This window comes from Amblyomma mixtum, chromosome 7 (genome assembly GCF_055824585.1).
Source record: "Amblyomma mixtum isolate Tamu chromosome 7, ASM5582458v1, whole genome shotgun sequence".
Classification (NCBI taxonomy): Eukaryota; Metazoa; Arthropoda; class Arachnida; order Ixodida; family Ixodidae; genus Amblyomma; species Amblyomma mixtum.
In genome coordinates, this window is record NC_143018.1 from 54,442,375 (window position 1) to 54,557,017 (window position 114,643).

Sequence of the window (114,643 nt, forward strand, 5' to 3'; positions counted from 1 at the left end):
TCAACCGCCGAGGCCGAGATCGAACCCGCGTCTTTCGAGACAGCAGCCGAGCACCATAACCGATGAGCCATCGTGGGGGCCCCCTAGAAGCTGTGCCATGCAACATAAAAGTTTGCCGGGGCGGCATCCTGCATGGTCCGCTAGTGATAGGAATCTGAATCCGTGTGCACTCCGACGCTAGAGTGCGCGAAGAACGCTGCCTTGATCTGGTCTTGGGTATCTGCCGGGGACTGTAGCGCAACCGGGCCTACATTACATCTTCAGGCGCAGTAGGAGGCAGTGTGGCGACGTGTGAATACCGTATGGCTTGACATATGATCGTGACCAGATCGAAGTCTGCTTCGATCTGGTGAAACCAGAGTGCTTGGTTGCTTTCCCGGTATGGCGGCAGGCGGACAGCACTAGACGAAAAGATTTCAGTGACCTGGTGCGAAGGCGTCGGCACCGAGTGGCGTTCTGCAGGATCAGACGTAGTGAGCGGGTCTTGCCGATGTTCCATGGCTCGTACCTCGCAAGGGCCACAGGGATAACGTCTGGGTCACCAGGCGTAGAGCACAGGCGGATACGTACCCGTACCTGGCTGTCTCCTGAGCAGGTCTGCCATAAGGCTATCCGGAGCCCATCCTTTTTTGCCACGCGGCTCGTGTATCATGGTCGCCTTCGCTTGGTGCGCCGTGAGGAGGTGGCCCTGCTACTAGCCAGACCGATGATGCTACGGCTCTCCGGTTGATGGGTGTAGTGTGGTGCCGCGCCACCTGCATCTCGAGCCGGTGTGCAGCCGGCCTCTGGAGCGTCTCGTTGTGCAGTGTAGAGCCAGGTCCTTCATGGGAACTACAGCGGCGGCTGCTTAGCGGAAGCGGCCGTTTCGCCAGAACGCAGGCGTTCGCGAGCGCGAAGCAGTGGCGCCTCTGGGGAGGCGACAGAGATGAACGCCGAGCATATGCGACGTGAGCTCAAGACGTGTGCTCAAGAGTATAGAGGAGGCGCTGGACGGAACTACCGCAGTGTGAAGCGAAGGCGGAGCGTGCCAAGCGTGAGGCCCAAAAAGCCCGGCGCTAGGCAGTTTCAGGCAACGACGAGCAACTTCGAACGGGCAAACCATACAGAGGAGACCTCTATTAAGATTTTTTTACAGCGAAATCCGATAGTTCGGCATTTCATGGCTTTGTTGCCACTTGGCCGGCAGCGAAAGATGCATTTATTTCTAAGAAATTTGGATTCGAAGTTAAAAGTTTTTCCCGCCGCTCTGATTAAAACTTGGGATTCTCTTATGACGACACAGGACTAAGTGACGTGAAACATGACGTGCCCATGACGTAACGCAGACTCCGTGATTTCTGGAGGGCCAACAGTGCGGCCTGGCAGCAGCCGAAAAGAAAGCTACGGCCGGCCGCACGTTGAGGGCATCTATCGGCTATTGCAGCCGTCGCTACCATTGCTTCGCTTACGTTTGCACCGGCGTTTTGCCAGCGTTACGACGGATCCCGTTCTCGAAGTCGTCAACCAAGTTCTAGCAAATAGACACCTTTAGCATACCGTGTGCCTTGTTACCGCTAGCGGAATACCGGGAGCCCGCCTACCGCTGGAGATTAGGCCCTGATTGGTCCCGATGCTGCAGGCGCTCGCGTAGCTGCCGGGTACGTGGCGCCATCTGGCAACGTCAAGGATATTTGCGCATGCATTGGCTGCGCCTCAGTGATTCGTAGCTTCTCGTGTTCTAGTGTTGATTGGTTCTAGCAACACTGTTTTGTCCTATGATGTCATCACGCTTGTACTTGCGAGCCTTTCTCACGGAACGAACAGCTACGATAGGCATCGGAGATACAAGATCGGAGAGCTTCACGGTGCCAAACAAGGGTACCCCGCAAGGCTCAGTAATATCACCGCTTCTATTCAGCATAGCGATGATAGGACTCACGAAAGTACTGTTACGTCCTTTATTGCTGGTGGCAGGGTACAGACTGGCGGGGAAGCCGCCAACACGTGACACATGGTAGCTCAGGGTTGCTTGGCCCTAAAGATTGTCCCGCTATAACACTCCTCCCCCCTACGTCACGAAGTCCTTCAGATACGCAGGGCGGCTGCGTTGGCGCTGTGGTCGCTGGACTTGAAGGGAAGCACTCGCTTCACGGTCCTCACCACAGGAAGCAGATTCGGTACTGGGCGCTGCAGCCTCCTCCAGTCTTTCTCCTTGGTCCCGTCTTCCAGGGTCCTCTAGGCTTGAAGGAATGCCAAGCCCGGAACACCCTGCCGGGGAAGCAACCAGCGGTTCCTCCTCTTCACACATCCCAGAAGCGAAACTGTCCAATGCGTAGCTGGCAGAACGACTTCTGAGTTGGTCAACATGACGTCTCCATCGACGACCGTCCTTGGTGACGACCAAGTACGACACTGGTCCTGTGACAGCATCCACAATGCCCGGCAACCACTTGGGCCCATAGAGATAGTTGCGCACAAACACTCGATCCCCCACATCAAACAGTCGCACTGCCTGGCTACGGCGCTGCATCACCTGCTCTTGTTTCTGCTGCACACTGGACTGCAGGTCAGGATGCAGACGCTCTAACACAGTTGAAAGTTTCCTGCCCATTAGCAATTCGGCCGGGCTCTTGCCTGTTGTAGCATGAGGCAGGATATGCTGGGTCATTAAAAACCTAGCCAGACGTGTGTCGATATCGCCTCCAACCATTCGCTTGAGTACTCCCTTGGTTTCGCGCACCATGCGTTCTGCTTGACCATTCGAAGAAGGGTGATATGGGGCAACGGTCACATGTCGGATTTGATTCCGGCACATGAAGTCTCTGAACTCCTCCGAACAAAAGGCAGTGCCATTATCAGAAACAACAGTTTCTGGAATGCCATGGGTAGCAAAAAGGAAACGAAGCTTCGCACAAACTGTAGCTGTCGACATGGAATTCATCCGGCACACTTCCAACCACTTTGAGTGAGAGTCCACCACAATGAGGAAAACTTTGCCTTGGAAGGGCCCAGCAAAATCGATGTGTAGTCTTGTCCAAGGACGCTTGGTGAATTCCCAAGGGTGAATCTTTGCAGCTGCTGGCGCAGACCTGGATTCCTGACAACGTGCACAGTCTCTCACCTTCTGCTCAACATCTCTGTCGATTCCTGGCCACCACACGGCTCCTCTGGCAAGCCCCTTCATCTTGACAATTCCTGGATGAGCTGTGTGAAGAATGTCCATGACATACGGTCGAGCTGGCTCTGGAATGACCACACGACTGCCCCACAGCAAACAACCTTGGTACACCGACAGTTCATGCTTGCGGCTCACAAACGCTGCAAACTCTTCTGGCAGCTTACCCTCTGGCCACCCATGCTGCACCCAATTGCAGACTCTAGCCAACAGCTTATCCCTTGACGTGAATCTTGCCACCTTCCTAGAGTTCCATGCTACTTCCGGCGCCATTTCCAGCATCCCTACTTCCCCAAGACGCTGCTCCTCTTCCTCTGCCCTACTGGCTCTCAGTGGTAAACGACTGAATGCATCAGCATTGGAAAGCTTCTCCGCTGGTCGATACTCAATTTCATAGTCATAAGCCGATAACATGAGGGTCCAACGCAGCATCCGTGGTGATAGCACCTGGGGAATGGGCTTGGCATGGTGCAACAGTCCTAAGAGAGGTTTGTGGTCTGTCACAATTTTGAAATGTCTCCCATATAGAAACTGATGATACTTCTTAATGCCAAAGCCGATGGCGAGCGCTTCTCGGTCTGTCTGGGCATAATTCCGTTCTGCCGCACTCATAGTTCTCGACGCATATGCAACCGGTCTCTCGCTGCCATCATCGCACACATGACTCAACACAGCACCCAGTCCGTACGGGGATGCGTCACAGGCCAGCACTAGGGGTTTGTTGACATCATAGTGCACCAGAACATGTGATGACTGCAGCAGATCTTTCGCCTGGCGAAATGCTTCTGCCTCAGCTTCCATCCAACGCCACTCGCGACCCTTGTCCAACAGCCGGTACAGTGGCTCCAAGGCATGAGCTGCTCCTTTAAGAAACTTGTTGTAAAAGTTCAGAGCTCCTAAAAAGGCTTGAAGTTCCTTTTTGCATGTCGGCTCTGGGGCCTTGTGAATAGCACGCACCTTGTCTTCTGTCGGCTGCACACCTGCAGAGTTCACACGGAATCCCAAGTAACACACTTCCTCAACACCAAATTGACATTTGTCAAACTTTAGTCGCAGACCGTCTTCATGAATTCTTTTGAGCACTTCTTGTAAACGAGCATTGTGCTGCACCTCATCCTTTCCACCGATCAAGATGTCATCCAAGAACACAAGAACACCATCAATTCCATGCAACAGTTCTTCCATGTACCTCTGAAAGATAGCCACTGCCACTGCCACGCCAAATTGAAGACGGGTTACGCGGAACAGTCCCCGATGTGTTGTAACCGTCAACAAGTCAGCTGTTTCTTCATCAACAGTCTTCTGTTGATACGCCTGTCCGAGGTCTAGCCTTGAAAACTTCGAGCAACCTGCCAGCCTGGCAAACAGCTGCTCCGGTGTCGGCAGGGGATACGTCTCCCACTGCACTACACGATTGACTGTGCTCTTGTAGTCCCCACAGATCCTTATCGATCCATCTTTTTTGACAACTGGAACGACAGGTGTTGCCCACTTCGAGTGCCGCACAGGCTGGAAAATGCCTTGGCTCACCAACTTGTCCAGTGCTTCGTCCACCTTCGGTCTCAATGCAAACGGTACTTGTCGTGGCTTCAGAAATCGCGGCGGAGCTGCCGGGTTCACCTCTATGCGTACAGGAGGCCCTTTACTTGTCCCAAGTCCAGGCTCAAAGACTGAAGAATACTTCTTGAGCAAGGCTGTTGTTCCCCTACTGCCAGTTCGACTCGGCTCGTACACACTGTGAACACCACTCAGACTTATTCCCAAAGACTTGAACCAGTCCCGACCGAGAAGTCCGATACTAGCACCCTTAACCACCACCAATCGCAGGCGATGTTCCTGCCCCTTGAATTCCACCTTCACGGTCAGTTCACCCAACACTCGTAGTTCCTTGTTATTGTAAGCTCGGAGATGAAGAGTACTTGGGCGCAACGCCCTTTTCGATATTCGCAGCTTCTGCATAGTCCGGTCGTTGATGACTGAACACACTGCACCAGAGTCCACCTCCATCTCTAGGGGACTTCCGTTGACGCGCACTTCCACTCTCACGGCTGGCTCTTCACCAGACAGCACGAACACGTCGTAAACGTCCGACGCAGCATTCTTGTGACGGCCTCCACTGGCCCGTTTTTTGTTCTGAGAGTTGGGTTCAGCCGAAGCGCGAGCTGCCGCCTTCCTCCTGCATGCTCTCACTATGTGCCCTCGTTGCTTGCAGAAGTGGCACTGCATATTCATGAATGGGCAACTGCTTGGCGAATGCGCACCCTTGCAGCGGAAACATACGCTTGTGCTTCCAGGCGAACCAGCCTGCTTCTGGGTACCCTCCTTGGCTGTCACTGGCGCAGAGACCTTCGCAACACACGGGTCGAAACGCTTCCCGCTCACGCTGCCAACTTCACACGATGCGGCACTGCCGCGAATTTGCTCGGTCTGTCGCTGCGCAGATTCCATTGCAATGGCTTTCTCCCGAGCTGTAGCAAACGTAAGCTCCGGCTCCGCCAGCAACCGACGCTGAAGGGTCTCGCTTCGCACCCCGCACACTAGCCGGTCGCGCAACATGTCATCGAGCGACGCACCGAAATCGCAGTGTTCCGAGAGACGTCGCAATTCTGCGATGTAGTCGGCAATTGACTCACCGGGCTGCTGTTGACGTGTGCCAAACTTGAAACGCTGTACTGTCACCGACGGTCGCGGCGAGAAGTGGTTTGAGAGACGCCTGACGATCTCATCGTAGGCCACGGCCGACGGCGCATCCGGAGAACAAAGGGAGCGAACGATGGCATACGTTGCTGGGCCGCAAACGCTGCAGAGCGTTGCTCGCTTCTTCTCGTTACCGTCGATGTCGTTTGCTTGAAAGAAAAATTCGAGGCGCTCCAAATACAAGGGCCAAGACGTCGCCTCTGTTGGAACGAATTCCCCAATCGTGCCCAGCGCAGTTGCCATTTTTACCTCGTCGCCAATTATATGTTACGTCCTTTATTGCTGGTGGCAGGGTACAGACTGGCGGGGAAGCCGCCAACACGTGACACATGGTAGCTCAGGGTTGCTTGGCCCTAAAGATTGTCCCGCTATAACAAGTACTGGACGAAATAGAGAACATCAGCTACGCAATGTATGCAGATGACATAACAATATAGACAACCACAGGCTCCCTAGCAGCTAAACAAGAGCGGCTACAAAGAGCGATCGACCATACTGAACAATACGTCAGGGCCAGAGGATTATCGTGCTCAGCAGAAAAATCAGAATACGTAAGAATCAAAAAAGGTGCACGAAAATATGACTCCCAAATCACCCTGAAACTCAGAAACGAGACAATACCTGAGAAAACGGAAGTCAGGGTACTTGGAATGTGGCTGCAAAACACAGGACGATGTAGCAAAACCATTGACTCTATTAAGAATACAACAGAGCAAGTCGCCAGAATCGTGCGAAGAATCAGCAGTAGAAAGAAGGGGATGAGAGAACAGGACACCCTAAGACTCATAGACAGCCTTGTCACGAGCAGGGTTATGTACAGCCTCCCCTACCAGGAACTAAACAAGCAAGAGACTCTACAAATCGACACCATACTACGCAAAGCGTACAAAACGGCGCTCAAACTTCCAATGTCCACACCAACTCTTCCACCGTGACACCAACCGAAAAACTATTGGCCCTGGGAGTATCAAACACCTTCGACGAACTACGAGAAGCGCAACGTAGTGCGCAATTGGACAGACGCACTCAAACCAGTGCGGGAAGACACCTACTGGAGGAATTACGGCTACCTCTAGGTACAGAAAGAGACAAGGAACAGATAAATAATGACAGAAACAACATCCGGGTAAGACCAATACCCCGACACATGGATCCGAATTTACATCATGAAAGACGACAAGCCAGAGTCCGAGCACTCACCAGGGAACTCAGCGACAATCCCAACGTAGTCTACACGGACGCAGCAAAGTACCGATACCAATGCAAAACGATCGCCGTTGTAACAGACGAAGGAGGGCAAGAAATAACCAGCGCAACGATAAACAACCCAAACATAGAAGCAGCTGAAGAAGCCGCCATTGCTCTGGCAATATCGCACGGCAACGCAACAGGACACAACCTCACTCTAGTGACGGACTACAAACAAGCATGTAGAAACTACACAAGAGGCAGGATCGACAGCATCGCCAATCATATTCTACACACGATGAGAAGACACAAAAACACTAAACATAGTATAGTGTGGGTTCCGGGACATGATGGGATGAGGGGCAACGTGGCAGCAGACGAGTTAGCTCGAGGATACGTCAACCGAGCAGACTCAGCACTTGGCACCACAGGCACCTTTGACCCAGTTACCCCCACGTACTCAGATATACTCGATCATTACAGGGGTCAGCGGAAACGCTACCCAGCCCCACACAAAAGGCTCACCAAAGAGGAGGCGGTAGACTGGCGCAGACTACAAACCTTTACCTATACCCACACCTGCACAAACTACACAAGATTTTCCCTACACAATATGCAGACGAATGTCCGTGGTGTCAGGGTAAACCTACACTAGAACATATCACATGGACCTGCCCTAAGGCAGACTTAGAGCCAAGAATAAATCCGAGTGTGATGCAGTGGGAGCACTTGCTGGCCAGCGAGGACAAGGAAGCGCAACGATTCCTTGTGCGCCGAGCCACGATGGCAGCAGTCAAGTGCGGCATCCTGGACCAAGGATCGACCACGGCGCCCAGTGACCCGTAAGGGTCAAGAACACCAATTTATTGACAATAAAGTTTTTCCATCCATCCATCCTTGCGAGTTTGGCCTGTGGCGGCGATACCCGAGTTTTGGTTCTTGCCCTTTTCTACGTTACAAGAGCTTTGTTGTGAGTATGAGTGGCGTTTTTGTAATCAGGAGCTGGTATTCTGTCGATGCAAGTCAACATCAATTCTCCTCAGCTGAGGATATCGTACGGTGCCCGGATGCTCTCGTTTCAGTGCCCGGATGAGTGGAATTCAGTGCCCGGATGTTGGCTCTCGGTCTCGGCGTTACGTCACCACACTGCCGACAACGGGAGCTAAAATTCAGGGGTCACTTTGCCTCTCTAAAGTGCTGCAAGGCGAAAGCGTTTCCTGGCGCACTGTTTTTTTTATTTAGTCTTTTATTTTACATATTTTTTATTTTTGCTCATTTTCTTGTTTTTATTGGTTTTTATTTTCATATCCTATTTTATTTTGTTTTTATTTTTGCTTATTTTCTTATTTTTATTTTTCTTTTCTTGACTTTGTTCCTTTATTTTATTTATGAAACCTATGCATTCACTAGATGCGCCTTTATTCATGCTGGAACCTTGAGATTTCGTGGCGGAGTGGTAGTGTCTCTTCAAATGCCAAAGGCCCTGGTTCGATTCCCACCCTCGGCGCAGTTTCTTTTTAAGCAGTGACGCCGAAAGGCGGACAGATCTGCCAACGCGTCTGTCGACACGGCTGCCGACGCGTCTGTCGACATTCCTGCCGACGCGTCTGTCGACACGGCTGCCGACGCGTCTGTCGACATTCCTGCCGACGTGTCTGTCGACACTCCTGCCGAGGCGTCTGTCGACACGGCTGCCGACGCGTCTGCTTACGACAGTATGAGGAATTAAAGGCTTTCGCCTTAAAAGCATTTCATGCTTAAACCGAGCATTCAGAGGCAATCGGTATATTAAGGCGAAAGCCTTTAATGGCTCATGCTCGCGGTGTCCGTCCGTGCGCTGGAGTCGTGCCAACTGTGGCCTCTCCTTCGCGGAGCGGCGCAATCTCCTCTGTAATGTCCTTTCCTCAAATTAATTTTCTTCACTACAAGCTCTCTTTCTGTTTCTTCTTTCACTCCCACTTCCTTCCTTCCTGTATGGTGCGGTTCGGGTGTCCACCACGACGGTTGCTAGGCAACGGCTCTTGCGGCGCAACAACAACCACACAAAAGCGCGATTCAGGCGTCCGCTAACCCAGGGAGCCAGTTATGCGCGCTTCATTTCCTTAAAATGATTGGAGTGTAAAACACGAACTCCAATGCCAATGAACACAAAGAACGCCGAACGGGCGACGGCGACGCCGCGAAACGGGCGCCAAAGAGCAGCGCTCTAAAACACTAGAATAAAAAAAGCGACCGCAGTCGCAAAGACAATAAATAAAATAAATAATAAATAAAATCAATAAAGCCCGCCACGCGCCAAACCGTTCATGGAAGTGGCAGTGGGCTGACCACAAGGCTTTCGCCAAGCACACACTATAATTTCCAAAATGTCTTCGGTAATTTTTTTATGGAAAAAAAAAACAACGGCGCTAGAGGCGCTCCCCGACTGCTGACGCAACCGGAAGAGTCCGCCAGCGTCTGTTTCGGGGATAGAAGAATGAACAAACTTCTGTCATGCGACAAAGAGGGTAGGGGTAGGGTTTTGGGATGAGGTTTAGAGAAGCTCGTGGGCCCTCTTGACTGCGCTAGGTGGCTTGAAGCTCGTGCTTTTTAAAGAAAAGTATTGTTCGAACTGTGCTCACCAACCATCTGATAAGGCCCGACTCCAATCACACTTCGAGGCGTCGCGCCACGCATTGGCGCGTTGACTACCGCGCCGCGTCGGGCGTCGAGAGAGTTATGTAAAATTGGTCAATTGGTTTTTGAGGAAAGGAAATGGCGCAGTATCTGTCTCACACATCTCGGCCGACACCTGAACCGCGCCGTAAGGGAAGGGAGGAAGGTGGGAGCGAAAGAACAAAGAGAGAAAGAGGTGCCTAGTGGAGGTCTCCGGAATAATTTCGACCACCTGGGGATCTTTAACGTGCGCTGACATCGCACAGCACACGGGCGCCTCTTGCGTTTCGTCTCCATCGAAACGCGGCCGCTGCGGTAGGGTTCGAACCCGGGTACTGCGGCTCGGTAGACGAGCGCCTTGTCACTGAGCCACCGCGGGGAATAGAGTTACGTAAGCATCTCCACGATCCAAGAGCTGGCTCGCGTATGTGCCGTCTGTGCACGCTGCGGTGATGTCGCTAGAAGCTGTTCGATTGCCAAGAGTCGTCAGAGGTAGTAATTGGCGTAATAAAGTTATTTTAGAACGTGTGGGATGTATTTGGTGCACAAATAATTAAGCACGCATTTTCACTGCGATCCGGTATCTCAGCAATTGCAAACCCGCAGCGCCATCGACACTCGTTCACTCTGTGCTCGTGTGCAACGCGCGCGCGCCAAATATCTTCAAGGACAGATCGGAGCGTCGGGGCTCGCGATGTTCGCGACTGGCGTCGCGCGCATGCGCAGACTGGTTCCGACTGACGTGCGGGACGCAAGTGTTTGGAGTTGGGGCTATAGGCTAAAGATTCCCACAGTATCAAGAGCTGAACGCATAGAGCATTCGTTATGCGTATTCAATGTCCCCATGCCTTGCGGTACGTTCGTTGCCTCCGGACCGGAGTCATCTAAGCATTCTGGTCAACCCACTGCTGCATGAATTCGAGCCACGTGGACATCTTCCTGCGGCCGATTCAGCGTCGATAAGCGTGGCGCACACAGAAACTGACTTCTTCATGGCGCTGGTTGGGCAAGCAGACGAGATACAACTGGTGAGATATCAACCATCTTTTTCAAAGTAAACCGCAGTGTTCAGTCCTCTTTTTCAAAGTAAACCACAGTGTTCAGTCCTCATTAAGACGCCTGAATTTCCCGCCCTTGAGTTTAGAATCTGAGCTCCCTCATTGGCTTATTGCTGCGAGGGGATTTCGAAGCACGTGCGCATCGCATCCGCTAGAGTGGTGACAACTGCGACATTTTGTGAAATAAAAACTGAAAATTGGTTTTGAGGAAAGGAAATGACGCGGTAACTGTCTCAGCGGTTATGGCGCTCGGCTGATGACCCGAAAGACGCGGGTTCGATGCCGGCCGCGGCGGTTGAATTGCGATGGAGGTGAAAATCTGGAGGCCCGTGTACTGTGCGATGTCAGTGCACGTTAAAGAACCCCAGGTGGTCGAAATTTCCGGAGCCCTCCACTACGGCGTCTCTCAGAGCCTTAGTCGCTTTGGGACGTTAAACCCCATAAACCAACCAACCAGAAATTTCGTGTCGATATTGCAGCTGTGTCCAGTATATGGCCCTTGCTGCCCACGCTGAGCTCTTCGCCGCGATCTGGTGACCATCCAGTGCCACGCAGCTCTTGACTTGCGCCACATACAACCTCCGGGGTTGGACGGGCGGGCCTGTAGGACGCCGCCAGATGCTTCAAATTCCCCCTGAGACGTTCTGTGAGAGTCTTTGGGAAGGGGTTATAACGAGGTAAAGGGTTTTTGTTTTGGCGGTTTACGTCCAAAATCGACTCGGGCTATGAGGGACTCGTAGTGATGGGCTTCGGAAATTTCGACCATGTGGGATCCTCTAACGTGCATTGACATCGCGCAGTACACGGGCCCCTAGAATTACTCCGTCATCAAAATTCGACCGCCGCGATCGAACCCGGGTCTATTTGAGTTAGCAGCCGAGTGACATAACCACTGAGCCACGACGGCAGCTAAAAAGGAGGAATAAGGTGTAGTAGTGGAGGTCTCCGGAATAATTTTGACCACCTGGGGATCATTAACATCGCACAGCATACGGATGGCATTTGCGTTTAGCTACCATCGAAACGCGGCCACCACGGTCGGGTTCGAACCCAGGTGCGGCGTCTTAGAGGAAGGGTTTGGTTTGGTTTTAAAGGTTTAACGTCTCAAAGCGAGTCAGGCTATGAGGGACGCCGTAGAGAAGGGCACTGAAGATTGCGGCTTAGAGGAAGGGTTTGGTTTGGTTTTAAAGGTTTAATTAACGTCTCAAAGCGAGTCAGGCTATGAGGGACGCCGTAGAGAAGGGCACTGAAGATTGCGGCTTAGAGCAAGGGTTTGGTTCGGCTTTAAAGGTTTAACGTCTCAAAGCGAGTCAGGCTATGAGGGACGCCCTAGAGAAGGGCACTGAAGATTGCGGCTTAGAGCAAGGGTTTGGTTTGGTTTTAAAGGTTTAACGTCTCAAAGCGAGTCAGGCTATGAGGGACGCCGTAGAGAAGGGCACTGAAGATTGGCGCCTGGCATGCGAAGGAAAGATGGCGCGGGGAGAGAGAGAGAAACTTTATTCTAACAGGAATTCGTGGCGCTCGAATGTACTGGATCACAATATTGGCAGCTGGGAACAGAGGTAGTTTGACGCGGCTTGTGTGCGTTTCTTTACAATTCGTGGTGCCGTAACCCGCGTTGTCAGCGTGAACACCGGCATCGAACCAACCGGAGAAGAGGAACAGTTCTCTGACACCCGATGGACCGCGTGAAATGCAAGTGGACCGCCCAGCGTGCTTTGTATGCCCGGCGGCGCTACGAGGGTGCCGACGAGAAACCTTAATTTGGCGCGCCTTCATTTGAAGAGCCATTTTGACAGCACCAGGCATGAAATCAAGGCCATCGAAATGCCGTTTAATGGCGACACAGTGGCTGCGGCCCCTAGTGCGGACGTGTCCATTAAGCAATTGGCTGCCTAGAAGAAGTTTCTTGTTTGTGTTACTCTATCGTCTTTCGTTTTTCCCGTTCTTGTTGCGCTGTGAACAATATCATGAATACTTACCAACTCGCCCAGATTTCTGCTTTGCATTGAAATCGACTTTCTTAGCGGAGCGCGCCAACTTTCGAAGTTCCTTTCTACCCACCAACGGCCACTAAAAAGCTCTCGCAGACATCGTTATGAAGCTAGTTTTGTCTTAGCAAGACCTGTCTCGATGATCCATAACTACAGCGCAAACGACAGGACAGAGATGAAGAAGGGACACCACACAGCGCCGTGTGGTGCCCTTCTTCATCTCTGTCCTGTCGTTTGCGCTGTAGTTATGGATCATCGAAAACACCAACTCGCCCAACAAATGCTTTTGACACCTGTCTCGAATGACGCAAGCAGTTTCAGTTTCAGTTTCAGTTTATTTCCCACAACAAGTACAGGGCATGTACGAGGTGTGGCGGGGGTGACGGGATAAAAGCTGCGTCAAGGGCAGCTTGACTGGCCCCGTCTCCCCGAACAACATGGCAGCAAGCACGACAGTTCAGAAGGACATAAAATATATATGATGGGAAGAATAACAAGGAACAAATGGAAAAAATTATACGAACAAGATAAGTGCAAAAACAGTGAACGAGTGCATTAGTTAAAAAATACAATCAAATCTTACAGTATAGATTAGTTAATAATGTCGAATAATTTTTTCTTGGTTAGAACCCGCAGCTGCTCTTCCGTTAGCTTATATTTGTTAAGTGTACTAGGCAGCCTGTTTTGAAGCATCTGGAGACCGTAGTTAGTACGTGATCGCGGAACGTGCCAGTGTTCATGGTGGCGGGTGGAGCGAGATGATATGTTAATCTGCAAGTTTGCAACGGCTCGTAATGTGGTTATATTTTTATGGATTTCAGATTTCAAAGATGCCAGCAACTGGCGCTCATAAAGCGTGGAAATTTTAGTAATCTTGTATTTAAGGAATAGGTCGGAAGTGTGGGCATTATATGGAGAGTTTGAGATGGCTCTAACTGCATTTTTTTTGTAATGTAACCAATCTATTTAGTGATTTCTTGGTGCCAGTACCCCAAACAAGATGACAATATAATAGGTGAGGTGCAAAAAGCGTGTTATAGAGCATTAGTTTTTGGGGGACAGGTAAAAAATGTACTTTTCTCAATATACCTAATGCTTTGCACAGTTTAGTTTTTATGTTTCGGCGTGAAAATCCCATAGCATGTTTTCATCAAAAACGACACCCAGGGATTTTGCTGATGAAGAAAATTCTATTTCAGTGTTATCGAACTTCAGTGGATTAATGCGAACTTTTGTTTGTTTAGCTTGAAAGAGAACTGCTTTTGTTTTGGAACAGTTTATTTTTAGGCTATTAGCGCTTGACCATTTACATAGTTTGTCCAAGAATAGGTTGGCGGATTTGACAAGGTCATTTGGATTGGTTCCTGTAAAAAATGTACTGGTGTCGTCGGCGTATATAACATAATTTATGGTGCTATCTAGAGATACAAGGTCATTGATGTAAGCATTGAAAAACAGTGGGCCGAGAATACTCCCCTGAGGTACGCCATGCTTATTTTTTTTGTAATGAGGACATTTCATTTCCTATACATATTGCTTGATGTCGATTTGTCAAGTAACTTTGAACCAAATTAAAAGAAATACCACGAACACCATAGCAAGACAGTTTGTCTAGTAGGATATTATGATTGATTCTGTCAAAAGCCTTGGAGAAATCTACAAATAGTCCTAGTGTTAGTAGCTTCCTTTCAATATTATCTAAAATTAATTCTTTTTGGTGAAGTAGAGCTGTCTCAGTAGATCTACCTGTCCGGAAGCCATATTGCGATGATGTAATAACAGAGTTAGCATCAAAGAAACCAGTGAGTCTTATAAAGATGATTTTCTCGAGTGGTTTTGAAAATATTGGTAATATTGATATTGGCCTATAATTTCCTAAGTTATCTTTTTCTCCACTTTTGTACACTACTGTCACTTTAGCAGTCTTTAGTTACTCTGGAAATACACCGGTATACAAAGTCGGACACTGCGTATTTCGAACGGGCTGCGTCGATTCCGATGTCTCGGATACACTGCAGCGTTCCTGGGAGCGAGATAGCATTGGAATTTGTTATTCGCCATCGGCTGCCTAGCACAGCGAAGAGATTTCGAAAAACTTCGGCGTGAACATCAAGTTGAAAAATGGACGGCATTAGGTAGTTCTTCCGTGGAGGACTGTGGAGCTGGAGAAATTCTTGACTCCTCGTCAAAAGTGCGAGATCTGAAACCCTTCATCGACATCGACGGTGCGGTCAGGATACGGACTCGGTTTCACAACGTTGTAGTGACGTCCAGCGAGAAAGCGGCTGTCTTGCTACCTGGTGACCTCTCCTGGAGGAACCTTGTGGATCTGCGCACACACAGCAATGTTTGCCACGGAAGGGTCGGTGACACGCTCGCCAGTCTGCGAGCAGGGTTTAGTTACGGTGACGTGAGCCCGTTAGTGTGTGTTATGTGCGTTCTCACAAAGTGCATGATATGTGTGCGGTTCCGGCTGAAAGCTGATACAGCACTAAGAGCCCCCCTTCGAAGTGACACAATGCAGAACACTAATCCTTTTGAAACCCCACGCGTAGACTTTACTGGGTCCGTTTTTACGAAAGACAGACGCCTGGGAAAAGTGTACATCGCGTTGTTCACGTCTGCCCCAGTGAGCCATTTTCTTGAGCTTGTCCTTTATCTTACCGCTGAATATGTTCTCATGGCATTTAGGAGATCAAGTGCTGGACGTGGAACATGCCCCCCCCCCCCCTTTTTTTTTTTCACCCCGAGTTGTACGTTCTGACAACGCTGCGACATTCAAGAGGGTAACTCGGAACTTAGCAGCGCTTTTTCTCAGTTCCATTAGAAGGCGACGTATGGTAGACTACTGTGCGAGTCATAGCATAACTTGGAAGTTCATTGCTGAGAACCAGGATACCAACTGCCCTGGTGCGGAGGGAACAACTAATCAGAACCGTCAAGATGTGTTTGCGGTAATCACCGGGGAAGGGATATTTCGATATGCAAAAGCTGGGTACTTACACATCTGAAACTGAAGCCCTTGTTAACTCAAGGCCAATCACATTCCTCTACACGACTCCTAATGAGCCAGGTGTATTAACTCGGTCCCATTTCTTGCTAAGAAGTCGCCACCTCTCCACGCCAGATAGTTGTGATGAGCCGAAGGAACTGAGCTTCTAAATATGTGCGTTCACAGGCAGCGTGACATGGCGCATGTTTGGAAAAGGTGGCACCATATGTACCTCCTAGCTCTCCTCAGTTTACATGGTCGCCAAGTGCACAACGCGCACAACGCCCATACCGAGGTGACGTCATTAAGGCGAAAGCCTTTAATGCCTCATACTGTCGTTAGCAGACGCGTCGGCAGGAGTGTCGACAGACGCGTCGGCAGCCGTGTCGACAGACGCGTCGGCAGGGGTGTCCACAGACGCGTCGGCAGCCGTATCGACAGACGCGTCGGCAGATTCGTCCACCTTTCGGCGTCACTGCTTAAAAGGCTCAAGGTTCCAGCATGAATAAAGGCGCATCCAGTGAATGCATGGGCTTCATAAAGAAAATAAAAGGAGTAAAGTCAGGAAAAGGAAAATAAAAAATAAAATAAGAAACGAAAATAAAAACAAAATAAAAATAAGATGTGGAAATAAAAATAAAAACCAATGAAATTAAGAAAGGAGCAAAAATAAATAAATAAAAAAACAAAGTATAAAAAATAAAAAGTAAATAAATACAAACAGTGGGCCAGGAAACGCTTTCGCCTTGCAGCACTTTAGAGAGCCAAAGTGCCCCCTGAATTTTTGTTCACGAGCACAATGCACAAGAGCAGTTTTCGCGGCCCAGTGTTACCGCGGAGTGTATCAAAACGAAGGATAGAAGAGTGCGTACATACAGAATACGCCTACCGCAAAGATCTGAAATAGTTAGCCGGAACAACGCTTGTATCCGCTAAAAGACCTCACCTCAGGGCCCGGTGTATGCTGAAGACTGGCGCCTGGCACGCGAGGGGAAGAAAAATTCAAGGGCACTTTGGCTGTCTAAAGTGCGTTTAGGCGAAAGCGTTTTCCGCACCACTTTGCCTATGTCACACTGGTGACGTTACAACTGGATGACGTCACGCATAATTGAAGTAATGACAAATTACTAATTAGTGACTAATTGCTGATTAATGACTATATACTGATTAACTGCTAATTAATGACGCTTAAGGTTCCATTAGGACTGGAACGCGACAGCGTGTTGTAGCGCTGCCGGGCAGTCCACGGAACGCCACCACCCGTTCGGCGCGATGCCTTGCCTGCGGCCGAGCGGCCTTTGAACGGCTTTTTGAGGAAAGGAAATTACGCAGTAATTCTCTGTCATCTCGGTGGACACCCGAACCTCACCGTAAAGGAAGGGAGGAACGCCACCACCAATTCGGCGCGATGCCGTGCCCTTGAACGCAACGCTTTTTGAGGAAAGGAAATTCTCTGTCATCTCGGTGGACACCCGAACCGCACCGTACAGGAAGGGAGGAAGTGGGAGTGGAAGAAGAGAGAGAAAGAGGGGCCGTAATGAAACTGAAAATTCTATTTGAGGAAAGGAAATTACGCAGTAACTGCCGCGCATATCTCGGTGGACACCCGTGGAAATTCAGGGGGCACTTTGGCTCTCTAAAGTGCTGCAAGGGGAAAGCGTTTCCTGGCGCACTGCTTGTTTTTATTTACTTTTCTATTTTTTTTTATTTTTGCTCGTTTTCTTATTTTTACTGTTTTTTTTATTTTTATTTTCATATCGTATTTTATTTTGTTTTTTATTTTTGTTTATGTTCTTATTTTTATTTTTATTTTCCTGACTTTATTCCTTTTATTTTATTTATGAAACTCATGCATTCACTAGATGCGCCTTTATTCATGCTCGAACCTTGTGCCTTCCTGGCGGAGTGGTAGCGTCTCCTCTTCAAATGCCAAAGGCCCTGGTTCGATTCCCACCCTCGGCGCAGTTTCTTTTTAAGCAGTGACGCCGAAAGGCGGACAAATCTGCCGACGCGTCTGTCGCCACGGCTGCCGACGCGTCTGCTAACGACAGTGTGAGGCATTAAAGGCTTTCGCCTTAAAACTGGCTGGGAAGCATGGCGCGCGAATAGACCTGAACGCCAAATTGGCAGCCAGGACTAAAGGCAGTTAGACGCAGTCTTCCTTTACAGAGGGCTCCGAACAATTTCGACTACCTCGGATTCTTAAACGCTCACTGACATCGCACTGTACACTGGCCTATAGCATTTCGACAGCCGCGGTCGGCATCGAACCCGCGACTTTCGGGTTATCCTAGCACAATAAACACTGAGACACCACGGCGGCTGTTAGAGATGTGTGTTGACTATGCAGTAGTGTAGTGTGTCGTGAAGTGTAATCTGATTGGCAATGGTGATTGGTAATTGGTAACGTGATCCGTTATTAAGGCGAAAACCTTTAATGGATCATGCTGTCATGAGCAAGACGTGTTAGCAAATTTGTCCGCGTTTCTGATTGGTCGAAATGGTCGTGACGTCACTGCGCGAGAATTTTGATGGGTGTCCACCGAAATATGTGAGACAGTTACTGCGCAATTTCCTCTCCTCAAATTAAATTTTCGGCTGGTGTCAATCGAGATATGTGAGACATTTACTGCGTAATTTCCTTTCCTCAAATACGATTTCTTTGGAGGAAAAATTCTAGAGGCCCATGTGCTGTGCGATGTCAGTGCACGTTAAAGAACCCCAGGTGGTCGAAATTTCCGGAGCCCTCCACTACGGCGTCTCTCATAGCCTCGGCCCCTCTTTCTCTTTCTTCTTTCCCTTCACTTCCTCCCTTTCTGTACGGTGCGGTTCAGGTGTCCACCGAGATGAGAGGGAATTACAGCGCCATTTCCTTTCCTCAAAAAGCATCGCGCGGAACGGGTGGTGGGGTTCCATGGACTCCCTGCAGCGCTACAACACGCTGTCGCGTTCCACTCCTAAAGGCAAAGATTAAGCGGCATTAATTGACAGTTAGTTAATGCACCAACAGAATGTGAACAATCGCGTAGCAGAATGCAGCACTCAGGCTTTCGCCTTTCACCACTTTAGCCGCTAAAGTTCGTCATAATTTCTGTGATTGTAATTGATGTCGATACCAACAAATTGAGAAAGAAAGGGAATAAAATCCAATATGAAAGCAGGAGAAGGCGCTATCGAGTCTGCTATTGAGGCGAAGCATAAGCGTTTTCCTAATTTATTTTCCATTCTGGAACAGATCGCCTATAGATGTTGCCTCGATAGTTCGTTACGCGGAATTTTTCAGTCCTTCACTCAGAGTAGAGTGTTCGGAGTGTTTTCATTTTTTCTCTTTCTTCTTCTGCAATGAATATGATATCTCCGCTATCGCATACTACGCATAGTATGGCCCGTGACGGGCGTTCATGTTCCGTTATAATATTTTATAGTACTGCTTCTTTGAAATGTGTTGTCTCATTCCTCCTCACACTGCTGTATGTGTGGAGTAAATTCTGTCATTTCATCATATGGGCAAATGTACCATGACGCAATATTATTCCGTGCTTGACCAGTGATTTTCCCACAAGCCGTCCCCTGATCTAAGGCTCAGATGAGACCTTGGGGTATACAAACAGCTGCTAGACGCTGCCGGCCACCGATCAGAAATTTCGCACACTAAAATCAATAGCGGTAAGGAAGAAAGATTGGTGCCCGGCGCAGAACTCGCAAAAGTATCCAGACACCTTTCCTGAAGGCAGCGCGAATGAAAAGTTATGATAGAAAAGCAGATGAACCAAATATTAGAGGGGATATAAGTGCACCTTAAAATAAACACCACCAGCACAGTTACAACTGAATAGAGCCTGTCGTAAAAAATTAATCTATTATGCAAGTAAAAACTTCATTTGAATAATTTCATCCACAATTTCGCTCTAACGTTGCTACGTTCGACCGAAGGCGCTAATTTATTTTGCTGTTTGGATGCGTTCAGGACTCCACCACCACCTCTACGGAGCGCACCTGGGTGGCTGGCTCCTCGCGGCCGGTGACGTAACCGGTCACGTGCCGTCACGTGGCCAATAGCCCGACGGTAACTTTAGTGTCACCTGACGCCACGTGACCGGACAGCGGATGGTGACGTCATATTCGCGCGAGGTTTGACACCAGTGACGATGCCGCTGACAAATCAACGACTAACAGCTTCTCTGGAAAACTGCGGTCTCCCTTGGCCACTGCTGGCATGCCTGGCAATAAACGTCGGCCCACCCTTCTTCCATTTCCGTGCGCAGATGACCCTCCCTCTCGATTCTGATGAGACCGCTACTGCGACGTGGATGGGACCGTGCTTGGATGCAGGCCTGCTGGACGAGAGCGCCAGCAGCGACATCTTCGAAGAGTTCTTCCGAAAGATGACGCAGGAATCTATGTATGAAATGGTTCAGGAGGCTGCGCGAGACCGTTGTCAGGAGGAGGGTAAGCCAGTTAGAGTGCTTTGCTAATGTGATAGGAGCGATTAGTGGCCTAGACTTGAACCTCTTTGAGGTGACAGACGGGTTCTCTTGCGAACAGGTGATGAGAAGCTCCCGGGCGAACCAGGGTGATTAGACAGAGGGGAAAACATATATTTTTGAGAGGGCACTGGTGTCGCGTCCTGCGGTGGGCCGCCCCCAGACATCGCATGCGTCCTGACCATTAGACATTTCTGAAGAAACCGCGGTTCTCATCTAGGGACCTATAGTCCGGCACAGGTCAAGAATGAAGCGAGCCCCTCCATGCAATACCGTGGGCCGATTCCCATGACTTTGCTGTTGCAATGAAGCAGAGGCTATGAAGGAAAGAAATGGAGAAGATAAATTGTCCCGTGGCTATGGGGAGTGGGTTGTTCGTTGTTAGCGCTAGAAGTGCGGAGAGGCAAGGGGAAGGTTGGAGAGAGGATGCAGGGCCGCTAATGCAGAAGAGCTTACGCCCCGTGGCACGGGGACAAAGGGCCGTCTGCTTTTCCATGCTGCCTGACCTCTGCTGCATTGTTACCGCGACGTCATGGGAACCGGTCGATGGCGTTGACTGGACGGCCTCCTTTGAGAGGCATTTCCCGCTGCGTACTTGACGTGTATCCGTCTATTGTAGGAAGCTTTAAAAAAAGCAGTTTAGCGTTTGCAAAGCCTGACGTTTATCGTGCTGACAAAGGAAACAAGCAATGTTCTGTAATCTCTTGAGCGTGACTGTGAAAGTCGTGCATTTCTGTTGGCAACCACCACAATATAAAATACTTATGGTGGTGTTTCTGAAACATGGGTGAGCCTGTCCCCTCGTCTCTTCTGTCACTGTGCGTGGAGAAGCGCAAGGTTTACGTCATCTATCTGCCAGACAACGAACATAGAAATAAAGAAGACTGAGGGGCGAACTGGAGCGGCATCGTCCAATTGCACTCCGTCCCTTTTTTTTTCAGGGTGCTACCGCCTGAGAGAACGCCGCCGGCCCAAAGTCCTATACACCGCAGCTTAATTTCTGCGGCACCTTCTATTTGTTGACGTCGAGCATCGTTAAAATATACACGATGCACTAACAATGCATTTTCGACACCGATACGCCATTAGTTTCATTTTTGGCAAGGGATACTTAATGTCGATGCACAAGATGTATCGAAAGAGTGCATCGAAGCTACACGTACCTTCGATACTGCCCATGCCTGCTGCATACGAGATATATATCAGGAGTGTCTCGTATGAACGCATCTGCTTTGCATTCGAGTTCACAGGTGTCACATGTGTCTCGTATCTGCGTCTCACGCGTCACTGATGTATCTCTAGTGGACTTATATGCGGCGTTCCTCAACTGACTCGCGACGCACGTGCGCACACGAGGTCAGATGCGTCTCGTATGAAGTCGCATCTGCCTGGTACGAAACACATAGCGGCTCATCAGTGACTCGTATAAAGTCGTTCGTGTTTCTTGAAATACACGGAAAAGAAGCGATCAACAAGTGACTAGCACGCGAGAATGCAGTGCGTCGGATAAGTCAAATAAAACACAGGGCATGTTTCGAAGATTTTTCTCCGTGTTTATCTGCTTTTGCTGTCTTTTTTGCTCTAAACACTGTCTAGCCAAGCTGCCTGGCATGGGGCGTTTCCGTGCATCGTTGCTTGTAAGTTTAACTGAAAGGTGCCATGGCCTTCCCTGCTGTGTTGAATGGTTGTAAAGCTACATAACTGACACCACCGCGTATTTTCGAGGGAGAGCTGCGCGTGTAGCCGGCGCTGTTAATATTGTGACGAAGAAGAAGCTGGCAGTGGCGCGGGACGGAGCGCTCGCGCTAGGCCAGCGGCCATTAAATCATCTCTTGTTCATGGTTCATCACGCCTCATTCTTCGGCTGGCCGCCACGTTACATTTGGTGTGAGGTGCTGGGGTCCCTTCATCGCCATCCTGGTCCCGGAGCTTCGGTGTCCTGCGCCTGCCGTGGACGTTGGCCGTGAGTGCCTGGTCCGCGCCGCCCGGCCATGCCCCAGCCCGCCCGACCTGAACCGACCTCGCCGCTCACCCCAGCCCCGTCCCCCGCCCGGACCACAAGACACGACGACCCAAGACCCGACCGACCCGAGACCCCACCTACCCAACACCCACACGTGAAGACACCGCCCCCCTGCCCCTGCCGTCCGGTGCGTCCAAGGACCTCGGCCGTCAGCTCCTGGCACCCTCCGGCCCGGATGCTTCGTGGACCGGGGCTCATCCTTCGATCATCTCATCCCCTGTGGCGGCCAGCGCTGCACCATCTTGTATATACTGCTCAACCCTCCACTCAAGACCATCGCCATTTCGCGCGTCTGTTCGTCACCGATCGGGACGATCGCTCGGAGGCCCCGGGTAGTGTGACGAAGACGAAGCTGGCAGTGGTGCGGGACGGAGCGCTCGCGTTAGGCCAGCGGCCATTAAATCATCTCTTGTTCATGGTTCATCACGCCTCATTCTTCGGCTGGCCGCCACGTTACAATATTCTCACATACCAAGATGTTTGGATGCGTATTACAGTGCACATCGAGATTTACAATGGCACATCTCGAGAGCCTGCAAGAAGATCTCAGTACACCTCAGGGACAATAGACTATAGCTACGGCCACAATTTTTACACTTGACAGAGAGAACCATGTCACGGGAGGAAAAATAGAGTGAGGCTTATCATGCAATCAAATGCACGTGTTCTGATAGAAGCTGCGATGCGCGGGCTAGTGCGTTCAGCTGTAGATCTGCAGGGTGGTGGTTCGAAATGCATTCCTGCAGGACACTGATCTTGACTCTAAATGGTGACAGCAGGGACTGTCTATGGTCTTCTGTCATTTAATGTGTGCGTAGATGGTGCCTTCTGGAGTGGTCGATGTTATTCTGTGAGATGGTGGCTCGGCAATGGACTATGTTCTATACTGTGACTGAATATGTGTATAGATAGTGACTTCTGGAGTGGATTATGTTGTGCTGTGAGTGAATGTGTGCATAGATGATGGCTGCGGGAGTGGCCTATGTTCTATTATAAGCGACTCTGTGCATAGCGGGGCAGATGGGACCGGTTTTAGGACATTATTAGCATATAAGTGCCGCTACGGTGGAGCAATTGCGGGCAGAATAAGCAAGGCTAACTCCACCTGTAGCATCCAACAACTCAACCTGCTTCTTGGGGCAGAATTTCTTTATTTTTTTTACTTCTTTAAAGACTGTGGCTCCTATATTATGATTCTTTTATTCTAGCCCAGATTTCCCTTCCCTTCCCTATCATCGTCATCACTATCATCATCAGCTTGACTACGCCCACTGCAGGGTAAAGGCCTCTCCCACGTCTCTCCGATTAACCTTGTCCTTTGCCCCTACCTTCATATGACACACAGATGCACATATGACATAAGTAGGAGCATATACTTAATTATTTATTTTACCACACAGATGCACATATGTCATAAATAGGAGCATATTTACTTATTTATTTATTTTACCCTCAGGGCTTATAAGCATTGTAGAGGGGAGGGGCAGAAATACAGATGGTACGCTGCAATTTCATTGAAAAAGAAATAATAGAGGCAAACAGAACAAAAGAGAAACAACAAAAACAGCACTTATCCATAACACACGTGTAAGTTGCAACATACGCAGTAGATCAGCTGGAATAGATGACCGCATATAAAGCGAGTTGCTTTCGCACCGACGCATCTAAAGGATGAAAGAACAGTCATACAGAACAGAACAAATGCCAAGTACGAGTAGTAAAAAATTTCAAAGCAAGTTAGTAAGTGAGGTACGAAAGCGACGGTTGTCAGTGATAGCGACCAGGGCAGCAGGTACTTGGTTCCAGTCATGGGATGTTCTTGTTAGAAATGAATGTGCATACTGTACGTCATGGTGTCTTGGTGGGGTATGGCAATTTTGTAGCGATGGTTGACACGCGTAGAAACATAAGTGGCATGTGCGATCAGGCGTGATCCGAGTTGGTCGTTATGGTGATAAATCTCCTGGAAGAGGCAAATACGAGAAATCGTATGACGGATAGTTAGGGGGTACATTCAGAGTTTGCGTCATTCGCGATGCTTGTAGGGCGGTGGTAATTGTTGAGGATAAAACGAGGTGATCTATTTTGTGAGCTCTCCAGGGTGTTATTCAGTGACTCATGTCCAATAATCGCGTATATTGGAGGCACGCACGCACGCGCGCACGCACGCACCCGCGCGCACACACACACACGCGCGCGCACACACAGACACGCACACGCACGCACACACACGCGCGCGCGCGCACACACACACGCGCACGCACACACACGCACACAGTTAAATCTTGACATGGAAAACCTGCTCCTTTGAGGCAACAGTTTCTTAGTGACTCCGTATTGGTAGCCCTTCAAGGCGTTTTTAGGAGTGGAACACAAAGCAATGGGCTTACATTAGGAGAATTTACAATTTTTTATTGAAATTTCTGTCCAAAATTCTACTAAAGGAAAGAGGCAATTTTCACGAGTTTTCTTGGGAGTTTAGGAAGTAGCCACATAATGAGGAAAATTTTCTCGGCTGACGGTAAAGGATACGGCCTATAGGGCGCAAACCGTGCTTGAAGCGTAGAAAAGAAACTGAGCCTATGACGCTATTCAAGCCAGTGCTGAAAACCTCGATTTAAAGCGGCCTTCGAGCCTTCTATAAGTCAGTTTCTGCCGCAGCTACTGCACAAAGCTTGCAGGTGCCCCCTTTCGGTGAGGCGGCGGATGTCTGGGCTGTTTGCCGAACGTTAGCAGAACTATGAGAAGACAGTTCCGTCTTGCATAATCTCTCGCACTTTCCTATATATCCACTGTTTTCATGGGAATCCGCCAAAGAGGAGAATATTTGAAATTGGTTGTTTGGTTTATGGGGTTTAACGTCTCAAAGCAACTCAGGCTATGAGAGACGCCGTAGTGAAGGGCTGCGGAAATTTTGACCACCTGGGGTTCTTTAACGTGCACTGACATCGCACAGTACACGGACCTCTAGAATTTCTCCTCCAAAGAAATTCAACCGCCGCGGCCGGGATCGAACCCGCGTCTTTCGGGCCAGCAGCCAAGCACCATAAGCACTGAGCCACCTCGGCGGCAATATTTGAAATTGGGGAGTAAATATACTTATCAACATGCACCCAAGCGCAGTCATGCAGGTATGAAGGCAAGGTGTACAACATCAGCGAAAGCTTTATAGAAAAGCCGGTCCTGGTTCTGGGATTGAAACCGGGACCGCTGCCTGTCCGTGGTCTCCACCCGCTCGCTCGGTCTGCACCAATGAGCAGCAACGGTTTCTCCGTCCGAGGGGAGCACTAATTCTAACCCATACTGTGCCCCACCAATCGCATTGATCCTTTTATACTTTTCTTTTGCTCGAGTTCAACTGAGGTTCGAGCTCCTTGCTACCCGTGCACTCTGCCATAATGGTAACTTTGACATGGCACTCAACGTTTGGCAGCATTGAGTTTTCACTAGGAAATAAAAATACGGACACACTAATTACATAATTGCACATGCATGCAGCATTGCGGTCGTGCGCGTGGGGTATTTGATCTGGTGCCTATATCTGGCATCGCATAGCCCTATTTAGTTTTGTTCGCACCCCTTGCTTCTTTAGGTCATGCTGCCATAGTCGGCTACATCTGTACTTACGTGTTGAAGAATGCAAGGTTGTTGTGGGCTCAAAACGACGACTTTATCTGAGACACCCAGTTGTCAGATGACTTGGAGGTTGTGCCCTGGGTATAGACCCTCGTTTATTTCAAATTACTCTGCCTTCAACTGCCTTTCTGACCACTCTGTTCCTTCTCTTTTGCGGTAATATGACCTCTAGACTGGCCAACTTTCAATGGCCCTGGTTCCCTTCTAATTTCATTTACATTTTTGCCTGTTTCTGTGGGAGATTTTAACGGTCAAAGGGCGACAGAATAAGCGCTCCAGGCTGCCAATAGTGAAAACGCTTCCTCACTAACCGCCCAGCGCATAAGACACAGATATCCAACCCGACCGTGCGTGTCGAAAATTTCAGAAGGGCCGAATGATGGGTACGGCTGCAGCAGAAAGCAGGAGGAGCAGCCGCCATGGCCCCTCAACGTCACGCCGATGGGGAGCCCAGCATGTGCTGAGTGCCGGGCCACGTTCCCCGAAGACAATGAACCGTGCCAGCTACAGCAGGTACTACCCTCACTAATGTGTAACTGCGGCCTGCTTCTTATGTGCCTTTCTCGACCGTTTTAAAGAGAGCTGTTTATGACAGGGAAGCTTTGAAAGTCGGCTCATACTCGACGTACAGTCAATGGGTCGCATAGATTCACCCGATGTTACCGGTGAGTCTAGTTCACCTGAGATAGCGCTCGCTATGGAAACTTAATGTGACCGTGAGCGAACCCCTTTTTTTCACATACTCATTTAGTGTTACGGGATATGCAATTAATTGCGCTCTCAGGCCCCATCTTTCGGCGGCCTTCTCCCGGAAAGCATTGTTGTGTTGTTAAAAAGCAACTGCCTTTTACTATCCTGGCAGAAGAGGAGGGTGAATTGGCGGCCCTGCCGAGCCGGTTGTTTCTTTTGAAACCTTCTCTCGCCATTGTGGTTGTCTTCGTTAGTGCACAGCCCCCGTCAAAAGAATACCGCTGAAGGGGTTCGGTTCTAAGCTGTCTAGCGGGGCTCCCTAGAACATCTACCAATACAAAGCTTCGGAGGATTGAGGACTCGAAGCTATTTATCGTTCTGGATTAGGGTCGCTTAACCAGACACGCTGAAGGTCTCGCAAGTAAAGTCCTTGGGTGTACATGATGTGTATCTGGTAAGAGTAAAAACAAGGGTAGAAAAATATGTACCGGATTAAATATTTCTGAACTTCCCATCTCTGCGGATAAGCTGGAGGCACCCAGCAGTCACTACTTAAATGTGGCGTCAGCGTGCAGTTTTTCTTTTGTAGACTATGTGGACCTGTCACCAACATGTGGACTATGTGGACCTGCCATCAGTGTGTATGCTCAAGAAACAAGCGGGCTATAGCAACGAGATACCGGAATAGGTTCTTAGATTCCACGTGGTGGAGTTAGAGATGCTCGTGGCATGCTGAAGTAGCAGAAAAAGCCTGCAAGGGTGCCTGTCTCAGATGGAATACGCGCAAGAATACGCGCAAGAATACGCGCAAGAATACGCGCAAGAATACGCGCTGAGCAAAAAAAAAATATTTGGCAAAAAATCTAAGAAATGGAAACGCCGAGTGCGTGAATTAAGCGCCCTTTCTAGCTTCGCAATGTCTCGATACCCTCCTTTGGCGTTATTACCCGCGGATCGAGGTCTTATAAGGAGTGCGAATTGATCGTCCGGACACGGCGGGAAATTCGGTCGCGTGGGAATTTTTCTGTTTCCGATTCAAGATGCATAAAGCTGTCAACAACAGAAAGCTGTCCCATCAATGTGCGAACTTCCAAAGTCGCGAAATACGACTGGTGAAACATCGAAACGGCTTTCTGAAAGGGAACCACATTCTCAAGTTCTGAAAACACATTTCTTTAAAATCAATGAGGACATGGAAAGTGTGTTGCTCGCACTGCTAGCCTAGTCACTGATTACCAACATGGTAGGCTAAAACCAGTACTTGTTGTTGGTTCTATTAGGAATATTAATAGGAAGGAAAAGAGGTTCATCCGGTGCCGAAACTGCCACATTGCTCCTCATATGCAGCCCGCGAAAAAAGCGTATTGTAAAATTGGGATGTGAACCGCGAATCACAGGCGATCAGTGCAACTAACGCGAAGCGGTACGCGTTAGCAAGTGAACTCCGATTTCGTGAGCGCATTGACTCGAAGCGCCCTTTTTGTCTTGTTGCGCACACTATTGCAGCATGCGCCAGGGATTTGTGGCGGGCGGTGCGTAGAGCTGCGCCAATCAGAGCCGTATATTCTCTTCTCTGGCGCTAACGAGTGCCCCAATGCGAGAGGCTGGCGTTTCAAAATGCGCTGACGAAGGCTGCTTCTCATGTTTTCCAGTTGTTTCAAATAATTTGGGATAATACCCAGTTTGTTGGCATGAGATGTCAAGTTGTATCAAGCGTTTGTTCAAGTGCCATCAAACGTAGACTTTAACCGGACACGACTTCGAATTTGGTCTATTACATGCCAGTGACCGCGTGCACTTGTGTTTGCACTGTACCGCGCACGGGTGAAAGTTAATGAAATCGACGATTTCCAAAGCATAGCGCGGGAGGCTCGCAGTTTAACACGTGGCGAGGAAGGCTGTAGCAGCGCCTCCGATGTTTTTAAAATAGAGGAGGCGCTGGCTGTAGCGATAGCCGAGTGGCCAAAAGCACCAGTAGGTGAAGCTGATGCCTTCGCGACGCATCGGATTCGGACAGTGAGCTTTTTTTCCTTGTGCTCAATGCTCTGTTGAACATACTATCGTGAGAAAAATAGAGACCCCTGCCATCGCCTGCCGATCCATGCCAAACGGCTTGCGAGCGCCTCCTGACGAAGCACTCCTGTTATCGAGACCCATTGGCGCGCGCCAATCCCGACCAGACGACGCAGCGAGCACACTGTGCTGGTCTCGACAACAGGAGTGCTTCGTCAGGAGGTGCCCGTATGCAGTTTCAAATGGATTGGCATGCGATCGCATGGGTCTCCTTAGTCTCCACTCGATAGTACATCGGACGCCAGGTTTTCTGTCATATATAATCGTGTTAATCTTAACGAATTGAAAGAAAAGCGGTGCTGTGCTTGCGCTTTAAAATGGACACCTCCAGCATTTCTCTAAACTTAACAAAACTTCCTAAGGCAGCCGCTTTATTATTCCGCTCAAAATTTGAAAATAGGGCTCAAATGGTGATATGCTTTGCGCTCGTCGTGGGCCCACCTGCCTTCCGATTCCGTACGCAGATGCCCCCGCCTGGATCTGACGCCCCTGCTACGTCGTGGTCGTGGATCGTACCGTGCTTGGATGCAGGCCTGCTGGACGAGAGCGCCAGCAGTGACATCTTTGAAGAGTTCTTCCGAAAGGCGACGGAGGAATCTGAGGAGGCTGCGCGGGCCCGCTATGGGGAGGATGGTAAGCGGAAAACACGGCTACACATGACGTGGTCGGTGAGATTACAGGCGCAGCCCGGAATATCTGTGACAGCTTGCGGGGTGTGCCTACCTCAGATCAATATATTTCATAACCTTTTCGAATACCTCGGCATAATTACCAAAACTATGTTTCGACGTCCTGTCACCTGTTACAGCCAGTTTCGGTTATTTCTATGAACAAAGGTAGCTTAAACTGAATCAACGAGACAGCAAAGCTGCATAGCGAAGAAATGAGAGTTAATAATGGCTGAGCTAGAATAAGGAGTGAAACATACATAGATGTGGCAGTGTTGAGAACAGATGGCCAGTAATCCTTTGGGGTAGAGAAGTTGATTCCAAGAGAAGAGAGATTTTAGTGGTTATAAAAGTGGTGTGCCTTGTATTTATCCTGTCATGCTGCTCTAGATAAGGGGGAAAGAGAGGGAAAAGAAGCTAGTGAGGTGGTTGGCGGATCGGCCACATGACGATACCCTACTCATTTTACTCACCTTAAGGCCCAGTTCCGTCTGTCCTTTTTGGCGCGCGTCCTGCGCTCTTGGGCGCCCACGCGCCGACAAGAGGAACTCTGTGCATGCGCGCCGCGTCGAGCGCCGCCTAGCGCGTCCACGACGCTCGGATCCGATAGTGTTAAAGTTCGTTCGATTCACCTGCACTACGTGAACTGGTTCTCGCGGTGCTGCACTTCGCCATTCTTTTCAGCGGTGCAAGATATGGCGCCGTCTGCACGACACCACTCGTTGTACTGCTAGCACTAAGTACATGTGTTATTTTGTACAACGTGCATATGTTATCGTGTTAGCCTTGTTTTTATGTGTATATGTATGTATGCACCTGTAAGTATTGCGCTGTGTAGGTGCGATTTAGTTCTTGTGAATTATGTTCTGTTTTGATACTGATATACCCAGTGTTTGCCTCTTGCTACTGTAATCCTTTTTGATATTGTAACCCCCCTTACACAATGCCCGTTGGGGCCTGTGAGGTTCAATAAAAAAAAATTGGCAATGGCTTAGCTCAGCTAAGCCAGGATATACGTAGCGAGAGATAGGGTATATCCCTGGTTACGTTTAGTTGTTTTGCTTATCGTCATGGCTACGTGTTAGGCATTAAATTCGAGACGTGGTGAAGGCGGCACGCGTTATTCAACTTTATTTACTGCCAGAAAGACGGCCCGGTTATCCGTAAAGTAACACTCTCTCCTTGGCTACCATGACAGTGTGTTCTCCCACCGCCGCACCACCGTCCTCCTCCCCTTGCCGCGCATGCGCAGTAGACCACGGCGCGCCAGCTGCGTGTCGGGCATGCGCAGTCTCTCGGTCGGAGGCGAGCGGCGTTGGCGCGCTGCGCCGGCAGCTGTGACGTCATTCGGCGGCTCCTCTCGGTCCGAGGTGAGCGACGCGGAGCACACCAGCTGCGCGGCTATGACGTCACTCGGCTCCTCGCGCATGCGCACAAGTGGCGCCGAAGGCCCACAGCGAAACGGCGAGATTGCTGGTAATGTAGCTCTCGCTACAAAAAGTGCTGACGTTGTGCAGGTCTAGTTCAGGAAAGTTCAGGAAAACTGTACACTTCCCCAGTGGTCGGTGCCGAAATGGTGCAGCTGTAGCCGCTATGGAAGCAGATGACGGCTTGCGCGACGATGGCTTGCGCTTTGTGATAAATGTCGGATATCCTGAAATTATTCCACTCCTCGATTAGAACGGTGTGCCACACGGGCGTGGCTCTCATGTAATCATGTAACGTGCGTGGCCACCCGAGATGGTAGCGCCGGAGGTTGGGACGGCGACCCTCGCCGGCACCTTTCATCTCTCGACATATATATGCTTCACCGGCGTCTTCCATTGGACTAATAATGTTATAACAGTACACGAAGCCGGTTAAATAAAAAAGTAAAGACGTGCTTGCATCATAATGCACGTCATTTCAACCACCGCTTAACATTCAAGTCGGCGCGAGCACACCTCGGTCGATCATGTTGAGTAAAAGAACACACGTGCATTCCGCTTCAGCTGCCGCACGGTTACATCGAAGCTGATTCATGGCAACACTTCGCCGCGATGTGCTGTTTTAAAATTCTTCACGTGGTTCGGGGTGTTGGCAGCCGTTGATATGAGCGCCACACTGCGGGCTGGATGGCGACGCCAAGGCTAGCAGACGACCAGGCCTGCACCCGACCATTCGTTTTGAAAGCAGCCAGTGCCAAGCTGCACTTCAACTGCAGGAACCGGCGCTGCACGCTCGTTGCAACGCTGCGGAACTTTATAGAACTGGTGCAGGGAGTGCAGGCCAATCGAACGGACCTTTTGATATTCAACGTGCGCGCTACTCGTGGCAGCGCGCGTGCTATTTCCGGTGTGTAAGCATCAACTAGACAGTGGGCGTTCTGCTTCTGTGTCTTCTGGAGCGGATCTTTCAAGCATTTTGTAATAAAACAGCGCAAGGACACAGGACGAGAACAGAGGGAAGACACACAAGGCGCTGATAAAGGATCTGATGCGCTGATCTGATGAAGGATATCAGCGGCGTGTGTGTCTTCTCTCCGTGTCCTTGCGCTGTTTTATTACAAGATGCTTAACCAAATCGCCCAAACTGCCATTTTACTACATTTCAAGCATTACCTGCAGCGCGTGACCGGGCGCGTACTCGCGCCATGCACTTAGGAGTTGTGTACCGCTTTTTTTTTTGGGCGTCGGGGCGCGGCCTCAGCGCGCAGGCGCGCACGGCGCGTAGGATGCAGAAGTGTCTATGGAGTCGGGCCTTTAGGGTGCGGCATGTGCGCTTCTCGCACTGCCTACGTTGTCTTCGGGTGCGGCGCGCGTGCCACCCTTGACTACGTGCAATCAGCTGTGCCTCTTGATGGGCTTGTGAAGTTGAGATCTCAGAACCGCTCCACAACAGCTTTTCGTTGTACAAACAAATCGGTACATATGCCATTTCTAGCGAGTAGGCGCTTGCTCAATATTTCACTTTTTTTGTCCATAATCACCGTAGTCCCGCTAAGCCAGCCAGAGTGACATACAGCCTCTGCACAAGCAGATCTAGTGCCCCCTTCTGACAAACGTAAAACGGAATTGTGGTCACGGGTCAAATCAAGCCACGGAACCTTTATGTTGAGAGCAGGAGCCGCTTTTTTAGGGCTGTCCCTGGACAAACGCTTCTCATTTTTAATAAGCATATACCTATACCAGATGTCCCTGCTAAATGTAACCAAGTTTTAAAAAAAACACGGAATGTTCTAGCCGCCTGCAACCAACCGAGGGTTGCGTAGAGTCACGTGATCTCGTCTGCTGTATTTTTTTGCTCTTCAAAGCTAGCTGGTTATGCTAAATTAGCCAACTTTTTAAGTGTTAATGTTACAACAAAGAATCAATGGAAAAGGTATAGATCGCTTTGAAAAACAGCTGACTGAAGCGTTTGAACCAAGGTACTGTTTACGTAAAGTAGTTTTATTGCGAAAGCAATACTGGTCGCAGTTTGAGCCCTTCAGCGTCGTCCCGGCGGTGTAACCACGTTTGGCCTTTAGCATGACCTCCGCTGTGACGTCACGACAGACGGAGAGAGACAGAGCCCAACTCTTCTCGTCGCGGTCGTCCCAGCGTAACCACGGTGCGGCGAGCAGCAGCTGCGCGCCGCTGCCGCGAGGAGGCGCTCGCTGTGATGACGTCACGCCAGACGGAGAGAGACAGAGCCCCAACTCGTCTCGTCGCGGTCGTCCCAGCGTAACCACGGTGCGGCGAGCAGCAGCTGCGCGCCGCTGCCGCAAGGAGGCGTTCGCTGTGATGACGTCACGCCAGATGGAGAGAGAAAGAGCCCCATCTGACTAGGCTTAACCTTAGCTAAGCCTCAGCCATTTTTTTTACCGGCCTTAAACCACAACGCGCGCGCAACGCGCGCAACAGCGTTCACGTGAGAACAGTGTGAATTAAAAGTCCCAAGACGCGTCTTCGAGAACAAAATTCGTTTTTTTTCTGAAGTGCTCTCCCCAATTAGCCTTCGTGTGCAGACGGGCACCTGATGCGAGACAGCACCTGATCACGTGATAGCTTTCTTTTAAAGCCAATAAATAAAGCTACGTAAATCGTAACTTGATGGAAACAGAGCTCCTAGCGGTTTTTGGAGACGATCTACAACTTTTCCATTGTTTTTCTTCAGGTTAATAATAAAACGTTACCCAATTAAGCATAACTCATTAATTACCTTTGAAGAACAAAAAAACACCTCAGACTAGGCCACGCGACTTTGAATAACCCTCAGTTGCTTTCACGGCGCATTTTTAAAAGCTTGGTGATGTTTAGCTGGGACACCTGGTATATTGTGCACTTTGAGTCTCGTGATTTGTTTCCTGCTAGATATTTAGTATTCCAGCAACCCATTTGGCCAAGAATTGAGAAATGGCCGCCATGTAAAAACTCGCAGAGCTTATTAGCGATGGTATAATATAGATAGTTACTGCAAGTTGCAGAAAATTTTCATTGAAAAGCGAGTACCGTGTTTGCCAAAAGTAACCGAGCAGCCACACTGGCTTGTGGAGCAGGCTTGCAGCCAAGTGAAGTCGTTGCTATCGTCGGTGCTGGCCGCTCGACAGATGGAGGTTGCATTATAAGGTAAACCGTAATCCAGATCTTTTTTCCGGTTGAGGTTATGGGTAGGCAGTTCTACTCTTTGCCGAAGCCAGCGGGAACAAATTGCGTTTCACTCCTCAAGTACGTAGACAGAAGTAAAGAGGTGGTAAAGAGAGTACAGACTTCGGCTGACACTTATGGAATGTTTAGTGGGTTTCAAAGTGCTGCACTTACAATATTACACAACGGGCAGCCTTTGTGCGGTAAATGGTGTGGTGCCTCTTGCTGACAATGCGTCTGGCCTATTGTTTTATTAAGAGGTGTAATTTCTCCAGCTTGAGCACCCCTTTGCGAACTTACTGTGGATACCCAGTGTTGCTCTGCTGTAAAGGACACAACGAACACGTTCCACAGGCTTCCTGCGCTAGCGTATTGTGGATATATTAGCACTGCATCATGCTGGCACAAACGTTGTCTGGGTCGTACGCTGCACCGCATATCTGGCTGATTTTCTGCGTCGACTCAAACTTCTTTTAGTCTCTTCGTAAGTCTGTAAAAAACCCGTGACATATCGCAAACATCACTGTGAGCTGACTGCAGCTGAACGTATTGAGACCGGGGACTTCGAGGACGAAGAAAACTTGAAAACACAAAATAACGAGTATCTGGCTGAGCAGCCCTCGTCCTCAAAACAGCGCCATCATCTCTACTACTGCATCATAAGCTGCCGTGAGCCACAAGCTGTCAATCCAGTTATTCATTCACAATGCGAGTTGTTCACGATGCTAGAACATGTAGTGAATATCTAGCTCCCAAGGCGTGCTCAGCTGCAGCTGGAAGAAACATTGGCGAGGCGGCCACTCTATTCACTGGTTATAGTGCAAAAATCTGCAGCGACAGGTAAAAATAAAATGGCCTTGGGGTTTGTGAATCTGAGCGTAGTTCACTCAAATCTTTTGAGATCTCACTGCCAGCGCTAACAGGCCAAGGGGAAACAGGAAGAGACGGAATTCGCTGCATTGATAAATTATCGGCTCATACTGACGAACCCCTCATGAGTGCATTCCATGCGAAGTTACCCACTGCATTTCATGAGCAGGGGCTTTGTACTTGAAGGTGCATTTAAGGGCAATGCAGTTAAGAAGCAGGAAGAGCCTTATACTGAAAAATTGACTTTAATTCTCTTTCTCTCTTCTCTGTCGCTTACTTTATTCCGCTTCCTTCATGTTTGGTAGTCAACCGGGGATCGGCTGGTTGGCCTCCTTGCTCTTTCTGTTCTCTCTCTCTGGCTGCTATTTGTACAAGGCAGTTTCCTGCGAATGCTGCTGTATATTCGAGAATATTTTAACTTGCATACGAAAAAATTGGAGGCTTATCAAGGTTAAGCCCAGTGGATGCGAAGCATGCCCTTAGCGTTTGGAGGCATCTTGACCGCATACACGCCCGGCGCAAAGACGCTGGCGCGGTTGCGGGCACAGAGACTGACGCGACGGCGGGCGCGCGCCGTCTTATCCCTGGCGTGACGTCACATATCACGTGATGCAGCGATGGTGGCGCCGCCGCCGCGTCGCGCGCGACGGCGCGAACCGAAGCGTGGAGGCCTCCGCCGGGCGACGTCCGACGGCGCGATATGAGGCCCCATCTGCAGCCGGTGTGACGTCATCACGTGACGTGACATCATGTGATCTCACTTCAAGGTCAATGGTGGCCACCGCCGGGAGGCGACCGACGGCGCGATATGAGGCCCCATCTGCAGCCGGTGTGACGTCATCACGTGACGTCATGTCACGTGACCTACTTGAAGGTCAATGGTGGCCACCGCCGGGTGTCGCGCGAAGGCCCGAAACCTACGTTAATATGCTTCGCATAAAAAAAATGCGAGGTTTTTGTGTGCTAAACAACGGAGTCTGTGGCATCTCTACTAGGAGCACTTTTTCGCTTATCACTCACCTTTGAAGATGCAGGCGCCTAATGATGTGTGTGTGTGTGTGTGGGTGTATGTGTGTGTGTGTGTGTGTGTGTGTGTGTGTGTGTGTGTGTGACCAAAACTGCAGGCGAAACGTGCGGGGTCGACGGCGATAGCGGAGAACAGGAGGATGCGGAGACACCACTCTGCCAGAGGTGCGAACGGCTCATGAGCGTCGAGCTGATGGCGAACCCGGGAAAAGCGGACTACCGGACCGTGGTCGATGAAGACGGGGAGCCGTACAAGGTACAAGAGGTGTTAACCCTTACTAGTGTATAATAAAGAAGTGCTTCAACAGCGCCTTTTTCGAGCCTTTCGAAGGCAGACTTGTTTGACAAAATATCTTTTAGGTTGATCTGATACTGGATGGAATATCAAGGGTGCGTATCCATTCTAATAACTATGGAAATCATTTCTTAAGGGAAGAACGCAGCGTTGAAATGAACTAAAGCAGGGTAGAAAATGTTGTTACCTCGGGCTACAAGACTTATGTCCAATGAGAAATATGAATGTATAGGAATGAATGTATAGGAGTGGTTTTATATAATAATAGTAATAATAATAATACTACTACTAATAATAATACAAAGGGAAGGAAAACGATTCTTGCCCTCCTCCGTGTAAACTTCTATAAGCCCTCACGCACCAGATCTGCAGTTGGCGGAAATAAAAAGAAGAGGGTAGAGTTTAGGCGCTGGGTGCGGTAAACACAGGATATGTAATTGTAAACTAAAATCTTTCTGAAGAAGTCCTCTGACGGCAGTCGCCTAATTATGCTTCTGAAACTTTGTTTCAGGATGGTGCTCTACCTTCGCCTTCGGAAACTTGGCTTGCACTCTTTGCGCACACGCTCCTCTTCCATTTCCTTTTGCAGATCACCGCTGCTGGACCTGACCAATCCGCTGCTCTGGCTTGGAGCGCACCGTGCTTGGATGCAGACCTGTTCGACGAGAGCGTGAGTTGCGATATATTTGAGGAAATCTTCCGCCAAAAGACGACGGACAAATCCATGAGGGAAGACACGTTGCGGGGTCGCTGCAAAAACGACGGTAAGCCGACGACATTGCTGTACTGCAGTTGTCTTCACGAGAACTCGCGTAGCCGGCAATATTTGTACATGCTGCCGGGTTCTCTTTATACGAGCTGAAGATGACACAACAAGAAAGCGCAGTATTTAAAATTAAAGCTGAAGATTTTTCTGTGAAAGTCCAGACGCTTCACCCACCGGGTCTGGAGATTCTTGAAGCCAAACTAAACAGGTCCTTGTTACTCTCAATAATTCTTGCTACTGGAGCTCTGCTGTGATGTGGCGGCCACCTCCCGATCACTCGAAGTTGGCCGTCCACTTAAACATTCTTGCCATTCTCCACTGACAGCCACCTAGAAAGATCACCTAACCCACTTGTTACTCGAGCCAATAATAAAAGTTTTGCAATAAAACATTCAGATTTGAGAGACTAGAAGGGTACACAGAGAGCTACACCCGGTAAGTAGGCTTATTGGTAAAGACACTAATATCAAAGTTACGAAATCAAACGTCGTCTTGGCAGCCCTTATCCATCTATTCCTAAAGGAGGACTCCATTTTTGGAGGTTTCCTGTTATTGTTTTTCTTTCGTCGCTTCATAGATTCACATGCCTCTCAGTAATAAATGCTGCTGGAAGGATATTACTTGATTACCACTCATTCCTGATGCTAAAGCGCTGTGGGCACACTGTTTTCGGCTGACATTGGGGTCTTCAATTTCCTTGGTTTTGAAAGCACTTCGTGGGGCCATTGAATGAACTTCTCTTTTCTCTCAGGATTATAATGAAGTAACTGCGTGTCACTACCAGTCACTGGTAAAACTCGAATGCGAGCACGATCTGCTCGATATTCCGGAAATTCAGCTCGGACATATCCACTAGATGTTCTTTGTCAAAGTTGGAGCATTTCGCTGAAAACTCCGATGAAAGCATCTGCGCACCTAGTCGGTCTTTGATAATAAACCCAACAGATCCCTTTATTATTAAGTTAACAAACGCCCTCTCTGATGGTCCCCAATTTGGCGAAGTGAAGTAATGGTCAGGGTTGGCTGTCTGCAGTGGAAACTGTTGAAGACCTTCCCCTGACTTGACTCAGTTTTCCGAAATTTCCCTCTGAAAGTTTTAACACCACTTCATTAGAACTGAGTGCGATTAGCACATATCACTCAGTGTTTACAAATATAATATTGCAAATTTTCAACAAAATTGTATTTTTAAACCACAAAAACTTTATGATGGCTTAGGTTTCCTCAGTTTAAGGTATCGCACTTTCGCCCAGTTAACTGCAATTTCGCCATTTTCGAATTCTGGAAATTGGGCTTGAAATCTGAGATAACACGCTTTTCAGCTGTACGAGACAAATGAAACAAGTTTTGGCAATATTTGTATGCGATAGCTTTGTATTATCTCTGGTAAAACTCAAAGGAAACTTTACTTGAAATGAGACTCAATATTGGAATGGTCGTGCTATGTGAACAAACATAGCAAAGCCCAGAAAACCTGGAAAAAGGAATTTAGTTCACGCCCTACCACCATGCGGCACCATGCGGCTTTCATGAGGATGAACCAAAATCATCGCGAGGTTTTCAAATTTTCGCAGAACCCTCTATTTTCAAGGCTGTCTGAAAATATCGGTACGTGCTGAGGAATCATTTTAGAAGTTGTAATGCGCAGCGAGCACGAATTATAGGCTATCAGTACCAGCATATTCGAGCAGAACCTCACACCCTATGCAGTTTATTTAAACAGTTGCTTGTGAAAAATATCCTCAATGCGTTGTGCAGTGTTGGCTGCCAAGAACTGACAGATAACGCTACTTCTCGATGTCCTGGAAAGCTGGGCATAGGCATGGGCATAGGACCACAGCAGCAAAGCGATAAGAAGGAGGAATTCAGCACAGCGGCACAGAGCGTATATCCTCGACAGCGCTCATTCGACCACAACCTTTGTGTCGTCCGTGTCTGAAGTACTTAGTCTAGGACTGCTGTGGGCTCACACAACGGTGCTCTTCAGGACTTGTGGGCACGGACCTCATAAGATGTTGCAGTGTCGATATTAAAGTGTATTTTTGGAAGGGTCACTTCTCATGCTGCGTCAATCGGATTCAGTCAGTGAGAATGCTTGGTGCCTGAGCAGTAATCGCACGGCAGCTTGCTGCTTCATTCCCAAGCATGAAAGACGCATTGGCTATACCCTTGCTGAACACCGTTTCTACAACCCCCCCCCCCCCCCCCCCCCCCCCCCCCTGTGTGAGAGGTGCGACCACTGAATAGTGTGGTGCAAAATAAATTTCTGAATGTTCCCATCCACGTTGCCCTCTCGCAGTGGGTGATGCTGGTATATTTAAGAATATGAGGTGTTAAATTGCGGCTTTATCTAGTACGTCCTCTATTTTAACTGCGTTTTGGGCTGTATGCAACGCGTGAACTGTTCGTGGATGGTAAGCGCGAGTAAGTGCGCAAAGTTTGGCAACTTTGACTGATGAGTAGAAAATGAAAATAAGGACCCAAAAAGTACAGGAAAACACAAGCCTTCAGTCCGCTAGAGGGGTGCGTGTGGTTCATAACTTGGCACACTAGCTGGCATCGCCTCATTGTTTCTTCGACTGCAGCCGCAGTCTCCGAGATATGTACTTACATGCTTAGAAATGCAGTTTTTGGGCGCTCAAGATGCCGACTGTATCCGAGACACTTTATCGTCGTTTCACATAGGGCTTGTTTGACGGGGCAAGGCGGTTACTTTATTTAAGATCTTAATTTGCCTTGAAACTCCTTTTGAGTTCTTTGCGCCTTGTTTTGTGTCTAATTAGACTTCTAAGGGAACATTTGAAGTGTCAGTGGCGGCAAAGTCAGCGCTCCGGCTTAACTGTTGTGAGGACGCTTCCTCACTAGTCACCTATAGTTAAAGATGCAGACACGCAACCAACACGTGTGTGTTACTGATTGCAGATGCACCGAATGATGGGGACAAAGAGAAGAGAAATGAGGAGGATGAGAAGGTGGAACTACAGCATGTACGGTGTGAACGCCGCGTGAGTGGCATGTGGATAGGAAGCCAAGGAACGGCAGAACACCGGGCCATTGTCGACGAAGACAAGGAACTGTTGGAGGTGCAAAAGGTGTTGCACTTACTAGTGTATAATCGTGGGAAGCTTCATCAGGGCCTCTGTGAAACCTATAGAAAGGAGACGAATATGACGAGATATTCTGTGCGTTGCCCTGTGAACTGAAAACCAAAGGCTCGAAAAATGTGCAGCGAAATGATGTTCATTCCAACTCCGCGTGTTAGTCGGAAGGAATGAATACTGGGAACATAAACATGTTGCCATTAGAAAATAGCAATTGCGCAGTAATAAGCTTCTCTATCCTGTGTTCAGCGTGTTAGTTCAAGAGAGAGGCAGTGTAATGCACCCAGCATTAGCCAGAGTGAGTTCTCGTTTTGCTTCTACATGAGTTGGAGACATTCGCCGAGTGTTGAAGAAGATGCAAGAGTTCTCCGGCTTTTCTTTTTGGTGTAGCACATTTGCAAAGCCCGAGCGATGCTGGGGAATCAACCCATTTTGGCGAAGAACCTGAGAATCCTAAGCGCTGGGCGGGTGAAGCATTAATTCTCAATTATTTTTCGTTATCTTTCATGTCTTGCTGTTGCAGCGATTTGTTCGCGCCACCGATGCAGGATATTTACAAGAAGTCACAAGACGCAACTGGTGAGAAGTCGAAAAGTTCTTTCAAGCAAAACTACGTTGTTCAGCTGCAAAAGCTTAGCTTTTCATCCTCGAAGACAGGGTTGTAAATGTTCCTACTTGGCACTACCAGCCCAATCAATAACCCCAAGCATCGCAAGCAAAACGAGTACCGTACTTACTTGCATATGTAACATACTATATTTACGACAAAATTTCTTAGAATGGGCCGGGTGGAGGAGGTGCGACTATTAAGAAGGGTAAAATATTCAGAAATAATTTTTAGCGATAAAAACAATTAAGTAGGGTGACATAATAAGCACTGCATTCGGTATACGACTCCTTATGAATAAAAAATGCAATCCTCAATTTGGTTTCTGCCCTGCAGAGCATACTGAAAAGCTTTTATATAAACCCCCACGTATAACTTGCACAGCGGCCCATAATACTACCTAAAGAGAGAGCAGCTGGAGTTCACTCCAGTACAACTATCAGCATTTAACGTGAAGTGTAACTGCTACAAGTTTAAACAATCCTTAATACTGCCGATCGTAAAGAGCAACTCTTTGCTACCAGGCGTGGTTGGTTTTGGTTCCTGGATTCCTGGCAGCATATTCTTATTGGCGGTTCTTCTCGTAGCACGCTGTATAGTAATTTACATTTGATAGATTTTTTTATTACTGTGGTTTCGGCGTTCCAAAAAAGAGCGCCAGCTAGCATTCACTGTCATCAACAGTAGACTGCGTGCCAAAAGAATGGGTTGCGTTCATTATGCGAGCCCGTCTGTACGCCATTAAACATGTTATAGTAGTCATTTTATTTTCAGAGGTATTTAAAGAAAGGAAACAGGTTTTATCTGGCCTTGGAAACTCCCATATATTCCTGAGACATCTGATTTGCAGCCTGTAGATTTAAAAGAGACATGGAAGAGGGTGGGGAAATAGCATATAGAGAAATGGGAGAATAACAGCTTCTTGAAATTCTATTACTTGGGGTTCTTTCACATGCACTGACAACGTTCAGTACACGGGCCTGTAGTCTTTCGCCTCCATCAAAATTCGACCCCCATGGCCGGGATCGAACCCACGTCTTTCGGGTCCACTGTAACTAATGGAACAGAAGTTGTCATGGGAATCACTCTGTACTTTTGATGAAAACTTCGTTTAAACACAAGGCTCTCCCTAGATCCACAATGTTATGTTTACCGCTGATCATAGACCCACTTTTCTGTCTTCATGCCCAGAACTCAGCTCCGGCATCTGATGAATCCACTGCTGCGACTTGGAAAGGGCCATACTTTGACGCAGACCTGCTTGACGAGAGCCTCAGCAAAATCTTTGACGAGTTCTTACAGGAGATGGCCGAGGGATGCATGAGGAATATGAAGGACGAAACTCGGCGGGATATATGGGAACACGAGGGTAAGCCGACTACAGTGCTTCACTATTGGTACCACTGCGGCTATTGTCGTAGCCTTGAATCTATTTCGTAATTTGCTATTGGTGCTGGCTCTGGATAAATCTATTCTCTTACCAATTACAATATTTTGGCGCCACTCACGGAACTATTTTTCAACGTCTCAGTGTTTCTGAAAGCCAGTTTCTGTTCTCCCTTTTTGCACACATAGGAAACGTAGGCAGGAAACGTAGGGAGGTAAGTTATGTTGGGAAGATAAATGACAACCGGCAGTCCTTTATTTTTGTTTATTTTTTTATGAGTGTGCTTAAAAGGCTCCAGGTATGGTGTCATTATTCCAGTCTTTTGCAGTATGGATGCAAAATGAGGAGAGATGCGCAGTAGCACGAGCATACGGCATGTAAACACTTTTGTTCTGAAGTGCGATGGAAGCAGATATGATGGGATGGATAATTGTGAAGGATATAACTTGTGGAGCAGGCAAAGTCTTGAAATTTTCCCTCGAAGGACGAGAGGAGGAAGGTTAGCTTGAGACTTAAAGCTGGACGCACCCGTGTAGTATCTATAGTTGAAGTAAATAAACCGGCAGCTCTGTTCTGTATGGAATAGAGAACGTTAGAAAGAAATGAGTGATGTGGGACGAAAATCGCGGAAGCGGACAAAGTCGAAGCTTGGACATGTTGGTTGGACATTTCTCGTCTTGTCCTCGTGTTTGGCGCTGCCGTTGATGATGTCGCAGAAGTGAATTCTAATTACGGTCGACAGAGAATAAAACAGCCTCTAAGTTATTTTTTACCGAAGGCAGCTGGCATTAAGTGATGGTGGCCTCTTTACCCCTCTCCCAACGTGTAGAAAAGACATCAGTGCACCGCCTAGTTAAGATCCCTGCCTTTCCTTTCCTCTCTCTCTCTCTTTTGTTTCTCAGCGCAAATTTACAGTGACATCTGTTCTGGTCGACCATGTTTATAATTTTGTGAAAAGAGAGCTAAACTTCGCATAGCCGCCGCGGTGGCTCAGTGGCTATGGTGCTCGGCTGCTGGCCCGAAAGACGCGGGTTCGATCCCGGCCGCGGCGGCTAGAATTTCTTTGGAGGAGAAATTCTAGAGGCCCGTGTGCTGTGCGATGTCAGTGCACGTTAAAGAACCCCAGGTGGTCGAAATTTCCGGAGCCCTCCACTACGGCGTCTCTCATAGCCTTAGTCGCTTTGGGACGTTAAACCCCACAAAACCAAAACCAAACCTAAACTTCGCATATGCTAAAGACGATATGTGCGTCCCTGAAAGTTTGTGTTGTCTATTCGGCAACAAAGACTGCGCTGCGGAGTACTTCTGCTAGGAGCGCTTCCTGGCTTATCGCTCAGCGTCGAAGGTGTAGGAAGCTAACCAAGGCGTGTGGTGCAGAAATTACAGATGGAGCTTGCCGTATGAACGGCTACAAGAGGAAGAAGGAAGGATTGGAGCCAAGCTGCCGCCACTTCACAATCAAGAGTATGGCGAGCCCTGGAAGAGTGGAAGAGGAGGGCTCGAACAAGGTGCTAGAGGTATTATCCTTACTAGTGAAGAGTAGGGGACCTCTTCACTATATCGTTTTCAATGGTCTTAGAAAAATGTTTGAAAGTGCAGCTTTTAAGCTCGCCTCATGCTTCACGGAAAACCAGTGGGGTTTATAAGTTCTTCTGGTTGCGAAAATGAATCGTTATGGAAAGCATGTTCTTTTAAAGTCAACGAAGGCATGGTTCAAATGTTTCCCACCAGGCACCGCCAGGCTACTGAGCTATCAGAGAACAGCAAGGCTAATACCTACAGTAGAAGTGGTTTTACAGAAAAAAATAATAATAAGGGGGGAAGTTTCAAGATATTATTCCTTAGGCACCTGACCTGACCAGTAGCAGGCGGAAATAAAAATGACAGGGCACAAGCTGGGTGAAAACGCAGCACGTATGAGTGCCTCCTGAAATCGACACCATCACCACTTTTCCCAATTGAAGGAAACCTGTGAGCGCAATCTCCTGATTATCGTTTTGAAAACTGCACTTGAAAACTGTATTGTCTGTTGGATCTCGGCGACGAGCCTTACATTCGTCGTCGACCCACTCCTCCTCCGTCTCCATGCGCAGATCACCAATGCTCAATCTGATGAGGCCGCTTCTATGGCGTTGAGCGTACTCTGTTGGGAAGCCGACCTAGCCGACGAGAGCGCCAGCTGCGAAATATTTGAACAAGTTTTCCCAAAGATGACAGAGGACCCCGTGGAGGAGAGCACATTGTGCGGCCACTGGGAGAACGATGGTAATCTGACTACACCGCCTAACCTAAAAGGTAATTAAGTTGTGCAGCCTGGAATCTCTTTGAGCAGGCAGCCATATGCTCCTTCCGAAGTTGAATGTACAGATGTTAGCCCAAAAATTAACGAACTTTGCACTCGATGTCATAATTTGCTTTGACCTTACCGCAAAAGATCTGAATTCTTGTTAGCAATTACCCACTCTGATACGCCGTGATATCCCGGTCACCGGGAGGTTGCCGACCGGTCAGTTTTTTTTTCTTGTTTTAAAAACAGGAAGTACTCGGATGGACGAACATCTTATGAGAAGCCATATTGGCACACGTACAGCCCCCGTAATAAGTATGCAGCCCAAGGGAGTTGCTTCTGAGCTCTTGAGCAGGGCTCCCTAGCATATTTAGTAGTCCAAGGCTTGGGAGGATTGAGGACGTGAACCCATTCCCCTTTCTAGAGATTATGGTTGCTGAGGTTGCATAATGAGGCATACAGCAGGCTTCACAAGCCCTTGGGCCGTATACTTTTGATGTAGGGAGGGGGGGGGGGGGGGTCTACATGAAGCACAAACTTGTAAGCTATATGTCGTCATGACAGCCCTTATAGATATTGCCACGTTTTGGTGACGGCAGTCCAGCGCGCAGGAAGGCAGCGAAAAGAGATTCCAAACGAAACTATATTTGATTTGGGCTGACTTGCGCCCGCAAAGTACTGTATGACTCAGCGGCGGCGGAGCAACAAGCTTGAATGCCCGCCGCTCTCGGCGGTGCTCAATTTAAAGCTGATCACGAACTTTCGAGATCGGGCGTAGAAAGTTACCGCAACGTTCTGGAACAACGTAGAATCGCCTCCGCCTGTATTCGATCTGTCGAGATAAATCTAGTCGTGTCTTGCATCGCACACAATGCGATAAATCCGCGTACCGGCTGCTTTGAAGAATGAAAAACTGATTACAAAGATTCACGACAATATGTTTCGAAATAACTCCCTTTTGGCGGTTTTTGTGTTTTTCTTCGACGATCCATAGATTCACAGCTCGTAGCGGCATGTGCGGCTGGAAAAATAATTCCCTCTTACAACATACTTCTAATGTCCCTTTGACTAATCAATATGCATGCAGCGAAAAGCTGGGGACAGTAATGACTGAAATAAGGAGGTCGGCAGGCCCTTCAGGTGCGCATATCCTGCACTGAATGCGGCCTCTTGGCTGCATTGCATGTCGCCGCACTATTTTATTTGCACCTCTTGTGTTGCGAGGTATACTAAGGCGAAAGCCTTTAATGCCTCATACTGTCGTTAGCAGACGCTGTCGGCAGCCGTGTCGACAGACGCGTCGGCAGCCGCGTCGACAGACGCGTCGGCAGCCGCGTCGACAGACGCGTCGGCAGCCGTGTCGACAGACGCGTCGGCAGCCGTGTCGACAGACGCGTCGCCAGATTTGACCGCCTTTCGGCGTCACTGCTTAAAAGGCTCAAGGTTCCAGCATGAATAAAGGTGCATCTAGTGAATGCATGGGCTTCATAAATAAAATAAAAAGAGTAAAGTGAAGAAAAGGAAAATAAAAATAAAAGTAAGAAAATAAACAAAAATAAAAACAAAATAAAAATAAGATATGAAAATAAAAATAAAAAACAATAAAAGTAAGAAAAAGAGCAACAATTAAAGAAAAACATGAAAAATAAAAAATAAATAAAAACAAACAGTGCGCCAGCAAACGCTTTCGCCTTGTAGCACTTTGCCCCCTGAATTTTTTCCTCAGAATGCTATCACCTGCTAACATTTTTTACTTATACGCAAAGAAAAACAATGTGGATGTGCGCTAATAAAGAAAACAGTGCCTAGAGACCTTGTTGTCATGGGCACAGTGGTGTGAACGCTCCGTCACTAACCGCCCAACATTAAAAATGCAATCACCGAAACAGTCTGTGCGGGTGTGACAGAAATTGCAGGGGAACCGAGTGGGTTCGACGACGGCGAGACTGAGGAGAACCAGTCGCCACAGTGTTGTCAGACCAAACAGCGCTTGAGCGTCAAGGTCATGGGCAGCCCGGAAAGGACAGAGCACCGAGACGTGGTCCACGAAGGCAAGGATACTTATGAGGTGCAGAACATGTTATCGTCGCTAGTTAATAATCGGGGCCTTCTCGCCTGTGCCTTTTTCAACTATTTTAGCGAAAACGAGTGTGCGTAACATTAAAGGCATTAAAGTTGCTTTACACTAGAGAGAATATCGAATGGGGCGTATCGGTCTTCGAGGTTCTTATGCAGTAGTCTAGGTCCACTGTGATATCGCCCACTGAGTCAAGTGATTTGATATCAAACCAATTTTTTTCTACATTCTTTGATTTGTGCGGGGAGATGTGAAACGCTACAAGGGACGCCCTGTCAGGAGCCTTTCCCTTGGAAGGATTGTTGCGAGCTCAAAGAGTAATTCATGGTCACTGTTACCGGAAGATAAGGAGGCTTGTTGTACTGTGCGAGCTTCGTCTCTCAGTAGTTTCAGATGCGATCATAGACGTTTCGATCCAGTAACTGAAGGGCATTACCAAACTGGATATGTGAAAAATAAGCGCTTGCTGGTATGCGATAAATATAAACAAAAATACATCTGGTGCGGAGTGCCCTCACGGGGTCACGCCTCCCCCTGTCCCTTTTACCCAGTCAAGCGTAGCTGCACGGATGTGAAATGACTACGAACGCTAACACGCGTTTCCCCAAAACCCTCGCTGTGTTTATTTTGAGGAAATTTAGTCTCTAGAAGAATGGCGCCAGGGACTAGCTGTGTGCAGGGAGTGGTCTGGTCACGTGACCGCGACCCCATGGGGGTGCAACTGTGTGCGGTGTGCCCCGCTTCCGTTATCCTTCGTCCACTCACACTCGGCTGCACGGAGGCACAAACCCACTTTTCACGGGAACGTTTCCATTACCAGCTAGTGCTGCGGAAAGATCTGTGTCTCGTTAAACTGACGAACAGGGCTGATTAATATATTGTGAACCATGTCTAGGAAAACTTCCCAGCTCTATGGATGCCAATACTTATGAAGCCTTGCTAATGCATATGGTGATTTTATTTCGCAGCTGGTGGTAATAACAGAGCGGGTAAATGAGAGGGCATGGAATCAAACATGGGAATACTGGAGTACATGAGACACAGGTACAGAACGTAAAGCACAGCAATAGTACATGTGTTGTCCTCTTTATTCTGTTGTTGTGATACATGCGTACCACAGTATCCGTTATGAGCAACCAAGTCACGCTGACAACTACCTCGGGGCATGACAGTCGTGATAAGCGCACCTTAACATCGACTCCACTGCACTGTTCCTAATACATTGGGACCTCGCACGAAAATGAGCTTATTATTCTAGTCAAAATTATGATTTAAAATTTACTCTTCTTGGTCCTTGATGTCATGCCTTTCACTCATCATTTACCTTCTTAGTCAGGTTCTTAATCCTTGTGCAGATTCCCCCTCAGCGATTGGATGAGGCCGCTGCTGCACCGTGGAGTGGAGTGTGCTTGGATGCTGACGTGCTCGGTGAGGACGCCAGCAGGGGAATGCTGGAGATGTTCCTCCGGCATTTGAGGGAGGAATCTGTGAGGCAGGAAGCTGGGCTGAGCAGCTGTGAGGAGGAGGGTACGGTGATTATGCCACTGCACTAACGTGGAAACCACTAATACTGGCGTATATTGGAACTGCTTTCAGGAGGCAGCCAATTTTTTGAAGAGAGGACGATGGAAAGGCTTATTATGCATTTTCGTTTTTATTGCACAAATTTAACTCGTAAATCTAGGCTCTTGATACCTCTCATCTGAAGTTTATTTAATACCGAAAAAAAACTCATCTGTCATCATCATCATCATTTATTATCCCTTAAGGGCCCTGGTTTGGGCGTTACATAAGGGGGGGGGGGGGACAAGAAAGTATGGCCATGGTCATATCTATACAGACAAAAAAAAAACACAACGAGGCATGGTGATGTACGTGCATTTCTATGATCCGTGCATTTTGAAATATAGGGAAAACAAACAGACGAAAATTACACAGGCAGTTATGGTCCGCATACTTTTAACAAACAACAAAACAGTATATTCACACACAAAAAGGAAAAGCAATCGGGTACTGAACAAAAAAATGCAGTGTATTAGAGAAAAGTAAAGCAAAAGAAAAATGAAATCCTATTGCTGCTCATCAGTTTATTTAGAAAAATGAGCGGATGTTAACTGCCTGAATTTTGAGTTGTCACGCTCATGGACAATAGTTTCGGGAAGTGAATTCCATTCATCAATAGCCAAGGGCAAGAATGATTTGTTAAATGCATTTGTGGAACCAGTAATACGCTGCACGCTCAGGGAATTGAAGAGCCGACGGGACGTTCGTTCAGGTGGTACCAGAAGGGAGGTTCGCAGGTCAGGGCGGTTGTAATATAGATTATGAAATAAACTCAGCCGTAATGTCTTCCTTCGATGAGTTAACGAGTGCTTATAATGAGAAGCAGCCACCTCGTTATGTCTCGAAAATCATGATCTCCTTGTAGCCTTTATTAGGTGTCGAAACAGGGAGTAATCAGGGTGAGATTTGGCCTGTAGGACTAGTGGTCTAGCCGCTGGTCGCCAAAAGTTTACAATCATTCTTTGTCCTACAATGGGCGTAGCTAATATTGTGATGATGGTGATCATACATTCCGGATACAAAAACGCTGTGGTCGCTACGATTTGTATTAATTTTGTTTTGTTTTTGAGCATTATTGTTTTGTTTTGTTTTGTTTTGAGCAGCATTATTGGCCTCCTTACATGGGCTGCTGGTTTGTCTCAGGATGATACTGACACCAGCGTGTTTCATCGAGCAATCTCCATGCACGATCAGCTTGCAAGTTCTGTAGGTTCAGCTTTGATGTTTGCACTAGAAAGAGCTATCGATAAATGATCATCTGTTCGACATCTACAATACTTAACGTTCTACGAATCTGGCTGCTCGAGAACAAAATATGGAGCTTATTCTTCGAATTTCTGCTGAAGCTGAGCAGTCAACTTAGCCAGTACTTGTTGACGTTGACCAATTGGTCCATGGTGGACCATATATCGAGTTAAGGGTAGAATACCTTCCTGACAAATCGCAATCTTGCTTTTTGAAATCTTCATTCCGGAAGGTTGCACACTACTTAGTTTTAGGCTTGCGTGAAGTGGGCAAGTGGGCACTTTTCACTTGGTATGCACGACATTTATTGTGAAATATTTCTATAAATTGTGTTTTCCAGGATTAAAAACGTTATTAAATCCCAGAGTCACACTGCTGAATATATTTCGTTTAATCAATATGGCTTTTGCCTCGATCGGGGATGGTGTGAAAACTGATTCTGGAAATTGACCATTCGTTGGCCACATCGACCAACATCGGCCAACATTGGCCACATCGAACTTTTGAAATAGGTGGTAGGAATATCGCTTCAGCTCTGACACGTTCGGCGGGCTGACAGCTTCTCAGCATCTCTCCAGAAACCGCAAAAGAAATGGCCATTGTGGGGATGCCAAATATGGGACTTGTCGGGTTCCTTTTACACTCGGTGCCATCACTGAACCTTGCATCCTGGTTGCCCTGTCGCTAACGTGAGGTTGTTAAATCTGAAATGCATTTGCTGTTCCACATACAGCGCAGCAGCAAAGCGATGAGAAGTAGCCGCATAGTTGTTTTTGTGTAAGCTATGAGCTGCTGGCAAAGGCTAAGTGAAGCTCCCGCTTGTTCTCATTTTTGCTCATTTAAACTGATACGTTATTGCTTTGCTATGCGACCACTCTCCCAGGGTGATGTGCGCAAATCAGTGCGCTATGTATGGTAGCTATAATCAGCATGAAATGGCAAGAAGTGCACAGTAACTACAGGATTACAAAGCCCTGTACCGCTGATAAGGGATGTGCATGGTATACCTAATGCGATGCCTCTAGCAGGTATAACATGCTACCAAGTTCTTTTATGTGGCTGTCTTGGCGTCCCAATTGCCGATATTTGACCTAGAGTAAAATCCTCGGACCATGGCCATAGCAACCATCAGCAACAAAGGCATGTAAAGCACTTTTAGACTCCTATAAGGGCAGTGTTTGTGCGTAAACCACTGATTTAATAGCATTCGTGACCTCACTTGATGTCTTTGCGTCGCATCGCATCCATTTCATTCCCCTCCTCCTTTTTATTCCACTTTTCCTTTCTTGCTGTACAAGGCAGCCAACGGGAACATGCTTCTGGTTAACCTCCACGCCTTTCATCTTCCTGTCTGTCTCTTCATTTTCACCCGGAGCTTTTCCCTTAGGAATGCTTCCCCAGTCGAGCATGCTTTTACTTGCTTCGAGCAAAGAAATGCAATGTTGGTATCCTGAAAGCGTTGTGGTAGTGAGACTGTTCATTCGGCAGCAAAGGCAGCACTCGGGGCTGCCAATGGTGGGGGCACTTCGTGACTGATTTCCCAGCGTTCAAGATTCTTGTAGCCAACCAATTCGCGTGTCTGACAGATGCTGCCGGTGAATCCAGTGGCATGGACGGCCAGAACGCGGAGGAGCAGCAGACTCCATTTCTTGGACGGAGAAGGCGGCATGCGGTCTTCAAGAAGCTGGGGAGCGCAGGCAGGCCGTTCTACCGGGCCGGTGCTAATAAGGGCAGGGAACCGTACGAATGCCACAGGTGCCACGCCAAGTTGAGGCACAAGAGTGAGTTTGAGTACCATGTGGCGCAGCACACAGGACAGCCGTTGCTTCCCTGCGAGTTGTGCCCGTTAAAGTTCCCGACAAGCCGCATGCTCTCCTATCATCGCGTCACAAGGCACGGCTGCTTACCTCTGGTGACGAGGAGGCGGAAAGCACTGTGGTTAACGCCCAGCGACGGCGTCATTTTACCTACCCGTTCCCGCAAGACCCGCCGCAGTGCGACAACGGAAGAATAATACCTTGTAAACTAACTTGCACTAGGGTGCTCAAATAAGGCGGCATGGTTGAATGTTTGGCTGTGTTTTAAAAATGCGGAGTCACAAAAAAAAAGCGTCTTCTGTATTCAGTGTGCTTCCTGAGCTTCTTGCAACAAGCTGACGGGCAGTGTATTTTTAAGGCACTAGCGTTAAGGCTCCTGCTCTACAGAAAATTCAATGTCATCGTCGTTGTCAATGAAAAATGGCCGGATAAGCAACCGAGGTGGGTCACCGAGGTCATGGTACCTTGTGGTGTCATCAAAACGTGCCCACGGGATTGCCTGACAGTTGAAAGACAAATTAACTGATATACCAAATAATCCAATGCCCTTCGACTAGCCGACTTCTTCATCGCGAGCAGATTAGCGTACCATCTCCCCTTTCACAAGCTCACCCGCGTCCAAGCCACGCAGGTATACGCAGTGTAGCGATCAGAGGTCAAGGCGGCTCTACAATCCTCTGTCCCCCCTCTCCCCTCCCCCTTCACTTCTGCCCTGTCATGCTGTCCAGGCTAGGCCCCCATAACACTAAGCACGAAATCATAGAACTCTAGCCTTCGGGCCACCAGAAACAACTCCTCTCAACATCGACATCCCGGAACTTGCTGTAGACCCAAGGCTACCACACACTATATGCAATACCCAAAGAAGGCAAGCGACTCATCCCAGCCAAAGTACTTTGCAACGTTAGAATTAAGCGACTTCCCAAACACATGGTCCCACAGCAACACGGTGGTCGCCGTGGAGCGCAGGCTGCACACTTGGCCAAACTATGCCAATGCAGGGAGGACGTCCCATATATCAGCATCGCTCTAGATACACGGGAACGTCGACGGCCGCGCTCGCGACGGAGGACCTAGCGTCGTCACTGGCCGCATACCTCAGCACCAGCGACGTGTGCGAGGTATGCCATGTTTTGCCATGCCAGGAACGACATAGTACCTGCACCAACTAGCCCGATCTGCCACCCTTCTGTATGCAAGGCAGAATGCATGACTATGGCCTTCTTAATACAGTAGTCTCGCAAGATGCAGCCGCACCAAGTCGCGACCATCTGCACCATTCTCTGTACAGCGCGATGTTTTTTTCCACCGCGCCCCGCTATCGTAGTCTGCTGCCAGTATCAAAGATGGTACGCCCGAGCTCTTGTATCCCATTGTCGTCACGTGGAGCCCGGGGCACAATGAACGCGCTTATAGCGCGCACCCGAAAATTTTTCCTTTGGTCATACAGGAGGAACTCTCTCAAAAACACCTGCAATAAGAATCCTTCGACTATCGCACGATCACTTCATACTAACTCGTACATCGGGCCACATACCCGTCTCCACGGCACTCATGTTACCGAACTAAAATCATGTTTTAATTTCTTTAATACTTGTGGAAGACCTTGAGGGGCTATGTAGGATGAGACATACAAAACAAGCTAAGAACACACACACAAAAAATGAAGCTTCATAGCAAAATTTAAAACGTAAACTAAATGCATGGAAGAGAGTATATGAAATGTGACATTGATTGTCAATTTGCTATGGTGTGTAGGAATTTTTATACTCTAAGAGAACGGGTTGGACAGGCAATTACTTCCAAAGCGGAGTGGTACGCGGAAAAGTGGTGTTGAATATAGCATCCAGAGCGCAGTAAGTTCAAAGGCTCAAATTATGATAACTTGCGATGGACGTTAGTTTCGGAGCACGGGGCGTAGCTATCGATTAGCTGTATTGGACAATGCAGTGCATAAATTTTATTGTTTCTATGTGACCACAAGTAGAAAGTGTAGTTTATTGTAAAGGTATTTGGAGAGGTGGCGAAAGGGTGTGGTGATATATATGATAAAGAAACCCGATCGAATTTTCTCATGTAGCTTCAATCTTGTTATATCGGTTAGCTTGTAGGGGTTCCATAGAAACCAAGCGGTCTGAAGATTTGGTATGATTAGTGATTTGTGCATTAGTAACGTAGTTTCTTTCCAGCCTTACTTAACGTTATTACAACCAAACTTTCTTACCGCTCTGTAACATATAAAGATAAAATGTTTTTACCATGATAAGTTAGATGAAAAATGTCAATATTGATTGTAAAACATTTTATTCGCCGGAAAGTGCTTGGTAAGAGGTCGAGTTAAGTGGTCGAGAGTACGCAGCCCTCGACGACTTTGTCAGCCCACTCCACCGCCAAAATTTGCGTTCTGGGGTCAGAGCTAGCCAGCACGGTCTCCCACCGCTCGAGAGAAGGAGCGGTAACTAGATCACCCGGAGGTGGCTCTATTTTGCAGTCCCACAGGATGTGATCGTAGGTGGCTCGTTGGCCACAGTGTTTGCAGTCTGCGTTCCAAAGATCTAGATCCGTATATTCCGAGACCTTTGGAATAGGCATATTAGATGAGTAACGAAGAAGAGAAGGGTAAGAGATGTTACAAAATATCATGGTGACAATTTTGCGAAAATCAGTAACAATCTGCGAACCTCGACATCATTTACATATATTGAAAAAAGACTGGCTAATGGGAAAAAGGATCACCTGAAGCGTGAATGATCTCATACAATGCGCAGTTATCAGCAAAATTACGAATTTCAGAAATTCTATTACGAGTCATGTAAGCTTTACGTATCAAACTGAGAACGCGGAGAGAGAAAATTAAAAATCCAAGTCGCAAAAGCTGACCCTTTTCATTACGAAGCGAGATTAGAGTTGTCGTTGAGAAAACTTCCAAACCATTCCTCTCTATCACTGTATATCGTGCACAAAGCATTTTGTATATTTAGAGATCGAAATCTACCCCGGGGACTTGGGAAGCACGCCCAAGCCCTGAAAGGGAGAGCACTAGATGACATTTTGCTCCGTTTTTGCTCCCATTCAGGCTAATTCGTTCTTGAAGTGCAGTCTCATCTTCGGAAGGGATGGTTGGCGCGCTTTCGCAATAAATCGCTCAAGGGCTTGTTCTTAACCACGGAGCTAGGTTTTGAGGTCCTCTGCTCATGCGCCGTTCTGGCCTTCGAGAGGTCGTGCCTGTTGGGCTGCCACTAAACAAGACGGTTAGAGGGAGCTTGTCTGAAGCAGCTGCCAGACCAACGGCTCTGAATGCCTTTAGCATTGCCGCGCTCTACCGCATTTTTCTTCGACCGCCTTGCTAGCTTTTAAAAAAGTACCGCTGTGCTCCATTTATTCCGTCGCCACCACTTTACAGGGCTAGCTGTGGCTGCCTAGTTTCCCCGATTTGCATAGTCGTCAGTGTCGTCATCATTTCATCTGCATCTTCATCTGTTCGGAAGCGAAAAGATAGACAATGATTACATATGCAAAAAGTTGCCGGCTTGTAAGCACGGCCACTCTGCCTTAATCTACACACTCCGCCGAAAACGGAATTTATCTCGGTCATTAATTCGTGCAATAACCCATAGCCTGTCAAGGCTATTTGGTTGTTATTCAGTGGTCGCTCTGTAGTAGTTGCAGAAGAATTTGTGGAATTCATGCGTGGCGCCATCAGTGTGCTTGTCATTTGCTGAACGAGCAGCACTGATCGCTGATCAGAGCATAAGCGGCTACAATTCTCACTGCGCCAGCACTGGGGCTCCCACTCCTATCGCCTTGTTTGTCCGAAGCCTCCGTGTGCACGCGGGTTACCATGGAAACTCCTTCTCCGACTCCGGCGCCCCTTCTAGGAGAAACGCATGCGGAAGAACGCGGCTTTGGAAGGGGAGCAAAAAGCTGCGGCTCTCACTTTGAGCCGCGCTAGCCGTCCGGACCTCCGAAACGGGAGAGAAGAAAGACCCCACAGCCCGAAGGCTCCCCGTGTGGGTGCTGAAGAAGGGGACTTTGCGCCCCATTCCCAGCCTCTCGGAGGAGGAGTGGGAGGCTATTCTGCTCAGCGATGATCCTGACCGTCAGCACTGGCTGGTGGGGAGGGCCAGCGCAGCAGCAGCAGCCAATGGACTACCGGACTAGGCGGCCCACCCACATGTTCTGAGAATACTGAATAAATAAAGATGTTTTTGATCAATCAATCAATCAATCAATCAATCAATCAATCAATCAATCAATCAATCAATCAATCAATCAATCAATCAATCAATCAATCAATCAATCAATCAATCAATCAATCAATCAATCAATCAATCAATCGCCGAGGGACGGTTTCTGTCTGGCACCTTAATTCGCTGTCCAATACTCCTGTTATGACGGGCCTGGTGGGGGGAACGTGAACCTGTCCCTACCTCATCGCTATGCTTCTCCGCTGGTAACTCCGTGCATGTTATAATACACCCCCATCAATGACGTTTAGTTGAGTGCGATAGAAATAGAAGATGTCCACCTAACATCGGCAATGCCAAAGGACATGGATTGCTAGTGCACCTCATTCGGATATTGCAAAACCAAGCTAAATCGCCGATGATTACTTTTTAAAACTTTGTGATGACCGCACATACTGCGCGGGCCCACACGGGACGGAAAGGCAAAGAGACACCGTTAACTCAGTTGGAACGAAACGGATATAGTAAAGAATTACATTGTATCAAGTAGATTATGCGTAGGCTGGGGTGCCCAAGCTTACATGCCGCTGCGCTGGCGGTGGTGTCTTGGTCAGGAGGAACGGAGCAACCGCGCAGTTGAACTTATTCTTTCGCTAAGCCTCGGCTTTTCCGCGGTGACTTGAGTGCTTGGGGTGCGGGAGGACCAATGGCGAGTGGTTTCGTCGCGGGTGTCTTGCTCCTCACTCCACTGACCCCCTTTCCTTGTTTTCCCCTCTATTCAGGAGGTTTTTCTTCGGCAGGCTGGAGTGTCTCCCTCGCCGTCCTCTCGGAGTCGGTGCCTCCGGCAGCCCCGGACCTACCGGCAGCGTAGTTGGGTTGGCGTGTCTAATGCGACACAGGCGCTCATGTCCACAGCATCGCTGAACACGGGCCGCTTAGTCCGAAGGGAGGGGAGAACGGAAGAAGCTGCAGTTTCTCTAGGCGCATCTCTAAATGGGCCCGTTTTCCTCAAACAGATCACTACCAGTCCCCTCGATTAGTTGAATGCTTGTCGCCATGCGAATAGAGATGATGGCGCGGCTGTCGCTATTAGGACCCTTAATGGGCATTGCCGCCTGACACCCCACAATTCCTGGTGCCATACAGTCTCTTGCTCAAGCGCCTCCAGGGTCCTACAAAGGGAAGTTGCCGCCAGTGATAGCGGTCCGCCATAGAAGCATAGCACATGTAAAAAATTTCTCTTTTAAGGCGGAAGCCTTTAATGTCTCATCGTTGTAAGCAGCAGTTGTCGACGGAAAATGTCACGCTTTTCAATTGGTGGAAACGGTCGTGACGTCACAGTGCGCGAATTTCAAACGGGGCCAATTGCACTTTGGCTAGTAACCATACAACCAATTGAAGGGATCGTATAGTGATGCTCCAAGTAAGTGGGACTGAGCTTAGTTAATTGCTTAATTACCCCAATTAGCCTAATTAGCTTTACTAGTCAGGCCATTTAAATAAATAAAAGTGACTAAGAAATTGGTCGAGCTCAGGAATCGAACCCCGGTCTTCGGCGTGAGAGACGAGCACGCTATCCATTCCGCCATGCCAGCTCGATGGTTTGGAATGAACAAAGGCGCGTCTAGTGAATACGGTGTCTTCACATACTGCCATCCTCCTCCCTTCCCTTCCGGCGAGGTTTAGGTGTCCACCGAGGTATGAGAGACAGATACATTTCCTTTCCTCAAAAACCAATTTACCGACGAGTGAGGCGTAGAACCAAATGGGCGATGGCGTTCTATGGACTCCTTGGCAGCGTTGCAAGACGCTATCGTGTTCCACTCTTAGGGGCGAAGCTTAACATCTTAACCACACATCAGTGACCACACTTTAGGTCAAAAAAGTGCCCCCCTGAATTTTGTCGGGTGTCCACCGAGATATGTGAGACAGTTACTGCGTAATTTCCTTTCCTCAAATACAATTTTCATTTTCTTCATTACGGCTCCTCTTTATCTATCTTCTTTCGCTCCCACCTCCCTTGCTCTACGGTGCGGTTCAGGTGTCCACCGAGATCACAGAGAATTACTGCGCCATTTCCTTTCCTCAAAAAGCGTTGCGTTCAAAGGGCAAGGCATCGCGCCGAACGGGTGGTGGCGTTCCGTGGACTCCCTGGCAGCGCTACAGCGCGCTGTCGCGTTCCACTCCTAAAGGCGAAGCTTAAGCGTCATTAATTAGCAGTTAATTAGTATTCAGTCATTAATCAGTAATTAACAATTAATTAGTGATTTGCCATCCCTTAGTAATTAGTACTCCAATATATGTGACGCCACCAGTGCCACAGAAACAGCGAAGGTGGTGCGGAAAACGCTTCCGCCTCTACCCACTTTAGACAGTCAAAGTGCCCCCTGAATTTTTTAGTTCTTCTGCTGTTTGCTCATACCGACGCCACTACCTCGTTTCCTCTGGAGGCCCTGGGGCATGTTGCCTGTCGGAGATGTTTAATGGTCCAGACAAGAGAGCTGTGCGTACCGTCACGAAATCAGATCGACGCTGTATTGTGTAAAGTTGCACTGCGAACAGCTGACAGCAAAGGTACTCTGACATCATCTTCAGTTTTCCAGAAAACAGAGGGCAGCAAAAAACAGGCGTACTTTCTTCTTTTTTTTTTTCGACGGACAGTACCTGTACGGTACCTAAGGAGGGAAAGCTTGCATGTGAAAGCGATGTCACTGGTCATCCAGTGGCTACTAAAGAAGCTTTTGGAAAGAAACAATTAGACGGAGTTCTAGAGGCACCGTAAAGCATTTCACTAAATGCTGCGGACTTTTAAGAAATTGTTTATTTACATGGCCAAAAATTGGATATGCGAGGTGGTCAGTAGCCCTTCCCGGGCATCTGGTAATGTGGTACATGCTGAAAAAAAGTAAAACACACGCTATGTGGCTGCGACTCGGTGCAAGCATGCAGCTTTAAATACATCCATATGGACTTTTTTAATAGAAAACATCATTTAAAAAACTTACAGGGCGGTTGCCACTGTGTAACACTAGATTTAGCGACAGCTGTTGTTGTATTTATATTTCAAGATATGATCCAGTAGAGAACACCAGAGCGAATTCATATCTGTATAGTCTTAGGGCACTCTTTTTAGTTTTCTGCACATGCTCGTTCTTCAACTAGCCCTCCTCTCCAATTTGCCGCGTAAGGCCGTGACGCCACCACTGCCAACCTCTTACCAGGCCGGCGCGTTTCTAGGCAGCCACCGCAGGTCAACCGTGGTGCACTGCCCCACTCTCTTTATACTCTCCCTTCACATACAAGGGTAACAGTTCTTCGGATGTTGTTCCTTGCACTCGCCGCACTCTTCTCCTACCACTGTAACCCCCTCCTCCTTCCAGGGTAACTACCCTGCGGTTGGTTATCGTGGCAACCGCAATCTGCTTGCGCCTTCTTACTCTCTCCCGTACCCTCCGCCTTCCATGGTAACCACTCTCCGAGTGGTTGCCATGGCAACCGCTCACCAGTTGTTTTTAGTACTACTACTTCCATGCAAACGTAAACGCCAGATACGGGACCTTAACAACTTTCGATGCAAAAATCATATGACGTTAATCCACGATCCTGTCACGGCATGAATGTCAGGCATGGATTGAATTAAGCAGTCAGTGATTAGATGCCTACCCACTTGCGGGTGCAACACGTACACACATACACTGATTTGTGACATAAGCAAAATGCGATGGCGCTCTTACCGCCGGCGGGGACTGGGGTAAACCTGGGGGTGAAAAGTAGGCTTAGCGCCCATATGAATGCATAGAAGCAAATGTTTTAAAGCAGCTTTCTGATTTCACAGCACACTTTTGACATTCTTTCGTGAAGAGCGATTAAGTTCATCCAAAAACAGTTTACATAAACATGAAGCATCATTTCGAAGGTGATGCAGTTCTAGAACACCGCGTGAAATGTGCGTGGGGGTGCTTCTGGGCAGTATATAGGAGCAGGAGCGCGGCCCATTGAAATACATGTAAACAAAAAGTTCAGAAATATTTTTCTCATTTTACAGACTACCCGTGGAGGCGAATTTTGTTAACAGCTGGCGAACAGCTTTGAAGAACAATGCGGGAAACTATGCAGCGGCGTTTGGAAGCTATATTTTTAATACATCACGATAAACTTGCGTTGTGAAGCTGGACATACACCCAAAGGCTCTCTAGGTAATATGTTCCCCAAATCGCACAAGGTTCTCGTGTAGTCCGACATGCTGCCACGTGAGCTGCATTTGTTCACTAATGCAGTCCTTCGTACTAGACAGCCTAGACAGCGTTACCTGTAAAAGGAGTTTAGAAATAAAGGAAATAGAACGACGCACTGTAGCAGACGGCGCTGCGGACGATAGCCCAGGCCCCATCCGATGCTCACCAACGCCACCTATGTATGTCGACACTATGTTAGCCGTCTCTTGCAGTGCTCGATTCATTTAACAGGCTGTATGGTTGTATTGTGGTTGTATTTACTGACAACCACGTTTGTTGGGCATATGAACCCCGATCTAATAAGCCACTACTTCAATTTCAATCAGCGCATTCCAAACTAGTTAAGAGAGCTATTGTTAATTCATGTTTCAAGAACGCCCTGAAGAAATCTTGTGAGCACTTACAAGACTGCAGTTTCGCTCGGCAGTCGTTCAGGCTAACGTCAGCAGGCTACCCGAAGCATTTACAGATATCTGTCGCAGAGGCCTTGCTCAAGCACGAACAAAAAGGCGAACATAGCCCCGACACAGTGTCATCAAGGAAGCAGAAAAAAACGGTAGTAATTCCCTATATGCATACATTTTCGCACAACTTAAAGAAGATAGCGCAGCGTTCAGACGTTCGCGTAGCCTTTTCCGCCCCGTGTAAGCTCTCCATCCTTAGTCGCATGATTTGCCCCTGACAAAACCAATGGTTGCATGCAGGAAAAATCATCAAAACAGATATGTGGATTGTACTGAAGGGATAGTTTATGAACTTCCGCTATCTTGTGGAAAAATATACGCTGGACAAACAGGGCGTTGCCTCAACGACAGATTAAGGGAACATAAGAATGATTTGGCTACCTCCAAAGACCGCAACCTGCCGCTTCACTGCTCTGAATGCACAAAAGAAAATCAGAAAGTGTGTAAACCGATGTTTCATAGGTGCCAAACTTTCAGAAGAAGCAAGGACCGAACCACGAGGGAAATAATTGAGGCCCAAAGGATATCAGCTCTGGGTGACCTTTGCGTCAGCACCCCTTCTCTCGCGCTATCTGAAAAAGAACGGGCGTACTTGGCAAAGAGCGTGACGCGTCATTAGGTTTTTTTCAATTTTTTTGGCGCATTTTACCAGTTTGCCGCCTTCGCGCATCTTGCCTCATGTATATATTCATGTATTTTCTACGAATAAATTTAGTTGTAAGTCAGCGCTGTGTGTGTCTTTTCTGTCTGTGTCCCTGTCTTTTGCGCTGTTTTAAAGAATCATGGTTCACCAACTAGCCTGCACGTCTACCCTTGTAAGATTTAACAGGCTGTTTGAGGACTGTCTTCAACGGAAACCTCGCTACAGTTTGCACCAAGACCTACTGAACTACATAGCTGGACAGATGATGGGGTCCTATGGAGCAGGATGCGCCAACTTTCGTTACCTTTTTGGCCGTTGAGGGCGCCCTGTTCGTTTTGCTATGATCATCATCATCGTTTGTCAATTCGTGTGCGCTATTTAATGCGTTTGTTTAGACCTTCTCTGCTGTCTTCACATCACTAATGAAAACAGCCATAAAAACAATTTTTCAGCTCTAGAAGAATATAAAAACTGTGTTCCTTTTTGTCCGCTTTCATTTTTGTTGCTGCCACAGTCCCTAGCATAGATAAAAGGATGATGATGATTATGTGAATAAACAATTAAACTGCCCTGTTTGAAATTAAATGATGAAGTAGGCCATTTTCTCAGCAGGTATATATTAGCGCCGCGCTGCTGGTAATGTTTCTATCCTAGCGGCAAACGGCCTGAACTAGAACATGCGTGCTGGAGCAGGACCATCTGCGCAGGTCTGGAGTGCAGTAGGTCATGGTTTGAACAGCAAGATTGTAGCTTGTCCGGCAGAAATCTTAGGCTACACGAAAAGCTTGGCAGAATTGAGCAAACAACCAGCGGATAGAGCGCCTTCTGGTGGTATGTCCAGCTTCGCAATGCGCATTTATCGTGGCGTTTTAAAAAAGATAGCATGTAAATGACGAAGCGTACTTTGCCCCACTCTTCTTCAAAGCGCTCGCCAGCTATTAACGAACGGCGGCCTCTATGGGTGCTCTGTAAAAGGAGAAATATAATTTATTAAGTTTTGCTTACATGTGTTTCTACGGGCCGCTCAATCGCCTGTTTGCTCAACGCGCATGCGCACGTTTCGCGGGGTTTTATAAATAAATCGCCTTCGAAATGACGCCTCATACTTTCAGAATCTGTTCTAGGGTCAACATGGTTGTTCTGCTCGAAGGAACAATATCATAGGTGCAGTGTGAAATGAGAAAACTGTTTTCAACACTTTTTCTTACATGTGCTCCTATGAACGCTAAGCCTACTTTTCACCTTGAGGCCAGTACGGCTGCGGCGAACTACCCCTTTGTTTGTAAACACGGTGCTGGCCAATATGCAGAAAGAGACACACGCATACCCTAATGGGTATGATGAGGGCCTCGCATTGGAATGGTCCCCATTTCTGCTTAAGATGCCTGCTAGCCAACAGCTAGAATAAGGGGACAGTGGGTGTAGCATGACCACAAGTGGGGGAGAAATTAGAGTAAAAATGAATAGCCACGTACGCCTTCCACCTTCATGATCTCCAGCTCATCGGGGAATTTCGCTTTTATGTAGGGCTCATTGACCCTCTTAAGAACAAAGAACTGTTTGTTTTTGTCGAAATCATTAGTCACCACGAGACCACTGGTTTCCAGGCGTACGACGAACATGAGACTCTGTCCTTTCTTAACTTTGTTGGTGAAAGTTGCTTTTGTTTCTCCGCTTCCTGGTAGTTCGATGTACAATCTAGAGAAGAAAAAAGCCAGAAAGAAAGCAGGATGTAAGGTTAGGTTGTGCTGCGAAAGAGGAGAGGCACTGAACTGATAACTTTTTTCCGAATGATTAAGCCGGCCGGAATCCATCGGAAAGTCTCTTTGGTCGCTAGGGAACAAGTTCGCAATATCGCTTTGCTGGCTATGGTTATCTATACGTCTTGAGATTGGTTCCCTGTAGGAGTAAGAGGACACGAACGCTGCATTGAATCCTCACACCGTGAAAACATTGTCTTTGTTATAGAACCGGGGAAGCAGGGTGGGCGCCCTCTTTTGTGGAGCAACGCGTGAAAATTGATAAATTGGTTTTTATCTGCCTCACATATCTGTCTCATGCATCTGTCTCACATTCTCACATATCTCGGTGGACACCTGAACCGCGCCTTAAGGGCAGGGAGGAAGGTGGGAGTGAAATTAGAAAGAGAGAAATAGGTGCCGTAGTAGAGGTCTCCGGTGTAATTTCGACCACCTGGGGACCTTTAACGTTCACTGACATCGCACAGCACAAGGGCGCCTTTTGCATTTCGCCTCCATGCATAGAGTTAATATAACCTCCATCGGAACGCGGCTGCCGCGGTCGGGTTCGAACCTGGTTACTCCGGCTCGGTAGACGAGCGCCTCAGCCACTGAGCGATCGCGGCGGGTCAACGCGTTTCTCCCTTTTAAGGCGAAAGCCTTTAATGGCTCATGCTGCGGTGTCCGTCCATGCTCGCGGGGTCCGTCCTTGCTCTGGAATCGTGCCAACTGTGGCCTCTCCTCCGCTCAGCGGCGCAACCTCCGCCATAATTTTCTTTCCTCAAATTCATTTTCTTCACTACGGGCTCTCTTTCTGTTCCTTCTTTCACTCCCACTTCCTCCCTTCCTCTGCAAACGGATGACGGGTGTCCACCGAGAGATGCGAGGCAGTTACTGCGTAATTTCCTTTCCTCAAATAGAATTTTAATTTTCTTCACTACGGCCCCTCTTTGTTTTTTCACTCTCACTGCCTCCCTTCCTGTACGGTGCGGTTCGGGTGTCCAACACGACGGTTCCTAGGCAACGGCTCTTGCAGCCGCAATAACAACACAAAAGCGCGTTTCAGGCGTCCCCTTACCCAGGGAGCCAGTTATGAGCGCTTCTTTTCCTTAAAATGATCGCAGTGTAAAACGTCAATGCCAACGCCAACGAACACAATGAACGCCGAACGGACAACGGCGACGGCGACGCCGCGAAAAGGGCGCTAAAGAGCACGCTCTAAAACACTGCAATCAAAATAGAGACCGCAGTCACCGCCCATGCCGCCAAAACCGCCCATGCGGGAAGCCTGCCACGCGCCAAGCAGTGTGGGAAAGCGGCAGTGGGTTGACCACAAGGCTTTCGCCTAGCAACACGGCTCCCGACCCGGTGTATATTATGTAGACGTAGCAGGGCCATCACCCACGGGATTTTACACGGCCGCTGTCGTTCACCAGGAAATGCACGTTGATGGACTCTCTTCTCGAGCCCCGAATTCAATGCGAGCCGAGGAAGTAGCGATAGCGCTTGCTGCCGCCCACGCCAATTCGAGAATCATCATTACGGACTCCCGAAAAGCATGTGATCATTACTTGGCAGGGGAGATCTCCCCCTTAGCTGCTTGTATTCTAAGACAGACTGCCACTGATCCAACAGCCAAAAGAATCATTTGGGCTCCTGGCCACCAGGGCTTACGAGGTAATGAGGCCGCTGACGCGGCTGCCCGAGCGCTTACTCACCGGGCTCCTCATCCCAGCTCTTCTGGATCGGAGACTAACCAGCCGCTGCTGAGATTCAGGGAAATTATAACGCATTATAGCGACATCCACCGCCTTTTCCCGGCCCCTGCAAAGGGGCTGAGCTAGACGGAGGAGCGAACTTTACGGCGTCTGCAGACAGGTACTCTACTCTGTCCTGCAATCTTAAAGCATTACGATCCTAACACGGATGGGCGATGCCCGCACTGTGGGAAGACCTGTGATATCTTCCGCATGGTGTGGGCATGTACTCAAAATCCCCACCTCCCCCCTTCCCCTACCCCTTTCAGAGAGGCATGGGAGACTGCCCTTCTCAACTGCTCCTCGCTTGAGTCCCAAAGGGCATGTAGCGGGGCCACTCTGTGGCTCCTATTTCAGTAATTAAAAGTTTTCACCACCACCACCTAGCACACTTTAGAATTTCCAAAGTGTCTTCAGTAATTTGTTTTTATTTTTAGTCACCGAGGTCTTTTTTTATAGTTATCGGGGCTTGTTTATAAACCCTCTATTGTTCTTTTTTTTTCTGTTTGTACGGAATGAATGCGTATATATATATAATAATTTTGACCTTTTCAGTTCGTCAAACAGGTCTTTGCGTGCTTTGTATGCTAGCATGTAGGATTTTTGTTTTGTGTTTTTTTTTCTTCTTTCTCTTTTTTTTCCTTTGCTGCCATTATCTGTGTCTACCCAATGTGAATATTGTGTCAATATTGTATAATGTTCTTTCGTTTTCTCTTGTACCTGCCCATTATTGTATACTTGTTATCACGCTTTGCAACTGCATTTTGTATTAAAAGCCTTGCTGTCAAGCTGCTGCCAAGCGAAAGGGGGCTGCGGCTTAGTCAAGCTGTCTCTCAGCTTTTTCTGCGCCTCCGCTGTCTGTATCATTACAAGGCAGAAATAAAGAATTTGATTTGATTTGATTTGATTTGAACATATTCGTGAGCGAACGCTAATAGGATTTGTGAAGCAAGGTGCTAACAGCTTCCAGGTCCTGACTGTGGATTTTTATTTATTTTATCTTCTCGGTCTCTCTGGAGGAAAGGTGTCACAGATTATGACTTTCTTTACTGCTTCTATCGGTATAACGGTTGCCTGATCTTAGGTTTCCTGGCGCCAGTTTATTAAAGCGCGTTAACCCGAAGTGCATTCCTTAAACTTCATAAACAATCGTTTATAAACGTCATACGTCGTTCAATGTGAATGTTTTCTTCATGGTCCTAGAATTTCTGAAATGCGGTCTGCTAGAGGTCACTTATCTTCGCATTGTTGAATGCTGAGGTGCAGTGTTCGTCCGAAAAGATCTGCAGGAGACTCTAAAGAAGGTTGGTTTGGTTTCGCCGCGGTGTATCAGTGGTTATGGCGCCCGGCTGCTGTCTCAAAGACGCGGGTTCGATTCCGGTCGTGGCTGCTGAATTTTGATGAAGGCGAAATTCTAGAGGCCCGTGTACTGTTCGATGTCAGTGCACGTTAAAGAACCCCAAGTGGTCGAAATTTCCGGAGCCCTTCACTACGGCGTCTGTCATAGCGTGAGTTGCTTTGGGACGTTAAACCCCAATAAACCAAACCAAACCAATCTAAAGAAGGACATTAACCCACGGAAGGTTACAGTAGAATATTAATCTCATGATTTCTGAGGAAAACTAGGGTATATAGTGTCTACTGACGGGTAGCTTAAGGCCATATGAAAGATACGCACGGTGGATCGACATAGAAGTCAGCGTGTTCAGCTAGGGCTCTTTTCCAAGAGTGCGCTGCTTGGCATGCCGGACATAAGCCTCTAATTGCAGCTAGATGCCTATCGCTATAATTTAAAAAGTTAACCATTAGGATTTCGTTAATTAGTATGACAGTGAACATGACTTGAGTGTTCTCTGACGTCCGCCAACAATGGTATTACTATGCCGCAGGAAGCTTCCGTTTACCGCAAAAAACTTATGTTTAGAAAATAGTGGCGGGCTTTTTTGAAACACCTGATATAAAGTATACTGGTTAGCTGGTGGCCGCGTGTACTCTAGATAACTTGAGCCCCCAGATCTGAATGTTAACTAGCACCAGTGCGGTGGAGGTGCTTCATTTTGTGCTCATGAAATAGGATATAAAGAAACCACTACCCCTTCTGGAATACTTACATGCCAGTGCACAAAGGAAAAAAAAAACCGATATTCCTTCGTAAGAGAGGTGCTGGGCAGATGATCCTTGATAATCCCAATGTGAACAAAGCAGGTGAAAGCCTCAGTGTGCTTGCCAGTGTTTCGCAAGAGGACATGCCCAGACGAAGACAAGTCCTCTTGTGGAAACGTTGACAAGCACCCTGGGCTTTATCCTCCCTTTTTTACTTTCACTTTATGATTATCGACATGCCTTTAATAATGCGAAAGTTCAGACAAATAAAGAAGTGACTAAGTTCACTACAGAAAAAAGTCAGTTTTAAAACTTACTCTGACGGGTTGTCTTTCTTTGGCCGCACAGTGTACATGATGAATGCTTGCATGGGAAGCTCCTGGTCCCATAAAAGTGAACTGCTTCCCTGTTGTGAGGGACAGAAAAGTGCCTACATGATGCACATCTGGCTCAAATCAAGCACTTTACTTTTGTTCGCAATGTTGTTCCCTGCGTACTATCTCTGCAGACGGAGGCACCAGCATAGAAAAGTTTCGAGTTATGCTGGTGCATGTTCACCTACCACGAGCAAATTAAGTGCTCTGTTCATGATATTTGACGACGCATACGGAAGTGGTCTTACGGTGAGGTCTCAAAGAAGGTGATTGCAATGCCAGACTCTTCTTGTCATCTGGCGAGGGCTTTCACAACCTGTAAATCTGTAAGCTGTGTACAAACCTTACCTGTTGTATATGTTTTTTTCCTGTATTCGTCTTTTTAGCACGCGGAATTTTTTTCAAAACAATGTAGCAACTAGCCCGCCATAAATTTCTACTACAAACCTAGCTTTCTTATATCACTTCTATTTGATTCCTGCAGACTGAACTTTTTTTTTTCGACAGTATAAGCCGGTCTGGGACTGATCTGACTAGGCAACGGCGCCTCCGCCAGAATGTGACATTCGCGGCAGATCTCGCTTAGTTTTGACCTCCACCGTACACTCGTTCGAGCGTACCAGTTAGGTACGTGGAGTGCATGTCTTCAGTGTACGGCATCACCATCTCGTGACAGCCATGTATAAAATGCGCAGGAACGTCAAAATAGCCCACTTATTCTCTAAGTAGTTCCATTATTCACGAGGCTTTCTGCTTCACAACAATTGACGAGGCTTTCTGCTTCCTAACACTATGCCACAAACAATATCGGCGAGTTTTCGCTGTCCACATCAATTACTTGCAATGGAGGTTCAACTGCATCATGTTCAAATGATAAAAAGTTGCTGTGATAGTTTAAGAAATAACCCGTCTACGCTACGTGAAGTCTAAAGTACGTAGTGTATTAGAGTTTTATGTGAGTCTTTTATCTCTTACTTGCTGCCTTCTTTTACGTGCTTCAGCTCAAGCACAGGCTTATTCCAAAAGCGCGTGTGCAGATACATTTCTTCACTCTTTATCAAGTTTAGGCCTTACCCAGGGTTCATTTTTATCGTCAGTTTCCACCGTCACGTGAAGCGACAGTATTCTGTAATACCTGGCCCGGAGGGTTATTCTGAGATCTTTATCTGAAATAAAAAATAACCATAAGTCAGCCCCTCTATTAAAATGGTGTGGCTTTGCTTCACCGCAGCAGCTATCTAATATCTCGACATGCGAGTAGTCACTCTTGTTAAAAAGAAGGTTGGGAATTACGCATTAGAGCTATGACCGCAGGGCAACTTCTGAAGGATCTGATGCGAAAGACAAAGTAAGGGCCACATTGCAGCACTCAAATTCGGGCAATTATCACTTATTTGTAAAACCTAGATCTACAGGCCTGCTGATGTGACAAGAGTGCTCCACATGAGGGAGTAAATACTTAGATTCTTGATATTCCCACACTTATTTTAGACTAGTGTAGACCAGTGTAGACTAGTGTAGACAGGAACACTATTTGAGACATTCTACCGGCGCCCCCGTGCGGTCTGTCTTCGTCCTTTGCCGCGCGTCGAACTTCGTCGTCTTCTGCTCGGCTCTAGGGTCAGTCGGCTGTGCTCTGCTCAGTGCCCTTGCCAAGTATTGTCCTGACAGTAAGAACACTCTACCGCCGTCGGGTGACATTTTGGCGAAGTCGCTGGGCATCTATCTATCTACGAAGAGATCCCAGGATCATCCAGCGCTCAGCCACACCCCCTGGACGCGACTCCTGTCGATGTCAAGCCTCCGCTTGAGAGGCTTAGCCCCGGAATACAATCCTCTCACCGCGAAACCCGGCATGATGACCTCCATGGCGGCCAGCCAGATCATCCAGCTTTCTGTGAGTTCGCCACCGCTACTTCTCCATACGCCTCGTGCGTCCGCGGCGTTTCACGGTGACAATATTCAATAGGTCACAGGGAGCCCTCTTACTGTTTCTGGGCCAGTAGTGCAGCGGTTAAGCGATGCGCCACTGCCCCGGTAAGCAGCTGTTTTAAATTCCGCCACCAGTGGGGTTTGTGCGAGTCAGTCAGGTTGCTGTTCCTGAGCAATGCCACAGTGGTCAGCTTGCTCACAATCCAATGGGCAGGTTTTGATGATGCCATAAGGTCATGTGACCTAGGTAGCCCACCTAGGTTGCTTCTCCGGGGATTTTTCTCTTACAACGCCGACAACGACACCGGATTTTCTGCATAACTGGAGCCTTAATGCTGTCGCGTTAAAATAAGTACTGGGCCAGAAACAGTAAGAGGGCTCCCTGTGGTCTATGAATATTGTCATTATGAAACGCCGCGGGCGTACGAGGCGTATGGAGAAGTAGCGGTGGCGAACTCAAAGAATTATGGACACCGTTTTGGTTGGCATCAAATGGCAGTCGTGCCTCCACTACCTTGATGATGTGCTCATTTTGGCCGCGACCTACGAAGAACATCTCAAACGCTTGAGTGCAGTGTTGGAGTGCAGTGCAATCGGAGTGCAGTGAAATCCGATCGGCCGGTCTGTCTCTAAAACCCGAAAAATGCCACTTCGCGTATCAACGGCTGAAGTTTTTGGGCCATGTTGTGACGTGTGAGGGCGTCCGCCCTGACCCCGACAAGACGGCCGCTGTAGCTGCGTTCCCCCCCCCCCCCCCCCCCCCCCCCCCTGATAGGCGAGCTGTGCGCCGGTTTCTTGGCCTCTGCGCATATTACAGACGCTTCGTGCGAGACTTCTCCAGGCTGGCTGAGCCTCTCACACGGCTGACAAAAGACGATCAGCATTTCGCCTGGACACAGGAACAGGAGGACGCCTTCGACGAGCTCCGAGAATGCCTGCAAACAACGCCCATTCTTGCCCATTTTGATGAGGAGGCGGACACGGAACTTCACACAGATGCCAGCAACATTGGCCTCGGTGCAGTCCTCGTCCAGTGGCAAGATGGTGTTGAGCGCGTGATTACTTACGGCAGCCGCACGCTGTCTCGGTCCGAGGCGAATTACTTAACCCCTGAAAAGAAGTGCCTAGGTGTTGTGTGGGCGATAACGAAGTTTCGACCCTACTTGAATGGTCGCCCGTTTCGGGTCGTGAGTGACCACCACTCACTGTGTTGGATCGCGAACCTTAATGACCCCTCGGGCTAGCTAGCTTGTTGGAGCCTTCGCCTGCAGGAATTTGACGTTACAGTTGTCTACAAGTCGGGCAACAAACACAGCGATGCAGACTGCTTGTCCCGTGCTGCTCTGATAACCTGGAAGATGACCCTGCATTTCTTGGCGCTCTGACCTCATCCGCCCTCGCTCAGCAATAGAGGGACGACACGGAATTGCAGCCACTCATCGATTATCTCCAGGGCACCGCCTCGTTACAACCTCGTCTATTCGCGCGTGGCTTGTCGTCGTTTTGCTTGCGGGATGGCGTCCTCTACAAACGGAACTATGGCCCCATGGACTCTGAATACCTGCTCGTGGTTCCAACGGCGCTCCGCACTGACGTTTTGCAGGCATGCCACGACGAGCTTCCTTCCGGCCACCTCAGATTTTCTCGCACGATGACATGAGTTCGTCACCCTTATTACTGGGCCAGGCTTGCTGCGGCTGCCAAGCGTTATGTACGCATTTGCCGCGAGTGTAAACGTCGGAAGAAACCACCTTTCAAGCCGGCTGGGTTGCTCCAACCCATTGCTCCGCCGAGAATTCCTTTCCACCAAGTCGGCATGGACTTACTGGGCCCATTTCCCACGTCATCATTGGGTAACCGGTATATTGTGGTTGCCACCGACTACCTCACCCGGTATTGTGAGACGAAAGCCCTTCCCCGCGGCACTGCTGCTGAAATTGCTGACTTTTTCATCATCAGCATAGTCCTCCGCCATGGTGCCCCTTATGTTGTTTTAACTGACCGAGGCACATATTTATTTATGACAGAGGAAATTTCATAATTATTTCGCATTTTTTGTCCCTATGTTTAAACCGCAATACGAATGCTTTCTAAGTATACTACGAACAATATTTAGAACGTAATTTAAAATGCGTGAAAAGTACAAGCGCAGCCATAAGTAAACGGAGCACGCAATCACGCTTTCTCCATTGGTTATGAAGAAGCGTTGTTTGTCTACAAGAAAGCCCACCAACCTCCTCTACCAGCATGCACGTACCATTCCTGGAAATTTCATTTAGGTGACGCGTGAAAAATATTCGAAGACAGTTGCGTGCTCCGTTTACTTTTGTCCGCGCCTGTACATTTTTGCCCGCCTAGCATATTTACAATGCTATAAAATATACATTAAATACATTAGATTACATTAGAAGCACACTAATAATATACATTAAATACATTAAAAATATATTCACTTCGGCTTAAAAAATGTTTACTGGTCGGCTTCACAGAATGAGACGGGTTAATGCTTCAACTGCAGTACAAATTGTCAAGCGCAGTTATCAATGACGATGTGCATGAGATTATAAAGTCACGTGACGGCATGGGAATGGCAAAGATACCTACACAGCAAATCATGACGGAAGTGCCTTAGCAAACAACAAATGCTCCGGCAAGCGCCATATTGCCTTATATATACCCACCGAGAGCGACGCACTATCTTGCCCGGTGAGGCGTTTTTTGCGCAAAGACTATGGACCCAAAAATTGTCCCAGAAGTGTTCTACTGGTCGCGTTCGAATTGGTAGAGGCGATCTAGAACAGAACTGCTAGTCAAAACTTGCGTCAGAAATAGGTCAAGAGTCGAACTGTCAACCAACAGATAGACGGGCGTCTAAGGGAGCCTGTCGGCCTTGCCGGTCGTGGTCCTTTTCGCTGGCATATTCGGGCCCCGAAATACCCAAGGCGCCTTTGCCGGTATCATACTATCACGTTCTCCGCACGTAGTGTAAAGAAGTGGTGATTACCTTCCTGCTGGAAGTTACCATAAACGAAAGGACTTCAGAACAGAAAAGGCTTGGGTAGGTTGGTAATTCATTGCAACACAGTAATCATAGCGCGGGAACAACGCAGGCGTTCTCGCCCCGTCTCGTCTTTGTCCAGCGTTGTTCCCGCGCTATGATGACTGTGTTGCAACGAAAGGACGACAGGAAAGGAAGAGTTTTCACTGTTCACCGAAACGTCCTTTCGAGCTCTAGATCGTTCCATGGTAGCTTGAATTGTAATGCAAATATATTTACGCGGACTGCCCATTTGTTAGAATTTAGGTATACCTGGACGGATTAATTGCGTATTTACGAATGTACACTTTAAAAACATTGCCAACACCAAAATGCGATTTCCCCAAAGTCGATTTCGAGAATTAGGTTGTTCAACGGCAGCTTGAAGTGTGCTGCAAATATGCTAAGGCGGGCTGCCAATTTGCTAGAATTTAAGTATTCCTTGGACGAATTAATTGCGTATTTACGGAAGTACACTTCGAACACGTTGGCAACACGCGAATGACATTTCCCGAAACGCGATTTCGAGCACTCGACTGTTCAACGGCAGCTAGAAGTGGGCTGCAAATGCGTTTAAAAGGACTGCCCGTTTGTTAGAATTCAAGAATATTTCGGATGAATTAATTTCATATTTACGAAAGTACACTTTTAATAGATTGACAAGATGCTAAAAGTGCATACATATACGCTTACAAGGACTGCCCGTTTTGTAGAATTGAAGTATACTTTGGATGAATTAATTTCATATTTCCGAAAATACACTTTTAATACACTGACAAGATGCTAAAACTGCATACATATTTTTTCATGTATTTGAAAAGTGCTCGAAGTATGCTTTAAGTGAGATATTTTTTGGAATATTTTAAGAATATATTTCGAATAACAAGCATGAAATTTCAGGACCGTATTTCCTACATATTTTTAGTGCATTCATGAACACAAAATATGTTTAAAATACAATCTAAATAGCCCACCGTATATTCCAAACGTATTAGTTTTTGCTAAGGGTTATCAAGATGTTCTGGTATGCTTACTCAAAATGTCAGGAACGTTCGTATCAAATGAGGCGTTTTCCAAGTAGTACGCCTGTAATGAAGATATTATCAGTGTCAATAACAACGGCACTCCGAACGTTATCTTTCAGCCTTAGTTACCACAAATGCTAGACGAGAATCACACCTAACACCGGTGTTAAAATGCGGTGTCGTGTTTCGGTTAGTGCCGGTTTTTACAACGCCTAATAGCAAGTGTGCGGCATTTCACTGAGTTTGAACGGGGAGAAACAAGGGCTTCACATTGGCTTTCTATCAGTAACAGCAACCATATTTATGCTCAAGCTACGCGCAGCCCCTGTAAAGTGCTTGTGCGAACCGGCGATTGGATGTTGCGTTGCGTGCGAGGTCGATCTCACCGCTCGCGCGATTCGCCGCGTCGAGCTCCCACGGGCCTACGAGTAGGTCAGGCTGGCAGGAGTATAGTATACTTGGGGTGCACATGCTTCGGAACACTCTGTAGCAAACCAGAAAAACGGCTTCTAACATAAGTGAGCGAAATTGTGCAAACTGCTACGAACTGATCTGTTTTCAGACTGGGTAAAGTCACTGGGATGGGAAAAGTACCGCATTCATCACCAGAGCCACCTACCGCCGCCATATTTGGTCCAGCGCCGCTGAAGCAACAGCCACGCACTGTGCATTTCATAGAGAATAAATTAGGTTTTGCGAACCTCAAGGAATGAAGCATACCGTTGTTCGCTGGCTAATTAAGGAAAGAAAGGGTGTAATTACTAAGGCGGTAGCGTTTCTAGGCTCATGCAACGAAAATTTGTCCGCAGCTGTGCGATCAGATGTGTCACTCCTACATTAGAAGGCATGTAAGGAGAGAAATTTGACCTTGGCCGATATGGACCAAAACCGATGTCCAACCGAGTTTCACTGCCTCGGACACAATGGTGACCTCCAATTTTTGCCCCAGCCACTCCTGTCCAACCTAATTCGACTACGGGGAACACGGTGATGACCTCCAAGTTTGGCCCGTACCAATCCCATATTTGGCCTACCCACCCCTGAAATTTTACCTCGGCCGATTTGGACCAAAACCGATATCCAACCTAATTCGACAGCGGCGAACACTATCATTACCTCCAAATTTGTCCCGGACCCCTCCCAAATTTCGCTCCCGCACCCCTGAAATTTGACCTCGGCCGATTTTAGATGTGCAACCTAATTCGACTACGGCGAACACGGTGATGACCTCCAAGTTTGGCCCGTACCAATCCAATATTTGGCCTACCCACCCCTGAAATTTTACCTCGACCAATTTGGACCAAAACCGATATACAACCTAATTCGACTGCAGTGAACACTATCGTTACCTCCAAATTTGTCCCGGACCACTCCCAAATTTGGCTCACCCACCCCTGAAATTATCACTTCGGCCGATTTGGACCAAAATCGATGTGAAACCTAATTCGACCACAGAAAATGTGATGGTGACCTCCAAATTTGGCCTGGGCAGCTTAAAAGAATCACAAACAATGCATAGGAAGGCACAAATGCTTTCGAATTATCGCACATAAGGTGGCTTAAGTGCTCCCCTGAATTTTTGCTTGCCTATGCATCACGTGTACTGTCGCGAAAAAAAAAGTTGCGAACAGCGTGGTGCGTTCGCGTTCCACTTTTCGCATTTATTAAGGCGAAAGCCTTTCTTGCCTCGTGAGCGGCATGGACAGAAGTCGTAGAAAGACCATGTGCCCAAGAGTGTGCACATGAACTGTCAATCATAAGGTGCATGGTAATTAATTAAAGAAAACGTTTGAGATCACTACGGCACCCGCATTGGGGTTATGCGTAAGCATCCTTTGTGAAAGGAAGAAGATACATGGAAGAAGAACAGACTACCGGTTTGTGACGTCAAACCATTACGTCACACCCCCATTGGTTATTACTTAATTGCCTCTAATTATTTAATCAATTTCACCGCATGAAGCAAATTTTTTCCCGAGCGAGATTTTTACATCCTCTATCTAGTACAGGCATTCGTTTTATATTTCATTTCGTTCAAACGTAATCCTGCCGAAACACTTCTGGGGACACGACCCTATCAAAATAGCCACTTAATGCTTATGCATTATTGAAATGTATAAGTCGATTAAGCAACAGCTAGATTAGCAAGATTAGCAGCATATTTGTAATGGTAGCCGTGAGAGTAAATAAGTAGTAAAAATAGTGATAGTGATAATGATAGGTGCCGATAGGCATAGTGTTAAAGATGGATAATGATAGTGTTGATGAGAGTGATAGTGACAGTTTGTGATAGCAATGATGTTAGTGATGCTGATGGAGATACCGATTTTTGGTGATAGCGATGATGAAGTGATGATGGTGACAGAGATGATGAGAGTTGTGATGGTAATAAAGTTGATAGCGGTAGCAACAGGTCATTGGTTCGAGTCTCTATCAGAAGAGTAAGTAAAAAATTAAAAAAAAATGAAAATTGAGGGGGAAAGAGAGGAAAGCGAAAAGTTTTCGCATTTTGCTCTTAAGTAGACATAAATGCAGTGTTTAATTTTTTTCACGATTGTAACCTGACTGGGAATAAAATGACGCTATGACGGATGGCTTTAGCGTGTTTTTATTACTATCAAAACTATTATTACCTTTTTATCGGTGCTGTACATGCTTAAATAAATGACACGTACAGTCGCGATCAAAAGTTTACGGGATGCGAGTGTGCGGGAAAGCATTTGTTTCTACGCAGTCACGTGACCCACATGCCAGAAATGCGTCTTGTTACCAGGAGACGAGGAGACGTGCATGCTCTATCCGGTGGTTACAATACCACACTACTATGTGACGAGGCTGAGCTGCAATAAAGCTTTTCGCGAAAACCGTTGTCCCGTAATATTTTGATCGTGATACTACGTATACAGAAAGCACAAAAGTATAGCCATTCAAAAGGTGCACGCTTCTCCATCTGTGGTTTATTTTATACTACTTTCGCCACAGCTGCGGGCATGCCAACGCTTTTTCAGGACCGCAAATTTTCTGCTGGGGATGGCAAAGAGCGTTTTCCCCGATTCCCACCGATTACTGCACCCAAAAGCGCAGCGCCCAGGCATTCTTAGATGTCTTTATGCAGGCATCAAATGCACAAGCGCCAATAGGCGACCGTAAATGCTGTGCTCGCTTATCTCTCAGCCCATGAGAGCAAGCGCTACGTAATGCTCCGGGCGATCTGTGTGTCGGCAGCAGCGAGAAAGAAGCGAGCGGGCCATTTATGGCGGGGAATGGTCACGTGACCGCGGAGAACGAATCGGGAGCAGGCGCGCGCTGGCGCGGCGGCGAGAGAAAACGAATGCAGTACTTTTCCGATTCCAGTGACTTTAAGACTGGGCGGCGCCAAGCGCCATCTATCCAAGAAGGCAATGTTCAGTCATTGCTGCTGTTTCAGAACGTAAAGGTGTTGAAAACCCATTCAGAATGGACATGATCGTCACGCGGTATTAGTCCTTTTGACCTGGAATATGCAGTGAATGGACTAGTAGAAACGAACTCCTGAAAGTAGGCTTTTAAGGCGAAAGCCTTTAACATACTGTCGTTAGCAGCCGTGTCGGCAGCCGTGTTGGCAGATTTGCCGGCAGATGTTTCCGCGTTTCGGTTACGTGCCTTATATGGGCATATGAAAATCGTTACTTCATCGATACTTCATCGATGGCATTCGAATAATATCAAATGCGATTTAAGGCATTTTATGATAACTGCATGATAATTGACCTTTCTAGTAAGACCAGATAAATACATAAAACCGAGTAGAAAATTGGTCGAGTTAGGGAATCGAACCAGGGTCTTCGGAGTGCGAGACAAGCGCGCTAACCACTTCGCCATGCCAGCTTTTTATTCTTTATTGCCTGGCTTTGACATATAACATTCAACAAAACAAACAATCAACAAAACACACTAAACGCTATGTGCATACACACAGCTCTGTCGTGGTGAGCCAGCATGAATCTGGCTTCGTCAGATTGAAATTCACGAAAATTGCACAGCGGCTCTAGCCTCGAGAGCCACTCCGGAGGCTCCGCAGCGGCTTTCTGGATGGCCATAAACCAGTTCATGCTTTCCCGGAAGTAAGTTCGGGCAGGTCTTGCGTCTTTGTCACACTGGCAGCCTGCCATTTTGGAACGCCATATACAGTGGAGGCCTATCAGCATTATTAAGTCAAACGGTACCCCATCCTCATTTTCTACAGATAAGTACCGGATGCCATACGGGTCAAGTGGTAATTATTTCTTTAGGCTTCGCTGCAGTACATCCCCAAAATAAACCCCTTCCCAACAGTGTAAAAGCACGTGGTGTGTTGTTTCCGGCTTTCTGCAAATTAAACAGTGAGACCAAACAAACAGTGAGATCCCCAGGGTAAAAAAATTCCTTTCCTTCTAAAAATTTTTATGCGAAGCATACTACTTTAGCTATGCGCTATGGTTATGCGCCTATGGTTATGGTTATGCGCCTCCAAATCACGTGATACATGACGTCACACCACGTGACACGATGACGTCACGACAGTAGAGAAACGGGGGCCCACCTCGCGCCGTCGCTGTGGTGGTGCGCCTCCAAATTACGTGACACGATGATGCCACACCACGTGACACGATGACGTCACGACAGTAGAGAAACGGGGGCCCACCTCGCGCCGTCGCTGTGGTGGTGCGCCTCCAAATTACGTGACACGATGATGCCACACCACGTGACACGATGACGTCACGACAGTGGAGAAACGGGTGGCCACCTCGCGCCGTCGCTGTGGTTGTGCGCCTCCAAATCACGTGATACATGACGTCACACCACGTGACACGATGACGTCACGACAGTGGAGAAACGGGGGCCCTCCTCGCGCCGTCGCTGTGGTTGTGCGCCTCCAAATCACGTGATACATGACGTCACACCACGTGACACGATGACGTCACGACAGTGGAGAAACGGGGACCCACCTCGCGCGGTCGCTGTGGTTGTGCGCCTCCAAATTACGCGACACGATGATGCTTCGCATTCTCCAGGCTTAACCAAGTTAAGCCTCAGCCATTTTTAACAGGTAAGGTGCCAGCGTGCAGCTTAAAAAAGGTTTTTGTTCCTGGCGGCACCTGCATTTTTTATTGCGAAAGCAATACTACGCTAGGTTTTGAGCCTTCAGCGTGATCCCGGTGGTAGTCACGCGTCTGTGACGTCATACCGTGGTGAAATCTGAACTACCAAGTCGGTTCGTCGGCGCGGTCCCAGCGGTAGCCACGGGGCGCCGCAGATCCCAGGCAGTAAGAGAGGGGACTGCGTTCATTTCGAGGAAAGGCGTCTTACCAACTCTGTGGTTTAGTGGACACCTCAATAACACTTTAAGCTAATTCCGGCGTTCATTGATGCCCTCTGACATAGACAGCGTTGTAGACTGCGTTGATTTGGAGGAACAGAAAGGCGCCTTACCAACTCTGTGGTTTAGTGGGCACCTCAATAGCACTTTAAGCTAATTCCGGCGTTCATTGATGCGCTATGACATAGACAGCGTTGTAGATTGGGCCGCCGCGGTGGCTCAGCGGTTACGGTGCTCGGCTGCTGTCCCGAAAGACGCGGGTTCGATCCCGGCCGCGGCGGCTAGAATTTCTTTGGAGGAGAAATTCTAGAGGCCCGTGTACTGTGCGATGTCAGTGCACGTTAAAGAACCCCAAGTGGTCGAAATTTCCGGAGCCCTCCACTACGGCGTCTCTCATAGCCTTAGTCGCTTTGGGACGTTAAACCCCAGAAACCAAACCAAACCGTTGTAGATTGCGTTGATTTGGAGGAAAGGAAAGGCGGCTTACCAACTTTGTGGTTTAGCGGACACCTGGCGTTCCGTGCAGCACTCAGGCTTTCGCCTTTCACTACTTTAGTCGCTAAAGTTGCTCGTAATTTGCTTTCGCAACCTTCCGAGCTTAACCAAGCTAAGTCTCTGCCAATTTTTTTGACCCTCTTTAAAAAATCTCTGCCTCGGCCTCCACTGTACAAGGCCCAGTACAAGGGCACTGGGATAACTATATCGCACAAGCACGGTACAGTTTCCTCCGTTTCACTGTCGGCAGAAAATCATTTGAAAACCGCGCGGAAAGGAATCTCACACTCGCTACAATTTCCTGGTAAAAGCCGCAGATTCTAAAGTAAACCTCAGTAGTAGAAATACTCCGGCAGCTTGCGCCGCAGCTAAACTTGGCATATGGTGGGTCTCTTGTGTCCGCCGCCATGCCAGCTGTACTCACTAGATGCGCCTTTGTTCATTCCGAACCATCGGTCCGCCATGCCAGCTCGATGGTACGCCGTGCCAGCTCGATGGCTTGTAATGAACAATGACGCGTCTAGTGAATAGGTTGTCTTCGTTCACTCCCATCTTCCTCCCTTCTCGTTACAACGAGGCTCAGGTGTCCACCGAGATACGCGAGACAGATACATTTCCTTTCCTCAAAAAACAAATTTACCGACGAGCAAAGCGTACAGTCGAACGGGCGATGGCGTTCTCTGGACTCCTTGGCAGCGTTGCAAGACGCTGTCGCGTTCCACACTCAGAGGCGAAGCTTAACATCTTAGCCACACATCAGTGACACAAGCAGCAACACCGCGCTTAAGGCTTTCGGCTCACCGCATTTTAGGTCAGCAATGTGCCTCCATGAATTTTTTTTGTCATAATTCCGAGCCATCGTGAGGCAGGCGTGGTTCTGGCACACGTTTTCGAGTCGCTGCATTTTCTTTTTCGGTTAGAAAACAGCAGTAGCACACGCGTGATATGGAAGCCGATCAACGTCCTAAGGCTTACTTGTCTTTAGTAGGAATGACTGATATGAGCCGGCCATTGAGGCCTATTTTACGTGCGCTTTAAGCATGAAATGCTTTTAGCTCCCGTTGTCGGCAACCTTGAGGTGACGTCCAGCTAGAACCGAGAGCCAACCTCCGGGCATCGATTTCCCGTCATTCGGGCACTGATAACTGATTTCCCGTCATCCGTGAGTCGAAACGGGATCATCCGGGCACCGAACAAGATGAAACGAAATGAGTTGTGGTCCTGCACGGAGCAACGGTTTCATCACCATTCCCAAGGATGGCGCCACGGTCCCACACATTTACGCAGTAGAAGAACGCCGGTAGGCGGCGGTCTAGGGGCAGCAGTTTAAAGCGCGTTGGGGGCATTTGGGATCAAGTCCGTCACTGTGCTGCCGAGTCAGCTCAAGGCCTTTCCCCCTTTGGCAGGAGGTTGTATACACGCTCGGGGACTAAACATAACCAAACCTACGTTCTTGTCAGGGCTGCGTCGCGTCGTGGCCGCATACGCTTCTGCATCGTACTGGATTTCAATGCCTTCACATTTGCTTAAGCCGAGCAGTGGCGCCTATGAAAGGAGAGGTAGGAAGCGTCTTGCGGAAAGCGATCGCTTTGCGAGCTATACGCCACAGCAGAAGACTGCTCGCCTTTGCCGACGACGCCGTGACATTTCATGCTTGCATCTGCTCTCGATTGCGGGAGAGGCAGTAATATTTTAGGTTGGTGTACGCGTGATAAACGAACGTACGCCTGTACCTGCTGTGAATAGGATGTCAGCCTATGTTAGGATACACAGTGGGTCGAAATAATTCCGTAGACCTCCACTCAGGAGGTGTTCCCACTTTTGCTGTAGGTTGACGTCGTGCTTTGTGTAAGTTGTTCCCTATGGTTCCTTGAGGGTTGTTTCGACGTCCTCTGCACAACCGGTTTCGTATCATAGGATAACGTCGTCTGCGCAGAATTTTTGAAGAAGGTTGGGGATTGTGGATAACTGTCTGGATAGAGCAGTCATAAGTAGAGTAAAGAGGGTTGAAGACATGATCGATCCAGAGTATGCGCTAGGATTTGACACGCCATGTTTTATATGTGTTCTCCACACGCGTGATCCTTGCAGAACCTACGCACGGGCTCTCCTTCACCGAACTCCCCCACTACAATCAGACAGCGTTTTTCCCGCTCCACGCTCCCTGCACTTCTCAGATTCCCCACTCACTGACCTGCAATTATCTCAATGGCTGCTCCGCTTCTTCCCCTCCGCTAGGTTGGCCCTAGTTGGAGCTACTGCGCATAGAGGGGACTACAAATTCGTGGCGCATGTGCTGGGTAACGTATGGAAGGTGTCCGGTGTCGTGCGGAAGTGGTTGCGGTATTGATTTGCCGTATGTGGTGCGACAGTTTAACTGCTCTGTCGAGGTATGAATCCAGAACTTTGTACTATGTATACGCGGTGTAAAACGACAGCGAAGGAAAACATACAGAATCAAAGGGCAATAGTTCTGTAATAATGCTATGTGTATGGTTCTTTTCAGTTTCCTTATATAAGAACAGTGAAGCGTTAAGGAAGTCGAGCAGGAAAAAAATTCGTATAGAGAGATACGATTGCTTGTGTATTGGAACGCGAAAGCATTACTCTCCCTGTTCAAATGCTTTATGGGAATTCCTCAAGGTTAAGTAGATTTGTAATAAGGGAACAATTACTCACTGACGTCCACACGATCGCAGCCATGCGGCTACAAAGGAAATCTATATAGCTTCCTCAGAAACTTCGTAGTTAAAAAAATGCGTCCTGGTCCGGGGTTCGAACCTGGGGCCACCGCTTCACGAGCAATCGCTCTACCAACTGAGCTATCGGTACTTTTTTTTCCTTTCTTTCATGGTATTTGTTCACATGATTTTGTACACAAAGGATATATATACATATGAGTGCGTTTTTTTTTCTGAGCTACGGGGACGGCGAGCTTTTTCTTTTTTTTCTGGTAGTGCGGGAGCGAATTGATCAATAACTCGAAATTGGGGAACAGTGTTGGTTGGGTTTTAGTCGGCGTCCGGAAACACGCGTGGCCAGTGTAAAAGTGTTCACTGGTTTTTCTCAATTCATCCAGCAAGCAAGCCTTATGAATTCGTTTTGCCGGTATTTGTCCATTCTCTAGCAATCGAAAACATCATGAATTTGTTTTGCCGGGATTTCTCAATTCATCCAGCAAACGCAAACTTTATGAGTTTGTTTTCCCGGGATCTCTCAATTCATCCCGCAAGCGCAAATGTCATGAATTCGTTTGACCGAGATTTCTCAATTCTTCCAGCAATGGCAAACATCGTGAATTCATTTTTCCGAGACTTTGCTTATTTGCCGGTTTTACTGCATCGCACCTTCCTCCACTTCTTGGCGAATAGCGTCCATGGTGAAAAAATCTGTGGGCACAGATTTGCCTACCTTCAGGACGGGGCTTGCGCAATACGTGGGGAGTACTGTCTTTTTCTCTCTCTGCATTTATTTCCGCAGCATGCTGGCTGGCCCCAGAGTGCTAAAATAAGGAGAGGTACGTGATCGTGTTGAGCGAGCCCTTCACCCAGAGCTGACCGCACTGGCGCCACCTGGTAGCCCGCGCACCGCGAATGGTGTGCAACTGCTGCTGTCCGCTGACACTAGGCCGCAAAACTTTCATCGAACGTGTCGCTAATGGTTTTGATTGCAAAAGAAAAATGACTGCATGCGTAGAACGCAGATCAATACTGAAAGTATTTCTTCCTTCAGCGCGAGAAAAAGACAGCTGAAAGAGCATACAAGAGAACCCGCATTTTTCAGAAATTTTCAGATTCATTTCTTCTTTTCGTGTTCATTTTTTCTTTCAGGAAACCAAAACAGCAGGCTCAAGCGATAAATAGTCAGAACTTCACTAAAGTATTTTGTAAAGTAACGCATTCGACGCTTCATCTACCTATGTGCTTCGTTCTGTGTTTTGTGTGGTGGCCATTGATGACGGAATTTTGGCCATTGATACAGTGGAATTTACATATAGATAACATCTGCTCTTCCGCACTCCGCAAACTATACTTTTTAAGACATAAGCTTAAAACTTCTCCCCCTAGCGTAAAATTACTTGCTTACAATTCACTGATTAGACCGAAACTCGAATACGCATGCGTTGTCTGGGACCCGTTTACTAAACACAATATCACCCGCCTAGAAAAGGTACAGAGAAAAGCTGTAAGGTTTATTTACTCTAAATTTTCCCCGTATGACTCACCCTCTGAAATAATGCAGGTTAATGGTATTCAATGTCTTGCACAACGAAGAAAAAATTTACGTTTGGAATTTCTCTACTTGCTTTGGAAACAAGAATCAGCTATTAACCCTGCCCCATATCTGTCACTTTCAACGTCGAGGTATACACGCCACCATCATCCTAATTCTCTGACGCCGTATTTTGCACGAACAGATTTATTCAAGTTTCCATTTTTTCCTCGCACAGTAACGGACTGGAATGATTCTTTATTGCCTTTCGCCACACTTTGATGTTTACTAACTTTGTTATTATTGTTTTGTTTGTCATTTTACCCACCCTGCTTGGACCTGTATAAGGTTTGCAGTATTGAATAAAGAAAAGAAAAGAAAAGAAAAGAAGAAGAATGCCGTGTAAACGGAGCGCAGATTGTCCGAGTTTCTTTTTTTTTGGAGCGAAAGCTCCACTTCTCGTGCATAAACCTTGAAGGTCGTGTCACGGCGCAGGCATCACCTTGAAGCGGCCTCACTTAATAAAAAAAAATTGCAGTGTAGGTGGGAATCGAACCCGGCCCTCGGCATGCGAGACGAGGACACTTCAAACGTATCTTCGAGATATGTACTCAGGCGTTCCTTAATAACGAATTATGAGCCTTTAAATTACAGGTGTTCCAATTAAACGAGTAGAGAAATTGTCCGCAACTGTCTCAACGTTACAGACGCCGAACCGGGTCTAGTTACCCGATACACCACAGCTTTTGCTCCCTAATCAGGTTGAACAGTAGTTAAACCAAAGCTAACTGTAAGGGATCGTTAGTGTACGCGGGGCCATTGGAACGCGGCTGGGAGCGCTCAAAGCGAAGCGTCTCCTTCCTTTGAACGCGGCCGCTCGCGAACGCGCCGGGAACTACGGGTGTCCCCCGCCCCGCGGTACCGTTTCGCGCACGTGCTGGCGCGAAAGTGTATTTGTCTTTGTTTTTCACTTTTTTTGTGCTATGGAAAGGGCGTTTTGCCCTACGGAAGCTGGAGGGCTGGCCATGCTCTCGGTAAACCAATCATGTGAGGAGTGTAACATGATTGGTTGCTACGAAATGTGGGCTGGGTCTTTAGGTCTTCAAAACCGGACCCCGGAGCCGAAAGCGAGGTTCTGGGCTAAGGTAAGGTGCTACGCATCTTCGGCTACGCCGAGTAGGGGCCTCCCCTAGTATTAGCCAGTTCCACCTTTTGGTTGTTTGTCTTTTTGCTGTTGTATCTAACTTGTATATACAATGTAATTATCTGTATATAAATCTTCAAGCATTCCCTTGATCCCTGCGTGTCACCGCATCGCAAGACCGTCTCTGACGGGGCACCCCTGGTGCGAAGAAATAAGCTTCAGTCTTCGAGTTGCCAACCGCCTCTGGCGGGGCACCTCTGGTGCAAAGAAGAAGAAGAAGAACCTGATCTTTACTCTAACTTTTCCCGCTTGTACACAGTATCGCATAGTCAATGCTTATCCCGGGTATCAGCTCAGCCCGGAGCAGATTGAAAACAATAAAGCTAAAGACTTACTTTCAGGACAGCATCAGTTTCAATTCTTACAGCCAAAGAGGTGGGTTGGTCATTCAGGTGCCTCGTACCAGCCTGTTTAGCCCCATTTATTATATCATATACAGTGTAAGGCGTGAGTACATGACTAATGTACCCATCGGTGAAAAGCACAGTTGATGATATGCCGAAGCCGTCAGCGTTGCGCATCATCACTGAAGCATACCTGAAAGTAGAGGACGGGAAACCATAAAGAGACTCGAAGAAACGAGATCAGTTTCCCCCTGCTAGCCCCGACCAACCACCCTAGCTCAGTCGGCTTCAAATTCGCCCTCTAAACACGTCTCAGCAATGAACCCCGGCTTTGCAGCGACCGCCTTTCAGCCGTGGCAGAATGTGAAAAACCACTCATGGGCTGTGCGTTGTTGGTATATAGGCTAAGGTACCTCAGGTGGTCGAAATTAATCCAAGAAAAGCACTCCGAAGGGTGCCTAATCTTATGTGTGCTGCTGACCGCTCCACTATGTTAGTTGGCGCGGCGCGAAGGGAAACATGCGCGCGCGCGCTATCGAAAAATTGAATTTTGGAGTAAAACCTGCTGATTGCCAACGGAGAAGGTGTAGCCTTTAGCACGCACTGTGATGCCGTCTCCACTTCTCTCGCTTGTCGGCGGCGCTAGGTCGCAGAAAAAAGCCGAACATTCTGGAAGCAGGTCTCCTCGCCTGACCAATGAGGACGCTCGCCCAGCGCGAGAATTAGAGTTCAAATGTACATGTTAATACTGTATGTATGTGCGCGCGTGCCTTGGCGCGAAGAAACGAACAGACACGGCGCTTGCCTATACATAAAGGTCATTGACCGCTGTTTGGCAGCTCGTGCCGCCGTTTTGTGTTAGTGCACTTTAGTGCAGTATCACTCAGTGCACTTTGCCTGTTAGTGCATGTGTGTTAGTGTACCGTGTTAGTGCACTTTAGGTGCAATATTTCTCTTGTATTGTAGTCTCTCTCTAGCGTTACTTTGCACGAGTTAATTTGTATTGTAAATCACTTCGTATATGCTCATACGAGTGACTGCACAACCCTCTGTATTGTTTCTTAAAGTTTGTTTTTATTTGTGAATCTTTGGCTCTGACCCATTCTTTGGCTTGCGACCGGCGAAAGCTGTTCGCCAAACGACCACACTCCTTGTCGCTTGGTAGCTCGTTTCTGGCAGACCTTGCCACTCTGAGCCGAAGACATCTCCTCTGTAACCGAGACCGCTACCCCCACACGCTCTAGGGGTGTCTGAGAGTGCACGCCATCAGTGCGCGGAGGTGACACCGGTGTCCTGTTATTTCTTTTAAATAATTACTTGCACTCTTAGCATTCAGGTTTTAATTCACTCTGATGTCATTACTTACTCAGGCCTGCTACAGTGTTCAATTCTAGGTGCCCTGCTTTTCTTAATTTATGTTAACTCATTACCCATTGGTAATGTATTAAAAATTGTAGTGCACTGCAGTCTGGTGCGGTGAAGAAAGGCGGCAGCATTTACGTTTGAACGCCAGCAACTTTTTTTGCTAGTCGTCGTTGTCACATGAGTCTTATCAGATGATCGTCGGATTACGCCGGCAACTTTTTTGCTAGTCATTGTTGACAAGTGACACTCATGACGTGACCCTGGGAGGACGTCAGTAATTGCTTTAGCAGTTAATTTTTGTCAGAGATCAGTACATATCTCCAACACATTTTGGTTTAGTTTGGTTTAGTTTATTGGGGTTTAACGTACCAAAGCGACTCAGGCTATGAGGGACTCCGTAGTGAAGGGCTCCGGAAATTTCGACCACCTGGGGTTCTTTAACGTGCACTGACATCGCACAGCACACGGGCCTCTAGAATTTCGCCTTCAAGAAATTCAGCCGCCGCGGCCCTCCAACACATTTTACTGTCGTACACACCAGAATGCATTCTCTTCGTGCTCCTGGAACCCTTCGCGGCGTGTGCGTAACATGCCTCCCGGGCGTTCAGAGGGTCTGGACTAGAACGGAAATTCCGACGAACTTCTTTCCTGGAGTGGTCATTTTCGTGCGGACACGCTCTGATGACACGCCTTGCGACACGCTCTGCTGACAGGTCCGGTACACGCCACTCATGAGGAGAAATGCTTTCGCATTATGGTGGCATATCCAGACCCAACCATTCCGGGGAAACGCATTTTTGAGCCGGGACCCATTTATGAACGCAATTTTTTCATATAAGTCGTCACTACAATAATCAATATACCCGCAGATCACCAAACGGCACTCGTAGATTTTTTTCTATTAATGTTTTCATTATCGTCAAAAGCATATCCAATTGGTTTTCTAAGGAGTCTTAACTGTTTGATGCGATCGATTAAAAATTTTAAAAGAAAGATTTTGTCGCATATCAGAAGAATGCACCATTAAGTTCAAGATTTCAATAATAGTACCATACAATTTTCCCATTCTCAAAATTTTTATCCGAGAATGTTGGACATGTATATGCCGATGATGCCGCAGTTAATAACTCAGAAACAAGCAACACTAACCTCGTATCAAAACTTCGCCATGTGGACAACCTTCTGTGGACAACCGCCATGTGGACAACCTTCAATAACAATCTCGTGTTGTCCAAAGTATGCACCAATTACGGATCAGTTTCTGTCTGGAACACTATACGAAGTTAACTAAAAAATGTTAACTCTTTAACGTCCAAAAATTTTTTAAACATACAATTCTTAGGTTTGGTTTATGGGGTTTAACGTCCCAAAGCGACTAAGGCTATGAGAGACGCCGTAGTGGAGGGCTCCGGAAATTTCGACTACCTGGGGTTCTTTAACGTGCACTGACATCGCACAGTACACGGGCCTCTAGAATTTCTCCTCCAAAGAAATTCCAGCCGCCGCGGCCGGGATCGAACCCGCGTCTTTCGGGTCAGCAGCCGAGCACCATAACCACTGGGCCACCGCGGCGGCATACAATTCTTAGTTAAGGTGCCTGCATGTGATTGTTTTTTATTTTCCTTTCTTTCCCTCTTACAACGTGTACTGCTGCTATACTAGGAACACCTGATTCAAATTTCATTATGGAATTAGTTTGAATAGTTTTGTAATATAATACATGACTTTTGTTTCCTCTTTAATGGCCTTTACTCTCCTTCTACGTGTCTGCATTGTTATGGTAATTAGTATATACTCAGTTGGCATGCAATCGTTTCATGCTGCATACACTTCCAGAAATCTCATATGATATAATCAATGAGTTCGACTTTGGGCCTCCTTCGGTAAGATGTGCTGTAGAAATCATTTGCTTACGGAAAGGGAATAAGTGTTATTCTCCGAGGACTGGCATATCCCGAACGTCGTCTGTAAAGAGAAGGAAAAAAATGGCTGAGGCTTAGCTAAGGTTAAGCCTAGTCAGATGCGAAGCATATTGATGGCTAGGCTTGGTAATACATGGCTTTCCTTGGTTGACGTTCATCCCGCTCTTCATCGGTCTCTGTGGCACGCTGCAGCTTTCGCTTCTCGTTCAAATCAGCCCTGCTTCTAGGCAGCATCCCAACACCTGGCCGCCTCGTAAGTGCCCGGAGAGCGAGGCAAGCTCAGCTTTATACCGCTGCTGTAGCGTCACGTGGTCAGCTGCAGCGCCTCTGATGTGGAGCCTCCACCGCCGCGGCCGACCGCGCGAGCCGGCAGCCCATCTCTCCTCTGCTGTGACGTCATGTTGTCACGTGGTGTCACGTGGTCACGCTAAAGGTCAATGGTAGCTCCACCGCCGCGCTCGACGGGCTGTAGTGTAGCTCTAGTAATATGCTTCGCATAAAAAAAACTATCAGGTAAGATAAGCCTAACATGTCACCTGGCGCCTGCAGGGCAATGGGACCAAACACTTGAGGGCGTAGGGCCTGGTGTCTCCGGACGGGAGTGTGAAGATAATATAGATGTTCAGATAATTATTCCTTGTCCATAGCTAATCGACCTATTCGGTGTCGACATGAAACTACAGCGGGGTCGAGAGCGTCATTGCCGCGAAGAAACACGTGGCGGTCCTTGTTCACGCACACTACCTCTGCGGTTAGCGAAGCCAGCGGCGGAACGCAAATTTTCATATGCAAACCGCTTTCGCCTCATTGCATTCCTTTTCGACCCTACTGCTCATCGCAGTGGGGTTACAAGCGAAAGTGCCGAGCCACCAAAGCGCTCAGAGAATTCCCTCGCATAGTTGGAGTTTCCGTAGTTTCCGATTGTTGCCGCTGCAGCCTTTCATTTTCTTTTTACTCCTTCAAACTCTGTTCCTGGGAAAAAGATACGTATATGCATCCTCGTGACTGGAACCTTGTATTCAGATGTAACCTTATTTCCTCTTTAGCGTCGTTTTTTAGGCGTTGGCGCAAGAAATATTGCACCGCTTTCGCAGGCCAATTAGGATGGCGTGCATAGCTCAGTGGTGTCTTTTAGAGCCGCTTTATGGTGCAGAGACTCGACCTTCAGCTCTTGCATTCTTGGTAATGAAGCTGACATCGATTGCTGACGGTGAGTCACCACATAGCCTAATTACATTTCATTTTTTTTTCGGTGGCTGTCGGCTTTCCTCATGTGTCTCAGTATGAGAGCTTGTTAAGCATTCTCCTGCTATTCTCATGTACAGACTTTCTTACAATCAGATGTCTCTTACTCTAACCGTGTAGTGTCATCATGCAAACGCCAACGTAACCCAGTTTGCTCTATAACAACTTCGAGCTGGTTAAAGTACGAACCAATTACGGCAAGCAGTGAGCTCAATTGCGATCAGTTGCTGTCTAGAACACTTTACGGAGTGAACTCAAAAAATTAACTCCCGAACTTCCAATAATGCATTAAACGTGAAATTCTTAGTTAAGGAGCCTGATTGTGAGTGCTTTTTTCTTTTTTCCGTCTTATGTATGTACAGCTTCTATAATCGAATACCTTAATGAAACTTCATTATGGTAGTAGTTTGAATATTTTTCTATTACATGACTTCTGTTTTCCTCTTTAGCAGCGTTTGCTCTCCTTTTGTGTATCCGCATTATTATCATTATTATGCTAATCAGTATATGCTCAGCTGGCATATATTCATTTTATGTAGCCTAAGCTGCCACAATTCTCGTTTGATATATTCAGTGACGAGGCCCTAACAAAGTAACTATGGGACCTCCTTCGGTATGATACGGTGAGGTAAACAGTCGCTTACTGATAAGAAATATTTATCGGTCTCCGATCAATATTCATGCCATAGTGCCTGTGAAATCTGAAAAGAGAAGCAGAAAAAAAAGCATCAGGGAATTTGGGACCGAACACATGAGGGCGTACTACCTGGTGTCTCTGCACGAGAGCGTGGTATGGATGTTCAGATAATCATTCCCTGTCCGTAGCTAATCGACCAATTCAGCGGCGACTTGAACTTACTGCTTGTGCTTGGGGGATAAACGGTGCAAAAGACAGAAGCGGCGCCGCTGACATCGCAAAAATGAAGCCCTCCCCCATGTATGCAGCTTACGTTGGGTAGAGCAGCGCGTATTAATTCGGAAATCGCTACCATTGCGCGGCTCGTCTTTGGCCGCCATCGTTCCCCACTGCGAAGTATATTCGGCGCCTACGCTGGGATATGGAGTCGCCGGATATCCTAGTCTCGCTACGGCACCTAGCTCTGAGCGCCAGAGCGTCCGGTGCATTGTGCTCGGACGAGGGCAAGTCCTCTTGTCGAAATGTTGGCAAGCTCTTTGTTTTCAAGAAGCCGATCAAGCTGCCCTCTCTCTACCATGCCTTCCGCTTGGGCCCGTGGGGGCTCATTTTTGGCGTCAGAGTCGTAGGAGCAACACAACACGCCGCCTGGGTGTCACCGGCACACCACGACATCTCTTACTTGCCTGCATTAGGGTGCTGTCACGGTGATGTAATGCCTCTGAAGGAACCAGCGCACAAAACACAACGGACAAGAAAAAGGCGGAACACGACGGACAGGAGCGCTGAACTTACAACTTTATTTCGGAAGTACAAATGCAACGTATATATATATAGCCATGTCAGGGGGGCGTGCCACACAAGGAAAGAAGGAACAAGTGGAATCTACAAGGTCATGAAGAGACAAGCGACACAAGCAAACCCAAAGATCTTAACTAATATAACAAGTGAAGGTGAGAAGTTTCAATGGAGGCAAGGAAAACAACAGGGAAAAAACAAGGAAAAACGCCAGACCTCGTGAAGATGAAAATTGATACTGATAATAAAACAGATAAAAACAAAAAGGTAAAAACCAATAAAAGCGATAAAAGCAATAAAGTTAACAGGGCAATGGAAATGAAAAAGATAAAATGCCAACAAGTAACACGGCAAAAATACTAACAGCTAAAATTTACAAAACACCGCGGAAAAACTAACAGCTAAAAGGTAAAACCCACAGAAACATAAGGTTAAGTCTTGTGTATCAAATAGCGGAAAAAGTTCGCGGGAAAAAAGACGGATGCATAAGGTGGGAAGTTAAAATGCTAGTGCCTCGAATTTTTTGCCAGATAGGCGAGTTCTTTCTCAGATAGCGACACTGAAGGCTGGCTAATGCACTGTTCTTTTAACGCAGCTATTGTGATTGCCTCAACTATTTCACGGGGCCTCGTGTTTCTGATTGTGACCATTACCCGAGTTTTTTCAAAGTGTGGCACACATCCTGTTTCTACATCTTTGCAGTCCCGACAATGGATACCAATGTGACGGCACTTTTGGACATTTGCGTTGTAATCGTGTTCTTTTAGTCTTTCATTTAAACAACGCCCTGTCTGTCCAATATACTGCTTTCCACAGGACAGAGGGATGGAATAAACAACTGAATCGGTACATTGCACAAAATTCTTCTGGTGCCTGACATTGCATATACTCTCTTTTTTTACGAGTTTCATTGACCTTTCTGCAAAGCTGGGAAAGTCGCTTTGGGGCACTAAAGACGACTTCAACTCCAACACGTTTCCCAATTTTCTTCATGTTGTGCGAAATGCGATGCAAGTAGGGCATAACGGCAATGTACCGCCTAGCATTCCTTTTTCAACCCTACTGCTCATCGCAGTGGGGTTACAAGTGAAAGTGCCAAGCCACCAGGACGCTCGAAGAATTCCCTCGCATAGGTGGAGTTACCGGAGTTCCCGATTGTTGTGGCTACAGCCTTTCACTTTCTTTTTACTCGTTCAAATTCTGTTCCCGGAAAAAGATACGCAATGAAACGTCTCATTCAGATGCACTCTTATTTCCTCTTTAGCTTCGTTTTTTAGGCGTGCACGCAAGAAATATACAGCACCCTCTTCGCAGGCGCCTTGGCATGCGGTGGCTCAGAGGTGTGCGTTAAAACCGCTTTATGGTGCACGAACCCTGCCTGCAACGGCGCTCCTGTCGAGCTAACTTTTCTCAGCTCTTTTATTCTTGGTAAAGAGGCTCACGGCGATTGCTGACGGTGAGTAACCAGGGAAGGGGAATGGGTTGGGTAGACTACTGAGCTATGAAATCGCCACTGAATGAGCGTTCTGAAGGGGAAGTGATAATTCTCCAATACTGCGGTCCATATGCGCAGCACTGAGGGCATGCTGTGTGTGGAAATAGTGTACAAGAACGTTTACCCGATTGACGGGTGAAATTTCAGTTTGGTGAAGCTAATCGGACGCAAGTTTGTTGCGCCGATCATGCCCGAGAATTGTGGACAAAAGCATTTGTGAACGGAAAACTGCTTATGAACGATATTTTTTCATACATTCCAAGATTTTTCTACAGCAATCATTATATCCGCAGATATTCCGTCGGCAGGTTTGCATTTGTTTTCTATTAACGTTGTTGCTATCCTATATGTACCCCATTCGTTTTATTTGCCAGTCTTAACTGCTTACGAGGTCCATGGACTATCTTTAAAAGCAAAATTTTGCTATACATAGAAAGAGTGGACAGTTACCTTCAATATTTCTGTGAGAGGAATTTACATTATTCGAATATTCAAAATTTTTCACTGAGAAAGCTGGACTTGAGTCTTAACTCATCCCTTGGGCCTGTCCAGGCTGCTCTACCGCAAGGTTCCGTCTTACGATCACTCTTTTCCTGTTTTGCATTAAGGACCTGGTGTTTGATGTGATATACAATTATATGCCGAGAAGTGCGTTATCCTTCAGGAAATTAATAATAACAATGAAGGTTGCGTGCCGCATGCTGTCTGACATTGATGTTATTTATGATTGGTGTACTGCGTGGAAAATAAAACATAATATTACTAAGAGCCAAATATCGCGGGTATAAATAAAAATTTTCTCTCCTACTCCTTACTATCTCGGCGGCTTAGTTTTCGACCTTGTAAACTCATACCGGCACCAAGGTGTTATATCACTTACAATGTAATACCTGGTCTTCTCATGTTAACCACATCACCAGTAATGCCATCCGCATGTTATAACATACCTCTGGGGAAACTTTTCCCTCGCTCCTTCTGCAAAACATTTCATGTACAAACACTTGTTTGTACTAAACTTGACTATACGGTGTCCTACGTCTTGATACGCTCATCAAATCACTTGATCTCTTCCAGAACAGTGCTGCTAATGTTATTGTACGTAAGTACAACCGCACAGCTATTAGCTTCATTTCTTCATGCAAAGAAATTTGCAGGATTGGGACCACATTTCTTGTCATGCCTATATTCGAGATCACAACCTGTTTTATTCCACAATACCAAAGATTTTGTTTGCAGCATCTTTTTCTGTAACAAATATTTGCGTAAATTCCATACTTTTTTTTATAGCATGGTGTTTTATTCGTGCGTTATATTTTGTGTGCTAACACCTTTCTGAACTTTCTTTTCAGTGATTTTTTTATATATGACTGTACTGTAATTTATTCCTGTCCCATCTGTAGCGCCTCACTGCCTTGAATGTATAATAAAAGAAATGCTGCTAAGGAAAATTTTGGTATTATTCACTTACTGATCTGCGTCGAGGAATACAAAAATGCGTGCAGTGTAGCCAACTTTTTTCGGCAAAGGCGTTGGCAAATTGAACTCCTCGCTGTACTCGAACCCATTCTGAAATAAAAACCATTTTTAGATTTACCCGCCTTAAAATTACAATTCAGTGTTAGCGGCTTTGTATGGGCCATCCGGAACAAACTCAATATTTAAGAAACAAAGCCGGATGTCTGCGCCGAGAACTCCAAAACACGGGGTAGGAGTGTAAGGCAAGCACAATGCAAGAACTATTCAGGTGCTGACATTGACAAAACAAAAATGCAGTTATAATGTCCCATTAGTCAAACAACGGAAGTTACGGTCCACACTAAAGTCTTTTTCCTCCTCCTCTTTCTCAGAGCCACAAATATAGATCAACACATATCGAAGCAGCGGCCTGAATGTTTGACATTACTCGCCGAAGAGATTCCAGGTATCTTGCCATGTTAATACAATAGAACATGCACGACTTGAAAAATCGCGAAGGCCACCGTTTTGTTCTCTGAAAGTTCGGTAGACTCCCTCAACGTTCGCTACCCCGCCGATGCCGAGCTCACGGCGGTAATCCGCTTCGGGCGCACCGAAAGCTTGGCTTTGCTATTGCACTGGAAAAAGCGCTCTCGCTACTTTCCTCGGTATCGCTATCTGACCGATTTTCCCGCAACATCGACCTCGTGCGATTTTCTGACGGCTGCGCGGAAAATGACGACTCGTTAAATGTTGCCGCCGACGACCACTGACGTCCGGGAGGCACGATTCGCTGCATGGTTGGGTGACTGAGAGTTTTGTTTTTATGACGTGGCGTCTAAAGCGCGCGGTCGACGTAGTGGAGGCACGGCGGTACTCTGTACTTATCTCAGATTCAATCTTATTTGATAATCTTGTGTGTGGCTCTCTTGAAACAGAGGGGGAGCTCGACAGCCACTCGTTGAGGGACTTTAATTCGTTTGTTTCTGCTCATCTTTTCGTATACTGGGGCCATCGTTCCTCACAGTGCATACCTCTTCTTTCTTTTATTAATTTTTCACCGATAGTGGCGATCTTCGCTTTACAATCGTGTTTTTAATTCGATAGCATTACAGTTGTTGTCACAACAAAATGCGGCTAATGTCCGCTCTCACGAAATTCGCTTAGTTTAAAAAATTGCGTGACTCGGTCAGCGACGATCAACACAGTACTGCACATACAAACAAGTACGATAAGGGAGCACAACAAGCGCAGTGGTTCACAAGGCCATGTGATCATGTGACATCTTGTGATCTTGTGTGTGATCTTGAAGTGCGGTGGGTGGTAACCTATTCACCGGTTTTCAGCCTGCGTGGCAGGATGCTCTTAATTTAATGATTGATCGAGACAGGTGACATAACCTTGTGACGTAATCACAACCTGGTCACCGCATTGAGGCCAACCTGTGCTCCGCGGCAGGCTGCAGGTCAAATTAAAGACTGGTAGAGAGAGGTCACGTGACTTTGTGACGTCATCAGAACCTACCCGCTAGGAAAACGCCAGCAGCTGAAAAGCATATCGAATACTTACAATTGAATCTAGCAGTCTGAATATAGCGTTTGATAAACCTTGCAAAGCAACTGACGCAAACACACGCAGAAGTTGCAGCAGAAGCTTCCGCAAATCTGAAATCTAATGTTATCGCATTCCACTCTTTATTTAATTATTCATTCACGTTATCCCTAAACGTCCTCCAGAGGAGGGTATTACACAGGTTGGGTGGTGATAAAATTATTAATAAACGCGATACATTTGAGCAAAAAGTGCAATGCAACAACAACAACAACAAAACGTTTAAACATACGGCATAACACAAAAAGAAAAAAATGAACAGAAACAGAAAGATCAAACTTTACACATTTCTGTCACAGCAAAGAAGCTCTTGGAATTTTTCGATGTCAGTTTCTGTGGCGATGACTGATGGCCAATTATTCCATTCAATGAGAGTACGGGGAATGAATGAATTGGCGTAAGGCGGTGAATGACACTTCACGCGCTTAATTTTGAAAGAATGATCACAGCGTGGAAAGATGGCACGAGGTGACTGAAGCAAATCACTTCGAAGGGGTGGGTGGTGATAAAGCTTATGGAAATGTATTTAACTAGCAAGTTTACGGCGACGTGACAAATCTTTCAGCTCGGCACATTTTTTTTTAATTCTGTAACGCTTGTGAAGGGTGAGTAGTCTGAAAATGTGAAGCGAACAGCGCGGTTCTGCAAGAATTCCATGTGAGTGATAACGTAGGCTTGTTCAAGGTCCGAAATAGCCGCAGCATTTTCGATATTAGGGCGTATTAGAGTTACATAAGGCAGTTTTTTAACGTGTATAGGGGCATGTCTGAGGTTACGTTTGAGAAGATCAAGTGAGCGGTAAGCAGACGATAGGGTGAGGTCAACATGGTGATGCCATGTTAGGTCAAAGTGAAGGTGCACGCCAAGGTACTTGTATGCTTTTGTTACTTCTACAGTACTGTCGTTAAGAATGTCAGTGGTTGTAATGCGAGCTGTGAGACGAGTGAAAGATATCTGTTTTATTTTAGAAACGTGTTATGTCATAAACCAGGATAAGCAGCATAATCTTACTGCGTTCATGTCAGATTGTAGGGACTGGCAGTCACTGTCACTGGTAATGTTATTGTAAATTACGCAGTCATCAGCGCAAAGTCCATCACTAGGTTTTACACAGGCAGGTAAATCATTAATATAGATGAGAAAAAGCAAAGGTCCGAACAAGCTACCTTGTGATACCCCAGATGTCACACAGGTAGAGGAGGAGTTAGAATTAACCGAGGGGAACTGTGTTCTAGATGATAGGAAGTCGTTAATCAAAACGAGCACTTAGGGGGATGTTAAGCTGAGCTAGTTTGAGCAGAAGTCCATGATGACGAACCCAATCAAATGCTTTTGAAAATCGAGAAACACTGCGTCGACTAGAAATCCTGCGTCAAGCGATAGTTCTGACTTAATTTTGACTTAATTAATTGCGATTTAAGGCGACTTATTTGTCTCCATTGTTTTTTTTTCGTATTTTATGCACGCAAAGTTCACCTTCGCGTTGCAATCGTGGTGGCAATACCTTTGGGTAAATCCGCTATTAGAACGCGACAACTTTCTGTGCGCGCTCGCCAGCGTGGAGGGCGGTGACCTTCAAGATCTAAATGTATTCTTAAACCGTGATTCGAACACAGTGACGTCACAAATGATCGCATAGCGACATTTCGAGCGTTCAAAAGAGAAAGAGCCGAAGGATTGCGATAAACTTCAATTTGGGCTAGGTGGTGCATTATTTGAGACAGAAGTGCTATTACCCTCCTTTCAAAGATTTTGATCAAGAAAATTATATTGACCACCGAATACAGCTACCCCTGAACCTCGCGTTACACACCGGTAACGCCTCTATGTGGAGTGTTATGCCTGACGGCAGTACAACAATCCGGCCCGAATTATCGGAACATAGTGACGTCACATATGACCACATAATGACATTCCGAGCCCTCAACACAAAAGGAGCCGAAGGATGGTGGTCAAGAAAAATCATATTGTTCATCGAACACTGCTAACCCTGAATCTCGCATTACACTCCGGTAACGCCTTTATGTGGGGTGTTATGCCTGACGGCAGTATAACACCCCACACTGAATTACCTGAGCACTGTGGCGTCACAAATGACGGCGTAATGACATTCTGAACGCTCAACAGAGAAGGAACCAGAAGATTGTGATCAAGAAAATTATATTGTAGCGAGAGCTACACTACGCTACCGAGTCGAGCGTTCATGCGCGAAACCAGAGAGTAGCAGCAGGTGCGCGGCGCACGATGTCAGAGTCCGCCACCGCCGCCGCGCGAGGAGCCGCGCTAACACCTTAGATGTTGGCCGCGCTGACCCAACTACGCCCGCATGCGCCGCGCATGAATGCGCATGCGCTGCAACCGGAGAAGGGCAGCAGGTACGCGGCGCATGACGTCAGAGCTCGGCCGCGAGGGTAAACTGCGTATGTGCAGCTGCGTGTATAAAAGCTGAGGTGATACGACAACATGCCTAACCAGGGGGGAACTGTAGCTCTCGCTACCTATATGCTGGCATAGCTGTGCTAAGCCAATGCCAATTATCTGACCACCAAACACAGCTGCCCGTGAATATCGCGTTCCCCGCCTGTAACGCCGCAGTGTTTTCGCACCAAGAGTTAACGTTTCTACCAGCACGCAGAAGCAAGCGATAGAGAGACCAACTAGCGAAGCGAAATACCTATTGGTATTCAGCATGTGTACAATAGGGAACGCGCTTGAAAGAGAAGTGGATAGTTTCAGTAAGGGAGCATACGGCACTGGAGAAAGAAAAAAACGACCCTCACTTGGTGCCCTTTGGCCACTGGCGCTCTTGTTGCGACTGTCTTCCTCTCCCGCAACAGGGCTTGTCATGGAGTGAAAAGTCAGGCAATAATGGCGCACATTAGAGATGAAGGAGGTAATCTGCCAGCGCCCGCCTTTCGCAGCACACCTGAAGGCGGACTAGTTTTCTGGGTATCGTTCGGTCGCATGTATCGATAACATGGCTGCTGCTGTGCAAGGAAAAAAAAACCGATATACGCAAATGTCCGCAGCCTGACATCATAGCCGATACCTAGTTTGAATGTGGCGGTTGATATGGACGCAAAAAAACTGCTGCAAACACACACAAAAGTTGCTACAAAAGCTGCGACAAATGTGAAACCTAATTCTTCCGCATTCTGCTCTCAAAGTGATTTTAGTCCGCAGTTTTTTTTTCAGTTCCCACCAGGGATCGTTATTGGCACTGACAGTAAACATCTTTCAAACGTCTTGCCTGGAGAATGCTAATGCAGGCTGCGTTGTTTATTGTTTTATTTAGTTGACTGATGACATACCTGTGTAGACCTGTTTACCGAAAGGGGCCCAGAAACATTGTCAAAAAAAGTGAAAAAGTTTCGATATGCCTTGGAAGTTAAAAGACGTGTCTTTACGAAAATCCTCTAGCAAGAATTTTCGAAATGCGTTTTCTAGAAGCGGAGTTATCTGAAATCAAAGTATGAATTTCAGCGGCTTCGCGTTTTTCCCTCTCTTGTCTGAGCGCTCAAAGGTCAGCGCTCCTCTGCCGACTGCACTCACTCCTCATCTCCATGAATCACGCGGAAATCCGCCTTTTTCCCAAGATGTGGTGCCCTCTGGTGAGTGAGAAAAAACTCGTTGAAAACAGACGTACGCCGCAGGCACAAGAACGCTCCGCTTCCTCGAAGCGCATACTGCGGCTGCGAAGCTGCGTGCGCTTGACAGCTGCCGCCATCTGTCGCTTGCGTCTGTCATTAAAATTAACTGCGCATGCGCAGTAGGAGCTGGTGGTTTGTCGCCAACCAAGGAGGATATATATATCCTCCTTGTCGCCAACCTGTGGAGCCGGAGGACGAGAGGAGCAGCGCTTTAAGGGGAGCACGTGCACAGAGCAGCTGTGCGAAAAAGGAGGATTCCCCGTGGGGCGGAGCTTCCTGACGGGCCGGTGCCACTCGGGCGCTTCGCCGCTGTTACGGTAACTTCGTGACGTCTGAAAGTAGCTGGCCAGTCATCATCATCAGCCTGACTACACCCACTGCAGGGCAAAGGCCTCTCCCATGTCTCTCCAATTAACCGTCCTTCGCCAATTGCGGCCATTGTATCCCCGCAAACTTCTTAATCTCATCCGCCCACCTAACTTTCTGCCGTCCCCTGCTACGTTTGCCTTCTCTTGGAATCCACGCCTTTATGCTTAGGGACCAGCGGTTATCTTGCCTTCGCATTACATGCCCTGCCCAAGCCCATTTCTTCCTCTTGATTCCAACTAAGATGTCATTAACCCGCGTTTGTTCCCTCACCCACTCCGCCCTCTTCCGATCTCTTAACGTTACACCTATCATTTTCCTTTCCATAGCTCGCTGCGTTGTTCTTAATTTAAGCTGAACCCTCCTTGTTATCCTCCACGAGTGATTGTATACGCACGACGTCGTGTTCGCTGACCGGAGGTTTGTACACGCACGACGTGGGTCGCTTGCGCCGTCTAGCGACGAAAATTGGCGTTCGCTCTCGCCGCGCGTAGTCGCGTGCTGCGTTTTTTTTTTCTCTCTCCCCCATCCATGCTCGACAGCCTCGACCAGTTCGCCCATGGCTTAGCGTGGACGACAGGCATTTCGACGTTGCCGTGATGGAGATCTGCTTAGGGGAGAAGTATGACAGCTTTGCGAAGTTCGCGAAACAAGCGTTCAGAGATTTTCCGAGTCAGAACGAATACACTGTTCGGGACTAAATACAGCGTTGTGAACGAGCACTTTTTCAAGTTCGGAAATTTCTAACTTGAGTGTTTTTCACGAGTGCAAGACGTCAGAGTGAAAGTTATAACGTTGTTTGAACCATTTCCCTTCCCTCACCGCCACATATCTCCCGTCTTTCGGTTCCTTCGAGGCGCGCCTTAGCCGCTCGTACACCGCTTGCCTCTTCTAAACTATTCCAGTAGATACCGCGCGGCATTCGGCAGCGCTTTTTGGCAAGCGACCTAGCTATATGTGCTGGTTGGCCGGCCCCCGAGCTGCAGATCGACCTTCGTGCACCTTTTGCTTTTTTAAGCAATTGGTTTTCCGCCTCACCACCTTCGTTATAGTTCGCCTGTCTGGCATCGGAGCTTCAAACCCCTTCCCAACGGCTGCAGCCGCCCTCGGCCTCCCTTTCCGTAGTCCAGCCTGCCATCGACGCGCATCGCCTTTAGGAGCTGCCGCTACACATGTGTAGCGGCAGCATAAGTGCGCGCTTGCTTGCTTTCTTCGTTTCGTATTTCGCCCATCATTGAAACTTCTAAAACGAAGCAGCGCTCGCGCGCGGGGTGCGGGCGCTCGCGGTCGCGCCCGAGGCGCCTGCGTCTAGGCGGCCAAGAAAGATTATTAGCGGCTTTGTTATTCTGGAACACGCATCTGTACAGGCTACAGGCGCGCGCGCACGCACGCACGCACACACACACACATACACACACATTTTGCTCCGGACGCAGCAAGGCTGTAGCAGCATTGGAAACATTGGACTGACAATTTTGTAAACAAAACTGACGTAAACAAACAAGTTCAAACGCGCTAAGCGGACGACTTTTCACCACTCCCACCGCCTTTCCTCTGGGGCCGGCAGTTAGGAAAAAGAAAAGTAAAAAAAAAACACAAATGCGAGCGAAAGGACTTAACGTAATTGCAGTGTGTGGAGTGTTATATTACAGGCTGGGACGGAGCGGTGGGACCGTGGCCCCCGCGATAGAGCAAAGAGCAGCAGCTCGCCGCCGGAGCCGATCACGAAGGCCACGGAGAAACAAAGTTGATATTGGTTTTTCTCGTCAGATGGCGCAAGCGTATCACGTCGTGCATGTACAAACCTCCGGTCGGCGAACACGACGTCGTGCGTATACAATCACTCATCCTCCACGTTTCTGCCCAATTGGTGAGTACCGGTAAGATAAAGCTGTTGTATATTTTTCTCTTGAACGATATTGGTAAACTACCATTCATCATCCGAGAGAACCTGCCATATGCGCTGCAACCCATTCTTATTCTTCTAGTAATTTCCCTCTCATGATCCGGATCTGCGGTCACTACCTGCCCTAAGTAGACATATCCTCTTACTACTTCCAGCACCTCGCTACCATATGCGAACTGCTGCTCCCTTGCTAGGCTGTTGAACATTACTTTGGTTTTCTGCATCTTAATTTTTAGCCCCGCCGCTCTGCTCTGCCTGTCTAACTCATTAATAATGCTTTGTAGTTCTTGTCCTGAGTGGCTTAGCAAGGCAATGTCATCAGCGAATTGCAAATTCCTCAGGTATTCTCCATTAACTCTTATCCCCAACTCTTCCCATTTCAGGCCCCGGAATACCTCCTGTAAGCAGGCAGTGAATAGCATTGGCGAGATCGTGTCTCTCTGCCTGACACATTTCCGTATTGGAGTTTTATTGCTGACTTTATGGAGAACTATAGTAGCTGTGCAATCGTTATAAATATCTTCCAATATTTTTCACATAACACTCTTCCACACCCTGATTTCGCAATGCCTGCATGGCAGCTGAGGTTTCCACTGAGTCAAATGCTTTCTTGTAATCAATGAAGGCTATACAGGGTATCCCAGCTAAAAGTAACCAAGCTTTTAAAAAAGACGAAGTGTCCTAGCCCCGTGAGACCAACTGAGGGTTGTTGCCAGTCGCGTGTCCTAGTCTGCGGTATTTTTTTTATTGTGCAAACGTAATTAATTAGCAGAGACTGATTAGCTAACTTTTAAATTATTGCCTTTAGGAAGAAAGTGTCAATGCAGGAATTGTAGATCCCATAGAAAAATAACCGGTTGCGGTGTTTCCAACCAAGTACCACTGATACAGCTTCTTTTATTTGCCTTAAAAGAAAGCCCGCGAAATACAAAAAGAACCACGTGATAAGGAAGCAGTTTCAGCGCTCCCAAACGACCGGTCAAGCAACGACATCTGCTTATGTTTGCAACGCTGCCCCGAACAGGGTTCGGCGTTTTGAGGTGGTGGCGAGATACGCGTCATGAAAAGTAAGCGGGCGCTGCTTTTCAAGAAAGTGAAGCGCGGCTCGCATGGAGCGCTTTTTCACGCGAAACCTCGCCTCGAGTGATAGGCATGTGGCCGTGCCGCCGAACTTGCACCGTCACGCGCTGAAGGAGCGGTCGCCCTAGCGCCCATGCGAGAGTTGCTGGCGTATATCTCGCAACCATCGCAAAACGCCGAACCCAGTTCGGGACAGCGTTGCAAAGATAAGCGAATGTGGTTGTTTGATCAGTCGTCTGGGAGCGCTGAAACTGCTTCCCTATCACGTGGTTCTTTTTGTATTTCGCGGGCTTTCTTTTAAGGCAAATAAAAGAAGCTGTATCAGTGGTACTTGGTTGGAAACACCGCAGCCGGTTATTTTTCTATGGGATCTACAATTCTTGCATTGACACTTTCTTCCTAAAGGAAACAATTAAAAAGTTAGCTAATCAGTCTCTGCTAATTAATTACGTTTGCACAATAAAAAAAATACCGCAGACTAGGACACGCGACTGGCAACAACCCTCAGTTGGTCTCACGGGGCTAGGGCACTTCGTCTTTTTTAAAAGCTTGGTTACTTTTATCTGGGACACCCTGTATATAGGGGTTGGTTATATTCTGGGTATTTCTCTACCACCTGGTTTATAGTGTGAATGTGGTCTATTGTCGAGTATCCTTTACGAAAGCCTGCCTGATCATTTGGTTGAATGAAGTCCAAGGTTGTCCTGCCTCTATTAGCGATTACTTTAGTAAATACCTTGTAGGTAATAGCCACTTATTAGTGGCTGGACAATAACCACTTATTAATCGATCTACTCCGGCGCGTGATGCGAGGTAAGGCGCGGCATTGAAAAATTAGCCGGGAAAGGTTCACCAACTTTCGGAAGTTGGGATTGTAGGTTCGCTACTGTTAATTCCTAACAAATAATAAAACTAGGTGGATAATTTGGCTTTGATTTTCAAGACAACAAAAGGAAGCAGTTCAGTGATTTTTTATACTATGCGCAGGTAGTGTTGCAGGGCCCGTTTAGTCGACTGCTTTCAAATGAGCACAACCTATTACCGCCACCTTTGTTCCACTAGTTACACTCCATGCTTCTTATCGCGAAACAACTTACCCGATGGTTGCCAACCAGTGGACACGCCTCAAACCAGACGTTAAAATGTTAGACATCACTGCCGCAAGGCCCCCCCCCCCCCCCCCCCCCCCCCCCCCGCATTGGGAGAATACGAAAACATTGACGCTTCCACGGAACTCGTCGTCTCTCTTTGCTCATCTGTGATAGTCTTTGCCTCTCTTTCATACACTTTGCCCCTCTTTGCCTGTTTGCTTCTCATTGATACTCTTTATATCGATTGAAATCACATTCTTCAGTTTTCGTTAATTAGTCATCTTAATTGTCCTCCGAATTAATTACTTCCACTCTGATTACATCCCTTGACCTCAATCACAAACTTTGTTTTCAAATTTGGCTGGAACGCTGCTTTCCCTTTCACCTTTTATATCTATCCAGCTTATTCAACCGTCCAATGGCTTTTGCTCATAGTTAATAACTTTCTGTCGATCAAACTTTTCGTTCCATAAATTATCACTCATCAAACACATTTCAACCCATTCCAAGCTTTATTTTCACTCCTTTGCCTATTTTTTCACTATTTTGCCGTCCGCGGTTGTTTTCCTGTCCTCTCATTATATCGACGTCTGCGCTAATTTGATGGCTTCTGACATTTTTGGATGTAATTAATTAACTATTCATGGTGTTGACATCACTTGTTTGCCCATCATCAAGACATCGTGCTCTATCGGTTATAACTATCCATTTGATCATACCTCTTTTCAGAGCAGCCCAACTACTGTGGACACATTTTAGTGACACGACCACGCCGACATAGCCAAGCAATGCTTTCGCATTACAGATTCGTCTTCAGCTTCCCGGGAATCCAATACACGAAATGAGGGAAGGTAAGATTTATGGGTTGACAAAGCAACACTCAAAGACACGGACTACTTCGGTTTCTATAAACTAAAGCAGAAAGCGATTAAAACCTCTCCATAACTTTGCACTGCAGATTGTCACGGTGGTTTTGTAATTAGCGTCTAGTTTATCAAGTGAAATATTTAGTATATATTAACGACATTATGCAAGGTCAAAAAGATGCATTATGCACAATGACATGTAAACAATTTTTCGGATTTATATTATTTACAAAGCAACTCAGTCCACACACAGCAGTACACAACGTGTGTGTCTGTGCTCTTCTCTTCTTTCCTGTCAGCGCTGGTCTGTCGTTTCTCTCAACATGCACTAACGAGCCCGACTAAGCCCTCTTTTTGAACAACAGTTATTTAGATGTGTAAAATGTCCGTAAACCCAGAAAACTTCCCTTTCCTGGCTAAATATGCATTACCTTCCATCCGACGTTCAAGAGTACCCGCTCAAAATTTCCTAACAGTATATTGTTCACACACTTTAATACAAATAGGCATGCCAAGCGGGTTCCTTGTCAAACTCGCAGACTTTTTATGTTTGTGCCATGAAATTTCTGAGCTGCACCGCTGATAGTGAATAGTCTCTTTTATTTTGTTTGCATTCGGCCGCTATTCGAGTATGCTTGTGTTGTACGGGGCCCGAGAAATTTAAAATTGCTTGATATGCTAGAACGCGTACAGAACTAAGCGGCACAATATGTTTTCGGTGTATATAACTTTACAGAGTTAGCAATTTAAAAAAACGTCCGGAAGGAGCCGGTTATGTAAACGCGGAAAATTCCCCGTTTAGATATGCTGAGTAAAATTTATTATGCAAAATAAAAATGAACAAATTCAATTTTTGGCTTCCGTCACTTCTTATATAGTGAAGACTTGATCATTCGTGGACACTCAGGCGAGTGAAATGCAAGGTAACCCATTTCAAAGCGCCATTTATCCCCTCACTATCAGTGACTGCAACTTACTGCTGAACAGCTGCCGAGTGCCTATCTCTGCCTATGTCCCGAGCTTAATTATCAGATCTATAATTCTGTGCAACTGTCCTCTTCGGCACTTGAGTTGCCTAACCTTGTTATTTCTTTCTATTTTCGATGCATTACATTGCTATTTGATTTGATATTTATTTATTTACCACCACAATATACATGGTGACAGGGTGCTCATAGTAAAAGCGGCCTCTTGGACCGCTTGACTTGGCCATGGACACCCAGCTGCGAACTTTGGCAACAAAACCGTGGCACACTTTCAAACTAAATACAATATTGCAAAAAAATCGTGACAGGTACTTCCCGCAAGAAAAACAAAATGACAAACAAAGCAATGAAGAGTGCAATACAGTCAGTTCGGTTCACAGATTCAATGCAGTATCTGTAAATAAAAAATATTCTAAAAGCTTTCTGTGTGAGGTGGTTTTTAGGTCAGTGTCATTGACACAAAGAGCATTTAGTAGACGCGGTAATATGTTTTCAAGTGTTTGACAGCCTTATGTTGTTCTGTATGTTTTAATGTGCCACTGATCGACGTTTCTTGTGTTGTGTACTTTATAGTTTACTTCAATGTTGGAGCATTCATGAAGGAAGGACGTGTGATTAATAATTTCGCGCTTAAGTGCGTGGCTGAGGCGAAAGGTGCACAATTTAGTTACCGGGAGTATTTTGTGTTTATAAAAAAGTTCTTGTGTATGGAATGCTCTAGGAACATTTTCAATTGTTCTTGCACTAGCATTTTCAATATGTTTCTTGCACTAGCCTGCTGCTTTATCCTCTCCCCCATCTTCCTCTCTGCAACCAGCTCTTGGGGCGCAGCAGAAATGTACAAATAAATAACCACCGTTTAGCGGTTCGTGAGGGCGCTAATGACTTGTCTTGAAGCCTAGAAATGTTGGTAAGACTAGGTGTGTCACCGTCGGCTGTATTTTCTTAATAGTGTCGCCTATAAGATGCAGAGTTGACTCGGTAGACAAACTCGGTAGACACCTACAAGGGAGTCTTCACAGACGGAAGGAAATGCTCTCATATTCTAGGCGTTCGATTTTTCACGTCCTTTGTCATACCACTGTCACTGCTCGACTCGGTCCCTTCTGCGTGGGAGACGATGGCACTGGAAGATAACGGTCGCGCCATTTAGACCTTCCTGCATTCGTCGACCAACCTTTGTCGTCCACAGTAAACACAAGCTGCTGCCGCACACTTTCGATGCGCCTTGTCTGAAGAGGCATACTAACTTCAATCACACATTCGTCACCTTCGAGGCTTCGGTTAAAAACACTCAAGTAAAAACTCTATTTTTATCCTATCCGGGCTGTCATTAAAGAGTCGCCCCTTATTAAAGACACGCAACCTACTTCCACTTTCTCTGCGGAGCTGGTTGCCATACGCGTGGTGCTTTTATGGCGAAAGCCTTGCCTGCCCAACTGAGCGAAAACCCGTCTGTGCGTGTGAAAATACTCGATGGTACTGTTAAGAGTGGACAACGTGTTCCTGAGAGCCGGGTGTGACTCATCGCAAAGCAAGGGATATGACGAGGCCTGGCGCCGGCGGCAGAAGCATAGACGATGACGGCCGGGGCTGTTGCACTCCAAATCACCGAACCTCCGAACCGATCGAAGGACGCTGTCTCCCACGGGCCTGGGAGAAATTACTGTCAGACGAGTGTCGTCGTTAGGCAAAGATGCGGCGAGAACTTGGGACAGCAGCAGCAACGCTGGAAGCAGAGATGCACATGAAGCACGGCGGAAGCAGCGGTATACGGTGGCCGAGTCGGCCTTCGGGTCACCGAACGGGATGATGCTACGCAAGGTCACGCTGAGCGAGGCTGCTAATTGAAAGGCGCTGTGTCGAATGGGTCTCGTGCTTCGGCCATCCGGCGGGGGAGTTCGAGAAGGTTCAACCACCTGCAAGGAGACTGCGGGATTCTGCTTTCCCACGGAGGCAACGTACAGAAAACTTGCAGCAGTGGTCAAGGTGACGCATCTGTGTTTGATGACTGTCTTCCACTTCTCATCCCCCGAGCTGTGAGAGAGCGAGAGAGCTTCAGCACCGCCCCGTGCCGTGGGTGGTACCGCCAGCGTCATCAATGGCCCATCCGATTGGACAACGTTATTCGAACCAAGTTCCCCAGTCAGGGATCTAGGGAAAGCGAACCGTATTTAACGGGATGTTGTTGTGTGATCGTAGGATTGCATTGCATCCGATTCTCATCTGTAAATATGTAGAATAAACCATTCTGTACAGTTTCCTCGATAACGCAGTCCGTCAACGTCATTCGGAGCCGGTACCTGTGGGGCTAAACGAGTTAGTCTTCTCCAGGAACCCTCCGTCTTCAACTCTGGTTCCAACGGTGGGAGTGTGGGCCCATTCTCAACACTGGTGGCAGCGGTGGGATAGAAGCCCCATCTTTAACACTGGTTCCAGCGGTGGGCGTGTGGCCCGTTCTCAACACTGGTGGCAGCGGTGGGATAGAAGCCCCATCTCTAACACTGGTGGCAGCGGTGGGATAGAAGCCCCATCTCTAACACTGGTTCCAGCAGCGGGCTTGTGGCCCCGTTCTTAACACTGGTGGCAGCGGTGGGATAGAAGCCCCATCTCTAACACTGGTTCCAGCAGCGGGCTTGTGGCCTCGTTCTTAACACTGGTTGGCAGCAGCTGGGATGGACCGTGCGACATCGTACTTTCTCCACGGGTGAGCGTTTTGGCTTTTGCTATGGGATTCGCCAGGCTTTAAGATTCAGAGAATAATCTTGACTGGGAATCAGGGCTTTGTCGTTTGAGAGGGGTTATTCTCAAGGCATTGTTGTGTTAGCAGAGCCAAAGCGGAGAAAGCGTTGTCATGGACCTAATGAGGTTGTATAAGTCGGACTTGCTGTTGATATGCGAGGAACTGTCAGTTGAAGTGCCTAGCAAACTAACCAAAATTGAATTGGGCGAATTCATTCTTAAACAAGTCAAGCATAACGATCAGTTGCTGGTAGATACGTGGAATTTGGTACAAGGGGAAAAAGAAAAAGCCCGCAAAGTAAAAGCCGACCAGGAGGCTAAAGAGAAAGCCGATCGGGAGAAAAAAGCACGTAAGGAGCAAGCTGATCGAGAGTGGGAAAAAGAGAAGGAACGGCAACGGCAACAGTGGAAGGTTGAAATTGAAACAAGGAAACTAAAGATATTAGAACTTCAAAACGAAATACGAAGAAAGGGCGGTAGTGTGAGAGCCGGAAGTCCTGAAAGAGCAAGCGATGCTTATGAAATAGGTCCGCAGATAAGACCCGAAAAGTCTGTGACCGTAGCCGCGTTGGTAAATCGCGACACCACGAGGGAAGTGGCAGAGAACGCGTTCAACCGGTGCGGTAGTCCAAGGAATGCCGCAGAATCCGAGACCGTGTCCAGTGTAGTTGGACGTAATGCTAAGAAAGAGCATTCCGAGATAGCGTCTCAACGACACGAGTGCGAGGATTCTCCTCCAGGTGAGGTAGGAGTGGCAACGGACAACTTTGTCGGGACAGTTGCGAGCGCGACACTTTCAGTAGAATCGATACAGGCGTCAAACCGGCAGGACCGCGAAAAGGGAGTTTTTAATATCGGAAAAGGTTTCGAGGTAGAAACAGCGGAAACCCCTTTTGAGAGTAACAACCGCGGTAAGAGCGAGTTGGGATGTCACAGTGGCTTCAGTGACAAAGGCTCCGGAGAGGCTACCTTGGTAATACTGGCACAAGAAGAGTGCGAGGCTGCCGAGGAAAAAGATAGCCATAAGAGCCAGGCGGGCTCAGTTGTAGCTGAGCACTGCAGTGCAGAGAATGGCGCGCAGAGCGACAGCCAGGCGGGCTCAGTTGTAGCTGAGCACTGCAGAGTAGAGAGTGGCGCGCAGAGCGACAGCCAGGCGGGCTCAGTTGTAGCTGAGCACTGCAATGTAGACAAAGACGCACAGAGCGACAGGCAAGCGGGCTCAGTAGTGGCTCAGCACTGCGATGCAGAGCATGACGCACAGAGCGACAGCCAGGCGGGCTCAGTTGTAGCTGAGCGCAGCAATGCAGAGAATGGCGCGCAGAGCGACAGGCAAGCTGGAGAGGACAACCCCCAAAGGAATGAGCTAGGGATCTCAGGGGCAGTTTCATGTCCGTCTGTCAGCTGCGTGGAGCTGGCACTCTGCTGCAAAGCCGGAGAGGCCAGTTTTGAATTCGAGGAAAATTTCCAAAGTGCGACGGAAAAACTAGAGATAGCTAGTTGTGATCAAGAAACGCACGCGGTACAGTCTAGGCGCAGAAAGAGAAAAAGGGCAAGAACCAAGAGGAAACGGATCAAATTCAAAGCCCTAAATTCGGATGCGCGGACAGGTGCGAAAGAAAGAAATGCGGTGGAAAGAAAGGCGAAGCCTTCCCGCGTTGCGCCTCGTAAACTTAGGCTTGCAGTTACTGGTCAGGCGGCACGCGAGTCAAAGGCTGACCGCAGTAATGAAAAGGGGAGAGCGCGTCTTCCAAGCAAAACAAGCGCGAAGTGCATCAAGGGGCATCGGCCTGCAGGAAAACCTAGACCGCGTCGTCCTGACAAAGGGCCCGTAAGAGAAAGGGCAAGGCGGCCCGACAAAACAGGAGGCGCCAGGTTGCACGGTACTCAGCGCATGCAAACGCAGGCGTCGAACAACCGAGACGACGCAGGCAGGCGGGTTCGGCGGGCGCACTTGAGGGGGATTCGTCCTTCACTTTTGGCACCCCATTCTAGGAATCGCGCAGGACGAAAGGGTGGCCGAGCTTCGTGCTTGTGGCGAGAACAGGGAGCAGCTTCTCGCGCTGGTCACTGCTTGTCGTCCAGAGTCGGTCATCGACATTGCATGCACTGCCAAGGCTTTCCGAGCACGTCGAGGGGGCGCGGATGCGAAAGCGGAAGTCAGGGACGTTTTTTTTTCAGTAGCTTTTGTCACGAGATGACCGCAGTACAATCAGTCAAAGCGCGACCGCGGCGGGCACGTCTGAAAGACTAATCCTTTCAACTCGGCGGCGGGGAGTCAGCTTTCCCCCCCGCGTGGCGATTTGAAGTAGCTGTTTTTTTTTATTCCTTTTTTTTCTGTGTGTGTTTATGAAATAAGGCAGGGAAAGGCTACTTTTCAATTAAAACAAGTCGATCGGAGGTTACTGTTTTTTTTCCTTACCTTAGACAAAGGCTATGGCGTCACTGAGTTAGAAATCACAGGTGTTGATTTCCCATGCTACCAAGAGATAAGGGCACTAACAGGAGTGCAGCTCGAGTAGAACTACGCTTAACGTCGCGTAGACGGAGCGTAGATCCCTTAATTGTCTGACACCTTACCAAAGGGAGCCTCACTGACATACACTGAAATGACCGAAGAGAAAACTCGTCTGGGGGAAGCGCTCGTGTCCAGACCTTTGATTCGGGCCACTTATTTTGTTAAAGAAGTTCAGTGTGACGCCAGTGATAGAGGACTGGGTGCTATTTTAAGTCAAGTTGGCGACGGCCACGAAGAGCACCATGTTCAGTACGTCAGCCGCAGGCTGACCTGTAGAGAAGAAGCGTTCAGCGCTTCAGACAAAGAGCGCGCGTTTGGTTTAGACGGCACAGATGTTGTCGGGTTACCAGAGCTACTTGAACGGCGCAAAGTTCATATTTGAGACTGATCATCGTCTCAAACATGCTTATGACAGTTTTGTCCCCCCAAAAATGGTCGCTTGCTTAGACGGAGTCCTGCTCTCCAAAAACAGAATTTCTCGATGCGTTTCAGGAACGGAAAACCGCACGGAAATGCTGATGGGTTCAGCCGATTGTTGTAGACAGGAGTACTTGGTAGGACCACCTACTGTGTGTGGGTTTTTGTTTTTAACCTTGGTCCAAGCAGTCCGTCTTTGGCGATTTCAAAGGGGATATTTTGCGCTTTCTCGGCACCAAAATTGCGCCAAAATCCAATCATGTTTTAGTAAAACATTTTTTGTCATTGTGGGAAGCCTGGTGGGTCTTTGGCAGATTCCGAGCGCTTGCTTGTTGCCCTGTCTCGTGGAACAGTCCACTGATGCCATTCTTTGTTGAATGTTCGAGCTTGGATGCCATTTCTGGAAACCAGCCCTTCCACCCGACTCCGGCCTCATCTCTTCCTGCCCAGCGGTCGTGAACGCTGGCCATTCGAGATTTTTCGGGCCGCGGACGAGCTGTTAAGAGTGGACAACGTGGTCCTGAGAGCCGGGTGTGACTCATCGCAAAGCAAGGGATATGACGAGGCCTGGCGCCGGCGGCAGAAGCATAGACGATGACGGCCGGGGCTGTTGCACTCCAAATCACCGAACCTCCGAACCGATCGAAGGACGCTGTCTCCCACGGGCCTGGGAGAAATTACTGTCAGACGAGTGTCGTCGTTAGGCAAAGATGCGGCGAGAACTTGGGACAGCAGCAGCAACGCTGGAAGCAGAGATGCACATGAAGCACGGCGGAAGCAGCGGTATACGGTGGCCGAGTCGGCCTTCGGGTCACCGAACGGGATGATGCTACGCAAGGTCACGCTGAGCGAGGCTGCTAATTGAAAGACGCTGTGTCGAATGGGTCTCGTGCTTCGGCCATCCGGCGGGGGAGTTCGAGAAGGTTCAACCACCTGCAAGGAGACTGCGGGATTCTGCTTTCCCACGGAGGCAACGTACAGAAAACTTGCAGCAGTGGTCAAGGTGACGCATCTGTGTTTGATGACTGTCTTCCACTTCTCATCCCCCGAGCTGTGAGAGAGCGAGAGAGCTTCAGCACCGCCCCGTGCCGTGGGTGGTACTGCCAGCGTCATCAATGGCCCATCCGATTGGACAACGTTATTCGAACCAAGTTCCCCAGTCAGGGATCTAGGGAAAGCGAACCGTATTTAACGGGATGTTGTTGTGTGATCGTAGGATTGCATTGCATTCGATTCTCATCTGTAAATATGTAGAATAAACCCTTCTGTACAGTTTCCTCGATAACGCAGTCCGTCAACGTCATTCGGAGCCGGTACCTGTGGGGCTAAACGAGTTAGTCTTCTCCAGGAACCCTCCGTCTTCAACTCTGGTTCCAACGGTGGGAGTGTGGGCCCATTCTCAACACTGGTGGCAGCGGTGGGATAGAAGCCCCATCTTTAACACTGGTTCCAGCGGTGGGCGTGTGGCCCGTTCTCAACACTGGTGGCAGCGGTGGGATAGAAGCCCCATCTCTAACAGTACCCATAAAAGATGGCGTCCATCCAGGTTACTCGTTTGCTTCAGGTTGCTCGGGAAGTGGAACCTGGATTGCAAAAGCTCCCCCGATGGCAGCATCTGCCATTCCAGGGCATTGGCGCAGCGTATAAACGCTGCACCATCGCGTCAGAAGTGGTATGAGGACTCCCACGGATCTATGAATCTTGAGTATAGAGAAAGACCAATTCTGTCTATATGGAAGTTAACCCATTACCTATCGCGTCATACCCTTAAGACGGAGAGGCAGAACTGGCAGCTGCGTGGCATCGGGTATACATCACGCAGCGCGGCGACTGCGGCCGCAATGTGAGCGGGCGGTCTTTCGTCTTCTCGCACTGAAGCAGTCTTAAAATGTCTCTGCCGACTTTTCCGCCGTGCTGACTCCAGCACAGGTCAGCCAGTCTTCACTTACCCCTGGTCTAGGTCCTAATGTGCATAGATGCCGTTCAAGGCGTTCGCCCTCTCAAAGTGTCTGAGCAACACGCTTTGCAAGAAACCCTTGCCGGAAAAACTGCAGGTGACATTTAAGCTCCGCCTTATCGGCGTAACAAAATGCGTTAATGGGTTAATGCCCACATACGCGGCATTGGTCATTCTCTACTTTGCAGTCATATATCTCTGGTAGTCCTCATGCCACTCCAGGTGCAGTAGTGCAGCGGTTAATGGATGCACCGCTACTGCTGCGATGGCTGGTGCTGCCACCGCTGGGGCTTGTGAAACGTTGCTCTTCCGAACAAGCTCTCTCGCGGCTGATCTTTAACTGCCCTCTGCCGCGGGGGCCAGATTGCTGACAATCCAGCGGACAGAGTGCTCGCATTCCAGTGGGCAGGTTGTGATGGCGTCACAAGGTCACGACACGTAGTGGTCCATCTGATACCTAGGTTGCTTCTGCGAGGATTTTATAGCGATAGCTACACTACCCAAGCGGCTTCGCAAGGTCAGCATGGCTGCGCGCTGAGCCGTGGCACCACCGCTCAGCCAGCTGTGCGCATGCGCGGAGTGACGTCATAGCCCGCAGCTGGTGTGGGCGCAGCGCGCCTCGCTGCTGCGCCGCCCGTCTCCTCTGTTGGGTGCATTCGCGGCGTGACGTTAGGTCAGAGTACGCAGCTGGTGTGCGCGCCGCGCCCTACATTACGCTAGCATTTCGGGCCTTCAGCGTGGCGGCGCGGTGGCCACCATGGCTGCACCGTGGCTGGTCACGTGGTGCGGAGGAGCTGCCGGCGGCGCGGCGGGCCGGCAACACCGAGTGGGGGAGGAGTGGAGAAGGGGTAGAGAGTGAATCCACGTCCGTCCAGGGACGAAGATGAAGGAAAGCCCAGCGAAACGCAACGGCGAAAGTCTGACTTTACAATTCGACTGATCGAGTTCCACTCGGCCAACTGCAGCCATCGTGTGTGTCCAGGTTTAACCAAAGCTAAACCACGCCCAATATTTCGCAGCTTTTTCTCTCGTGGCCAACGGCGCCAGCTCTTTTGCGACGTGGGGCCATTAGCGATAAGTTAACCATCTGCTCTAAGTTAACCATAATCTGCTGCTGGTTAGTCCTTCAGTCTGATCGACCAGCACCCGCCGTCTGACATCAACAGGCATTGCGTTGAACTGGGCAGAAGCTTACAATGCTCAGACTTACGGAGTGAAAAATCTGACGTACAAATTTGTCGGGGAGGAGGAATAACCGCAAACTTGACAGGACTGAAGATCGAGAAGTTTGCGGTTATTCCTCCTCCCCAACATGTCTGACCAACTGGCCCAAAGCTTCCCCTTGTTGAACAAATTTGTCATTCGACAAATTTATCCCAAGAAACATATTTGTTCGCTTTTAGCCTTGGGGTAACACTAGGTACATAAAACTGCGCCAATTATTTATTTCGTTCTAATTAAAATAGATTTTTCATTGACCAGGATTTAAAGCTAATACTTCAGAGGAAAACACTCGCAATGACAAAAGGGGGCTAGGCTGGTCCTGCAATCGCATCGCAAAGGTGCGCATCATCGAGTGCAAGACTATATCGCGGTGGGAAGCGACGGAAAAACTCTCTGTGAAGTGAGCAAAAAAGGCAAATTGTCTTAATTACCTTTCGTTACAATGACCCCCCTCGAGGGATTCTTCGCACTTCCATGGACTCAGTAGCTCCAGTATGGCGTAACAATTAAGCATGTGCCGCTTTGAGGAGCAGTGGCGCTTGGGGCACACGCACAGCGTGAGTATACTGGGGGTTTCAGCGAACACTTTAAAAATTTTTAAATATAGGCTTTTTGGGGTAAAAGTATGGTTTTAACGGCATAGTATTGCCAGTGTTGGCGGACACTAGAAAACCGGTGAATCGTTTTAAGTAGTAAGCTGCTTAACTAATTTTTAATAAATAACTTGTTAACTATTAGAGTTAGGCGCCTAATTGCCATCAGAGATTTCTAGCCAGTTTTTAGAATTTCGAAAGCGCGATTACCCGTGGCGCTCTGGCTGGACAAAATTTGGCTTTTCTGACTAGTTACGTGCACTGGAGGGGTTGCTTTGCCTGCATGCTTTCGAAAGCGCATGCATTTTCGCCCGTCAAAGCCAGATTTTGTCCAGCTACATAGACGAGGGTAATCGAGTTTTCGAAGTTCTTAAAACTGATACGGCTATTATTAACGACTGGCTACGAATCTCTAACTGCAACTAGGCGCCCAACCGTACTAGTTAACTAGTTAATTATTAATAATTAGTTAATCAGCTTACTACTTAGGACGATTCGACAGGTTTCTGGTTCCCGCCAACATGGGTAATACTATGCCGCAAAAGCCATATTTTCACCCCAAAAAGCCTATTCTTGAAAATTTTTTAGTGTTCGCTGAAACACCCGGTATATTGAACAGTGCCATTTGAAAAAAATTTTAGAAGTTATAGCTGCAAATGCGAAATTCTCATCGGCACAA

The 114,643-nt window shown here is 47.9% G+C and overlaps 2 protein-coding genes across 5 annotated transcripts; one reads left to right on the forward strand and one right to left on the reverse strand.

Annotated features, from left to right (window-relative positions):
* The first annotated feature begins 10,368 nt into the window (after nt 1-10,368).
* Nucleotides 10,369-55,185, forward strand: LOC149336106 (uncharacterized). Of its 3 annotated transcripts, none has more exons than XM_089552582.1 (13): nt 10,369-10,722; nt 20,004-20,187; nt 26,249-26,394; nt 29,109-29,277; nt 35,911-36,068; nt 36,697-36,871; nt 39,796-39,956; nt 41,773-41,950; nt 43,346-43,485; nt 44,062-44,263; nt 46,163-46,323; nt 47,688-47,859; nt 50,727-55,185. In XM_089552582.1, the coding sequence occupies exons 1-13, from the start codon at nt 10,531-10,533 to the stop codon at nt 51,152-51,154; spliced, it is 2,466 nt and encodes an 821-aa protein (XP_089408708.1). In that variant the 5' UTR covers nt 10,369-10,530; the 3' UTR covers nt 51,155-55,185. The 3 variants fall into 3 exon arrangements, with proteins under 3 accessions (XP_089408708.1, XP_089408709.1, XP_089408710.1); XM_089552583.1 differs by having other exon boundaries at nt 47,688-47,760; XM_089552584.1 differs by lacking the exon at nt 26,249-26,394.
* Nucleotides 55,186-57,899: 2,714 nt separating this feature from the next.
* LOC149336107 (uncharacterized) lies at nt 57,900-78,780 on the reverse strand. Of its 2 annotated transcripts, XM_089552591.1 has the most exons (6): nt 78,711-78,780; nt 72,463-72,514; nt 67,534-67,625; nt 66,403-66,491; nt 61,962-62,184; nt 57,900-58,039 (listed from the first exon to the last, which is right to left on the reverse strand). In XM_089552591.1, the coding sequence occupies exons 4-6, from the start codon at nt 66,453-66,455 to the stop codon at nt 58,001-58,003; spliced, it is 315 nt and encodes a 104-aa protein (XP_089408717.1). In that variant the 5' UTR covers nt 66,456-66,491; nt 67,534-67,625; nt 72,463-72,514; nt 78,711-78,780; the 3' UTR covers nt 57,900-58,000. The 2 variants fall into 2 exon arrangements, with proteins under 2 accessions (XP_089408717.1, XP_089408718.1); XM_089552592.1 differs by lacking the exon at nt 67,534-67,625.
* Nucleotides 78,781-114,643: the final 35,863 nt, after the last annotated feature.

Bases quoted from the DNA above. Each gene is read 5' to 3' on its own strand.
- LOC149336106 (XM_089552582.1), top strand. From the start codon at position 10,531: ATGTCCCCATGCCTTGCGGTACGTTCGTTGCCTCCGGACCGGAGTCAT. The intron at 10,723-20,003 runs GTGAGATATCAA...TTCCGTGCGCAG, and splicing joins AAGCAGACGAGATACAACTG to ATGACCCTCCCTCTCGATTC. The intron at 39,957-41,772 runs GTGCAAAAGGTG...CTTCATGCCCAG, and splicing joins AAGACAAGGAACTGTTGGAG to AACTCAGCTCCGGCATCTGA.
- LOC149336107 (XM_089552592.1), bottom strand. From the start codon at position 66,455: ATGCAAGCATTCATCATGTACACTGTGCGGCCAAAGAAAGACAACCCG. The intron at 62,185-66,402 runs GTAAGTTTTAAA...TTTCTTCTCTAG, and splicing joins AAGAAAGACAACCCGTCAGA to ATTGTACATCGAACTACCAG. The intron at 58,040-61,961 runs GTACGTGGCTAT...ACTTTTTTTCAG, and splicing joins AGATCATGAAGGTGGAAGGC to CATGTACCACATTACCAGAT.